This window comes from Mugil cephalus, chromosome 17 (genome assembly GCF_022458985.1).
Source record: "Mugil cephalus isolate CIBA_MC_2020 chromosome 17, CIBA_Mcephalus_1.1, whole genome shotgun sequence".
Classification (NCBI taxonomy): domain Eukaryota; kingdom Metazoa; phylum Chordata; class Actinopteri; order Mugiliformes; family Mugilidae; genus Mugil; species Mugil cephalus.
Genome location: NC_061786.1, coordinates 20,616,627 through 20,729,623, shown reverse-complemented (window position 1 = coordinate 20,729,623; position 112,997 = coordinate 20,616,627). Strand labels below are relative to the sequence as shown.

General features: G+C 40.0%; 4 protein-coding genes, 1 long non-coding RNA gene and 1 other non-coding gene across 15 annotated transcripts; 2 read left to right on the top strand and 4 right to left on the bottom strand.

Annotated features, from left to right (window-relative positions):
- Positions 1-20,285: 20,285 nt before the first annotated feature.
- On the bottom strand, positions 20,286-20,357 carry trnad-guc. Its single transcript has one exon. It is a non-coding gene; the product is annotated as a tRNA-Asp (tRNA).
- A 9,651-nt stretch (positions 20,358-30,008) lies between these two features.
- On the top strand, positions 30,009-46,324 carry exoc3l4 (exocyst complex component 3-like 4). Of its 2 annotated transcripts, none has more exons than XM_047611959.1 (14): positions 30,009-30,030; positions 31,299-31,572; positions 33,348-33,467; positions 34,012-34,257; positions 35,720-36,338; positions 38,869-38,986; positions 40,066-40,194; positions 40,683-40,783; positions 41,091-41,189; positions 42,171-42,294; positions 42,450-42,572; positions 42,939-43,091; positions 44,263-44,384; positions 45,518-46,324. In XM_047611959.1, the coding sequence occupies exons 2-14, from the start codon at positions 31,323-31,325 to the stop codon at positions 45,729-45,731; spliced, it is 2,418 nt and encodes an 805-aa protein (XP_047467915.1). In that variant the 5' UTR covers positions 30,009-30,030; positions 31,299-31,322; the 3' UTR covers positions 45,732-46,324. The 2 variants fall into 2 exon arrangements, with proteins under 2 accessions (XP_047467915.1, XP_047467914.1); XM_047611958.1 differs by lacking the exon at positions 30,009-30,030 and adding an exon at positions 30,054-30,425.
- A 1,455-nt stretch (positions 46,325-47,779) lies between these two features.
- LOC125023369 (tumor necrosis factor alpha-induced protein 2-like) lies at positions 47,780-80,365 on the bottom strand. 2 transcript variants are annotated; one of them, XM_047610576.1, is made up of 13 exons: positions 80,259-80,365; positions 79,401-79,614; positions 78,193-78,315; positions 77,345-78,020; positions 76,758-76,869; positions 76,428-76,550; positions 51,891-51,985; positions 51,715-51,807; positions 51,510-51,636; positions 51,137-51,256; positions 49,858-50,013; positions 49,083-49,204; positions 47,780-48,143 (listed from the first exon to the last, which is right to left on the bottom strand). In XM_047610576.1, exons 2-13 carry the CDS (start codon positions 79,597-79,599, stop codon positions 47,942-47,944), a joined length of 2,148 nt encoding a protein of 715 aa, XP_047466532.1. In that variant the 5' UTR covers positions 79,600-79,614; positions 80,259-80,365; the 3' UTR covers positions 47,780-47,941. The 2 variants fall into 2 exon arrangements, with proteins under 2 accessions (XP_047466532.1, XP_047466533.1); XM_047610577.1 differs by lacking the exons at positions 76,428-76,550; positions 76,758-76,869; positions 77,345-78,020; ... (1 more) ...; positions 79,401-79,614; positions 80,259-80,365 and adding exons at positions 52,193-52,315; positions 52,528-52,639; positions 53,166-53,841; positions 54,968-55,163; positions 58,634-58,761.
- Positions 59,190-91,175, top strand: LOC125023372. 8 transcript variants are annotated; one of them, XR_007114591.1, is made up of 9 exons: positions 59,256-59,405; positions 59,520-59,653; positions 68,633-68,706; positions 69,633-70,182; positions 70,297-70,475; positions 82,218-82,316; positions 82,440-82,487; positions 85,655-85,829; positions 85,983-86,235. It is a non-coding gene; the product is annotated as an uncharacterized LOC125023372 (long non-coding RNA). The 8 variants fall into 8 exon arrangements; XR_007114588.1 differs by having other exon boundaries at positions 59,191-59,405; positions 68,608-68,706; positions 85,655-86,235; XR_007114593.1 differs by lacking the exons at positions 85,655-85,829; positions 85,983-86,235 and adding an exon at positions 91,070-91,111 and having other exon boundaries at positions 59,193-59,405.
- LOC125023370 (tumor necrosis factor alpha-induced protein 2-like) lies at positions 82,583-91,225 on the bottom strand. Its single transcript, XM_047610578.1, has 12 exons — positions 91,024-91,225; positions 89,840-89,962; positions 88,992-89,667; positions 88,429-88,540; positions 88,099-88,221; positions 87,797-87,891; positions 87,626-87,718; positions 87,421-87,547; positions 87,048-87,167; positions 85,553-85,708; positions 84,782-84,903; positions 82,583-83,555 (listed from the first exon to the last, which is right to left on the bottom strand). Exons 1-12 carry the CDS (start codon positions 91,223-91,225, stop codon positions 83,369-83,371), a joined length of 2,136 nt encoding a protein of 711 aa, XP_047466534.1. The 3' UTR covers positions 82,583-83,368.
- Positions 91,226-96,495: 5,270 nt separating this feature from the next.
- On the bottom strand, positions 96,496-106,859 carry LOC125023371 (tumor necrosis factor alpha-induced protein 2-like). Its single transcript, XM_047610579.1, has 13 exons — positions 106,734-106,859; positions 105,508-105,723; positions 104,267-104,395; positions 103,394-104,063; positions 102,666-102,777; positions 102,374-102,496; positions 102,082-102,176; positions 101,909-102,001; positions 101,704-101,830; positions 100,600-100,719; positions 100,365-100,520; positions 99,491-99,612; positions 96,496-98,301 (listed from the first exon to the last, which is right to left on the bottom strand). Exons 2-13 carry the CDS (start codon positions 105,695-105,697, stop codon positions 98,151-98,153), a joined length of 2,088 nt encoding a protein of 695 aa, XP_047466535.1. The 5' UTR covers positions 105,698-105,723; positions 106,734-106,859; the 3' UTR covers positions 96,496-98,150.
- Between the last annotated feature and the right edge of the window lie 6,138 nt (positions 106,860-112,997).

Here is a 112,997-nt window from a genome sequence, read left to right as displayed (position 1 = left end):
GTCCCACCGAACCACCAACCAACCAGCTCCACAAAAGAAGAAATTGTGAAAAGAGGGAGACTGGACTTTATGGTTCGAATTAAGTTAATGTTAGTGATATAGGGGGTTTTATATTGTTGTAAAAAATGAATTAGTAAAATAACTGGGGACTCTTGATGTAATTTGAAAATTACCAAAAGCAAGTGGCTTCAAAACACTTAGTGTGTGAAATTCATGTCAGCAAGTTGTTTTAAAATACTTGATTCAAATTTAATTTCCAAGATAACGTTTGAAAATGACTCATTTAAAGTAAGCAATGATGTGTTTTTTTCCTCCACCTAACGTTAGCTTACGGAGCTAACATCTATTAGCCGTTAGCTAACACCGTTAGCCAGGGGGTTTAGCTGTAAGTCGACCATGCACTGATAAAAATACGGTGCTTCACCTGCTTAAAAGAAAAAAGTAAGGCAACTTTTCGCATAATTTTATCCCGTAGATCAAACGACAGTAGTCTTTGTTGGTGCAACATTAATTCTGTATGTTTAGTTTACATTTGCATGAGATCAGGGCTCTCAAGATTTAGCTTGAAGAGAGATTTTTTTTTACTGGGGGGGCAATATCTTGCAAAGACTATAATAAGCAACTATTGTAACATAATAATAGTAATAATAGTAAATTAAGTGATGAAGTGATTACCAGATCACGAACTTCCATTCTGATTCCCCTCGCGTATTTGTAGAAGGCGTGGTTAGGGCACTCCTATTTCACCTGGCAACGATAACTAGTGTTTTTTGATTGGCTGATTGGCCACAGATATTTTCTGATTGGTCGGTGATTGAAGCTGCCTTCGCCTCATCTATTCATAGATTATTAATCTCTTTTAAAGTCTATGTGCAGCGAGTTTTAGCATTTAGAAATGTCATGTGTGGCGTGTTATTGAAATACGTGAGACTTGAGAGCCTTGCAGATGGTGTCAACTTAGAAGTTGACTTTACTTACAGAATTAATGTACCAACAAAGATTATATACAGAATAACATTATGCAAAAAGTTGCCTTATTACCATATTTTTATCAGTATACAGATGAAATCCATTGTACTGTGACATGTCAGTCCTGAAATGCAACTAAAGTAGTCTGCTACTGCAACGGTGCACTACTGTTAAATGCTACTGATCTACTGTTTTTATACAGGCTATACATGTACCCGAACTCACACAGTATGTAGCGCATCGCATGAGTCACTCAGGATTTGTCTTTGGGGATCTGCTCTCCCTTTTTTTGAATTCCACCCTCTCTCCAGCTCTTACAAAGGTTTCCTTCTGTCACTTTGCTTTTTGAGGCATGAGAGCTAAAAGTCTCGGCCACGGCACAGTTCACTGAGCGAAAGTGAAAGAGCCAAATGTCAGGAGCCTCTCAAGAAATCCTCGTTTCAAACTCTGCGGACCTCTTCATCAAATGTCTGCAGGAACAACATGAGTGAGACGTTTACTTAATATAACTTTTCTGATTAAAATACGCAGGTGTGTTATATTTAGCCTACTCAGAAATCAATATATCTTCACAGGGAGGTTTACAATGAACATTTTTGCAGCTAATTAAATTATTCTGAGCTGGATCTAAAACCACATCCTAATGACTCATTTGATAAATAAATAAATTAACTGCACCATGTTTAATGATATATATTTTTATTTCCCTGTTAGAAGAAACACAGCAGCCCTGTAGCCGTGGTAGAAGCTCAGGTGTGTTTCTTCCTCGAGCTCGAGGCTGTGCCATGAATCCAAACTGTTCTTATTTTAGTCTCTGATTTATGTTTCATATCTCAAAGTTATCCAACAAACGCAAAAACTCAACATCTGCCGTATGCTGCAGCATTTTACGTCACAGACAAAGAAAAGTAGGATTTTTTTTTATTACGTTTAGACAGAAAGCTGCAGTTAAGGTAAAGGCAAAGGAGGAAGCACCAGAAAATGTGTGATTATTTTTATTTGTCTTCTCACTCTTTTGCGCAACAGTTGCACATCTTTCCTCCAAATTGCATGTGAATATTTTCAAATCTGAGCTACAGTCTGCATTTTAAATCATTACTACACAACGAAAGGAGATGAAGTTGCTGATGAATGCATTGCAGCTGAAAGGTTTTCTGTCTGTTTTCTCCGTCTCTTCCTTTCTGTCTGCACACACACTCTGATGAAGAGGCAACACAAGCGATGCTCCCACGTACACTCTGATGGCTTGTTGAAGCTGATATACTGTTAAAGGTCAGACCGGTGTCTTGATCCACACAGCGAGATGGATGCCGGGGATCTCCATCTTATTTTTTCCATGCTCCGTTCGCTCTCTGGCTCTGACCTTTCAGATGACAACCCTGTGAAGAGCACTTCATCGGAGCAAGCGGGGTCACTCCTGGGAAAATGAAGGGCTGCAGGGAGAGAGGCTAAGATGGGTTGGGTAAAAAAAAAAAATATATATATATATATATATATGCAGTGTCAATTATCTCTCAAATGTCACAAGCTGCTTTTCAGAAGGAGGGAAAACTTGCCTCTGAAGACACGGACAGATTGAGTCTCTCGCTTATTTTACATATAATTTGCTTTCAAGATGCTGCCATCAGGAAAAACGTTGCTTCAAATGAGCGCAAACAAGATTCATTGATGCAGCTGACCTTACGTAGCAGCTGAACACAAGGTTAATATATACTCACTAGGTGCTAGTGCTGCACTGAATCTGACTGGAATGATGTTCAGTTTACGCTAACAAACAGCACCAGAAAGGTAACAATTCAACTGGATCATCATTTAAGAGGATGTAGCTTGCGGCGCTGCTTGATGTTATTTAACCAAGCCCAGTAAATAAAATAGATAGATAGATAGATAGATAGATAGATAGATAGATAGATAGATAGATAGATAGATAGATAGATAGATAGATAGATAGATAGATAGATAGATAGACAGATTACTTTATTCATCCTCAAAGGGAAATTAGGTTGTCACAGCAGTCCGGTATTTGGGTACAATAAAATACAATAGAATAAAAATACTGAGGTAGAAAAACAAAGGCAAAGGTAAAAACACAGAATAGCACAAGGACACTTAAAAAACACAAGATACATAGGTGGATAAGCTGCAGTGGCAGGATGATGGCAGTAGTACTGATGATATGATGGTAGTGTATTGTAAATAAACAGTATATAGTAGTAGTATAGTATGTAATATAATAATATAATATATAATAGAGTATATGACGGCAATAAAAGTATGTACTAATAATGGCAGCAGCATCAGTATGTAATAATATTAGTAATAATAATAATAATAATAATAATATACACAAATGTATACAAATGTGTCAAGTGCAAGGTGAGCATACATAATTGCAATATATAATATGTAAACATGTATTAATGCATGTAAATATATATATATATACACACACACAAGAGGATATAATATATATCATATAGGTATAATATATGCATATAAGTACTTGATTATTGCAGACATACTTGAAGTGCACTAAATAAAATGTCACATAATAACAACATGTGCCTGTTCATCACAGTAGTGCAACAAACCACAGTCTCCAAAACTAAAACCCAGACTGTTTTACGTGTGAATGCTTTAGACCAGTCCCCGTTTTATTTTACTGCATCAACTCACCTCTGAAGCTGAAAAGACAAAAACTGCACTTCCTATATCAATTAAACAAACTCAGGACTTCAGTATGGCGCTTTATGAGAAGGTAACAGACCCCTTCTTGGCCCACGTCACTGTGACGTCACGGCTTTAGCTGGAGGCAAAACAGAGGGAAGCTTGAGGCAAACACTGTCACTGTCAACTGGGAAAATGTCATCTTTCTGTATTTTTCGGTACCAAAATTGAAAAATCTCTGACTGACTAAACACTTAAGTTGACGTTTTATCACATACCAGCCACTGCCAGTCGTCGACAACTTTGGTTGAACCCGATTAAAAGAAAAGATTCATCAACAACGCTGTTGACAGCTCACACTTGATTCTCGATACATGTTAATGCTAACTGCTAGCTAACGCAACATAAGGAATAGAAGAGTAATTAATTTATTGAAATGAAAACTTGCATCTTAATTGTGACACTGTGCTCTCCTCAATACACAACTCTACTCTACTTTCCACTCTGTTCCTACATTACCTTAAATGACTGAAGTATCGAAAGTATCGATTTTAGAGCATAAAGACCTGGTATTGGAAGTGTAAATATTTCAGTATCGGATGAACCATACATCTATGATGGTAAATAAATCTGGATAGAGGAGAATCTGAAAGTGTGAGGGGACTAAACTTTGCTAGACAGATCGGTCAAATGTTCTAGGGGTTTGGTTGCTTCTGAAATATCTTTTATAATTATTATTATGACTTTTCAAGTGAATAACAAACGTCTGCATTCATTTTGCAGTGGCCCCTAATGGATTTAATACCGATTTTTATTTTAAATAAACATGGATGGATGAGAATCTAAAAGTTTGAGGAGCCTAAACTTGATTTAACTTTAGCTCTGCAGCAGGGGTGCCAAACATACGACCCGTGGGCCTAAACTGGCCCGCCAGAGGTTTCCAATCAGGCCTGGGTGATGAATTTGCAAAGTGTGAAAACTATGCTAATTTATGCTACTGCAAAGTGTTGCAGTGCTCAGAGCTGGAGTGAGATATTAACACTTATGCACTCCTCAGTCTGGCTCTGTAACAACTTATACAAACTAAAACAAAAGGGAAAAATATGGCGTTATTTATAGGTTATTATGTTGTTATGTTACTGGTCCAGCCTGCTTGAGATATAATTGGGCTGTATGTGGCCCCTGAATGAGTTTGACACCCCTGCTCCACAGACAGCAGATTTTACTGACACTTAAACAAAATTAGTTTATTACTGTTCTTCTTCTAACCTTTCCATATTGCATTGTATTGTTTTCCATGAATCTAATATCCTCTTTAACATTTTTGTAAATGTAAAAACTGTCTGTGATTTCCTCGTTCCCTCCTCTTTTCATCCTCTTTAATTCCTGTATTCTCACTTTTCTGGTCTTATTCCATCCTCCATCTCCTTCGTCACTTTTCTTGTTTTTCATCTCATATTGTGCCGGTCCCTCTCTCTTCTCCAGATGACTCACTATATCTCACCGCTCGCTGAATATCTCTCCTGTGCATTAACCACCTCACTCGCAGCAAATAACTGCCGCTGTGCTCTGCCACATCTCCTCCCGGTTCATTATGTAGAATTCATTCATGCTCAGCTTTGGAACAAAGCGCTCGCGGACCCATGCTAGCGGCCACTTGTAAATCTGGGCATTTAAAAGTACCTTTTAACACAGCCATTAGAGCCGCCGAGTGTTGTGAGGGAGTCGTGTTGTGATGATGTCAAAGTGTGCAGCGCCAGGACTTTCATCTCCCACTCCTGCTGGCTTCAAACGGGTCTTTCAAATGTGTCCGTGATAGGCCGAGGTAGCGCACACCCGCCCTCCGCCCCTTCGGCCCGGGCGCTGTCCTCCCGAGGCTCATCACGACCGAAAAACAAGTATTTTTATTCATGTCAGACGTGAAAACATGTCTAGTCAAGTCAGTTTATCTGTAGAAAACATTTAGAAGGGTTATTTATTTATAGATTAGGAAAGATAAAAGATATAAGGTTCAGATTATGTTAAAACAGCATCAGAATTTAAATGGATCATCATTTGAACTGGTTTATTTAGCCTAGTCCAGTGACTAAAATATCAAAATAATAGGAACACGTGTCAGTACAATACAACAGTGCTACAAAATGAAAACACAGTTGAATCAACAGCTCAATTAATGGTTAGTTTATACCAAAAAACAGAAGATTTAGTGCGAAACCTGTTATATTAGAATGCACACACTGTACCTAATGAACTGGCAGGTGCTTGAATGCTCACCTGTGTGCACAAATGCCTGTTTTATGTGCACGGACTTCCTGGTTGAACTGGTTGTGCACAATTATCTAATCTGAAATTAGAAAAACTAGAGCAAATATTAATTCAAGGCTCAAACACTGGTTGAAGAGTTTAGAGCTGAGGATCAGCTTCCTGTCTCTGTGAAGCTGATTACATTTAATGTGTCTGCTGAGTTGTTTCATGGTGTCCCTCAGGGCTCTGTCCTTGGTCCCATCCTGTTCCTCCTTTATCTTCTTCCCCTCGGACAGATTATCAGAAAGTTTTAATAATATTCACATCATCTCTATGCCGATGATACACAGTTGTATTCCTCATGCAAGAACAATGAATTCCATGAATCGTCCTCCTTAATTAGCTGCCGCACTACTATCAATCAGTGGCTAAGCGACAATCATCTTAAATTAAATTCCAGTAAGACTGAAATGTTGATTATTCCTAAAATAAAGCAGCACATTGGTTCCATTGACCTTTTCTGTCTGGTTGACTATTCCCATCAACTTCACCAGCTCTGGAACATTTCAAAAATAAGAACATTTATGTCGAATGCTGATCTGGAAATGATTATCCATGCTTTTATCTCATCTTGTTTAAACTGTTTTAATTAAAAAAAGAGCTTGACCCAGAATGTTACTGCAAGGTCCCTTATCACCCTGGTTTCAGCAGCGCTCCCCAATCTAGAATTCATTTTAAACTTTTAATATTTAGATCTTTGCACAGACAAGCGCCCTCCTACCACTCCGATCACATACAGCCATACCTTCCCATCCGCAGTCTGATGTCACCTGATCAATAGCTACTTGTTGTTCCACCCACACATTTTAAGACCAGAGGTGATACAGCTTTGTATTCTGTAGCCCCCAGATTGTTGAATGCCTGCTGACATTTTTAAAAAGCACTTAAAGACTCTTTTATTTAATCAGTTGTAATTTTATTGCCGTTTAATTTTATTGTTTTGTGCAAGATCCTGTCTTTTTATTATTTTATTGTGAAGAACTTTGTGGTTTACTACCTGTAAAAGGTGCCATATAAATAAAGTTTACTTACTGTACTTACTTATTTAAGGATTCGATGTTCATTTGCACCGACGCCAGTGATTAGTCTGTGTACTTTAATTCAGCTCAGTGCAAGATGTTTCAAAACGAGCCAAAGGTTTTGCTCTCATTGCGTGGAATCGCTGTCAACAACACGGGTCGCGAGGAGGTTTTTCTTGAAAGGCCGAGCTGATGAAACCCGCCGTGAATTTGATGAAACGTTTGAACGTGCACCGGCTAAATTAAAGAGCAGCGAGATGCGATGTGTGTTTGATTGTGGGGTATGGACGGCAGCCAGCGTGGAGCTCCGTCTCCTGTGAGGCCTCTCGGGCTTCGAGTTGGACGCCCACGCAGTGCAAACACACCTCCGTGTTGGACCCACCGTGGCTGCCGAGCTCGGCACCGCGTCTGGAGACCATTCGCAGAAAACTGATGTAAACACACGTCTGCCAACTTGTAGCTGCTGCTGCTGCTGCTGCTGCCTGGGTTTTGGGAACACGTGTAGGCATTTTATGCTAAAAGAAAAGTACACAGTGGATATTTTGATGAAGGGTTTTTTGTTCCTTAAATGGCAAAACGATTAATTATAAGTAAACAATATGTCTCTTACATTTATGAGCTCATAAACATAAGTCAACATTCAATTTTTACCAGACTCATTTCTTATTAGAATACAGATTAGGTGGATCAGGTGAAGTCAACCAAGGTCATATCTTGCTCAAAAGGATGATCTTTTTGTGAGAGTTAAGAGAGCTGCTTTGCGGGCCCACCATCCACCCCGACCTCCTCCTGAAGATCTGATGCAGGTTCTAAATTATGGAAATGGGTTCACTAAATAATAAAAGCTACTCACGAATACTGCACCTAACTTCTAAAATACATGTCGTCAACAGGAAGTCCGTGACCCTTAGGGGGTCCGTGGAGGTACTGCAGGGGGAGGGCTGCAAAATCTTTGGTGAATTAGACATTTTGTTAATACAATTTTTTAATTTTCCCCCACAATTTTCAGGCACAGTCACTTTACTGTTGCACATGTTTGAAACAAAACTATGTGTGTTATTTGAATAGCTTAATACTGAATGCAAAATGATAATAATAATTTATATATTTATAAATGGCACTAGTAGGTCCCAATTTACTCTCTCCATTAGTGTCTAAAATATAAAACTACAGTCACTGATCTGTTTTTCGTATCCCTTTTGAACACTTTCACATTGTGTAGTGGTAGAGAAGGACATCATGGCACTTAGCTGGGTTGATTTTCTCCAGTGAATCCATTGTATTTTATACAGGGACACGTTAAAGTCCATTATTCTGACAGTTCTGACTTCAGTCCGGAAGGATTTCTTTAAAAAAAAAAGAAAAGTTAAACTTGTAAATACTGGATGTATGGTGGAAGGAAGAGCTCAGTCAAAATACTAGAATATTAATCTTACCCTAATAATTTAAGCACTCTGTGTCTGTGCAGCTTTCCTTTTCAAAATATAATCAGAGTAGGGGAGATAAAAAAAAAAAAAAAATCATGATCTCAGCCAAATACAGATCTGCATATTATTCATAATTACACAACCAGTTTGTCATTCAACTCCGGTTCAGCACGGTTGTTCAGCTGGAGAGCGTCTCTTCATTTGTTTGGGAATAATGTTCCACTCAAACATGCGGCACAGCGCAGGGTTACTCTAGTAACCTTTTCTATGAATAGTAAATGTCACTGTAATCAATTTTAGATGGGGCGGCTCTGCAGGTGGAGCCTGGAGCGGGCGGGGAGGAGGTGGAGGAGGAGGAGGAGGAGGAGGAGGAGGAAAGGAGTTTGGTGCGAGCTGCTGCAGGAGTGAGCGTTGCCTCCGCCCACCGTAGCAGATGGTTTTTTATAAATGCATCGTGAGGTAAACAGCCTCGTTGAGCTGTTGAGATTAAATGTGTGCCTGTGCGGAGCTGAGAGAGGGAAGGGGTCCACTTTGCATAAATGTCACGCCGCAAAAACTGAAGCCCAACTAAGATGAGATATCTTTGTTATTTCAAGCATTTTATCCATCGCTTAACGTGTTAGATACAGATAATGACTGAATTAAATTGATTTATTATCGTCAGTTCTACAACACAGCACAGCAATTAGATATGTCAGTATAAAGAAATGAACGCACGCTGATTTGCGTGAGAAAAGTCGTTGGGTTTCACTTCTGCAGCAACAGTCTCACGCAGCAATTTCACCTGAACAGCAAACACGTCAGAACGAGCACAATCAAGGAGCAGACTCTATTATTTTCTCTTTGGGGAGTCGCAGCAGCACGAAAACAAAAAAACGAACTCCCGCGGACGAAGTTTCTCCATCCAGATCTGAACGTGAGGACCTCTGTGTTCCTGTCTCCATCACGGCTGGATAACGTGTGAGAACATACGACGTCAACAAATATAAATGTAAAATCTGCTTTTGTGAGATTCTGTTAAGCAGAAAAACCTCCTCTTACCTTTTTGAATTTTACCTTCACACCGAGGAGGTGCAGGCGAAGGGAAAGAGGAGACATTTACAAAGTTAATCTCTAGTGTCGCTTCTTGCTGTAAAGTAAATGCCACCTTATTGAAGCTGAACACTTCCTCATTTGGCTCGTTGACCCGCCCACAAACCCTGGAGATCCGGGAGGTCACGGAGAGCCCCGGGACGCCTCAGGCTCAATAGTGTCTCTGAGTCTCTGGCACAACCACTCGACACAGAGCTGATGACACCGCATGCATTATTTAAAGTCTATGCAGCTCCCACTGTCGCAGCATTTTAATCTGCAACCTTTCATAACCTCTCTGCAGGGTTTACGTTACATTCCCCCCAGTGACACCGTCGGGCGGAGTCGAACAGAGGGGGCTGTGATATTTGTTTCACAGGAGAAGTGAAATAACTTTGTCGATCCCCTCAGGTTTTTGCACCATAATCAGGTCACGGTGATCAAAACTGTTCTCATCAGCCGCTGTTGTACTTTGTGTCAGCGCTAATGTAAGCATGCCAGCGTCGGTAAAGTGGTTAAACTGTTGAAAATGACCACTTGAGGCTGGCTCCAAAAGTGAAGCAGTCCTCATAGACCTTCATAGTAAAGCAGGAAAAAGCAGAAATAGTTGTGGCTTGTTTCCAGCACTTTCTTTTTTTAATCCTGGCTCAACAAATGAAGCCGTACACTGTAGTTCCTCTAATGCAATGGTTCCCAACCTGTTGCATATTTTTGATCTACCCTCAAGTGTTTTCCCAAAACACCTTCCTGTGGATGTGGCACAATAAGAGCATTATTAAGAAATCAATGGTGCATTCCCACTGAAACGAATGCAGATCGTGTTAAGTTTGTATTAACGGCGTCATGCAGAAACTTTGCACAATGCAGCCAGGAGCAAGATAACAGTAAATTAATCTTATCAAACAGATGTAAATAGAGTTGTTACCCTCTGTAGTTTAGATAGATGAAGGTCTCAGTCACACTTGAGCAAAAATAATCCTTTTTCTATAAATGTCATTTCAAAGGATACTTCACTTTCATGGACGCTTTGCAATTACACCGTGGACCACATCTACTAGAGGTGAGCTCCAAAAGCAACTTATAGGCGGTTTAGGCCTCTGCATCAATTTGACAATGTAGCTACGGCGATAATGTAAGAGCTGTGATTGGTCGGCTTGGTAGTAGCGTGTTTCAGCTTTAGTATTTCCGGCTGCTTCTCCGTCTCTGCTGGTAGATTCCAGCGCAAATCGTTTTTCATCTGGCTTCCAGGCTGTAAAAATGAAGCTGTACACTGCAGTTCCTCTAATGTCCACTAGAGTGACAGGTGGGTTTCCCCTCTGGTTGCTTGCTCCGCTCACGCTCCACTTCTTTGACCGTTTTTAAATTAACTAGGTGGAGTCAGGCAAGATGGCGGCAGCCGGAAGACACAGCACTGAGCTTCAAGACTTGCATATAAGTATTATATTGCAAACCTTTTGTTGAGTTTTCTTTGCATATTTACTGTTTTGGTCTCACCCGTTTAATCATGCATTTAAAAAATGTATATATGTTAACCTCCTAAGACTCAACTTTTTATTTGGTCTGCGTTTTTAATTTCTCCAAGGTATTTGAGATCAGTAGAACCTAAGATGTATAAAAACTAAACATCATCTTTCAACAGGAAATAGTAGTTTTAAAAAATAAATAAATAAACTGATGTCCTCATATGTGGACACTGGGATTATTTCATTATTTATATTATATTATAATTTTATTTGTTAAATTTGAGCAACGACAGACTAAAGCGTCCACTAATGAGGACAACGGGTTTAAATGAAGCACAATAATCTGCGATAAAACCTAAAACCTAATGTCCCCACATGAGGTCTCAGGACATTCAAATACATCTCGATCTTAAAAAGCCTAGAGGATTCAGACACGGCTACAACGTATCCTTCCCTAAGCAACATGGCAACGGGGATTTTTAGTGAGGATACTGGGTGAGATGGAGCAGTCCTGGGGGAGTTTGATGATAGAGAATGGAGCTATGTGACCTGCTGTTTCAGATGCTTCATGATTTATCTCCCGTGCTCCGCGAGGAGGCTTATTTCCTGCTCTGGGATTTCTCTCTTGTGTAGATCGCAGCCACCTGGAAAGAAGTCGTTTGTCTTCATTTCTGCAGAGAAATCTGACATTTAGTGCTGAGGCTGACATTAAACTGTCGAGATGTGATGCACGCTACTGGCTATGTTTAAACGTGCTGCTAATCATAATAATAATAATATAAATAATAAGGTTTCAACCAGATGGAGAGGGACAGTGTTACTCTTTTATTTATCCTTCTTACTCCTTCTTCTTCTTCTTCTGTTCTATTTCCAGCAGCATTCAATGTCTGAGATTGATGTTTTAATATAAACGCGCATATATCTGATCACATTTTATTTAGCGTCCATGGAAACAGTTCATTTCCATTACAGCCTCTTCTGTAATTAATCTGCTCCGCTTCGAGAACACAAAGAAAACTACTTAATCTCGCCGTAACCGTGTTATATTCAAATGAGCATCATTAGCTGGTGTGTGTGTAAACAAAGAGCAGGAGAGAAGCGATGGATGATGTGTAACCGGCAGTGAACCCCCCGCGGAGGCTTACATTTCCTCCCTCTGCGGCATCTTCCAGGTGAGTTATTGAGCTCGAAGCCTCACCTGAAGCGGCTCCCCCACCAGGCGGAGTGTGTCTTTTGCCCTGCAGCCATTCACAGGTTCCAGGTCATGAGGCACGACTGAGGTGCAAAAATAAAATCTCCACCTGGAAGTCGCCCAGTACGACCGTTTCAGCACTGAATCCCTCTGCTGGAGGCCATCTCGACCTCAGCTAGACGACAGGAAGGCACCATTATCTGCACTTTTACTACCCAGCCTCTCTTTCCTTTCAGCCACCAGACTTTTTCTTCATTTTGGCTTTCATTTAATATTTCAGATCTAGCTAATTCATCAAAATATCCGCGACGGGAGCTTCCCATCTCTCAGCAGCCCTCCTGTCCTCTAACACCATAGCCAGGTTTTAAAATATAAAGCACCAAGTGGTGTGCTTACTTCAGGTTCTGTACAGCAGCGTGTGTTTAATCTGTATTTGACATCAGCCAGTGTGTTTACATGCTCAGCTTAATGGAGCTGTGCTTCAAATTTGACTTTCTGAATGAGGTCCTTGTCTCAGTTTATATGCAACTGAGAAAATCGAATAACTGGCGGGAACATGTCCTCCTCCTCCACACTAGGTGGCGATATGTGTTGTTTCAGCAGGTTAATAAGGCCGCCTTTCTGGTTGACCTATTACTTTGTATAATTATCAAGAGCCCTACATGCAGCAGACCGGCATTTACAAGATGGATAATAGTTCAGCTTTTTTTAATCTCGTATATTACGTGTTCGCTACTTCTGGTGCAGATAAGATGGCGCTATCCCTCAGGTGGTTCTTCTACCGGCTCTGTTTACCTTCTTTCTTAGATGTTTTTGTTCCGGGGTCATATACCAGTGCAGTAGTTGTGGAGCATGCGCTCGAGTGTTGTCTAGTTAAAGTCCAATTAAGCGTAACCATGGCGGTGAAGGTATCAGATCTGTACAGGTGAGTATTTGGAGCTTCAAGATGTTACACAGTGTAGGGGATGTTGGCGTTGCATTAAAATTGGTTGGACAACAGAAAGAAGCGAAAGTGAAAGAGAGGTCGAAGCAGAACAACTTATTGTTTTTTTTTTTTGTCCTTTTATTTGGATAAATTGATAAAAGTTGCATTTTTATTTAATCTTTTTTCAGGATAAAACCTCTTAAATCCTTTTGCACCTACTACACAAATTAATGGATTGAACTCGAATTACTTTGTCATTTTACTCCTTTATTTTTTATAAATAATGCTCTGTCGTCATATTTCTTGTCTTTTGTGGAAAATTTTAAAAACTTTATGCATGTAAACGCACCGAGTGACATCAGTGTCTTGCTCAGACATAAAAATTAAGGTGATTTAAATCTTTCATTTTTCTGCCTTGTACCTCGTCTCTCTGTTGCAGAGAATGGGTGTTGTGCTGTGTTGTGTTGTGTTGTTTTGTGATCGAACAAAGAAGCTCTGATTCTCTTCCAGGCCCCTCAACTGCTCATTCTGCATGCTGCATGTAATCACATTGCCATTTTCATCCCAGAAACACACACAAAACAGAAACACGACGCTGGAACAATTCTGTGACGGAAACAAAGCCACGGCCGCTTCCGATTTGGTTATTAAAAACCAACAGTATCACACAAACCGCCGCCTGTAACCAGCCGCAGCTCTAGACTCAAATATTCAGAACCACCGCTTGTGATTTTATTAAAAGGAAATATTCCTGATTCCCGGGAGAAGAGGGAAGGCCACAAGGCTCGAAAGCAAACGTTGGTGGGTTTGCTGCATGTCATGAAATTAGGGGGTCGTCACTCATTATGATATTTTAGGCAAGTGCGCTCGAACATGTGACTTAGCGGAGGTATGTATTAGAGTTAAAGTGACACTGAATGCATGTTTGCAAAATGGATTAACATTTGCATTTGTCTCTTTTTATCAGATCTTCGTATAAATCTTGGTGTTGTGGCAGGCGGGGGACCCTTAGGGAGATCTCCAAATTGCCACTGGTGTACTTTGATAGCTGCTTGGTAGTAATGTGTCCCTGCTGCAGTATTTCCGACTGCTTCTCCATCTCTGCTTTTTTTGAATCAGTTGTTTTGGATCAATAAAGATGGAACACATGGAGGAAAGGTTAACGTCAGAGATATGAACATTTGTATGACTCGTCTTGGACAAAAGTTTCAGTCGCTATCGTTGAAAGTGAATAGCCACTCACCGTGTTCCCCAGAGTTTGATAAGAGACAAAAAGCGTTTTTAATCGGTCCAGGCAGCTGTTAGCTTTAGCTTAGCATAGTTGCTGTAATGTAATGTTGCCAATTAGCCAGTCGTTTGCAAAAGTGATAAATAAACTCAAGCATTTTCCTAATTACTTCTTGTAATTGCAAAAGAAGCACGCAGTACCTGAAACCCCCAACATCTGTCAACACACCTGTGTGACTGGTTTTCAGGTGCTGCGTGGTGCTTTGCCATAATATAGTCCCAATTCTACTGTAGTATATGGTCCTCTCCATTCGTTCTCAGTATTTGTTTCCTTTTTTGGGGATGTCTATATAAAGTTTAAAGGTTAAAAGGTGATGTACCAGTTGTCAGTCCATAAAACTGCTAGACCTTGTAAGGAGACAAGTTTTGTTTGTGAATGGGGGTTCTTGGGGATAAGAACCATATATAAGGGGTCTGTAGAAGCTGAATGGCAGAGAGGATTCAACGATTGGCCAGAAGCTCTCTCAGATTCGGCAAGAGTTTGACATTGTTCTTTCTTGTAAATAAACCTTTTTAAATGCAAGATAAGACTTGTCAGCGGTGATCACTTCTTTCTTCAGCACATCAATATACAACACTACATCTGCCATAGTTAATCCCTTCATGTTAATTACATTGACACTTGAACTTGATGCAAATAAACAGGTCACAAGAACTAATTAGGAAAATTCTTGAGTTTATTTATTACTTCTGCGAACGACTGGCTAATTGGCAACACAACATTACAGTACCTATGCTAAGCTAAAGCTAACAGCTGCAGGCATTGTCGGATTAGGACAATGCCTGGACCGATTAAAAAAACATTCTCACTTATCCAGCTCTGGGGAATACGGTGGCTGACTTATGTCCACATATGGGTGGCGTATCCCTTTAAAGAAATTCAGAGATAAAAGGAAACATCTTGGAGACGTGAAGTGGGAAACACAAAGGAAACACCATCCGCCACTTTGTGTGTAGCAAGGAGGTAGCTCCCAAATACATGACAACTAACCCGAACCCTGAGCAGGGACTGGATGACGTAACGTTTAAAGTTTAATGAGGAGCCCTCACTGACGCTCTTTGTGGATGAATGTGAGCAAATTCCTGCAGCCAAGCTAACATGTGGCTTTGGCGACGGATAATAAGACATCAAAGTTAAAAATGGACCCAATAAATAAGTCATAAGAAGCAGTGTGTGTATGTGTGTGTGTATGTGTGTGTCTGTGTTGATATTACTTTCTCTACATAACAAAGAAGTATTCATGTATGTGTCTTTTTCAGAGACAGCCCATCTCACAGCTGGGATACCCGGTCCTCAGGAGTGGGGGCGATCAAGCCACGGGGGCGAGGGTTATTTTGGGAACCACCGAAGAGGAAGTGCTTATTTTCACCGCCACAACCCCCCCATCCTCCCTCACATCTCCCCCCCCTCATCCCAGCCTCCCGTCGTCTGACAGCTCCCTCTGTTAATTTGCACAACCTCAATTAGCCTTCAGCGGCGGAGAATAAAGGAAGTGGTCAGACAAAATCCTTTGGAAGGGTCTATTCAGCTCAGACGGGGAGAGAGCGTGCGTGGGGTTGGGTGGAGGTGGGGGGGGGATTGGTGTCGATGGTGGTGGTGGTGGGCCGCCGAAGGGATAAAAATACATCTGAGACTGAACAGGCGTTTGATGTTTGGACCAAGCAGCAGCGAGGCGGTTCAACCTCTAAACAGGGAACAGGTCTTTGAAAGGAGACCTGTGATGTCAAACGCCACTTTCACTGAATAAAAGCAACACACACACACGTAATGTATACATTATTATATTTATACATGACACATACGCTTTCATGTACCTATCGCTGGCAGACAAGGGTTATATTCTGGTCCGGTGAATGAGCTTTAACAGGTGAGCGTAGGTGGGAGAAGTCCCCTGCTGGTTTCACCTATTAAGATGAGAGGGAAGTCGGGTTAAAGTTGGATTTTCATTATCGCAGCTGCAGACATATAGATCCTGCAAATTGGTGTGAGACTCGTCGTGCGTACCGTTTCGTTCGTTATCAGTAGTTATGTTCTGATAACTCGTGTGTAATTCTAAATGTTAAAGGGTGTTAAAGAAAATTGGGGCTGCCTCGCCCTTAAATGTAAAAAAGGTCCCCAAAGGATACGAGACACAACAAGTCAGTGGTTGTCTAATAAAGGCCGGCGTCTCTTGTCCTACTTTTGTCCTGCACCGTCGGGACTAGTCGGACCAGCGTGTTGGCAGCTGTTCAGCTGATCCAACGTGATGAATTGACTGGAGAGTGAGTTGGTGGAACAGATAGATCTGTCTCTCTCTCAGAGAGAAAGGAAACAGGAAGTAAAACAAAACAGGGCACACAGAGCATTCTTTTAGTTTTCTTATCTTCATCTCATCTCGACACTCAGCGACCGTTTTCCACAACAACGTGACCATATACAATAATAAATAAACTGATCGTCACGATTCAGTCCATCTCTGTATGCTATACGTTTAGTAGCGCTTCCTAGCCTTCCGGCTAATAGTAGCTCTTCTTGTTTATTTTGCCAAGACACAGGCAGAACTCGGAAAACTTTATTATATATAATAGTGACAATAAACAATAAAGACTATTTTAAAAAAGCATTTAAGACATTCTCAAGTGTTGAGCCCCCTAGTGGTCCGTGGTGTAATTGCAAGGCGTCCATGAAAATAAAATCCTTAAAAAAAAAAAAAAAAAGATCATGACTTATATAGAAATAGAATAATTTCACTCAAATGTGAGACTTTTATCTACCTAAACTTACATCTGTTTGTCCAATTTACTGTATTTTATTAAGAGATCTGGCTCCCATTGTTTAAAGTTTCTGCATGATGCTCTTATTGTGAAACATCTGCAGGAAGGAAACTCATTAACATGCGCGTTCAGGCTAGCACTTGAAATTAAGCTACAAACAAACAACGATAATAAGCACAGTTGCACAAAGAACCCCCACCCATCTCCAGGATGGATCGTGGGGGCTCCTCAGGGTAGAACAAAAATGTGCACCGGTTCGAGGACCCCCCCAAAAAAAGTTTGAGAACCACTGGGTTAGGTGTCAGTGTTCTGCTTGTGAGAGCTAAAATAGCTAAAAACATTCCTGTGTGAGATCGGAAATTTGCAAGTTAAAAATCATACAGTGTCTATAGATGTATTTAAACAGCTCCTTGTAGAGGAGGCCAACGGCAGATGGAATAAATGACTCTTTGTAGATATTCTTCTTGGCCATTGGTTCGACCAGTCTGCAGCCTGAGGGCAGAAGCTGCTGAGTGGAGGTTGACAAAGAGATCCTGATACATCTGGTTTGCCCTTTTTTTTTTATTGTGTTTATAGGAAGCTGGAAGCTGTTTTTGTCCAATAATCTTTTAGGCCTGATTGTCTTTTTTTAAAAAATAAAACAGGCACAAATTGTCAAAGTAATTTAACTAAAACAGCTTATGATCGTGTTTCTTTTTGCAAATAATAATAAAAAGGGACTATTTTTAGATTCTTAGTAATAGGTAAGTAGGAGAATATTTGATGTGAACAGCTCTGATGTGTCTCTGCAGGGTTTTCTGCTTGTGATTGGATAATTGCATGAATGGCCAAGTGAAGCGCACACATGAAACTCCACTTACATGCATGCATTTCTCATCGGTTACTCGTCACCCACAATCTTTTTGCCTCTCATTCAATAAACACACACAAACTAGACATTATTAGCCTCATGCTCCCATAAAATTCAGGTTTTTTACAGTTTAACGCTGCGTAACTGGCTCCTTTAAAAAGGCTGAGAGTGTGTGAGCGTCGGAGCACACGGTGACGGAGATGAAGATAGAGGCTGATGTTTGTTTGTGATCGGGGCATTAGTAGCCATCTGTGACCTTGCTATGTGAAGAAAGCCTCTGGATTATGTGTGTGTGTGTGTCTCTGGTGGGGTTTTGCCTTCAACACATTTGCAGGAAAGCTCTTCTGACAACACGGGAGCAGTGCAGGAAACCTCCTCTCCATTTCTGTCTGCTTTTGGAGGTTTAGTTTCCCCTTTAGATCCTCACTAGAGGTGAGAATATTCATTTCTACTCATTCTCAAAGTTTCCTTTTTGCTTTTTAACTCGATATTAGTTAGTTGTATTTACACAAAGTATCGGATTGGTATCGCCGATTCCAGTATCGTATCGGAAAGGAAATCGGTGGTATCGAGCATCATCTCATCTTCCATACTTCCTCACTAGGCTCGTGGGGATTACTGGAGCCTATTTCAGCTGGCATGCACACCTAGGGTCAATTTAGAGACACCAATTAGCCTAACGAGCATGTCTTCGGAGGTGGGAGGAAACCGGAGTACCCGGAGAAAAACTCCACCCCGAAAGGCCAGAGCTGCACTCAAATCCGTACCTTCTCGCTGGGAGGCACCAGCGCAAATGTGATGGAAAATTACACTTTCATTCTTACTGTCTGTCTGTATTTGCTCAGGTGACCTTTTAGCCTACATGAGCTCACAACAGGTTAAAATAAGTTCAGCAAAAGTTCATATTAAGTGTGATGTTACGTTACCATCTCCCATGTGCAGACTGAAGACCGTTACTTGTCTCGTTTGCACTTCGCTTGCACTTCCCCTTCGATCTTCTCACCTCCTGTCTAAAAAGAAAAAAAGACCCGAAAGGTGGAAAGTTCATGGAAAGGATGCGCCCACATGTTGTGTGTATAATTGTCATTTTAAGATGTTTGTGCACTGCTATAAAAAGAACGTGAATGTGGAGGAGAGACAGAGCTGTTTCCTGTCGTACACGGAGCCGCTCTTCCCCTAAACCTCGCTTCACATATAGAACAACTGACCGGAAAAACATTTTATTGAGGAAAACAAGAATTGCCATCACACTAACCACTATACCTATTTAAAAAGTGGACTAGAAAGGGCCACTACGCTGCAAGTATTTGATTCATACATCACCCAGGTCTTATGGATTAGCGGTAGAAAGCCAGACAAACCTCACCAACCCAAGCACACGCCGATCTTAACAGAAGACGAGTGCAAAAACAAGGTAAATCTAGGTTAAAGTAGAAAGTGCACGTTTTATACGCAGCCTGCAAAACCCAGCTCTCATTATTATTATTATTAGCTGGGTCTGTCGGAGCCAGAGGCAGCATTTAAATCAGGTTGTGCGTCTCTCACCAAATTTGCAACATGCAACTCGCGTGAGATTATTTCCCTTCCATTCATTTCACTATTCAAACACAAGTACCCACCCTCACGCCTGCATGTCAAGAGAGCTGTGGAACAAACACATTAATGTTCTTTCACATTAATTTGAAACAAGTCACCATGACCTGTCATTATCTGAATTTTCTGAAAACTTTTTTTTTTTTTAAATTTCCACTTTAAAAGAGGAACAACCTGCTCTACAGCTTTAAAGGCCTGTCCGCATATAACGTGATTCTCTCCCTGTTCATATCTTTGTAGTCAACAGTGGACGTTCCAGGCTCTGGTTGGATGTATCTGCTGTGACTCTTCTTCTAAATGAGAAGAAAACACTATCAAGGACGCTCTAAGCCTGGTGATCCATCACATAAACATTTGGGGAGCTCCTAGTTTGTGTGATTATATCAATCCACTGCATCGGACGCTCACCTTAAAGTTGAGATTAGCTCAACGTCGCTCAGGTCTGTAAATATTACAGTGGGTTCAAGAATAATTCTTCAATCAAACATGCAGGCAAAACAAGGACCAGAGGAGGAGATTCCACTGATGAAAAAGACAAGGAAAATATTATTTAAAGTCACAGAAATGAAACTTAGAGGCAGCTGAATGATAAACCACTTCCCACACCTGACTCCACTCCTGTAATTAGGAAAAAAGGAAACAGAAAGAAGAGGAGAGGTAATAGAAACACTGACATTTTCCTGAAACACGTTTACGTGGTAAAGGTACGTGATTTTTCATGTTGATATAAAAGTTTATCACAAAAGTTCAATAAAATGAGAAGTCTCCCCGTCGGGGAATCGAACCCCGGTCTTCCGCGTGACAGGCGGAGATACTGTCCACTATACTAACGAGGAAGTAACAGAGGGCGACACGTGTCTCAAAGTCTCAAAGACTCATGGGATATCGCGAGACGTGACTACGAGAGTTGCAGCCCATTCGCAAAACACCTTTCAATGGAAACGCTACACACTTAAGCAAAATTTCAGAAACATCGCTTATGTATTCCTCTTTATTGCCAAAATTATTAACAAGTAATTTTTACCTTTCATCCCTTATCCTCCTGAGACCTGAGCTTTTGTTTGCGATGCGTTTTTAATGTCTCCAAGCTATTTAGAATTAGTAGGACCTAAGATGTATAAAAACTAAGCATCATCTTTGAAAAATAAATAATATCCTCATATGTGGACACGGGGATTATTTCCCTGTATAATACAATAAAGATGCCAATGTGTAAAAAAAAAAAAAATGCACGAACATGACTGCGCAAAGACGGAACTGCAAACAATGAAATCCCAACGTCCTCAAATGAGTACCTGTTAATTAGTGACGTTGTAGTTCGTTACTACTCATAGTAATTTGATACATTTGTATTAAACTAGAAAAGTTAATAAGGATAAATCAACAAGTTTCAACCGGGTTTTGGTCTGAATGAATGAAAAACAATATTTAGATGTAATTTTAGACTGGATGAGACCAGTAACCAAGAGAAATTAAATAGGACAGAGACAGCAGATGACATTGGAGCTCATTGGATCAGAGACGCTTTGTAAGACTTTAGATATTATAATATATAAATCATAGATGTTTTCTGGACCAGACCAGTATTATTTCCCTGTTAATATCTTTGTGTCCCTTTCTCTTTTCTGAATAATTCTTTACATGCTCTGCTGATGACATAATATTCATGATTCCCAGAAGATGAGTCTTTCTCCTCTACTGCCACCATCAGGTCAAATCTGCACTTACATATGAGAGAAAACTATTTCAGACTTTAATGTGAATCTTTTTGTTTTCAGAGATCATAATGTCCTGTCTTATATATCTCAATCTTATCTTTAATCCAGTGCCTTTTCCTCTTTCTTCCCTCTGCTCTCTCTACAGCCACAATTATCCATTATGTGTTTTACCTACTGGCTTTACAAGGTTTCCCATCTGAAAACGGAGCTCTATTAAATCAAACAACCCGATTTAATAATTACAAAATGCCAACACCTTGGAGAGGGCCTTAATTAGCAATTAGCAAAGTACACCACTGAGGTGACTCATGATAAAAGGATTATAGAAGCTCAGCTCCATACGGAAGGGACCAAACAAATTTACCGGCTCATTTTATTAGTGTAATCTATTGTTTATCTATTTGTTTTTAAGTTCATTCATTAAGGTTCTCTTTCTGTATTTCTTTATGCGAGTGTGCTGCAGCGTTTATTATAAGAATTTAACAATTAAAGTCTAGTTTAGGGGGCAACAGGTGCAGAAATAATAATTTGGTGCAGCTGATTCTTCATTATTAAATTACTTTTTACTGTATTTATTTAGTAATTCAGTGTTTTTCCTGATCAAAGAGGACCTGTCCACTCTTACAACATCAGAAAACAAATGTTCCTTTCACCCTCTAATAACCCATTTTTTATATATCAAGTACTGTTCATGTTCCCTTTCCTCCCTCTTATTATTTCCAGTTCATTTTTATTCGTAATTTATCTTTGTTTTTATCCTGGAAATCATTTATTTTTCATTTTTCATGATTCATCCAAGTTTTATTTCTGGTTTTCTACATGTAAGTGTGGAGTGTAGTTTGTGAATTCAATGTGAATATGAGACCCAAGCATTTGTTTCAAATGCATCTTAATTTTTTTAAGATAAGATTAAGATCTTTAGGTATTTTAATGCAAAAGCAGAATTGGAAACAATGAAATCCCAAAGTCCTCAAATGAGTAGTTGTGAATTTGTTAAATTTTCATGTCATATCAAACTTGAAAAGTAAATAAGAATAAATAAACAAGTGTACTGACTGTACCAGTACATGGCAGACAAAAGTGTCTCGTTATAAGGGCGTCTGTAACGAGCTGCAACAAACCTAAAACATAATGTCCCCATATGAGGACACCGGGTCTCAAGAGGGCACAGGTGCAAAACTAAATAATAATTTCTTGCATCCACTCTTGACTTCAGTAAACAAGTCACAAAATGTTCCTTTCACCACCTTCTATAACCTATTTTCATCAGTCCAGTTCTGTTCACGTTGCCTCTCTGTACCTGTTTCCATTCATATGATTATTGTTTTTATAATTTTTACCAGAAATTATTATTATCATGTAAAATTAGGTGAAAATTAGATTTTACAGGTGCGGTTCTGTATTTCTACATGTAAGTGACGCCTCAAAACCATAACCAATTTAATATGGATTTAATATGAGTTACTGTCCAGTTTAGAGGGCACAGGTGCATTTTTGTTTCTTCTACTTCTGTGATGATCCTGTTTAAATAAATATGAAATAAAAGCAGACGTCTGGTTTCCCACATGTCTCTGGTTTCTAAGACTTTTTGGTCAAACAGGACCTGTCCACTCTTAACATCAGTAAACAAGCTACAAAATGTTCCTTTCACCACTTTCTATAACCTATTTTCATAAATCCAGTACGGTTCACGTTCCCTCTCCTCTCCTTTCCTATTTCCAACTCATTTATATGGTCATTTTTTTGTAATTTCCAGCAGAAATTACAGTGTGTAACTGTAAATATACAGTTACTGTAAATATACAGTTAAAGTGTCCAATGCAGTTTGATGCCTCAATACCATAACCAATTCCCGGTACAGTTACAGGACTAACTTACTAATTTCCCGCAGCTTTTACTGTTCTCTTTATATTCACTGGTCAAACAGGATGTGTCCAGTCTTCAGACGTCTAAAAATAGAATCACAAAATGTTCTTTCCCCCTCCAATAACCCCCTTTTTTTATATATATATATAAATCTGGTAGTGTTCATGTGGCCTGTCCTCTCCTTACCTTTCCTCTCTCCCTGCTCTGCTCTCTTTCTTCTTGTCAGCTTTCCTTCCTCTGAACCCCATCGTCTCTATCCGTCTTTATCTTTTTTTTGTGTGTCTCTTATTCCCCCCCTCCCCACAAAAAAAAAAATCCTATTCCCATAAAACCATCTCTGACAGCTCAAAGCACAAAAACTCACCTGTTTTATTTATTTATTTTAAACTCATTTTTCTCTGCTCTCCCCCGAGCTGCGAGAAGTGAAAACAGAATGAGTCACGGAGAAGAAATTCAAACCAGAAAAGATAAAGAAATCACTCTCCCGCCGTCATCTCCCCGTTGACATTTCCCTTTTTTTTTTTTTTTTTTTTAAGTCTTGAATATTTTACTAGTTTGACGCTTTGGTTCCCAAAGGCATTTTCAAAATCTTCACTTCAGCACTTAATCTCTGGTTCATCACATAAAAAAAAATATATATATATATATAAGCTTCCAGGTGACGCGACAAATTGACAGAATAGCGTGCAAGAACATGTGCAAGACACATAGTTAGGAAATGTTGCAGGAACAAATGAATAACTCATGGCGAAGAAAACGGAAGAACAAAAGACGGTGCAGAGGTGAGCAAAGACAAAAACTGAAACAAAACATGCAAACCAGAGAGGGAAGGGAAAACCAGGACACATGGAATCTGGGAATATAGACATGAACAACAACTCAACAGATGAGATGAGAGTAAAGACAGCTACACGAGCACTGATGAGATAACAAGAAACAGGTGAACCATCGGGGGAGGAAACAAACGAGGCAACTTGGGAGAAAGGACTTGACAGGTTTGGTTCTGGAGGACGGGAGGATGCAGCAGGTCAATCTGAAGCTGGAGCCGAAGCTCCCTACGCATGCAACTCCTTGTAGGCTGTCTCAGAATTGCCTGATATGATCATCTGACAGATTTGTTGCAATTCTCAAAGAGAAGGAACTTGAAAGCATTGTGGTTTGTTAGTACTTTTAAACCATTTTGATTTTACCTGTATATATGATGACGTATGAATGATTGTAATGTCGCCTCTGCAAAACAGATTCTCTAATTCAGTGAGCTCACCTGGTTAAATAAAGGTCTAATAAAATTTAAAAATCAGCTTCTCTATTCACACATATCTTTGGTTGGTTGGAGGAAGTTTTGTGCAACCGGTTCTGTTGACTGGTCCAGGGATTTTCAGGTCGCCTCAGCCGCACACAGGCCGCAGGCTTCAGATTTGTGTTGCATGATGTGCGGCCACGAGCTGAGATCATGTTGCAGGTTACAATGAACCGAGGAAATGTTTCCGAGATTGTCAGTTGGTGTTTGCTGTAATTTTATACTCACTCTGGAGTCGTTTCATTCAAATTAACTTGGCGTGTGTATTTTCACTTAATTTGCATTTTGTTACTAGAGAAACAGCTGGTAGTTGCAGCTCAGTATGAGGCAAGCGTTTCAACCAACCTCCAGGTCTGAGCGATGAAGTCCATATGGAAGTGAAAAAAAAAAACTGCAGTTCATCGATTGGCCACTAGAGGCTCCAGAAGGGAGCAAATCCCCATAGACCCCCATGTTAAAAAGACCAAATTTATATATTTATTATGTTTACAGACTGTTTTTTTTTCTAACAAATTTGTTTATTTTATTGAAGATTTAAAATTCTTCTAGCAGTCTCAACCAATGAATGTTGAAACAAGATATTTCCTAGTCTAAGTAGTGGATTCATATTTCGCACTTATTATTATATATTATAAAGTATTATTTATTATTAATTACATTTTAACTTAAGTTCCAGTTTGACTGTTGGCCTCCCGTTAGCCTGGCTAACACACCGGAGCCTCACTGGAAGGCTAGCCTCAGGCTAATTCATTAGCTGACTAAATAGAGCTACCAGACTAGCTATGTTGGTCACTGAAACCAACCATTAAAAGAATTCTTATTGGATGTTCTTGTATGAGATTTTTTTCTTTAAAATGATCCGAAATGGACCAAAATCTCGAAATCAACTGGAAGCTTGTCACTAGCTCAGGTGAGGACTAGCAGAGAGGCCGAGGCTAGCAGCTAGCGGCCTCTGGCAGCGCCCGAAGCGGGAATGCCCTTAAATATGCGGAATTTTAAACCTTAATAAAAAACTAAACAAATGAGTTAGAAAAAAATCATCCCCTGTGGTTGTCATGAATAGTGAAATAAACCATTGAGACCAAAATCGGTTTCTGAACCAGGCTGTAAACATGTTTAATAATGTAAAGTTGGACTTTTTAACATGGAGTCTGTGGGGATTTGCTCCCTTTTGCGCCTCTGGTGGCCACTTGATGAACTGCAGCTTTTTGCACTTCCGCATGGGGTTCACCGCTCAGCCCCGGAGGTTGCCATATTTGGAGTATGCCAGAGAAAAGCTTATTCAACATGGCGACTACAAGCTCCGCCCACTTCGGGCTTCATTTTTTGAGGTTCAGAATCTAATGGGTGACGTCACCACGGGTTTGTCCATAGTATAAAAAGTCAGTGATTTCAATGTCTCCAATTCAATCAACGCTTGTATACTATTCTATACCACCAACCATTACACAATGTTTTAAGTGAAAAACACACAAAAAAAAACATGCTAATTTAGATTTAAAAATGATCAATTCCTCTTGTCCTTATCCACTTTGGGAACCGTTTGGTTATATTCCTGTTAATAAAACTCTAATTTCCTCAGCTGAGAGATGCCTCTTTATTCCTGTAGCTGTCAGTGTCTTTCACGCCCACGCACCCACACAAACACCCGCCACCCACGCAAGCGTGGCATCACCTTACACCCACGGGCAGCCCTGAAGTGAAGAAGAATGTTCCTCGTTGAAATGCACCGACACTGACATATCACAGGGATATTTAGGCAAAATATTGCATTCAAAATTATGAAAATCACTTTTATGGAAATGAGATCCATCCACCGCTGTCAGTCAGCCTCTCTGGTTTACAGGTGACCCCGGACAGCTCGGTGCTTTCTCCTCCCGTCAATCACGGTTAAAGGCAGACGGGGATATCTCCTCGACTGAAGCCGCACATCTGTCGCCAGTCAGAGCGTTCGGGCCTCGTCACCGTCTGAACTCTGCTCCGTGGAGACAGCCGAACAGAGATAATCAACTCGAACAAAGCTGCCTCTGTCTCTGATGTGACCGGGCTTTAAAATGATCCACGGATGACTTTTAACTGTGTAATCATCTGGGCTCTTTCCTCCTTTATTTATCACGCCTTTCCTGCCTTTCAGATGTCTGCAAGAGTAAAAAAAACAAAACTGCATCTGCTCAAGTTTAAAAGGATATTTGGTAAAACAGTTCCAAATATGTCCATATCCGTAGCCTTGTTGCTGCCTATTAACCTAAAATCAAGTTTGAAAACCCTTGTTTTAATAATGTGGTTTGCACATATTTTGCGACTGCAGTGAATCCTGCAGGAAAAAAAACGCTTCAGCTTGTTGCCCCAGTTTTTATCATGTTTAAATTCAAAATACATCCTGTAGATGTCTACCGTCGCTGTTTGTTTTTCCCCAGGATGCTGTGACAAAAATAAATAAAAAAAAAAAACAAGCCCATCAGACTGTTTCTTTTAAATTGCCCCGAATGCATTTCAGTTCAGTTTGAGCTGCCTTTCAGTCTGTCTGTCAGCGCTTCTGCTGCAGAGCCTGTTCATCCTGTCATTAACCGACTGCATCTCAGACGTGACAGTCAGAGAGTTGTCAGAGGTTTGACGGGTCATCATTAGGGAGAATGAAAACTATTAAAATAACTCTTCTTTTTTTTCGTGATAACTTTCACATTCCCACTGATCACACAGGAACGCTGCAGCTATGTTATGGCATTGTTCTGTTGCAGGTGGATTGCAGTATTCTTTTAAAATAAAAACAGGGGGCTGTAAGACTTGATAATTTCTCATGGAACCGCCTCAGTCAGAAGAGAAGGACTTGATCAGAAGGAATCTTCAATCAGGTGGAGACGTGTGGCGTAAACCTTTTACCATCGGTTCAATAGTAAAATATTGGAGGAAATAAACCCATTCTTCCTTAACATGTTGGCTCCATGTGAGGTAATGACGTCTGTGAGGGTTATCAGTCTAGCATTCAGTGTATCTACAAACCAAGGTGAAACAAGGACAGCTGAAAGAAACGACCGTTGAGGGGTTTACATGTTTATTAAACTCACATGACGTCCTGTTAAAAACCTAAAACATCTTCAAAAGACAGATTATTAGAAGAATATTTTTGAAATTGTGCAAAGTAATTGTTTTTTTAGCCTCCTCTAAAGTGAAGTCAAAGCAAGTCCAGCTCCCCCTGGTGGCTGGCTACAGTATAAATAATAAGCTCCACCCCCTCCATTTTAGTGGATGGGACTGGGATGAGCCAGAGCTGTATATTAGAGAGAGTCTGGCCAATTAGAGAATGCTGATTGGTTCTGAGCTGGCCACGTGTTTCATGGGCGCCATGTTTGCTACATCTAACCAATATTCACCCATAGAGAAGTGACAATAACAGAATGAAGTTGGATTAAAAGTTAAGATAAGCCACAGTGCTCAGTCTACGGCTCCAGCACAGGATCAGGAAAACACGGTGAACAAAAGGAGAAAGTTATGAGAGCAGAAGATTAAAAGTCATACCATCATTAATGTGTATCTCAAAAACGCCCAACACCACTTTATAAATGAGTTTCAAATGCTTGAAGTTAGCCAAGACTTACAGTAGAGTAGTAGAGCTCCCCCTGGTGACTGGTTGCAGCATAGGTCATAAGCTCCACCCCCTCCATGTTAGTGGATGGAACTTGGACCAAATTAAAACACTAAAATATGCACTAAAACACTAAAAAGGATGCATGTTAATTAGTTGCCGTGTCAACCACTCCATAAAGCAGCCTCGTGGGACCATGAGAGTTACAATAAAAAAAAAATTAAATTAAAATAGGTACAGTGTATAATCCAACATTTCCTTGTAACTGGTGGAAGTAGAGCAGAGCGTGGTATTAATTAAACAAAAACAGTCACATTCTGGCTCCAAAGTCACAAGATGGTGCTTGTTTGGCCAATGCAAAGAAGTGGAGACGCATCATCCATATTTATATACAGCCTATAGCCGTAATGGCCATGTGGTATTCATCTAATGTCCACTATCTTATTCCAGAGCCAACGGAACGATCATCTGACCTCTTACTCCTACTTTGGTCGGCAGATTCCAAAGTGACTTGGCTGAGAACATCCCATTTCCAAAAGTGATTATCAACTAGTTGAAACATTTATCATGGCAATCCTGGACCGGCTGTTTGTACTCGGCTTAGTTCTATCAGGATGGATTTGTTCTTTCCTGTCATGCCACATGACAATGTCCAGCATTATTAGAGTTGTGGACAGGTTAAGGTCCACCTTCATTCCTCGACCTTGGATGAATGAAGGTTTTGTTCTGCCTCCACCACCAGCTCCTTGACGAAGGTGATCGTGCTCAGGTTTCATTTTGGCTGCTTGTTTCTTCTGTCTTTGTTGCTCCAAGATGTCTGCGAGAGTAGAAAAGTACTCTATTGTTAACAAAACTGCCCCTACTCAGGTTTTAAAGGATATTTGGTGAAACAAATTTATTAATAAACTGATGGATGCAACATGAAGATTAAAGGATTGTAGATAGCAACTCAGCGACTGTCATTTCTGTCGTCCTGCAGCTCAGTTTTAAAAAGGACTTTCCTCTGACATAAGCTTAACAACAGAGCTAAAAACAAAAGGGTAAATACACAGACAAACTGAAACAAACAAATAACACATTATTGGACATGAAAGACGTGACAGTCCCTGATATTATGCTGGATTTACTGTCTGTGCAACCTTGGTACTTTCCAAGTTCTGAGTAAGAAACTTCTGTGAAATATTTCCAAACCAATACGTCTACAATATGTACAATAAATAATTTAAACCGACTGATCAGCGTGATTTAGAGTGACCAGATTTGAGTTTGTGAAAAAGAGGACCCTTCAGTGGACACAGAGAGAGAGAGAAAGTTTTTTAAAATTGTTTCTAAGTTTGAGTTTGACACATTTGACACAGTTTTTAGCTCTTCCTATCTTCATAACGTTGTAGCCTCCCAGCTAACAGTAGTTCTTCATAGCTTCCTAGCCTCCGAGCTAAATGTAGCTATTCATAGCTTCATAGCCTCCCAGCAAATAGTAGCTCTCCATAGTTTTGTAGCCTCATAGCTAATAGCAGCTCTTTCCTTTTCCCCCTTTAAATGATGAGCACAGATTACTGTCACGTGTTGTTATGAGGAGTTATGTCATACCAGAAGTAATCTTAGTTTTTCTGTGAAGTGCTCAAGTGCATGTTTGGTTTGTTCATTCGTTTGTTTTGTGCAGACACAGAAGACAAGTTTTGAAGTCATAATCTGTCTTTGTTGACAGTATTTATTTTACTCCTTTAAGTGTATGGATTGTTATATGTTATGATCTACACATTCAAATATATATGAACACTTTCCTAAAACTAATCATAGCTCTGTCTGCATCACAGCTGAAGAATAGATTAACATAAAACTGGGTAAATGCACAATTTAATCAGACCTTCCACTTCTTTACTGTTTCTTCAGTCGTAGTTTACTGTCTGTGGTGTTGTAGTGGTACTTTGCCCTTTCAGTGCAGCTCTCAGGCTGCTTGTTTGCTCGTTAAACCTTCCCATTTATGACATTGAAACAAGAATTTCCGGTGACCCTCAAAGGCAGCAGAAACTACATTCCAGGTGAGAAAGAAAAAAAAGCGATCTACCTGTAAACAGATCAGCCGTGGCTGAAAAAGACCTGCCAGTGATTTACAAATTAATTAAAACAAAAGCATTTTTCAAACTGCATCGCGGACCCTCCGCCGTCAGTTTATAATCTATTCCTTTAATGATTAACTATTTTTTTCGCCTCACACTCATCGCGACTGTAGCAGGAAGGTGATCTCTGTGTCCTTGTCCGAAAAAATATTACGTTGCCTTGTCGTTCACATATTTTTTTAGATTTTTTTTTTTTACCTCTGGCTTTTCAAACCACATCCTCTCAGACAATACATTCCTCAGCTTGTTTTTTTAAAGCAAACCAGTTCTGCGACCAATAAGAAACTGAAAGCAGATTTTCACTCTTGCGTTCGCAGGTAAGTCGACACTTCCTTTATCAGTTTTTCCTTATTGTTTATTATTTGTCTTTGCACTTAGAAACTTTAGTTTACTTGATAAGTTCTGGTTATTCAGTGTCAGTCCGGTTAAACAAATGAGCTATTTAAAGTCGATTAAAGTCGATTTATTTGACGGCCAAACACTGTTATCACGGCTTCAAACAATATAATATAATATAATATAATATAATATAATATAATATAATATAATATAATATAATATAATATAACTCTTGCAGGTAGACTTTTTACAAATTCATTGTAAATGGCTAAGAATGAGAATAGTTCCATATTGATATATTAAACAAAATCTGATTGATTTAAGTCAATTTAATCATATTTTTATTAATATTTAAAATATATTCTCAGAAAATGACACAACTTACAAAATGCCGCTCACTCTAATGGTTACAACAAGAGTTGATATTACGTTAAAAAGTTCTTCATTTTCATTATAGCCGATTTTCAGGACTTCCTCTTTGCTTAAATCTGGAAAAGAGAAGCTGGACAACCAGAGAGCGCTGCGTGGACGGGTTTTTAGAGCAAACCGTCAACCAGAAACTTAAAAACTGATGATCAAAATGAATTGTGAGACGGGAGAAGGAAGTGTTCTTCGTGGAAACATTGTCTCTAGTCTATTATAGACAGGACCTGCAGCCAAGCCGGAATCATGAGTTTCATTTTTTGTCCTGCAGCTCCTCTTACCTGTTTGTCAGAAATGCTGGCTGCCTTGTTATATGTAAACAGAACGACTGTCTGAAAACACACCTCCCTGTTTCATTCCTCATCTGAGAGAGCAGCGAGCAGGCAGACGCTTCGTCCTCAGATTTAATTTGGGTTCCTTCCTCACAGTTTGGTCCTATTTAATGAGACCAGATGTCGGAGATGACGGGCAAGTCCACGGACGACACCAGCGAGGACAGGGTGTCCCTCAAGAGCAACGGGAAGACGCCGATCAACAGCCCCATCAAAGCATCGCTGGGAAGGCTGCAGTCGGTCACGAAAAGCTTCCGGAAAGCTGTGGAGAAGAGTCCTCGGTCACCTGGAGGGAAGGGGTCGAAGGTCGCGTCCAAAGCATCAAACGATGAGTCAGGAGCTCTGTCCTCACCTCCGCCTCCATCGCCCAGTGAGTACCTTCATGAAACCTGCTGTGAAATGGGATTTACATACAGGTACACAAACATGGCCTTTCAAGGTCAGAAGATGAGGAGGAGACACAAGGTGAGAGCTGAAAAGTCTCTCTTTTTTTTTTACAGCTGATTGCATCCTCAGCAAACAGTGCATGTCTCTGGTGGGAATTGAACTTTTAACCCACCCACGAGCGTAAGATAAGAAATCTCATCAAATGGAATTAGCTGCTTTGTTCGCTTCACCTTAAATCCCCTGCACTTGTGTGAGCTTGTTTAATACGTAGGTTTTATCGTGTGTGTTCAAATGCTTTCATCTGAGAAGGTCAAGCACCGCTACACCGTGTCTCCTCTACGTCCAGCACAAATAATAATTTAACTGTGTATCGGCAGGTGTGAATACAGTTTGGACAATTAAAATGATCTAAAAAGCGTCCACCAGATTCATCAGATTGCTGCATGAAATGGTATTAGATCCAGGAAAACGCATTCACCAGTCATACTCCTCCCCTCTAGAGGTCAAAGAAAGGGTCAGATATTGTTTGCTTGTACGAACCACAGTAGGTATGCTGTCGGAAAAAGATTGCACACGTTTGAAACAAAGGAGCACAGACAAGCAAAGATCAGAAAAATCAGGCCAGGATTGACACTGGATCCCATTCAGTTTACAGACCAGAGGGGGAGCAGTAAATCGTAGGATTACGTTATCGAAAAGGACAATCAACGAAAGAGCTTTTAGAGACTTGTCTTATCTTCAGATTAGTCCACAGAGGGTTTGTGGTAGATGGACTCCAACCAGACGACAGGCAGTAAAGCATGGAGGTGGAAGCATCAAGGTCGGCAGCTGTTGTCATCAAATTTACCAAGTCACTGTTAGATGCACGCCTGTATTTGTGGACGTTGAATCAGGGCAAAACACGTCATGCTCTGTCTTTGTAGCACAAGATCATTCCACATAATTTCAGAATAAAGCAAAGTAAAAATGATTTTAGAATAACTGAAGTTAAGACGCTGAATATTGGATGCATGAGATTAAAAAGTTTAAAACAACCAATACACGCGACGTGCACTGAGTGAGATCGCTGATAGAGGTAGAGTTTCTTTGTTTGTTTTTTTTTTTTTTTTATGCAGTTCGCCTGGGTTTTCCCCTGGGAAGAACAGATCGTGCCACTAAAAAAAAAAAAAATCGCCTCATTGATTAAACAGAAGGCTTTACTATGCGATAAGGCAACTTCTAACTTTCCCTGAAGCCTTCTGCAAACATGCCATTGACATTTTAACCATCTTTACAATTGTCTAAATGACTCTTTAGTTTGTCCAAAAAATCAACGATACATGTGAGAAATAATCAGGAGCAGCATGTAATCATTGAATTCAGTGTTTACATGTAAACACTGGGCATGTGTCTGCAGCAATTACGTTACATTACTTTAAGGTTTCAGTGGTAAATTTACTACAAGCGGTTTGGTTTCTTGTAAATCATTATCCAAATAACCAGGAGAAAATGAAGACACTCTAGACAACTTTCGGTTTTGTGGACGAGCCTGTTCTGTTATTATCTAGAGTCAATCTTTCCTCTGTTTGTTAAACACGTCACCATAAAGTCAAAGCGCTGCCAAGTCATGCGCTCTTGTAAAAGTCAAGAGTGATTTTTTTGTTCTTTTACCTCTGACTGGATAAAGACAGATACGATGGCGAAACTAGGGAATGTACGGGAAATTTTCTGGAAATGTTTTGCTGGTGTCAGACTCCCCTCTCTCTGCCTCTCCGTCAGGTCTGAGCGCTGCGAGCCCTTCTCCTCGGAAGAACTTAGGAGGCTTCTTCCAGAAAAAAGACGAGGACGAGGCCGGCGACGCTTCGCCCAGAGACAAAACCCTGCCACGTTCAAAGACAGGTGATTCTACGAACATTTTTTTTACAAATAAATCTTATTTAGAATCCCTTCAAATATGTAACCAGAAGATCTGACTTGTTTCAAGTTAGCTAGCATCCTAGCATCCTAGATAATTGTACCTCTTCCTGTTTCCCCCTTTGAATGATGAATAGAGAATACTGCCACCTGCTGGTACGGAGAGTTAAGATGTTAGCTCAGACTTGTATTAAGTTAGCTAGCATCTTAGCATCCTAGATAATTGTGGCTCTTTCTGTTTCCTATTTTGAATGATGAATACAGAATACTTTAACGTGCTAGGACAGAGATAAGATGCTAGCATGAACTTGTATTGAGTTAGCTAGCATCTTAGCATCCTAGATAATTATAGCTCTTCCTGTTTCTCCTTTTGAACGATGAATTCAGAATACTGCCACCTGCTGGTATGGCGAGTTATTTCTTCTTGGATGCAGTCCTTGTGTTGTGTTCAAGTGCAACCTTGTGGTCCAGACACAGGACAGGACAAACCCCAATAGATTTATTAACTCTTGTGGATGTTGTTTCTCAGATCCCAATATGTCCGGTTCCACAAACTCCCTTATGAAAAGAGCATCGACGCTGCGCCGAAGCCTGGGGTTAATTTCAAAGAAGGACAACAAGCAGGAGCCACTCAAAACTGTCTCTGAAGGAGCTGGGGCCGACAAGAAGGAGGAGGGGGAGGAGAAGGAGGAGGACGAGGAGAAGGAGGATGAGGAGAAGGAGGAAATGGAGGAGTCATACATGCTGCCAGATATACCCCACACACCACTGTCAGGTACAGGCTCTGATGCATGTTTTTATATTTTATTAATCTGTGAAAGAAAAGAGAAAACGTGAACCATGTTATGGGACATGCAGGAGAGACAGAGGATCATTATGCAATATACATCGTTAGCCTAATAGCATGTTTGAACCTTTTTGGAAAACCAGAAATAACACAATTTTTAGCAAGAACATTGGTATTTTTATTAATATTCAAGTAAAAAAAAAATTAAAAACGCAAAAAAAAAAAATCTTACTACAGCTTATACTGTTTAACAGATTTTAAGAAAGTCTACAAGGAGACATGATTGATTTATGGTTAGATGGATGTGGATTAGTAGTTTTTGCATTCCAGTTTCTATTTTGTTTGCGTCTTCCTCCTCCTCTTTCTGTTCTAGAGAGAAGAATATCTGGAAATTTTAATTTTACAAATGTGGACTAAAGCAAGTCAAGTATGAGCAAGATGATGAAAGTACTTAAGTTATGTGTCAAGACTTTCATCTGTCTAGAATTAGGTTTAATCGATGGGTACACTGCGGAAAAGGAACGTCAGGAAAGCAACAAATGCTTCAAAGAAAAATGTCTTATATTTTGTTCAGAGACTAGAGTTCTGTGCTTATTTTAAGAGCAAGCAAAAATAGCTTAGCCCATTGGCAGATTTTTTTTTTCTTAATACAAGATGATTTGATTGAATATAAGAATATTTTCTATTAATGCATTAGGGAAAATATACTTTCTATTAATTTAACCACAGGAAACAGAAAAAAATCTGCGCTTGTTCTCTTTTGTCCTTGACTTTTTTTTTTAGCTGAAAGACTCTTTTAGCTACGAGCAAGAATTCCAAACAGAACCTCGTCCCTCTGTCTGTACATTCAGCTCTGTTTGTGCAACAGAAGCAGCCAGAGACAAGGATCTGGTGTCTGCTGTAAATACGTTTGGTTCACTTGTAGACAAAAGCCTCCTCGCAGGATAGTTGCTGGTTTAACTATTAAAAGATCGATTAGACGTTACATTTAGAGGAATTAGGAGGGACTGTATGAATATCATTAAAGCGTTTTTTGAAGAAACCAGACTTGAAATATCAAAAAGTATCCAGACCCTAAAGCATAGGTCTTCAACAGAGGGTCCGTGACCCTTAGTGGGTCAGTTGGCCCCGCCCCTATCACTGCTGAGCCAATCACGAGTCTGCATATTACATGCTGACTCTGTCAGGTTCCCCGCAATTGGCCGAGAGCCTTAGGTGAAATCCCAGATGCATGCTGCAAGATGAGCAGAAGAGAAGCTAACAGTGCAGCTCGCGCTTTGTTTTATTTTCTTTGTGTGTCAATTACACACCAATTAGGTGCACATATAGTAGGTAGGGGGTCTCTGTTTAATCTCTGCACCAGTTCGGTGGTTCTTGGCCTGAAAAACGTTCTAAGGGATGTGTCGACTCCAAATCACCAAAAACTTTCAAATAAATATCTTTTCTCCAGTGATGCAGATCAATAAGCTGATAGACATGGAGGTGCTGGAGGAGGCCCACCTCAACCTGCTCTCCATGCGGCTGGAGTTCAAGCAGGAGCAGGAGCGTAGTGGCGAGGACTCGCCCATGGATCTGGCCAAGAAGGAGAAAGACCTCAGCCTCCTGTACGGAGAGCTGAGGACGAAGATCTGCATCATAGTGCGCGACTCCAACTCTCTTCCCGACAGAAACAAGGATCTGCTGGTCCCCGTGGCTCGCATCATCCAGGAGGAGGAGAAGAGGGCGGAGGAGCCGGGAGGGCTCCCAGAAAGCTGGATGGACACCTGGAGGGAGGCAGTTAGCGACGGCGTCAGGGTCAAGGTGGAGAAGGTTCACTTGGATAACAGGGAGCAGAACACCTCCTGGCTGGCCGTTCACCTGGGCCTGCTGGGCAAAGCCATCGTGGAGGACCTGGAGATCGTGAAAAAGAAGCTGCGGTGGTCCTACCCGCCCAGCTTTAAGGTCTTCAGCACCTACGTCCAGAGTTACCACAGAGTCGTCGGGGAGCACCTGAAGAAACTGGAGGGGAAGGTGACGGAGCTGAAGGACCTGTACGCCCTGTTGGACTGGATCCTCAACAAGTACAAGAGGTTAGTGGAGGCACCTAAATAAGCTCACCGTGACTCAAATGATGACACATTACTGCAGGTTGAGGGGGGATGATGCAAGACTGGGGAAACCCAGGAAGAGGGAGTTGGTAAAAATGAAGTTCGTAAAACCCTTGAGATGTCACAAAGGCTTTCCAGAGTTTGAGTTTCGAGTTTTGTCCATTGTGAGTTGTGGTGATTCAAAAACCACAAGCTTTAAATGGTTAACTCGAGGGCCAGGTCTGAAGCTGCTGGTTGGTGGTCTTTAGGACTTCTATGCCTGCTGGTGGGTGGTTAGGGACATAAAACCAATAAAAGTCGCTAACTCTCTCTTCTAAAGGCACATTTACTTATTAATGTATTTATTTTGACAAGAATCTTCTAAAAACCCCGGTCCAATGAGACCAAAACCAAACAAACAGCCTGATCTGAAGCTGCTGGTTTTGTGGCATTTAGGACATATTTTCTTTTCCTGCTGGAGGAGGAATCAAACCAATAAACTTCACCTATGCTCTCTTCTGAAGTCATATTTAAACTTTCTAGCTACAGCTGCTATAAAAAAAGTTCAAAGTACCCTCTTGGATGTTTGATTTTATTATTTATTGCTTTAATAAATGAGGCTCCAAAGGTTTACAAAGAGTCGTGGTCAATATAAGTTGGCGTATTTGACACTGACAGTATTTTTTAATTTTTTTTTATGAACCTTTGGCCACAATCACACCACAGAGTCTGTGTGGATAGGTCTCAATCAGCACGTCTTTAGTTATACTTACAAAATCTATCTGGCTGCTCTGTGATTGGACAAAAACAGCTATTTTCAAGTAAAAGCACAGATTCTGTTTTGTACTGAGGTCTCGGCCGCTCCAGAACATTTAAGTTTTCGTCTTAAAACCATTTCAGTGTAGATTCATTCATTCAATTTGTAGTTGTCTTGGACCCCCCTTACATGCATTGATTTTACCCTGTAAGTCTAGAAGCCACACGACATTATGCTGCCACCACCATGCTTCACAATGGGTGTGGTGTGTTTTAATTCTCCGTCCGTTAAACAGTCTGTCTCAGCTCGGGTTTCAGCACTTAGGGAATTGCAGTAGAGAGCTGGGGTGTTTACCAGATAGAGAAAATAAAAGTCAGCATATCCGCTGGTGATGAGGCACTGCTGATGTGTGTTTTTCCTTATTCAAGGGAGAACTAAAATAGAGGGCACGAACTGATGTCCGCGCCCAGTCCACGTGGCAAAAACATTGTGAAATGTAGCAGTAAATATAGCGAAACCATCCCTTGATCACCAGAGATCAAATTAAGGACAATTGGACTCAACAGTGAACTAGTATGGATTTGGAAAAGTGGATTAGCCTCAGTTTCAGTTGGTTTTAGGTAATTTCAATTATGATGAATGTAGCTAAATATTTAGAAATTCAGAACGTAACTTAAGAAGTAACTTAAGGATCAAAAAATACAGCATAAATTAATATCACCTGACACTAAATGTGAACCACAACACCAGGTTTCTGTGCCTGGATTCCAGTTGTTTCCTCTAATGCAACGATCCATTTACTTCTCTTTTCTTTGGCAGATATTAGTAAAAATATAAACTATATCTCTGACCGCTTTTCATATCTGTTGGTTCAGTCAGTAAGTGAGTGAGTTTACATTTCTACAACTTTTACAACCTTTAGACTTTTAGAACATAAACCTGCTGGAAAGGAGAGACGTGTGGATGTCATGCAGTTAAAGTCTTGAGACGGACTTGAATGCGAGACATTATGTATTTTGCAAACGTGACCCAGACTGGACGTCCTCCAGGAGGCACCGCACGGTTTCTTCTTACCGTCACATTGAGCCAGTGAGTTACGAAAGCCGTCCCGTGTCAATATTTACACTCTCAAACACGCAGATCTAAGCTCTCATTGGACTGCCCTCATCAAAACGGGTTCTCGGATGGAGCAGATGGGCATGTCTCAGCAGCGCCAGCACAGGACCACAGCGAGCCACACAGGGAGGAGGAGGGGGGGAAACCAGCTGATAAAAAAAAGATTAAAAAAAAAAAAACTCCGCTGACGTTATTTGGTTATTTGTTGAATCAGGCCAAAAAGTAAAAATAAAAAAGTGCTCTGAACAACATTTGGGAGCCCAAAAATAAACAGCTGATCTGATGAAAAGGAGCACCACGCTCTCCCGAGGCCCGAACGGAAACATTTAAAATCAGGTCATGTCCATATTTCTCACACATCATGCATTTTATAAACTGCACACTTTCCTTTGCACAAAGCGGTTTATTTATTAACTGCAGCGGAGATTACAGCTCCCTCCTGCGATTGCTTATTGTCGAAACAGCTGGAGTTGTTTTTGTGTCATTTCCAAGATCTTATTCCCAGATGTGTTCACATCACAGAGGTTAAAATCGGATCCGACTGATTTCATGTGAATTCTTCTTTCCTCCAACATGCGACACGTCCCCAGATTAGCACATTACCAGGTGGCTGCAGCAGCGTGACGTGTTATGAACTTCATCTGGTTTCATCTTTCACAGTGACAGGATCATGGGAAACGTCTCCCTGCAGCCGGACATGGAGGGAGAGAGGGTTGAGCTTCAGCTGGAGGAGGACTTCCTGAAGAAGCTGAAGGAGAAGTACTGCCAGACGATGAGGGTGAGGAGCTCTCTGCACCGGAGACGATTCAGTTCCTGCAACACTGATTGGAGTTATATTTGGCCTCAAGGTTTTGATTTGTCTTTAGTGACAAATTTAGATTTTCTGGAAACATGCAAATGATACAAGCAAATAAACAGAAATGATAATACAAAAAAACAGACAGTCGATACAATCTTTAAAAAAATAAGAATAAATTCTGCCCCTTCTCCATAAATAATTAATGATAGTTGTTTATCTCCCTCTTCTTTTTACATTATTCCTTATTATATGCAGTATATATGTATATATATAAACACACATACATGCATTCATTGAGTGTGCTTATCCAGGTTCTTGCGTACTTAACTTATTGAAATCTAATTTTATTGGATGTTTTGTTTACTAGTTGCAACATTTTCAAAAAAACACTTCACTGGAATTTATCTGGAAACATAAAACAACTGCTATTTTATTAAAAGCTCAATGCTAAACCCAGTGGTTCATCACATATGTCTCCATCATACATTGACCTACTTCTTTTTGTTAATAATCACATTTTAAGTAAAACATAAAACCACAACTTGGATTTTTGGATCTTATTGATCCCTGAAAATTAATCAAAATTATCAACGTGAGGTTCAATTTCAGAGTTGTAAATGTTTTTGAACTTGCTAGATTTTCTCAGAGAAACATTTTGCATTCAGAGTTTTACATGAGATTTGCATTTCTTTACATTTCTGGTCCAAATATTTTAATAATTCCTGTTGGGGAGCTTTAAGACGCTCACTGATGATGAGTTAAATTTGGCCTCAAAGAAAGAAAGGATGATGTGTGGAGACAAGACATGATTCATTTCAAAGAGCAGTCAGTAAATCAGTTGTGTTCGTTGTGTGTGTTGTCATGTGTGCGGGTAAAACACCGTCACTGTAAAGCCAGTGAATGCAGCTTTTCTAATGTCTCTCTCTTTTTTTATTCACATATTCACTGAGAGTCTGCACTCTGCAAATGTTGCAGCTGTAAATAGAACCGGTCGTCAGAAAAGACGTCTCTGCCTCTCGTTGCTGAATCTAAAGTCTTGACTTGCCGACTGTTTTCAGGTGGAGGACATGAGGCCTTCGCTTGACAGAGTCATTGATCTGGAAAACGAAGAGGTTTGGGAGAAGAGACACGCGCCAGAGAAAGAGGACGGCGTCCTCAGCTCTAAGTTTCCTATGGACATCTGGACGGTACGACGCCAGAGATTTATTCAGCTGAACATAGATTTATTAAAGACATGGTCTCACATTGTGCTGCTTCATTTGGCTCAAAATCTCAAAGAACGCAATTTGGATTTAGTTTAATTTATTTATTTCAAACATTGAAAAGAAAAGAAATGAATCAAATGCATAAACAATTGAAAAAGAAACAAATAAAATATACTTCCAGTAGGTAACTTAAATTCCTGTTAATGTTAAAAATCATTTTCTTCCTCCTCTGCTAAATAATAATAAGACCGGGGAGGCCCATAGTCACAGTAAATGATTATATGTTAGTAAATGTTATATTTTTTTAATTCATATTCTACTTTTATGGCCAGTAAATGTTATATAGTGTATATTATTTCTGTGTTTGTTACTATTCCTGTAGTCGTCTAAATAGCTGCTGCAGTGCATGAATTCGACCATGTGGTGGCAGCAGAGAGCTTCACCATCTCTGTCTCTTTCTTTCTTAACAGAGAATTAAAAGCAACGCTAATCATGCTGCAAGACTTGATGCACAGCTGGAACAGAAGGTTCTCTCTAACTGCCTCGAGGAACTCAAACAGTTCCCCAAGAGGTACGTTAACACAGGAACTCACTGAAAGCAAATGTTAAGAATGATTTTGCATTTGCCATTAAACCTTTGACAGCTGCGTTAAAACCCTGGTTTTTATTTGAAAGAAATCTTCAATTTTTTTTATTTTTTTTTTGCATATAAGCGTCACATTTCACTCCGTTTACATGGATGACTGATCATTTTATTTAACGTCCATGGAAACAATTACATTGTCTTCCTGTAGTTTTTTTTTAAGTGGAGCATCAGTACTCTTTTGTTTGTCTGGCAGGTTCAGTCCTGTCTGAGATCTCTCTTCTTTTGTCTGCAGATTTGAGTCAGAGTTCTCGCGTCACTGCGGTGCTCTCAAGCCACAGCCTCTATGGACGGAGTATCAAATAATGTACATCAACAGCTTCACCTCTTTACAGTAAGTCACGTGACCGTTCGGCCGTTTGTTCGGAAATGAAAACGTTTTCCCACTTTCGTTTTTCATTAAACGAAACGGACCAGTGTGTGAGATTTAGTGACATCATCAAGTGGTTCATCCTGCTCTTCTAAGCGTGTAGGAAAAGTTACGATGAAGGATTAAAACAAGTCAGTGTGTAGCATTGATGATCTGCAGAGAACTCAAACCGTGTTCTAGATAACTCAGTTCACATCGACACTAAACACAGGAAAACATGTGGGACAGCTATAAAGACCCGTGTCTTCATCCATTTATGCTCATATTTTTTGGATTGCTTTCTTATTATTATGCTACTTTTTAAATATTTGACAGGTTTGGGATTTTACTGCCCTCTGCAGGATAAAATGAGTTACTGCGACGTTCTGCAGCATTACAGCTGTTTGATCAGTCCCTGATTTCCCCACAGTCATGAAACTAATTTGTGTTGATGCACTTTTCTTAATGTTAATGTAATGACAGGCTCCCTCCGTCTTTAAAGAATGTGTCTGTTCATTGGCAGCTTTGAAGCGTCAATGCGTAAACACTTTCCTATTTCACCTGCTTGTGATCAGTGCCCACACACATGCACTGCAGAGATCTACCAAAAAAAAAGGAAAGAAAAACTAAAGGTCGGACTCGGTTAAATTATTAGTATGTACTTTCAGTTTCACCTTTTGACGTACTAAGATTGATACCCAGCAATTTTTTTTCCAAAGTTTTGGGTGGTGGTTGGTGGGATTGGTCGCACGGTGACTCAATTCTGTGGCTCAGGCTGGAACGCAAAGTTTCTTTTGTTTGTTTGTCCTCTAAAAAAAAATCTGCCCATGCCAAGAACTGCCTCTGGTTAGGAACCGGTTAGGACGGGTGGTGAGCCTCAAATTTTCCATGGTTGAAGAGTGGTTCATTGAAATGAAAACCTAACCTAACCCTGTTAGAAACTGACGGCTGTTTTTTCTCCTGCAGGCAGTACATGGACGGATACCAGGACAAATGTCCAGATGAAGTGGAAGGCTTCAGGAAAGAGGCGAAGTGGCTGATTGTCAGGCTTCTGGAGGGCCTCGAGGACCAGTTCAAAGAGGATGTCAAGGTATTATTACAATCCTCCAGATCAAACGCTTTTAAGTAATAAACTCACTTCTGCTGCTGCTGCTGCAAACCTCCCTCATATCTATACGGAGACTAAAACCAAACAAAACTGCACCGTGTTGTGACCTCGGATCTTCCCTGTGTGTTGTTTTCCAGCCGTACCTGAGGAGAATGATGACGAGGAAGTGGCTCACCAACGAAGAAGACTTCACTCAACTTTACAATCGCACGAAGAAGCTTTCAGAGCACTGTGAGGTCATGAAGCCTCCACATGTCCAGGTGAGGAGGACGAGGAGGACACTTGATTAAACCTCCTAATGTCAACAATGATCCATAAAGTTTCCAGCTGGAACCTTCTTGATTGGACAAATCCTGCAAACCCGGGAAATAAACTTTAACACGTTTATTAATAATGTTATCAGTTAATAAAACAATGGTGAGGATTTTATTAGAATAATTAATTCTACAACTTGTGAAGTGGCGTAAAAAGAGGGAAGTCAGATATCCTGAAGGCCGTTTCCTTCCTTTCGAAATTCTGGTACTCAGAGAAACCGGGGTTACTCAAGTGACCTAAATTTATTCATGTGTCACTTCCATATTTTAGCCTCTTATTCTGCCACGTGGCTTCCTTCGTGTTTCTGACAGGATTTTGCGAGTCGATTGCATCACCACGTGGTGAAGGAATACGTCGGCCAGCTGATGAAGAACAACTACTCATGCAAGAACCAGAAACACGACAAGGCATCGAGCAAGATCAGTCAGCAGTGGAACAAGCTCACAGACCTGTTTAAAGACATGGTAAGGTATCCACTCGACTTCACCTTTCCTCATCTATGCAGCCCCCACCTAAAACAAACTCAAATGCTGCACTGACAATGCCATAATATTTTACTTTAAAACATGTTTAGCTACATTTTTTTTTAACCCTCAAGTATCCTTTTAATTTACCAGCCTCTCGTAATGTTAGTGGACAAAAACATCCATGTCCAAAAACTGCTATAAAAGCTTAATGGATGAATATTTAATTCTGATTTTTTTCTGGATAAATCTCTTAAAGCACTTCAGTACTTTACAAAACTACCAAGAAATTTTAGGAATTTAAACCCTTTAAGTGCCAGTTTGATTACTTGAAGTCACTGTTGTTGTTTGTTTTTTTAAAAAAATAAATAAATAAATAAAAAACATGAAAAATTAGCTATTTTCCATAAAACTAATGTTGGGGGCCTGGGACATTTTTATATTTATTTATTTTATTTATTTATTTTTTTTTTTCAGATCAGTCTTGAGTATGACTAAGATTATCTAAAATATTGGCATGATTGCATTATTAGTTTTTGTGCAGCATCAGATTTAAAATGTACTAATTTACTTGTAATCTTCGCAAAAATGCCCCATTGACTCCCACTATAACTACACTTTTTGATCTCTCAGCCATGACACAATAAAGTCATTAATTCTGGAATATTAGGGTTTAATTTATGAGAAAATGGTTACATTTTTAGTGTTCAACACTAAAATCAGCCATTTCCCCTTCACGCATAAAATGATTGTTATTTCATTCGTTTTTTGTGCTTGTGTTATTGAGCTTAGCAGGTTATTATGAGGTGTGTGTGTGTGCATTGAAAACCATATATGTACTGTTTTTTTTAAGAACATAAAAACACGGCCCCCTTCTATTACTGCACTTCACTGTGAAGAAAACCCAGCACTTAGTGAGTTTAAGCACCTGGCTGGAGTCCTGTCACAAACTGTTTGGAGCTTGGTTGTCTGGTCATTTCATTCCTTTGACAACCAAGGAGCAAGATGAAGAAGTTCTGCTCTGTGGAAAATGATCAGAATGAAAACATGTGTCCTGTAACATGTGCCTAAATGGACAGAAATGTCCCTAACGTTTCCTGAGGGTTAATGAAAGCCTCAAATTCCTCCCCACATCAGTTTTTTAGTTCATCCTTTTGTTTTTCCTTTGCAGAACTCGACGCACGAGTGGCTGCACCATGTTGGAGACGATCTGAGCAACATTATCGGACAGAAAAACAAGACGGACATCAAGAATCAGCTGAAGCCTTTAGTAGAGCACTACCCAGACTTCAGGTACATGTTTAACTCAACACAAACACATAACTCTTATATCGTTGAGTAGAAGTCCTCAGCGTTGCTGTCCCATCACGTGCGAAGTGACAGGTAACTAGACATGTGTCTTTTCAGCTGATTCAGCCTGATGATTGAGGAAGTATAAAAAAGTCTCAGGACATCGATTAATTTCTCTCAGAGGATGAGGAAGTGATTACAAACAGACGAGGTCAGCCGCAACATTATGACCAGCTGACAGGAGAAGTAAATATTCATTGAAAGTCTGGTGACAGTTCATTGTTCCCTTACAAATCTAGACTTAAAAATGATGCAGAATTAAAGGCTGAGTAATCAAGTAGGATATAGACGAAGCCCGGCCAACACACTGTTCTTCAGAATATCTGCAGTATATACACCGATCAGCCACAACATTAAAACCACTGACAGGAGAAGTTAATATTTAAACCATGTGAACATTTAATGTTCTGCTGGGAAACTTTTAGGCCTGACATTCATTCATGTGGATGTTACTCAGACATGTACCACCCACCTAGACCAGAACCAGACCAGACCAGACCAGACCAGACACCCACAATTACTTGATGGCAGCAGAATGCACACACACAAAAACACTTTAGGAAAGAAAAAAAAACATGAAGAACAGCACAAGGTGTCAGCTTTTCTTTTTATTTGTTTTTTTTATCTGACACTTTTAGCTGGTCTGAAACATTCCTGACATGTTTTAATAGTAAGTTCTTCCGTCTTCTTCAGAGGAGTCACTCGCTGTTACGTGACGTATTTATCAGTTGATGAATCAGCTGATAAATCAGGTGTGTGAGGGCAAAAAAAGTCCCTTCGTGCCAGTTTCAGAGTTGTGTGGACTCGCTTCCTTATCTCAACCATGTCAGGTATGTTTCAATCAACCTAAAAGTGCCTGATTAAAAAAAAAAGAAAAGAAATTAAAGCACAAGGTGTTGACCTGGCCTCCAAATTCAGATCTGATGGACACCACAGGACCCCTCAGAACCTCCATCTCCATTCTCTGATGAGTCACAACTTGTTTTGGGGGCACAAGTGGAGACCTACACAATATTAGGAAGGTGGTCATAATGTTATGCCTGATGGGTGCGTCTCTCTGTGTTCTCTCCCTTCAGTCGGAAGCACCTGGTTGCCGTTCTGTACTTCAGGGGCCTGACGAGTGGCCGCGAGCACCGGCTCATACTCCAGCAACTCTCAGCGCTCAAGAAAGAGAAAGAGAGCGTCAGCGTTGACAGAGTTTTGTTCGGCGACATGCAAGTCAACGTCAACACAGACTGTCTGTCCAACCTGCCTTTCTCCTGCCTCGGCTTCCTGCAGTCACACAACTGAGGAGAGGCTGCAGGCGAAATGCAAGGAATGCACGGACGGGAAAAGCTGTCGGTGCAGATTTCCCCGGGGGGGATTTGATCAGAAACGTCATTTTTATTCCACAAATTTTCTCCTGCAAAAATTCTTGTCTTAAAACGTGAGCATCACGAAGATCCAATAAAGTTTAATAATAAAGGCGACTGCATCAGATCAGGAATGTGACATCAACTGTGCAGAAACAATAATATGACACATGGAGTGTGTTTGTGTTTCAGGTTTTTCTGAGCAAATAAGAGCTTGTGCAAAATGCTGCATGTGTAGCAGATTTAATAAATGAAAAACAGATTCTGTCAGAGTTTTAAGTTAAGGCGGCACATTAGCCCGGCTGAAGATAAATGTGTAAATATATGTGAAATGTAAATCTGTAAAATGTGAGCCCCTCTCATCTGCTTATTATAATTATTGCAGGAAACCCGCCATGAAATGTGACTTTCTTTTCAGGAAACCGTTCAGTTGTTTTGTGTGTGTGTGTGTGTGTGTGTGTGTGAGTGGAGTTCTGTAAAAAGAAATGTGTTTTGTTTTTAATAAAATATCAAACTACAGTCAAACTACAACCAAGGCTGCATCATTTACACAGACTCTGGTACATCACTAATAATCACAATAAAAAGCCTCAGCCTGTCTGTAGTCAAAAACAGCCTGCAAAATATCTCATCATCTCATCTTCTACTACCACTTATCCTCACTAGGATCTTCGGGGGTTGCTGGATCCTATCCCAGCTAAGGCGGGGCCAACACCAAGACAAACAGCCATCCACATTCACACCCACGGTTCATCTAGAGACATCAATCAACCTAACGAACATGTCTTTGCATGTGTGCTCCACCTAGAGAGGCCTGAAGCGGACTGGAACCCGGATCTTCTTGCAGGAAGGCTAACCACCATGCTAACCACAGAGCCACTCCCAGACACAACGTTTTTATGCTTCCATCACAACAAGACATGGTGACCAGATCAGGTTTTCAATGTGTCTGGTTGAAAAAAGATTTAATTCAGTTTGAAGAGTTGGTCGTTGCTTGTGTCTAAATTTAAGACGTCATTTGCTATTTGTTCAAGTCTTGCATGGTGAAATTTTCTAAATCGAGCACTATATGAAATTATTTGACCCCTAAGATTCACCCCTTCATCAATTCCCACACCATGGAGGGGGGACAGTCATGGAGTCGGGTTGTGATCGAGGAGGAAAGTTATCTCGTTAAAAATAAATTGAACAAAACGCCAAGGATGGTGATTAGTGTGAGTTACTGGAATGCCTAAAGTCATTGATCTGAAATAACTAGAAACTAATAACTATATAACTATCTATGATGTTGCGGAAGGAGGGATCACACAAAGCACAAGGTCAACAAAGTTGCGATTTTGTGTTATTCATTTTTTATTTGTGAGAAGGAGGGAGGAGACCACATCACTGGTGTTTCAAGCTCTTTATTATCTATCTGATAAAGATGAAACAAAAACAATAATGATCAGCTTTGACCTCCCACAAGCGAGGCCCTAAAATGTGGACACGGATACATATATGTAAATATATTATATATTATGATGAATAAAACACAAGAGAGACAGAGAGCACAAAAGCAATAAAGGGAGATTCATGGCAAGGATCAGGGTCTCCTTAGAAACAAGGTGTTCCCCGAAAAAGGAACGCAGGGAACACAGGCTAATTAAAGTTAATTAGGAGTAGCTTATACGGTCAGGTATACAAACAACAAAAAAACAAACAAACAAATACATTTTGTGTAATTATACAATTGGATCTCTCAGTAGTTTTGAGACTGGTGTTGGGTTGCTGGAGTCTGACGTCTCTGGAATATTCAGTATTCACATGTTTGAACGCCTCATCCTTCCCTCTATGTCCCAGGAATTTCTCCAATATTTCCACAATTGCCGTAGCGTTTTTTTTTTTTTAGCCACTTCACTTTTAAATGCACGTCATTCAGATTTTACTGGTTCAAATTCTGCAGCTATCACAGTTTTAAAAATTCCAACCTGAGTAATGTGGCGGATATTTTTCTTTAGCAATGCGAGGTCGAGGCCGGCCACCTGCCCCAAAGAGAGTCTTCACCACTCTTGGCAGGTGAAGTAGTTTTCAAAACCAAAGCGATGGAAAACAAAAAAGCAATCTTAGAGCAACATGTCTGTTGCCCTTTGTGGGTTCAAAGCACCAAAACTAAAATTTACAAAGAGATTTTATCTTGTAACAAAAACAGGTTGCTTGATCCTCTGATTTCAGAGGAACTCTGGAGAAAAAATTCCGGGCATCAGGTTTAACACCTATTTCTTTCATAGTCTCCAATCCAGTTTCTGTGATGTTCTCTCTGTCTTGGTTCTTGAGGTTCTTGAGTTTGAGCAAAGCTGCGATGTGTTCCTCACTGTGTGGGGTTGGGGGGAGAGGGAGATTGTCAAGTGAAGATTTACACATTTATATAAACAAATGAAAGTTTGTTGTGTATTGTTCTTCAGACCATTTAAAAGACAAAACTCTGAGATTTTCCCTCAAGAGAGAGGGACAAAAACCAACACTCACTATCCGAGGCCGTGAGTGTTATTTTTAAAAGCTGACTCTGACTGATGAGACTATATTCACTGACCCCTACACTCTTAATAACTGGATGGACAATTAGTCCAAAGGAGGACACAGAGGGGACAAAGTCTGGTCTGTCTTTATCAAGTGAAGCCTCTTCAACAAAGATATTACAAGAAGTAAGTGGAACCACTGTGGAGGGTAACGTAGTAAATGCAGCTTCTACGTGGACACCCCTGAAACATGCAACTTATGTTGAGTTAGCTAGCGGTTAGCATTAGCATTACCGTGTAACAAGAATCCTCCAAATAATGATGAACTTAACGTAATTTCAGTCACAATTTATTTATTTAGCTGGTGTCTGGCTGCAGTATAGGTCATTGATATAATGTTGACGCATGTTCAACTCCATATAGCTCCACTCTCGGACCATATTGATCAAACTCACATGATAGCGACCATATCACCAGAAAAAACTGTTTGGCCAATGCAAGGAAAGGGGGACACGGTGTCTAACCAAACAACATGAACCAGATACATCAGTGTCTTCTGTCCTCTCATATTATCTCCATAGTTTAGTTCATCCTGCTGCCAGGAAACATCTGAGCACATTTGATGCTTCAGTCAGTTCACTTCCTGTTAGCTCTCTGTAGATCTGTTTACTCTCATGTAAACAGATCTAAACACGAAGCTATTCTGTCCTATCTGGGTCAGCTACACTCGACACCATGCTACACATCTGTCTGTGTTAAAGTTAATCCTGAATGCAGAGGTGTTGGGGGGTCACCTGAGGTCAGGATGAGCAGTTCCCAGTGCAGCTATTTGCATCTGCATGGCGGGGATGTCCTGGAGTCGCAGCACTTCTGCAATCTTGGTCAGGATTTCCTTTAACCAGTCGTCCTGTGACCCCTGTGAAGACCGAGCAGTTACGTCCGACTGATTAAACACCTGTGTGCTGCCATGATTGATTAAAAAAAAAAAGTGTGCCATTGCACTGCACAGTTGCATATGCATTCCCCGATCAGTGCAATTTCCCGAACATGAGATAGGGCTAATTCACCATGTGCTTCTATTAATGATCCTGTAACAACACATTTAATTAGTTTGCTTGATTGAACAAAATCAGAAATTGGTCTCTTATGGTCCAAAACTTTGCTCTGTTTTTGAGCTGCTCACAGCCCTGGAGCTTCTACAATGACACAATCTTACAGGCCGTCCAGTGACAAAATCAGAATGTGACAGACCGGTAACATCAATGTCATATAAATTAGTGGCATTCCTGTTCACATCGCAGCCGAGATGAGCCAGGCCGATAAAATACCGGGTTGATTGCCAGGTTTTTTGTTCGATGTGAAAGGGGCTTCAGTAATAATGCAACTTCGGTTTGAATATTGCCAAGATCTCTTTAGAGTTAGAGTGGTTTTCTTTCTTTAGATGGTAAAACTAAAAACTCCTGCAGCCACATTAACATCAAAGTAAACATGCACATTAACCAGATTTCTGGCTGAATTTAGTCAGAATCTGATCAGTGTGTTGGAGTCAGTGTGTGGAGGCGCTCTCACCATGTCCTTAAACAGGTTGTGTAAACTCTCTGCATCGTCTATCACAGTCTCGTAGGCCTTCTGCTGCCGATCCTTGTCCTTTAGTTTGACGTTTCTTTTCAGCAGCCTCCTGACGTATTCCTCAGTCACTTCCTGGTGAAGCTGGCCGATCAGCTCCTGGAATAGATCCCAGCTTCCAATCAGCAATCAGAGCATACAGCGCCCTCCAAAAGTATTGAAACAGCAAGGCAAATTCCCTTGTTTTGTGTTAAACAACTCGGGACCTATGACCCTTTGTTTGAACCCGCCCATTTTTCAAGTGAGCAAAACTATTGGGACATGTGACTGACAGGTGTTTCTTTTTGACCAGGTGTTGCCTTTAAGGTTGATTGTTCAAACATTAAATAGCTCCGCATGACTAGTCTACTTGTTGGCCTGGGTTGAAACCTAAATTATGCATTTCTTTTTAAAGAGGATAAATCAACATGAAGACCAGACCAGAGAGCTGTCTATGGGAGGAAAGCAAGATATTTTCAAGCTAAGAAAAGAAGGAAAATCAATCAGAGCCATTGGACAAACATTGGGCATAGCAAGCCCAACAATTTGGTATGTCCCGAATAAGAAAGAAATTGCTCGTGTACTGAGCGACAGACGTCGAACAGGTCGGCCAAGGAAAACAACAGTAGTTGATGATAGAAATATTGCGAGAGCTGTGAAGAAAAACCCCAAAACATCAGTAAGTGACATCACTAATGACCTCCACAGTACAGGGGGGAAAGTATCACAATCCACTGAATAGATTCCGAAGTTTACAGAAACATTTTGTCTGCCAGTTTATGGAGAAATGCATCCGAACTAATTGGGAGGGATTTTATCATGCAGCAGGACAATGAGCCAAACCACACTGCCAACAAAACAAAGGACTTCATCAGGGGAAAATAGTGGAAGGTTTTAGACTGGCCATGTCAATCATCTGACCTTAACCAAATTTAGCATGCATTTCACCTCCTGAAGAGGAGACTGAAGCAAATGGGTTGCAGGCTTGAGGCAGTCATTGCAACCAAAGGTTATGCCACCAAATATAATATGCTGTGGTGTAATACAAACGATAATATATCCTAAGTTGTTTAACACATCTAGATGTAAATACCAGGCAATGAAAGCTGACATTCTAGACTCTTGACTCATACTCATCTTTTGATCTTAAACCCAAATGTCTTCAGTGAACAACCTCGCTGTTCCAATACTTTAGAAGACGACTGTATTTTAGTATATTCAGTTTTAACTGTTAAGACTTTACCTTGTAACAGGACTGATTGGGGCCCTGAAGCTCCTGAAGTTCCTTTTCGATGCTGAGCAGCAGCTTCTCAGACGAGTTCTTGTTCAGCCAGTCCTTCGTTCCCAGCTTCTGGTACTGTGTCTATGAGAGATCATCTAATCATCTCATGTTGTTTTGCAAACTGGAGGAAACTGTTCATCTGTTGAGGGCTATTTTCAGCTCGTGGTTGAGTGGTGAAACGTCCGTTTGTCTATGTTTTAGCTTTGTTTTTAGATGTACCATGACCTGGAGGACTGAGAATCTCCACAGACATGAGGCTCAGATGAATTCACATATATTGAGATGAGGTGACAACAAGAAAAACTGCCTTTAAATCTGCTGTAAATGAACTTACCTTGAGGTTTTTGTGCACAGGGCTCAGTAAATACGTGTGTGCAGATTGTTTCATGTCGGTCACCACATCCAAACAGCTCCTCTGTACTTCTTCTTGGAACAGATGACTCTTATTGACCAGGACGTCCCTACAGACAGAGCACACATGAGCTCACAGCCCTCTAACTGGTTTTATTCATCGTCTGATCATTGGGTCAGAATCGTACCTGAAGTCTTTAATGCAGCCGAGGTTTGCTTTAATGAACGCCGTGCTGTTGGGCTTGTTCTGCTTGATGATGTCTTCCTGAAAGTCTTTGTACCTGCACGAGTTGAATACCCGCTTCTGTTAGTTTAAAACAGTAAAAGGTGTCCCTCAAAATAAAATGAAGAAGATCACAGGTACCTCTGCATGGAGTCTGATATGGGACGTGTTATTTCCTGGGCCTTGTGCAGGTCTCCTACAATTACCTCTGCTGCTTTCACCATACCATTGATCAACTAAAGACAGATGGAAGACACAAGTCAGTGACAGTAATGACAAATTTATCTCCAATTTAGTTTCTCTTTATTTTTGTCTCCAATATTTCATAAAAATAACAAAATATTGAAGTGATTTCATGATTCCTGCATAATCCCGAGCCAATTAAAGCCCTTCTCACAGACGTTACCATGCTTTGATGTCATGTTGTCGTACTGATGCTCTACCTGGATGATGTCGTAGGCCACAGGACTGACGTAGCAGTCGTCTTCTTTTTCTGGCTCATCTCCTTTTTTCCACTTTTCCACTGCATCGTCCACAGTTTGGTCGATAAAAGTCTTCAGATCAGCCTAATCACACAACAACATGCCACGTTTATGTCTTATTATTCATTTATTTATTTTGTCTGCGTTTGTCGACATAGTTAAATTGATGCAGTTATATTCTTGCAGCTGAATATTTTATTACTTCAACCATGCAGCTGCTGTAAAACCACCAAAAACTAGATAATAAGAATAAACTAAAATGCAGCCCACATCTAATAAATCCTCTCTGGTTTTACCTCTTGATTGTCCAGATATTGTTTCTCCAGAGGTACCAGTAACTCTTGAGGCAGCAGCTTTCCCAGCAATTCCACATTGATCTCTGAGGCCAGCTCTGGTTTTTGAAAGATGCTGACACAGAGAAGAAAAGTCTTTCTTGAGCACAATGAGCATTTATTCTTAGTTAAACCATTCATTTTACAGATGGCATATAGTGAGATAAGAGACTGAAGGTCGGATGCATATTTGTTTGTTTTTGAAAACAAATGAAGTTTGTATGTTACTTTCATAGCTTCTTCCTTCAGGAGTAGTTTCCAAATCCCTTCAGACAAAGAAACACCTCAACCCTGCTCACATTCACCTTAAATATAAAGAGTCGATTCATTTTCTTTAACCAAAGTCAGTAAAATAAAGTATAAAGCTGCACTATCCACACTGGAAAATAAGCAATAAACTGTTGTAATTCCTACTTTGAACATGTGGAAGGTTTTGATTAAGTGAACACAAAAACTTTTGGAGAAGATTCATCATTTTTGACCAGATGGTGGAGCTGGTGAGAAGATGTCCCTGTTTAGGCTCTGATACTATACAAAAAAATATCCCAACAGAGGAGAGAAGGACCTAAATATATGAAACAGAGACTGAATTAATGACTTACCTTGGATAATATTCATTCACCCAGCGCAGGAGGAAGGCGCAGTCCTTGTCATCCAGTCCAAAGTCTGCAATCTTTTTGAGTCTGTTGCTGAAGACTTGGTGGTAAAGTTTAGCATAAAAATTACAGATGTCCATCTCAGGGGGGTAGTAGCTCTTCACCAGCTTCACCACCAGCAGCAGGTCGTCATTCAGCTGCCTGCCCATGTTCTGGACATCGGTCTGGAAGGACGACTGCTCCGCTTGGTTAGCAGTGGGTGTCTGGGGCCTATCCATACGCCCCCTGACCAAGACGTGAAGCGCTGTGTCGTGGGTCTTCCTCCAGTTGGATGGCCTCCATGAAGGCACCGTCGGATATCTGGCTTTCCACATCTGGTCCTGCTCCTCCTGCTGCATGATAGCCTTCACGGCGGACGTCAGAGCTGAGGCATGAGCAGACACCGACTCGTTGTTGTCGTCGACCTCCTGAAGACTGAGAGACAGAGTCTCCACCACGTTCTCCATTACGAGCTTTTCAAGAGCCTCGTGGTCTGCAGCGAGCTTTTGTTCTTCTTCTTTGTCGTAACTAAGATCCTCTTCCTCTGTTATATTCCCAAACAAATTTTTCTCCTTGTTTATTAACAGGTGGCTGGCCTCACACCACTGTTTTTTGTCAAGGTGCTGCTTAAATGTGGAGATCACTGAGGGAGATAAACAAAGAAACAGTTTATTATGAATAGCTGGACGTTGGAATAAAATGAGGCATTTAATCTTCATAGAAGAAATACTAATTATATTCATGGATGCAGATCACATCTATTTTAGAACATTTAACAACAATGTACCTAACAGTAAATCAAGCAACAGACAATATAAATAACTCAAAATCCATCGAGTCAAATGGAAACTTTAGAGCTTGTTGGAAGTTGCGTATGTACAAACTTACTAATGTAAGCGTTCCAGTTCAAAGTATACATCGGACCACGATCAGTCCAAATTTCCAGATGTCTTCTTTCCCTTCCTGCCCGTTTAAACCTGGATGCATCTGGAAGCAATTCTTTTGGACTAAACTACGCTGCAGTTCCAGTTATGTCCACTAGATGCTGTACTTCAGAGTCGAACTTGTCAAGCCCAAACAACCAACTACGCAAGTTTAAGGTCCTGCATAAATGCTCCTTGGTGCTCAGTTGATAACATTGGTCGTAATCGCACTATGTAATGGTTGTTGGTGTTTAGTCTTACAGTGAGTAACGATTTAGCTAGCTAACGACCAGGGACAATAACATAAAAATGGCTCCTAACGAAAGGTACGAAAGTTCCATTAAAATAAACATGAATTAAATCCAATGAATTAAAAAACCTTCTGCCTATTTTTAATCAACTATTTATTCAGTCAAGTTGACATTCATATGAACTTAAACCTAACTTACACCTAAACAAACAAAAGCACGTAGAAGCATATAAAAACACTTTGGCTCCCACAGCTCTTGAACGCAACCCCATTTAAAGTCAGTAATGTTTTAGTTCAGAATATCTGCTTTGAGGTTGAGTTCTGGATCTAATCTGATGTAATCTGATGGAGACTTTTAGATATTTTGACCGTCCAAATAGTTTTGGAGCTGCTTTTAAAGAGTTAAATCATGAGACACTGTTGTCGTTTCGCGCTGACAGTAGAGGAGACACAGTGTAACGACTTAAACAAGCTCCAACAGGTTCAGGATATTCCACTGGATAAGGATTCTGATCTGTTAGGACTTCTCTGCACCTCAGTGGGTTAAAAGTTTCCACTGGAGCCAAGTGCTGTTTTCCAGAAACACCAGCTCTCACCTGAGTCTGCTTTTCTTCCAGTCTGCTCTTCTCCTTCTTCTTCCAGCGGTGGATGTGAAGCCTCTAACTCATTGGGCTTCTGCTCTTTACCGCAGGCAGCCTTCTTTAACCCATTTCTGTTCTGGATGGACACTCTGTCCTTGCCAGTGTCGTCCTTGGACCTGCCCATCATTTCTGACATATCACTGAACAAACTCTGAGGAAAGAACAGAATTTAGATGAAATAGAAAATGTCTGTGTGCGCACTGCTTTAGAAGTAAGTGTTGCTTTACAAACAGCAAGACAGTCGGCATGTCTACAGAGAGCTCTTGAATCTGTCTTGGCTGCAGCTGCAGCGTGTAATGGATGAGAGACTATTTTTACCCTGAAAACACTCACTTCTCACCTTTCATAGTACATTTCGATCATCTGTTTTTAACTTCAATCCTGATCTTTTCTCTAAAACCTGTAGACACAGCGTTTACCGACTGTCCAGCTTACACTGTAAAAAAAAATGTAATATAACGGAATACTGTTTATTTTTACAGATTATTTTTGTATTTTAAAAATACAGAAACAATCTGGACAATCAACGAAAAAGGCTGCGATTTTACATGTCAAATATAAAATAACATGAAATCACTGTAACTGTGAAAATACATGTGGAAACCTGATATTTCTGTTCTTTTACAAAAAAAACCATCAGAAATACAGATATTTATTGTTAAAATATGTTCACAAATGTATCGTAATTTTACAGATATTTGTCAGTTATTTAATGGAATAAACTGTAAAATTCAACAAAACCTAAAACCTAAAAAAATCATTTAAAATTACTGAGAAATTAATAGTAAAATAACTATTTAACACTGTAGGCTATTGTGTGTATATATATACAATCCAATGTAAATCACAACATCTTGAATTATTTCACAGCATGTCTGAACAAAACACGTGTAATCAGGAGACATTTTACTGCTGCAACATCTCCCTGCACAAACACAAAAGACAAAAACGTGAACGCGACACGTCATTGGAGTGCGTGCTTTGAAACGCGTGGGTCCCGTTTGGATTGTTCGACAGAAATGGTTGGAGAAGAAGAAGAAGAAGAAGAAGAAGAAGAAGAAGAAGACATGCCATTGGCTGTTGGGACACTGAACATCCGTCTTTGACGTTACGCTTAACAAGGTCAACAACCGCCACGCGGCTGTTCCCGTTTGGTCACAGAAACTTGGAGCAAACAGTAGCTAATGTCGAGGCTGGAGGAAGGACGAAGGCAGAAGGCAAGTATCAAACTGAAGCTTAGTAGTATTAGCTTTGTTTACCACATGCCTCTGACTTTACTCAGTCGACAAAACCAATCCGCTAGCATGTCGTCAATTGAAATGTTAGCTAACTACGATGACAAAAGTATGCCCGGCGGCGGCGGCCGCAGCAGCGTCTTCACTTGGCGTCTGCCAGTGTTAGTCATAGATGTATATATATGTTGGAAAAGGCTGTATCTTCTTGCACCTTTATCCTGGTCCTGCCTCTTAAACTGGTATTAGCTGTTATTATTTAATAACCACTAATGTTTTCTGTCTTCTCTTCAGGTGGTTACAGCTCAGAAACTGCAGCTTCACTACGATCAACAAGTAGTCCAAGTATGGACACCACACCTCGTCTACTGTATAGAGCAGGGGTCGGCAAGCGGTGCGGAGCAAGGACGCTGATCAAAGCCGTTCACTTTTTCTAACTAACTGCCTCAGAATAGCGGCAACTAGTCACTCATCAGTGAACGAGCGAGAGTTACACAACAACTGAATGAAAGTGAGTGCCACACCACACTCATGGTTGTAACATCAACCAAAAAACACTGAGCTCCCACAGTGCATTGCAGCTCATTTACTAGTTGCTGTCGAGTATTTAATTCAAATGTATTTTTATTTTTTGTGCATTCGTTTTTTAAATATAATTCTAAATTTGAATTTATGGTGATCTTTTAACATTAAAATAAAATGTATTTAATTTTTTGTTGCACAAAATATACGCCACAACTGCTGACGTGTGACACTCGCCGGCAGGTCCAGCCCGCTATTTATTGAACTTTTCGACCACAGGTAAGCCAACCATGGATAAATCCTCGTTATGTATGTATAATGCAATTTCGTTTTCTCTGTAGCAGTTATTTCATTTCATAAATGCAACACACTATAGGCCTAGCATAGAGGGGAAAACGATATATGCAGTGTTATCTTCATTTTAGATGTCAAAGGGGTTTTGTGGCTCCCAGTGTTTTCTTTCCAAATGGCTCTTTGAGTGTTGAGGGTTGACCCCTGGTATAGAGTATGGATTCATTTCCAGTGACGTTTCACCAAGTTTCTAATCAGTGTTGTGGATGTATGGTGACTTGTATGTAAATTGGTAACTCAACTGTTTTTTTTCTTTTTTTTTTAAACTTTTTTCTTTCATTACCAGTTTAGTTGAATTTTGTTTTGGTCTTGTTTCAGAACCAGTCATTTTAATTGAATAGATTTTTGAATATTGCTGTAATAATGGCTGCCTGCTACAGTTGAATAAAAATATGGAGAATGGGAAATTGTAGCTGTTCTTGTTCAGATTGGTCTCATTTTTTCTCATGTTCTCATGTTTTGAAAAGATCAAATTATTGTTGTATACTGTTATATTACATCTAATCTAATATAGCCTACAGCCTTTTAAAAAAAATGCCATTAAAACAACTAATAAGAGCACATTTCTGTAACTTTAAGCATTATTATTCATATTACAATGTTAATTTGCCGTCTTTATGGGTAATTTCATTATTTTAAAATGTAAAATGTTTGTAATTAAACGTTAAAAACAACGTAAAACAATTAAATATCCATTTGATGTTTTCTAAAATTAACAGTAAATTCTTACAATCTAACCAAATATCTAGTTTTGAAGCATCTTATTAATCACATTATTTTGTGTCATATACTGTTGTATTACATCAAATATAAATTATTATACAATCTATTCCCATAAAATAATTTCATTAAACCGATTAACAACAGCATATTTGTGTAAATTTAAGCATTATTGTTCGTAATACAACATTTATTTACCATATTTCTAGGTGATTTAATTGTTTTAAAATGTGAAAATGTTTCTAATTAAACGTTAAAACAACATGAAATACGGTAAAATCTTGATAAAATTAAAATTACAAACTGTATTTTAATTGTGGTAACTGTATTTTTACGAGAAAGTATTTTCTCGTTATTTTACGGTATTTTTATGGCGCCCCTGCTGCCAGAAATTTACCGTTTTTTTTACGATTTTTTTTACAGTGTAGCTTTTCCAGATAAACGTAAAGACGCGGTCATGCAAATCAGCTACAAAGAAATTAAAGAACTATTAGAGTGAACAGTAACTTGTGACTCTCTTAGTTCTGTAATAATTTGATCAGTTACAGTATTTTGATCCATGCTTTGACATTTATTTTTAACCATAATATCACATAAGCCTTTTATATTTGGCTTCAAGATTTGAAGCTTTGTCATAAAACAAGATGCCTAAAGTTGTCATTTTTAATTATTTTTTTTTCTTTTATAGACAATATTGCTCATAATAACAATATCTGACAAAATACTAACATGCAGATATTATTTTCAGTTAGATTACATTGGTTTATAGTCCCTACTTCAGCACACTTACTCTTACCTTGAGTTAGAGGAAACGGGCTGTGTTTGATAAACAGGTGTTGAATAATCTGTTGTAACGTGCGCCTTCATTTAACCACAGTAGACACGAGCAACCGCAACTCATTGCCTAAAGTCTCCATCTGTCTCTTATCTGTTGCTGACTTACTTTCGCTTTCTTTTACGACTGAAAAACAAGAGGAGGAATCTGTTGGGTATCCAGTCAGTGTCAACGTGATAAAATGTTAAGTAAAGCAAAACTATCATACTCCCTCCAAATATTACATATCTGCGAGGTGCAAAAGTAAGTGCAATTTCTGCCCGTCTGCAGGTTGATCAATGTCCTGTGGACAAGCCTTTTGGGATCATGTTTAGTGGACAGATGAGACCAAAATAGAACACTCTGTTGCAAATATTGCACATAAGTTATCCCATATTTACTCTGAGTGTTTATGTATCTATTAACCTCCTTGTATGCCAATGTGCAACAGTATATGTCTGTAGAGTGGCTTTGCAGGAAGGAGAAGTAGGGGGACGCGATTTCTGCCGAGTCATCCCAGAGCCGCGATTTCTGCTGAGTCATCCCAGAGCCATCAGTGACATGCAGGAAGTGCGTCTTCGCCGCAGAAATACAGTTCTGAGGACATGGTCGAAGCGATTAAACATGTACCAAAAGGAAGATAGTGCTTGTATCGTTTGAGAAGTTGCAGCTATGTTCTCCCCTCCCCATTAGCGCTCCAACTTCTGTTGTAACCAGGGACCTCCCTAAGGAAATAAAGAGAGGGTATGGCGAGGTACGCTTCACAGCGGTAGGACATTGTAACTGAACGTATCTCTGCCGTTCTCCTCGCGAGTAAAAAGGAACTCTTGTTCTTTTCTTCTTTGTGCAATGTTTATGAATGTTTTAGGTTGTTGAACCTGACATTTACTTGGTCCTTCGAGCCGGATGCCAACACGCCTGAGGATTCCAGCAGGTGCGGTGAAATCCAGGAAAGACCATGGCCACGGCAGAACTCCGTTAGAGAGAGTTTCTCTCTGAGTGGTGAGTGGAATTTCACTTAAAAACTGGCGAATGACTGAGGGTCATTGCGCGTAGAAAAACCCTGGAAATCCTAGGCACTAGCAGGTACTGAAGGACGGCAGAGTCCGAGAAATTCCGTGAAAAAGTAAAGGGCGGCGGAGTCCTCTAACGCAGTTAAATGCCGTAGAATGAGTGATAGGATGACGGAGTCCTGCAGTACGTATGCTTAAATTCCATGTTAAAAAGGTGAGTGATTGTGTGTGCGATTGGAGATTAAAATACCACTAGGTATTTTATCTCACACCAAAACAGTAGGATTGTGAGTAGCGAGCCTCTTGTGGATGCAAAGGCAAGAACTCTCTACTCGAAAGAGTTGAAGCGAGGGTTACCACAAAAGGTAGTTTGATCGCTGACCTACTGGACATAACCCAGTTTTTAGAACACCCTAGGTGTTAATAAACTGGACCAAATTCTCAAAAATAGGAAAAAGGGGGAAGCAAAATCGATCCTAAAGAACAACTGCAGTCTAAAGATTGGAAGTTTATAGAAAACAGGGCACTGATAAAATAAAACATCTAGATAAGTGGATAAAAGTTTATGGATTCATTGGCCGACTAAATACTCAGAGAATAAGAATAAGAATTACACAATGCAATAAAAGAAAAAAAAATAAAATGAATCAACTGCTAAACATTTGAAGCCTGGTCTATGCACAGGTCTCAACATTAATATAAGATAATATAATGTGGTATGGTATAGTATAATATAATATGGTGTTGTAGTATGGTATATTATGATATATATATAGGTATATAAACAACAACACAAAAAAACAACAAATACATTTTGTGTAATTATACAAATGGATCTCTCAGTAGTTTTGAGACTAGTGGTGGGTTGCTGGAGTCCGACATCCCTGGAATATTCAGTATTCACATGTTTGAACGCCTCATCCTTCCCTCTATGTCTGAACATTTCTCCAATATTTATAATTACTATTGCGTTTTTAAATGCACGTAATTCAAATTTTACTGGTTCAAATTCTGCAGCTGTCACAGTTTTAATTTCCAACCTGAGTAATGTGGCGGATATTTTTCTTTAGCGATGCGAGGCCACCTGCCCCAAAGAGTCTTCACCAGTCTTGGCAGGTGAAGTAGTTTTCAAAACCAAAGCGATGGAAAACAAAAAAGCAATCTTAGAGCAACATGTCTGTTGCCCTTTGTGGGTTTAAAGCACCAAAACTAAAAATTTCAAACAGATTTTAGAAGATCTTGTAACAAAAACAGGTTGCTTGATCCTCTGATTTCAGAGGAACTCTGGAGAAAAATTTCCGGGCATCAGGGTTAACAGGTATTTCTTTCATAGTCTCCAATGCAGTTTCTGTGATGTTCTCTCTGTCTTGGTTCTTGAGGTTCTTGAGTTTGAGCAAAGCTGCGATGTGTTCCTCACTGTGTGGGGGTTGGGGGGAGAGGGAGATTGTTAAGTGAAGATTTACACATTTATATAAACAAATGAAAGCTGGTTGTGTATTACTCTTCAGACCATTTAAAAGACAAAACTCTGAGATTTTCCCTCAAGAGAGAGGGACAAAAACCAACACTCACTCTCCAAGACCGTGAGTGTTATTTTAAAAAGTTGACTCTGACTGATTGGACTGTATTAACTGACCCCTACACTCTCACTCACTGGATGGACGAATTGTCCAAAGGAGGACACAGAAGGGACAAAGTCTGGTCTGTCTTTATAAAGTGAAGCCTCTCGAACAAAGATATCACAAGAAGTAAGTGGAACCACTGTGGAGGGTAACATAGTAAATGCAACTTCTGTTTGGACACCCCTGAAACATGCAACTTATGTTGAGTTAGCTAGCGATTAGCATTAGCATTACCATTAGCATGTAACAAGAATCCTCCAAATAATCATTAACTCAATGGAATTTCAGTCACAATCTATTCTAACCCATAACGTTATTCAGGTTGAAACTGATGATGCATTACATATTAACCTTATCTGATATGAAGTGTGCGTGTTGTTGTTGATTGTCTCACTCCAATTCTTTCTTTTAATCGCCAAAACCAAACCAAAGTTGTCTACGACTGACAGTGGCTGGTATGTGATAAAACTTCAAGTTACTGTTTTTGATTTTTCGATTTTGGCACCAAAAAATACAACAAGACCACATATTCACAGCTGACAGTGACAGGGTTCCTCTCCAGCTTCCCCCTGTTTTGCCTCCAGCTAACGACATTACGTCACAAAGGGGTCTATACTGCCGTCAGTCACCAGGGGGAGCTCTACTGTGTTTGGATTTACTTTAGAGGCGCAGTTCTGGTGTCTATGGTTTCATGGCACACTTATTGACAGTAATAACCACAGACTGTGTAAATAAATTGTCTATAGTAAGAACGAATAGACAGTGTTTAGACGATGGAACTGCTCCTCAAAAGTGGAGCCAAAGTAGAGCTGGTGTCTGGCTGCAGTATAGTTAGGTAATATAACGCATGTTCAAGTGACTCTGAGCAGCTTCACTCTCGGACGATATTAATCAAACTCACAAGATGGCAAACAGCTCTTAATGCGAGCCTATTCTGTCCTATCCGGGTCAGCTGCACTCGACACCATGCTACACATCTGTCTGCGTTAAAGTTAATCCTGAATGCAGAGGTGTTGGGGGGTCACCTGAGGTCAGGATGAGCAGTTCCCAGTGCAGCTATTTGCATCTGCATGGCGTGGATGTCCTGGAGCTGCAGCACTTCTGCAATCTTGGTCAGGATTTCCTTTAACCAGTCGTCCTGTGACCCCTGTGAAGACCGAGCAGTTACGTCCGACTGATTAAACACCTGTTTGCTGCCATGATTGATAAAAAAAAAAAGTGTGCCATTGCACTGCACAGTTGCATATGCATTCCCCAATCGGTGCAATTTCCCAAACGTGAGATAGGGCTAATTCACCTATGCACTTCCATTAATGATCCTGTAACAACACATTTAATTAGTTTGCTTGATTGAAGAAAATCAGAAATTGGTCTCTTATGGTCCAAAACATTGCTCTGTTTTTGAGCTGCTCACAGCCCTGGAGCTTCTACAATGACACAATTTTACAGGCCGTCCAGTGACAAAATCAGAATGTGACAGACCGGTAACATCAGTGTCATATAAATTGGTGGCAATTCCTGTTCACATCGCAGCCGAGATGAGCCAGGCCGATAAAATACTGGGTTGATTGCCAGGTTTTTTGTTCGATGTGAAAGGGGCTTCAGTAATAATGCAACTTCGGTTTGAATATTGTCAAGATCTCTTTAGAGTTAGAGTGGTTTTCTTTCTTTAGATGGTAAAACCCAAACTCCTGCAGCCACATTGACATCAAAGTAAACATGCACATTAACCAGATTTCTGGCTCAATTTAGTCAGAATCTGATCAGTGTGTTGGAGTCAGTGTGTGGAGGCGCTCTCACCATGTCCTTAAACAGGTTGTGTAAACTCTCTGCATCGTCTATCACAGTCTCGTAGGCCTTCTGCTGCTGTTCCTTGTCCTTCAGTTTGACTTTTCCTTTCAGCAGCCTCCTGATGTATTCCTCCGTCACTTCCTGGTGAAGCTGGCCGATCAGCTCCTGGAATAGATCCCAGCTTCCAATCAGCAATCAGAGCATACAGCGCCCTCCAAAAGTATTGGAACAGCAAGGCAAATTCCCTTGTTTTGTGTTAAACAACTCGGCACCTATGACCCTTTGTTTGAACCCGCCCATTTTTCAAGTGAGCAAAACTATTGGAACATGTGACTGACAGGTGTTTCTTTTTGACCAGGAGTTGTCTTTAAGGTTGACTGTTCAAACATTAAATAGCTCTGCACTAGTCTACTTATTGGCCTAGGTTTAATCCCTAAATTATGCATATCTTGTTAAAGAGGATAAATCAACATGAAGACCAGACCAGAGGGCTGTCTATAGGAGGAAAGCAAGACATTTTCAAGCTACGAAAAGAAGGAAAATAAATCAGAGCCATTGGACAAACATTGGGCATAGCAAGCCCAACAATTTGGTATGTCCAGAATAAGAAAGAAACTGCTCGTGTACTGAGCGACAGACATCGAACAGGTCGGCCAAGGAAAACAACAGTAGTTGATAATAGAAATATTGCGAGAGCTGTGAAGAAAAACCCAGAAACATCAGTAAGTGACATCACCAACGACCTCCACAGTACAGGGGTGAAAGTATCACAATCCACTGCTGGAAGAAGAAGCAGAGAGCAGAAATATAGAGGCCACACTAATAGATGCAAACCACTCATCAGTAGTAAGAATCGAAAGGCCAGATTGAAATTTGCAAAGAAGTACAGAGATGAGCCACAAAAGTTCTGGAACACAATCTTATGGACCGATGAGACCGAGATTAATCTCTACCAAAGTGATGGAAAGGCCAAAGTGTCAAGAAAGAAAGGAACTGCTTATGATCCACAGCATACAAGCTCATCTGTGAAGCATGGTGGAGGTCATGTCATGGCTTGGGCGTACATGGCCGCTTCTGGAAAAGTCTCATTAATATTTACTGATGATGTAACTGATGATGGCAACAGCAGAATGAATTTTAAATTTTAATAAATTTTTAAGTTTACAGAAACATTTTGTCTGCCAGTTTACGGAGACATGCATCTGAACTAATTGGGAGGGATTTTATCATGCAGCAGGACAATGAGCCAAATCACACTGCCAACAAATCAAAGGACTTCATCAGGGGAAAATAGTGGAAGGTTTTAGACTGGCCATGTCAATCATCTGACCTTAACCCAATTTAACACGCATTTCACCTCCTCAAGAGAAGACTGAAGCAAACAAGAACTGAAAGAAACTGCGGTAAAAGCCTGTCACGAACGAAGAATGCAACAGTTTGGTGATGTCGATGGGTTGCAGGCTTGAGGCAGTCATTGCAAGCAAGGGTTATGCCACAACCTCGCTGTTCCAATACTTTTGGAGAGGACTGTATTTTAGTATATTCAGTTTTAACTGCTGAGTCTTTACCTGGTAACAGGACTGATTGGGGCCCTGAAGCTCCTTAAGTTCCTTTTCGATGCTGAGCAGCAGCTTATCAAACTCGTTGTTGTTCAGCCAGTCCTTCGTTCCCAACTTCTGGTACTGTGTCTATGAGAGATCATCTAATCATCTAATGTTGTTTTTCAAACATGAGGAAACTGTTCATCTGTTAAGGGGTTTTTTCAGCTCGTGGTTGAGTGGTGAAACGTCCGTTTGTCTATGTTTTAGCTTTGTTTTTAGATGTACCATGACCTGGAGGACTGAGAATCTCCACAGACATGTGGCTCAGATGAATTCAAATATATTGAGACGAGGTGACAACAAGAAAAACTGCCTTTAAATCTGCTGTAAATGAACTTACCTTGAGGTTCTTGTGCACAGGACTCAGTAAATACGTGTGTGCAGATTGTTTCATGTTGGTTATCACATCCAAACAGCTCCTCTGTACTTCTTCTTGGAACAGATCACTCTTATTGACCAGGACGTCCCTGCAGACAGAGCACACATGAGCTCACAACCCTCTGACTGGTTTCATTCATTGTCTGATCGTTGGGTCAGAATCGTACCTGAAGTCTTTAATGCAGCCGAGGTTTGCTTTAATGAACGCCGTGCTGTTGGGCTTGTTCTGCTTGATGATGTCTTCCTGAAAGTCTTTGTACCTGCACGAGTTGAATAACGGCTTCTGTTAGTTTAAAACAATAAAAGTTTAAAAACATCAAATGAAGAAGATCACAGGTACCTCTGCATGGAGTCTGATATGGGACGTGTTATTTCCTGGGCCTTGTGCAGGTCTCCTACAATTACCTCTGCTGCTTTCACCATACCATTAATGAACTAAAGACAGATGGAAGACACAAGTCAGTGACAGTAATGACAAATTTATCTCCCAAGTTAGTTTCTCTTTAATTTTGGCCCCAATATTTCATAAAAATAACAAAATATTGAAGTGATTTCATGATTCCTGCATAATCCCGAGCCAATTAAAGCCCTTCTCACAGACGTTACCATGCTTTGATGTCATGTTGTCGTACTCATGCTCTACCTGGATGATGTCGTAGGCCACAGGACTGACGTAGCAGCCATCTTCTTTTTCTGGCTCATCTCCTTTTTTCCACTTTTTCTTTGCGTCTTTCAGTATTCGTTTAATGTAAGTCTTCAGCTCAGCCTGAACACACAAAAACATGCCACGTTTATGTCTTATTATTCATTTATTTATTTTGTTTGCATTTGTCGACATAGTTAAATTGATGCAGTTATATTCTTGCAGCTGAATATTTTATTACTTCAACCATGCAGCTGCTGTAAAACCACCAAAAACTAGATAATGAGAATAAACTAAAATGCAGCCCACATCTAATAAATCCTCTCCGGTTTTACCTCTTGTTTGTCCAGATATTGTTTCTCCAGAGGTACCAGTAACTCTTGAGGCAGCAGCTTTCCCAGCGATTCCACATTGATCTCTGAGGCCAGCTCTGGTTTTTGAAAGATGCTGACACAGAGAAGAAAAGTCTTTCTTGAGCACCATGAGCATTTATTCTTAGTTAAACCATTCTTTTTTGCAGATGGCATATAGTGAGATAAGAGACTGAAGGTCGGATGCATATTTGTTTGTTTTTGAAAACAAATGAAGTTTGTATGTTACTTTCATAGCTTCTTCCTTCAGGAGTAGTTTCCAAATCCTTTCAGACAATGAAACACCTCAACCCTGCTCATATTCACCTCAAATATAAATATAATATTAAATATAAAGCTGCACTATCCACACTGGAAAATAGGCAATAAACAGTTGTAATTCCTACTTAGAACATGTGGAAGTTTTTGATTAAGTGAACACGAAAACTTTTGGAGAAGATTCATCATTTTGACCTGATGGTGGAGCTGATGAGCTGTTTAGGCTCTGATACTATACAAAAAAATACCCCTACAGAGGAGAGAAGGACCTAAATATATGAAACAGAGACCTTACCTTGGATAATATTCATTCACCCAGCGCAGGAGGAAAGTGCAGTCCTTGTCATCCAGTCTAGACTCTGCAATCTTTCTGAGTCTGGTGTTGAAGACTTGGTGGTAAAGTTTAGCATAAAAGTTACAGATGTCCATCTCAGGGGGGTAGCAGCTCTTCACCAGCTTCACCACCAGCAGCAGGTCCTCCTTCAGCTGCCTGCCCATGTTCTGGACGTCGTTCTGGAATGACGACTGCTCCGCTTGGTTAGCAGTGGGTGTCTGGGGGCTATTCATACGCTCCTCAACCAAGTCTTGAAGCTTTGAGTCGTGGGTCTTCCTCCAGTTGCAGGGCCTCCATGAAGGCACTGTCGGACAACTGGTTTTCCACATCTGGTCCTGCTCCTCCTCCTGGTTGATGGCCTTCACGGCGGACGTCAGAGCTGAGGCATGAGCAGACACCGACTCATTGTTGTCGTCGACCTCCTGAAGACTGATAGACAGAGTCTCCACCACGGTCTCCATTACGAGCTTTTTAAGGGCCTCGTGGTCTGCAGCAAGCTTTCGTTCTTCTTCTTTGTCGTAACTAAGATCCTCTTCCTCTGTTATATTCCCAAACAAATTTTTCTCCTTGTTTATTAACAGCTGGCTGGCCTCACACCACTGTTTTTTGTCAAGGTGATGCTTAAATGTGGAGATCACTGAGGGAGATAAACAAAGAAGGAGTTTCTCATTAATCGCTGGACATTGGAATAAAATGAGGCATTTAATCTTCATAGAAGAAACACTAATTATATTCATGGATGCAGATCACGTCTATTTTAGAACATTTAACAAAAATGTAGCTAACAGTAAACAGCAAAATGCCTCTCACCGACTGGAGGCTGCTTGCCATCTGCCAAAGAAGGTCGTTTTCCACCGAAAAAACTTGTGGGACTTCTCAAATTATTCTGGACCACACTCACTGATCTTTTTACCCTGGATGACAACGTCTCATCTGGGAAGAGAGAAACATGAGAATTAAAGCTTAATTTTTAACCAGTTTAAAATAAAGTTCACAAAGCAGACATTACTAAATCAAGCAACAGACAATATAAATAACTCCAAATCCATCAAGTCAAATGGAAACTTTAGAGCTTGTTGGAAGTTGCGTATGTGCAAACTTACTAATGTAAGCGTTTTGGAAGCAATTCTTTTGGACTAAACTACGCTGCAGTTCCAGTTATGTCCACTAGATGCTGTACTTCAGAGTCGAACTTGTCAAGCCTAAACGACCAACTACGCAAGTTTAAGGTCCTGCATAAATGCTTCTTGGTGCTCAGTTGGTAACATTGGTCGTAATCGCACTATATAATGGTTGTTGGTGTTTAGTCTTACAGTGAGTAACGATTTAGCTAGCTAACGACCAGGGACAATAACATAAAAATGGCTCCTAACGAAAGGTACGAAAGTTCCATTAAAATAAACACGAATTAAATCCAATGAATTAAAAAACCTTCTGCCTATTTTTAATCAACTATTTATTCAGTCAAGTTGACATTCATATGAATGTTGACACCTAAACAAACAAAAGCTTGTAGAAGCATATAAAAACACTTTGGCTCCCACAGCTCTTGAACGCAACCCCATTTAAAGTCAGTAATGTTTTAATTCAGAATATCCACTTTGAGGTTGAGTTCTGGATCTAATCTGATGTAATCTGATGGAGACTTTTAGATATTTTAACCGTCCAAATAGTTTTGGAGCTGCTTTTAACGAGTTACATCATGAGACACTGTTGTCGTTTCGCGCTGACATTTAACGATAGTAGAGGAGACACAGTGTAACGACTTAAACAAGCTCCAACAGGTTCACGATATTAAAGAAAGTGAACAAAGCAGGTAATTCCACTGGATAAGAATTCTGATCTGTTATGACTTCTCTGCACCTCAGTGGGTTAAAAGTTTCCACTGGAGCCAAGTGCTGTTTCCAGAAACACCAGCTCTCACCTGAGTCTGCTTTTCTTCCAGTCTGCTCTTCTTCTTCTTCTTCCAGCGATGGATGTGAAACCTCTAACTTATTGGGCTTCTGCGCTTTACCACGGACGGCCTTCTTCAACAATTTCCAAGGTTTTATTAACCCATTTCTGTTCTGGACGGACACTTTGTCCTTGCCAGTGTCATCCTTGGACCTGCCCATCATTTCTGAGATATCACTGAACAAACCCAAACTCTGAGAAAAGAACAGAAATTAAATTAAATAGAAAATGTATGTGTGCAAACTGCTTTAGAAGTTAGTGTTGCTTTACAAACAGCAGGACAGTCGCCATGTCTAATAACAACAGAGCTCTTGAATCTGTCTTGGCTGCAGCTGCTGCGTGTAATGGATGAGAGACTATTTTTACCCTGAGAACACTCACTTCTCACCTTTCATAGTACATTTTGATCATCTGTTTTTAACTTTAATCCTGAACTTTTCTATAAAACCTGTAGACACAGCATCTACTGACTGTCCAGCTTAGCTTTTCCAGATAAACGTAAAGACGCAGTCATGCAAATCAGCTACAAAGAAATTAAAGAACCATTAGAGTGAACAGTAACTTGTGACTCTTTCTTGGTTTTGTAATAATTTGATCAGTTACAGTATTTTGATCCATGTTTTAACATTTATTTTTAACCATAATATCACATAAGCCTTTTATATTAAGCTTCAAGATTTGAAGCTTTGTCATAAAACAAGATGCCTAAAGTTGTCATTTTTATTTTTTTTTCTTTTATAGGCAATACTGCTCATAATAAGAATATCTGACAAAATACTAACATGCAGATATTATTTTCAGTTAGATTAGATTCGTTTATAGTCCCTACTTCAGCACACTTACTCTTACCTTGAGTTAGAGGAAACGGGCTGTGTTTGATAAACAGATGTTGAATAATCCGTTTTAACGTGCCCCTTCGTTTAACCACACTAGACACGAGCAACTGCAACTCATCGCCTAAAGTCTCCAGATGCTCCTCTTTTGTTGCTGACTTACTTTCGCTTTCTTTTACGACAGAAAAACAGGAGGAGGAACCTGTTCTGTATCCAATCAGTGTCAACGTGATAAAATGATAAGTAAAGCAAAACTATCATACTCCTTCCAAATATTACGTATCTGCAAGGTACAAAAGTAAGTGCAATTTCTGCCCGTCTGCAGGTTGATCAATGTCCTGTGGACAAGCCTATTGGGATCATGTTTAGTGGACAGATGAGACCAAAATAGAACACTCTGTTGGTTCATCTCTGTTGGAATTATTGTACATAAGTTATCCCATATTTACTCTGAGTGTTTATGTATCTATTAACCTCCTAGTATGCCAATGTGCAACAGTATATGTCTGTAGAGTTGCTTTGCAGGAAGGAGAATAAGGGGGACGCGATATCTGCTGAGTCATCCCAGAGCCGCGTCTTCGCCGCAGAAATACAGTGATTAAACATGTACCAAAAAGAAGAAAGTGCATGTATCGTTTGAGAAGTTGCAGCTATGTGCTCCCCTCCCCATTAGTGCTGCAACTTCTGTTGTAACCAGGAACCACCCTAAGGAAATAAAGAGAGGGTACGGCGAGGTACGCTTCACAGCGGTAGGACATTGTAACTGAACGTATCTCTGCCGTTCTCCTCGCGAGTAAAAAGGAACTCTTGTCCTTCTCTTCTTTGTGCAATGTTTATGAATGTTTTAGGTTGTTGAACCTGACATTTACTTGGTCCTTCGAGCCGGATGCCAACGCGCCTGAGGATTCCAGCAGGTGCGGTGAAATCCAGGAAAGACCGTGGCCACAGCAGGACTCCGTTAGAGAGAGTTTCTCAGACCCTCTCCTGGACTGGAGATCAGCCTGCCAGCTGGGATTCGACAACAGTGGTGAGTGGAATTTCACTTAAAAAGTGGCGAATGACTGAGGGTCATTGCGCGTAGAAAAACCCTGGAAATCCTAGGCACTAGCAGGTACTGAAGTACGGCGGAGTCCTCTAGCACAGTTAAATTCCGTAGAATGAGTGATAGGATGACGGAGTCCTGCAGTACGTATGCTTAAATTCCGTGTTAAAAAGGTGAGTGATTGTGTGTGCGATTGGAGATTAAAATACCACAAGGTATTTTATCTCACACCAAAACAGTAGGACTGTGAGTAGCGAGCCTCTTGTGGATGCAAAGGCAAGAACTCTCCACTCGAAAGAGTTGAAGCGAGGGTTACCACAAAAGGTAGTTTGATCGCTGCCCTACTGGACACAACCCAGTTTTTAGAACACCCTAGGTGTTAATACACTGGACCAAATTCTCAAAAATAGGAAAAAGGGGGAAGCAAAATCGATCCTAAAGAACAACTGCAGTCTAAAGATTGGAAGTTTATAGAAAACAGGGCACTGATAAAATAAAACATCTAGATAAGTGGATAAAAGTTTATGGATTCGATGGTCGACTAAATACTCAGAGAATAAGAATAAGAATAAGAATTACAAGATGCAATAAAAGAAAAAAAAAAAATAAAATGAATCAGCTGCTAAACATTTGAAGCCTGGTCTATGCACAGGTCTCAACATTAATATAAGATAATATAATGTGGTATGGTATAGTATAATATAATATGATGTTGTAGTATGGTATATCATAATATATATATATATATAGGTATATAAACAACAACACAAAAAAACAACAAATACTTTTTGTGTAATTATACAAATGGATCTCTCAGTAGTTTTGAGACTGGTGTTGGGTTGCTGGAGTCCGACGTCTCTGGAATATTCAGTATTCACATGTTTGAACGCCTCATCCTTCCCTCTATGTCTGAGCATTTCTCCAATATTTCCACAATTGCCGTAGCGTTTTTTTTTTTAGCCACTTCACTTTTACATGCACGTAATTCAAATTTTACTGGTTCAAATTCTGCAGCTATCACAGTTTTAATTTCCAACCTGAGTAATGTGGCGGATATTTTTCTTTAGCGATACGAGGCCACCTGCCCCAAAGAGAGTCTTCACCACTCTTGGCAGGTGAAGTAGTTTTCAAAACCAAAGCGATGGAAAACAAAAAAGCAATCTTAGAGCAACATGTCTGTTGCCCTTTGTGGGTTCAAAGCACCAAAACTAAAAATTTCAAACAGATTTTAGAAGATCTTGTAACAAAAACAGGTTGCTTGATCCTCTGATTTCAGAAGAACTCTGGAGAAAAAATTCCGGGCATCAGGGTTAACAGGTATTTCTTTCATAGTCTTCAATACAGTTTCTGTGATGGTCTCTTTGTCTTGGTTGTTGAGGTTCTTGAGTTTGAGCAAAGCTGCCATGTGTTCCTCACTGTGTGGGGTTGGGGGGAGAGGGAGATTGTTAAGTGAAGATTTACACATTTATATAAACAAATGAAACTTTATTGTGTATTGTTCTTCAGACCATTTAAAAGACAAAACTCTGAGATTTTCCCTCAAGAGAGAGGGACAAAAACCAACACTCACTCTCCAAGACCGTGAGTGTTATTTTAAAAAGTTGACTCTGACTGATTGGACTGTATTAACTGACCCCTACACTCTCACTCACTGGATGGACGAATTGTCCAAAGGAGGACACAGAAGGGACAAAGTCTGGTCTGTCTTTATAAAGTGAAGCCTCTCGAACAAAGATATCACAAGAAGTAAGTGGAACCACTGTGGAGGGTAACATAGTAAATGCAACTTCTGTTTGGACACCCCTGAAACATGCAACTTATGTTGAGTTAGCAAGCGATTAGCATTAGCATTAACATGTAACAAGAATCCTCCAAATAATCATCAACTTAATGGAATTTCAGTCACAATTTATTCTAACCCATAACGTTATTCAGGTTGAAACTGATGATGCATTACATATTAACCTTATCTGATATGAAGTGTGCGTGTTGTTGTTGATTGTCTCACTCCAATTCTTTCTTTTAATCGCCAAAACCAAACCAAAGTTGTCTACGACTGACAGTGGCTGGTATGTGATAAAAGTTCAAGTTACTGTTTTTGATTTTTCGATTTTGGCACCAAAAAATACAACAAGACGACATATTCACGGCTGACAGTGACAGGGTTCCCCTCCAGCTTCCCTCTGTTTTGCCTCCAGCTAACGACATTACGTCACGAAGGGGTCTATACTGCCGTCAGTCACCAGGGGGAGCTCTACTGTGTTTGGATTTACTTTAGAGGAGCAGTTCTGGTGTCTATGGTTTCATAGCACACTAATTGACAGTAATAACCACAGACTGTGTAAATAAATCGTCTATGGTAAGAACGAATAGACAGTGTTTAGACGACGGAACTGCTCCTCAAAAGTGGAGCCAAAGTAGAGCTGGTGTCTGGCTGCAGTATAGTTAGGTAATATAATGTTGACGCATGTTCAAGTGACTCTGAGCAGCTTCACTCTCGGACCATATTAATCAAACTCACAAGATAGCAAATAGCTCTTAATGCGAACCTATTCTGTCCTATCCGGGTCAGATGCACTCGACACCATGCTACACATCTCTCCGTGTTAAAGTTAATCCTGAATGCAGAGGTGTTGGGGTGTTACCTGAGGTCAGGATGAGCAGCTCCCAGTGCAGCTATTTGCATCTGTATGGCGGGGATGTCCTGGAGCCGCAGCACTTCTGCAATCTTGGTCAGGATTTCCTTTAACCAGTCGTTCTGTGACCCCTGTGAAGACCGAGCAGTTACGTCCGACTGATTAAACACCTGTGTGCTGCCATGATTGATAAAAAAAAAAGTGTGCCATTGCACTGCACAGTTGCATATGCATTCCCCGATCGATGCAATTTCCCAAACGTGAGAGAGGGCTAATTCACCTATGCGCTTCCATTAATGATCCTGTAACAACACATTTAATTAGTTTGCTTGATTGAAGAAAATCAGAAATTGGTCTCTTATGGTCCAAAACATTGCTCTGTTTTTGAGCTGCTCACAGCCCTGGAGCTTCTACAATGACACAATCTTACAGGCCGTCCAGTGACAAAATCAGAATGTGACAGACCGGTAACATCGGCCGATAAAATACCGGGTTGATTGCCAGGTTTTTTGTTCGATGTGAAAGGGGCTTCAGTAATAATGCAACTTCGGTTTGAATATTGTCAAGATCTCTTTAGAGTTAGAGTGGTTTTCTTTCTTTAGATGGTAAAACCAAAACTCCTGCAGCCACATTAACATCAAAGTAAACATGCACATTAACCAGATTTCTGGCTGAATTTAGTCAGAATCTGATCAGTGTGTTGGAGTCAGTGTGTGGAGGCGCTCTCACCATGTCCTTAAACAGGTTGTGTAAACTCTCTGCATCGTCTACCACAGTCTCATAGGCCTTCTGCTGCTGTTCCTTGTCCTTCAGTTTGACTTTTCCTTTCAGCAGCCTCCTGACGTATTCTTCCGTCACTTCCTGGTGAAGCTGGCCGATCAGCTCCTGGAATAGATCCCAGCTTCCAATCAGCAATCAGAGCATACAGCGCCCTCCAAAAGTATTGGCAAATTCCCTTGTTTTGTGTTAAACAACTCGGGACCTATGACCCTTTGTTTGAACCCGCCCATTTTTCAAGTGAGCAAAACTATTGGAACATGTGACTGACAGGTGTTTCTTTTTGACCAGGAGTTGTCTTTAAGGTCGACTGTTCAAACATTAAATAGCTCTGCACTAGTCTACTTATTGGCCTAGGTTTAATCCCTAAATTATGCATTTCTTGTTAAAGAGGATAAATCAACATGAAGACCAGACCAGAGGGCTGTCTATGGGAGGAAAGCAAGACATTTTCAAGCTAAGAAAAGAAGGAATATCAATCAGAGCCATTGGACAAACATTGGGAGCCCAACAATTTGGTATGTCCCGAATAAGAAAGAAACTGCTCGTGTACTGAGCGACAGACGTTGAACAGGTCGGCCAAGGAAAACAACAGTAGTTGATGATAGAAATATTGCGAGAGCTGTGAAGAAAACTCCAGAAATATCAGTAAGTGACATCACCAACGACCTCCACAGTGCAGGAGGTGAAAGTATCACAATCCACTGTTGGAAGAAGACTCCGAGAGCAGAAATATAGAGGCCACACTAAAAGATGCAAACCACTCATCAGAGGTAAGAATCGAAAGGCCAGATTGAAATTTGCAAAGAAGTACAGAGATGAGCCACAAAAGTTCTGGAACACAATCTTATGGACCGATGAGACAGAGATTAATCTCTACCAAAGTGATGGAAAGGCCAAAGTGTGGAGAAAGAAAGGAACTGCTTATGATCCAAGCTCATCTGTGAAGCATGGTGGAGGTCATGTCATGGCTTGGGCGTGCATGGCTGCTTCTGGAAAAGTCCCATTAATATTTATTGATGATGTAACTGATGATGGCAACAGCAGAATGAATTTTACATGAAGTTTACAGAAAAATTTTGTCTGCCAGTTTACGGAGACATGCATATGAACTAATTGGGAGGGATTTTATCATGCAGCAGGACAATGAGCCAAAGCACACTGCCAACAAATCAAAGGACTTCATCAGGGGAAAATAGTGGAAGGTTTTAGACTGACCATGTCAATCATCTGACCTTAACCCAATTTAGCACGCATTTCACCTCCTCAAGAGAAGACTGAAGCAAAGAAGAACTGAAAGAAACTGCGGTAAAAGCCTGTCACAAACGAAGAATGCAACAGTTTGGTGATGTCGATGGGTTGCAGGCTTGAAGCAGTCATTGCAAGCAAGGGTTATGCCACAACCTCGCTGTTCCAATACTTCTGGAGAGGACTGTATTTTAGTATATTCAGTTTTAACTGTTGAGACTTTACCTGGTAACAGAACTGATTGGGGCCCTGAAGCTCCTTAAGTTCATTTTCGATGCTGAGCAGCAGCTTATCAAACTCGTTGTTGTACAGCCAGTCCTTCGTTCCCAGCTTCTGGTACTGTGTCTATGAGAGATCATCTAATCATCTAATGTTGTTTTTCAAACATGAGGAAACTGTTCATCTGTTGAGGGGTATTTTCAGCTCGTGGTTGAGTGGTGAAACGTCTGCTTGTCTTTGTTTTAGCTTTGTTTTTAGATGAACCTTGACCTGGAGGACTGAAAATCTCCACAGACATGTGGCTCAGAAGAATTCACATATATTGAGACGAGGTGACAACAAGAAAAACTGCCTTTAAATCTGCTGTAAATGAACTTACCCTGAGGTTCTTGTGCACAGGGCTCAGTAAATACATGTGTGCAGATTGTTTCATGTCGGTCACCACATCCAAACAGCTCCTCCGTACTTCTCCTTGGAACAGATGACTCTTATTGACCAGGACGTCCCTGCAGACAGAGCACACATGAGCTCACAGCCCTGTGACTGGTTAAATTCATTGTCTGATCGTTGGGTCAGAATCGTACCTGAAGTCTTTAATGCAGCCGAGGTTTGCTTTAATGAACGCCGTGCTGTTGGGCTTGTTCTGCTTGATGATGTCTTCCTGAAAGACTTTGTACCTGCACGAGTTGAATAACGGCTTCTGTTAGTTTAAAACATTAAAAGTTTAAAAACATAAAATGAAGAAGCTCAGTTACCTCTGCATGGAGTCTGATATGGGACGTGTTATTTCCTGGGCCTTGTGCAGGTCTCCTACAATTACCTCTGCTTCATTCACCATACTATTGATCAACTAAAGACAGATGGAAGACATAAGTCAGTGACAGTAATGACAAATTCATCTCCGAGTTAGTCTCTCTTTAATTTTGGCTTCAATATTTCATTAAAATTACAAAATATTGAAGTGATTTCATGATTCCTGCATAATGCCGAGCCAATTTAAACGCTTCTCACAGACGTTACCATGCTTTGATGTCATGTTGTCGTACTGATGCTCTACCTGGATGATGTCATAGGCCACAGGACTGACGTAGCAGTCGTCTTCTGTTTTTGGCTCCTCTCCTTTTTTCCACTTTTCCACTGCATCGTCCACAATTCGTTCCATAACAGTCTTCAGATGAGCCTGAACACACAACACCATGCCACGTTTATGTCTTTACATTTATTTATTTATTTCGTCTACATTTGTCTACATAGTTGAAGCAGTTATATTCTTGCAGCTGAATATTTTATTACTTCAACCATGCAGCTGCTGTAAAACCACCAAAAACTAGATAATGAGAATAAACTAAAATGGAGCCCACATCTAATAAATCCTCTCTGGTTTTACCTCTTGATTGTCCAGATATTGTTTCTCCAGAGGTACCAGTAACTCTTGAGGCAGCAGCTTTCCCAGCGATTCCACATTGATCTCTGAGGCCAGCTCTGGGTCTTGAAAGATGCTGACACAGAGAAGAAAAGTCTTTCTTGAGCACCATGAGCATTCATTCTTAGTTAAACCATTCATTTTACAGATGGCATATAGTGAGATAAGAGACTGAAACTTTCATAGCTTCTTCCTTCAGGAGTAGTTTCCAAATCCCTTCAGACAAAGAAACACCTCAACCCTGCTCACATTCACCTTAAATATAAAGAGTCGATTCATTTTCTTTAACTAAAGTCAGTACAATGAAGTAGAAAGCTGCACTATCCACACTAGAAAATAAGCAATAAACAGTTGTAATTCCTACTTAGAACATGTAGAAGTTTTTGATTAAGTGAACACATAAACTTCTGGAGAAGATTCATCATTTTGACCTGATGGTGGAGCTGGTGAGAAGATATCCCTGTTTAGGCTCTGATACTATACAAAAAAATACCCCAACAGAGGAGAGAAGGACCTAAATATATGAAACAGAGACTGAATTAATGACTTACCTTGGATAACATTCATTCACATAGCGCAGGAGGAAGGCGCAGTCCTTGTCATCCAGTTCAAGGTCTGCAATCTTTCTGAGTCTGGTGCTGAAGACTTGGTGGTAAAGTTTAGCATAAAAGTTACAGATGTCCATCTCAGGGGGGTAGCAGCTCTTCACCACCTTCACCACCAGCAGCAGGTCGTCATTCAGCTGCCTGCCCATGTTCTGGACGTCGGTCTGGATGGACGACTGCTCCGCTTGGTTATTAGTGGGTGTCTGGGGCCTATCCATACGCCCCCCGACCAGGACGTGAAGCGTCGTGTCGTGGATCTTCCTCCAGTTGCAGGGCCTCCACGAAGGCACCCTCGGACAACTGGTTTTCCACATCTGGTCCTGCTCCTCCTCCTGGTTGATGGCCTTCACGGCGGACGTCAGCGCTGAGGCATGAGCAGACACCGACTTGTTGTTGTCGTCGACCTCCTGAAGACTGAGAGACAGAGTCTCCACCACGGTCTCCATTACGAGCTTTTCAAGGGCCTCGTAGTCTGCAGCGAGCTTTCGTTCTTCTTCTTTGTCGTAACTAAGATCCTCTTCCTCTGTTATATTCCCAAACAGATTTTTCTCCTTGTTTATTAACAGCTGGCTGGCCTCACACCACTGATTTTTGTCAACGTGCTGTTTAAATGTGGAGATCACTGAGGGAGTAAACAAAGAAAGAGTTTATCATGAATCACTGGACATTGGAATAAAATGAGGCATTTAATCTTCATAGAAGAAATACTAATTATATTCATGGATGCAGATCACGTCTATTTTAGAACATTTAACAAAAATGTAGCTAACAGTAAACAGCAAAATGCCTCTCACCGACTGGAGGCTGCTTGCCATCTGCCAAAGAAGGTCGTTTTCCACTGAAAAAACTCGTGGGACTTCTCAAATTATTCTGGACCACACTCACTGATCTTTTTACCCTGGATGACAACGTCTCATCTGGGAAGAGAGAAACATGAGAATTAAAGCTTAATTTTTAACCAGTTTAAAATAAAGTTCACAAGGCAGACATTACTAAATCAAGCAACAGACAATATAAATAACTCCAAATCCATCAAGTCAAATGGAAACTTTAGAGCTTGTTGGAAGTTGCGTATGTACAAACTTACTAATGTAAGCGTTCCAGTTCAAAGTACGCATCGGACCACGATCAGTCCAAATTTCCAGATGTCTTCTTTCCCTTCCTGCCCGTTTCAACCTGGATGCATCTGGAAGCAATTCTTTCGGACTAAACTACGCTGCAGTTCCAGTTATGTCCACTAGATGCTGTACTTCAGAGTCGAACTTGTCAAGCCCAAATGACCAAGTACGCAAGTTTAAGGTCCTGCATAAATGCTCCTTGGTGCTCAGTTGATAACATTGGTCGTAATCGCACTATGTAATGGTTGTTGGTGTTTAGTCTTACAGTGAGTAACGATTTAGCTAGCTAACGACCAGGGACAATAACATAAAAATGGCTCCTAACGAAAGGTTACGAAAGTTCCATTAAAATAAACATGAATTAAATCCAATGAATTAAAAAACATTCTGCCTATTTTTAATCAAATATTTATTCAGTCAAGTTGCCATTCATATGAATGTTGACACCTAAACAAACAAAAGCTTGTAGAAGCATATAAAAACACTTTGGCTCCCACAGCTCTTGAACGCAACCCCATTTAAAGACGGTAATGTTTTAATTCAGAATATCCACTTTGAGGTTGAGTTCTGGATCTAATCTGATGTAATCTGATGGAGACTTTTAGATATTTTGACCGTCCAAATAGTTTTGGAGCTGCTTTTAAAGAGTTACATCATGAGACATTGTTGTCATTTCGTGCTGACATTTAACGACAGTAGAGGAGACACAGTGGGACGCCTTAAACAAGCTCCAACAGGTTCAGGATATTAAAGAAAGTGAACGAAGCAGGTAATAGGAGGATAGCAGGATAAGGATTCTGATCTGTTAGGGCTTCTCTGCACCTCAGTGGGTTAAAAGTTTCCACCGGAGCCATGCGCTGTTTTCCAGAAACACCAGCTCTCACCTGAGTCTGCTTTTCTTCCAGTCTGCTCTTCTTCTTCTTCCAGCGATGGATGTGAAGCCTCTAAATTATTGGGCTTCAACCCTTTACCGTGGGGGGCCTTCTTCCAAAATTTCCAAGGTTTTTTTAACCCATTTCTGTTCTGGACGGACACTTTGTCCTTGCCAGTGTCGTCCTTGGACCTGCCCATCATTTCTGACATATCACTGAACAAACTCTGAGGAAAGAACAGAATTTAGATTAAATAGAAAATGTCTGTGTGCACACTGCTTTAGAAGTTAGTGTTGCTTTACAAACCGCAGGAAAGTCGGCATGTCTAATAACAACAAAGCTCTTGAATCTGTCTTGGCTGCAGCTGCTGCGTGTAATGGATGAGAACACTCACTTCTCACCTTTCATAGTATATTTTGATCATCTGTTTTTAACTTCAATCCTCAACTTTTCTCTAAAACCTGTAGACACAGCGTTTACCGACTGTCCAGCTTAGCTTTTCCAGATAAACGTAAAGACGCGGTCATGCAAATCAGCTACAAAGAAATTAAAGAACCATTAGAGTGAACAGTAATTTGTGACTCTTTCTTAGTTCTGTAATAATTTGATCAGTTACAGTATATTGATCCATGCTTTGACATTTATTTTTAACCATAATATCACATAAGCCTTTTATACTTAGCTTCAAAATTTGAAGCTTCGTCATAAAACAAGATGCCTAAAGTTGTCATTTTTAATAATTTATTTTTTTTTCTTTTATAGGCAATACTGCTCATAATAAGAATATCTGACAAAATACTAACATGCAGATATTATTTTCAGTTAGATTAGATTGGTTTATAGTCCCTACTTCAGCACACTTACTCTTACCTTGAGTTAGAGGAAACAGGCTGTGTTTGATAAACAGATGTTGAATAATCCGTTGTAACGTTCGCTTTGTTTAATCACACTGGACACGAGCAATTGCAACTCATCGCCTAAAGTCTCCAGATGCTCCTCTTTTGTTGCTGACCTGACTTATTTTCGCTTTCTTTTACGACAGAAAAACAGGAGAAGGAATCTGTTCTGTATCCAATCAGTGTCTACGAGATAAAATGATAAGTAAAGCAAAACTATCATACTCCTTCCAAATATTACGTATCTGCGAGGTGCAAAAGTAAGTACAATTTCTGCCCGTCTGCAGGTTGATCAACGTCCTGTGGACAAGCCTTTTGGGATCATGTTTAGTGGACAGATGAGACCAAAATAGAACACTCTGTTGGTTCGTCTCCAAACATGACGTCTCTCATTTAAACCATCGAACTCCATCATCAGGACATTATCCCGTCCATGAAACACATGGCTGCTAATGTCCTGGTTCCGGACCAGTGAATTCTGACTTCTACCAGTGAATCCTAAAAGAAAATGTCAGGACATGTGTCCCATAAGCTGAACCTGAAGAGAAACTGAGTCACGCAGCGAGACAAGAACACAAGTTCTGACCTTAATCCAATAGAAATGTTGTGGAAGGACCTGAAACTGTTCAGGTTCATAGTTATATGAACATGAAGTGTGTGTGAGCCTTAAATAGAGAACAGTAAAATCTACTGCATCAACTTCCAACCTGTGTCAGGCTGCATCCTGCTGACATCAACGAGTGAAGGGGGATTCTGGTCTGGTCTGGTCTAGGTGGGGGCTACATGTCTAAGTAACATGCACATGAATGAATGCCAGGTCCAAAAGTTTCCCTGCAGACACTGAACTACCAGGCATTATAATAATGCATTGGTTTTAAATTGCACTTCTCCATTTTGGGAGCACTTAGTTTTTTGCATTGTTCATTCGCTCACACAGTCACACTCTGGTAGTGGAAAACTGACTGCCATTACACTGACGCTTGTATCAATATTTACAATCTCAAATATGCGGATCTAAGCTCTCATTGGACAGCCCTCGTCAAAACCTGTTTCAGCAGCTCAGGGCCACACACAGGGAGGGGGGGTGCACTTTTTAAAGGCACTTTTTTTAGCTCAACAAGTTTGACCAGTGATGTTGAGTTTGATTATGCAGGTTCTTGCAAACTAATTTTGTATTTACTGGTTGCAGCATTTCAACAAACACTTTACTGGAATTTATCTGGATATTAGCATTTAAAATGACTGATACTTTATCATAAGCATAATCCTAAACCCATCGGTTCATCACATTTATCTTCAACATACATTAACCTACTTCTCTCTTCTTTTATTATTTGAAGGATTTTTGGAATTGATCTCGTTGTTTTAATCAAGATTTTCTCAGAGAAATGTTTTGCACACACGTTTTTACATGATATTTGTAAAAACGTGTGTGTCGTCGTGTGTGTCATAGTCTTAGTAAATGATTATATCTTATTAAATGTTAGTTATAATCATATATGTCTATTTTTATGCCTGGTAAATGTTATATTGTGTATATTATTTCTGTGCTTGTGCATGGATTCACCCAAAATGTTTGTAAGCAAACGTTAATAATGATTTTTTACCTTTTACATTTACAAACCTTTGACAGTTTTTATTTGATAGAAATCTTCTAATATTTTCAGCATATCAGCGTCATATTTCACTACATTTACGTGCATGACTGATGCTTTGATGTAAACATATACCTGCGTAGGCATATACCTAAATCTACCTGCGTTAAGTGCAGTGGAGCATCAGTACTCTTTTGTTTGTCTGGCAGGTTCAGTCCTGTCTGAGATCTCTCTTCTCTTCTCTTCTCTTCTCTTCTCTTCTCTTCTCTTCTCTTCTCTTCTCTTCTCTTCTCTTCTCTTCTCTTCTCTTCTCTTCTCTTCTCTTCTCTTCTCTGCAGCTTCAAGTCAGAGTTCTTACGTCACTGTGGTGCTGTCAAGCCTCAGCCTCTAAGAACGGAGGATCAAATGACCTACATCTACAGCTTCACCTCTTTACAGTAAGTCACGTGACTGTTTAGCAGCTTGTTTGAGCCCCAGTGTGTAAGGTTTAGTGATATCAAGTGGTAAGATTAGAGACTGTGACAAACTGAATAACGCTCTGCTTCATCCTTCTCTTCTAGGCGTGTATTTCCCACACAGCCCGTGATATGACATAGACCAGGCTCCAGGTACACAATTTACAGACGGGCATACTATTTTTGCCGGCATACAGACCGGCAAAAATAGGAAAAAGGGGGAAGCAAAATCGATACTAAAGAAAAACTGCAGTCTAAAGATTGGAAGTTTATAGAAGACAGGGCACTGATAAAATAAAACATCTAGATAAGTGGATAAAAGTTTATGGATTCGATGGTCGACTAAATACTCAGAGAATAACCGCATTACAAGATGCAATAAAAGAAAAAAAAACTAAAATGAATCAGCTGCTAAACATTTGAGGCCTTGTCTATGCACAGGTCTCAACATTAATATAAGAGAATATAATGTGGTAAAATATAATATAATATAATATAATATAATATAATATAATATAATATAATATAATATAGGTATATAAACAACAACAATAACAAAAAAACAAAAAAACAAATACATTTTGTGTAATTATACGATTGGATCTCTCAGTAGTTTTGAGACTGGTGTTGGGTTGCTGGAGCCCGACGTCTCTGGAATATTCAGTATTCACATGTTTGAACGCCTCATCCTTCCCTCTATGTCCGAGCATTTCTCCAATATTTATAATTGCCGTAGCATTTTTTTTTTTTTTTTAGCCACTTCACTTTTAAATGCAGTTAATTCAAATTTTACTGGTTCAAATTCTGCAGCTATCACAGTTTTAATTTCCAACCTGAGTAATGTGGCAGATATTTTTCTTTAGTGATGCGAGGTCGAGGCCGGCCAGTTGCCCCAAAGAGAGTCTTCACCACTCTTGGCAGGTGAAGTAGTTTTCAAAACCAAAGCGATGGAAAACAAAAAAGCAATCTTAGAGCAACATGTCTGTTGCCCTTTGTGGGTTCAAAGCACCAAAACTAAAAATTTCAAACAGATTTTAGAAGATCTTGTAACAAAAACAGGTTGCTTGATCCTCTGATTTCAGAGGCACTCTGGAGAAAAAATTCCGGGCATCAGGGTTAACAGGTATTTCTTCCATAGTCTCCAATGCAGTTTCTGTGATGTTCTCTCTGTCTTGGTTCTTGAGGTTCTTGAGTTTGAGCAAAGCTGCGATGTGTTCCTCACTGTGTGGGGGTTGGGGGGGAGAGGGAGATTGTTAAGTGAAGATTTACACATTTATATAAACAAATGAAAGTTTGTTGTGTATTACTCTTCAGACCATTTAAAAGACAAAACTCTGAGATTTTCCCTCAAGAGAGAGGGACAAAAACCAACACTCACTCTCCAAGACCGTGAGTGTTATTTTATAAAGCTGACTCTGACTGATTGGACTGTATTCACTGACCCCTACACTCTCACTCACTGGATGGACGAATTGTCCAAAGGAGGACACATAGGGGACAAAGTCTGGTCTGTCTTTATCAAGTGAAGCCTCTTCAACAAAGATATTACAAGAAATAAGTGGAATCACTGTGGAGGGTAACGTAGTAAATGCAGCTTCTACTTGGACACCCCTGAAACATGCAACTTATGTTGAGTTAGCTAGCGATTAGCATTAGCATTAACATGTAACAAGAATCCTCCAAATAATCATTAACTTAATGGAATTTCAGTCACAATTTATTCTAACCCATAACGTTATTCAGGTTGAAACTGATGATGCATTACATATTAACCTTATCTGATATGAAGTGTGCATGTTGTTGTTGATTGTCTCACTCCAATTCTTTCTTTTAATCGCCAAAACCAAACCAAAGTTGTCTAAGACTGACAGTGGCTGGTATGTGATAAAAGTTCAAGTTACTGTTTTTGATTTTTCGATTTTGGCACCAAAAAATACAACAAGACGACATATTCACGGCTGACAGTGACAGTGTTCCCCTCCAGCTTCCCTCTGTTTTGCCTCCAGCTAACGACATTATGTCACAAAGGGGTCTATACTGCCGTCAGTCACCAAGGGGAGCTCTACTGTGTTTGGATTTACTTTAGAGGAGCAGTTCTGCTGTCCGTGGTTTCATGGCACACTAATTGAAAGTAATAACCACAGACTGTGTAAATAAATCGTCTATGGTAAGAACGAATAGACAGTATTTAGACGACGGAACTGCTCCTCAAAAGTGGAGCCAAAGTAGAGCTGGTGTCTGGCTGCAGTATAGTTAGGTAATATAATGTTGACGCATGTTCAAGTGACTCTGAGCAGCTTCACTCTCGGACCATATTAATCAAACTCACAAGATAGCAAATAGCTCTTAATGCGAACCTATTCTGTCCTATCCGGGTCAGCTGCACACCATGCTACACATCTGTCTGCGTTAAAGTTAATCCTGAATGCAGAGGTGTTGGGGGTCACCTGTGGTCAGGATGAGCAGTTCTCAGTTCAGCTATTTCCATCTGTATGGCGGGGATGTCCTGGAGCCGCAGCACTTCTGCAATCTTGGTCAGGATTTCCTTTAACCAGTCGTTCTGTGACCCCTGTGAAGACCGAGCAGTTACATCTGACTGATTAAACACCTGTGTGCTGCCATGATTGATAAAAAAAAAAGTGTGCCATTGCACTGCACAGTTGCATATGCATTCCACGATCGGTGCAATTTCCCGAACATGAGATAGGGCCAATTCACCTATGCCCTTCCATTAATGATCCTGTAACAACACATTTAATTTGTTTGCTTGATTGAACAAAATCAGAAATCGGTCTCTTACGGTCCAAAACTTTGCTCTGTTTTTGAGCTGCTCACAGCCCTGGAGCTTCTACAATGACACAATCTTACAGGCCGTCCGGTAACAAAATCAGAATGTGACAGACCTGTAACATCAATGTCATAAATTAGTGGCATTCCTGTTCACATCGCAGCCGAGATGAGCCAGGCCGATAAAATACCGGGTTGATTGCCAGGTTTTTTGTTCGATGTGAAAGGGGCTTCAGTAATCATGCAACTTCGGTTTGAATATTGTCAAGATCTCTTTAGAGTTAGAGTGGTTTTCTTTCTTTAGATGGTAAAACCCAAACTCCTGCAGCCACATTAACATCAAAGTAAACATGCACATTAACCAGATTTCTGGCTGAATTTAGTCAGAATCTGATCAGTGTGTTGGAATCAGTGTGTGGAGGAGCTCTCACCATTTTCTTGAACAGGTTGTGTAAACTCTCTGCATCGTCTATCAAAGTGTCGTAGGCATCCTGCTGCTGTTCCTTGTCCTTCAGTTTGACTTTTCCTTTCAGCAGCCTCCTGACGTATTCCTCCGTCACTTCCTGGTGAAGCTGGCCGATCAGCTCCTGGAATAGATCCCAGCTTCCAATCAGCAATCAGAGCATAGAGTGCCCTCCAAAAGTATTGGAACAGCAAGGCAAATTCCCTTGGACCTACAACCCTTTGTTTGAACCGCCCATTTTTCAAGTGAGCAAAACTATCGGAACATGTGACTGACTGGTGTTTCTTGTTGACCAGGAGTTGCCTTCAAGGTTTATTGCTCAAACATTAAATAGCTCTGCATGACTAGTCTACTTGTTGACCTGGGTTGAAACCTAAATTATGCATTTCTTATTAAAGAGCATAAAGCAACATGAAGACCAGACCAGAGGGCTGTCTATGGGAGAAAAGCAAGACATTTTCATGCTGAGAAAAGAAGGAAAATCAATCAGAGCCATTGCACAAATATTGGGCATAGCAAGCACAACAATTTGGTATGTCCTGAATAAGAAAGAAATTGCTTGTGTACTGAGCAACAGACGTCGAACAGGTCGGCCAAGGAAAACAACAGTAGCTGTGAAGAAAAACTCCAAAACATCAGTAAGTGACATCACCAACGACCTCCACAGTGCAGGGGTGAAAGTATCACAATCCACTGCTGGAAGAAGAAGCAGAGAGCAGAAATATAGAGGCCACACCAATAGATGCAAACCACTCATCAGTAGTAAGAATCAAAAGGCCAGATTGAAATTTGCAAAGAAGTACAGAGATGAGCCACAAAAGTTCTGGAACACAATCTTATGGACCGATGAGACCGAGATTAATCTCTACCAAAGTGATGGAAAGGCCAAAGTGTGGAGAAAGAAAGGAACTGCTTATGATCCACAACATACAAGCTCATCTGTGAAGCATGGTGGAGGTCATGTCATGGCTTGGGCGTGCATGGCCGCTTCTGGAACAGGCTCATTAATATTTATTGATGATGTAACTGATGATGGCAACAGAAGAATAGATTCCGAAGTTTACAGAAACATTTTGTCTGCCAGTTTATGGAGACATGCATCTGAACTAATTGAGAGGGATTTTATCATGCAGCAGGACAATGAGCCAAAGCACATGGCCAACAAATCAAAGGACTTCATCAGGGGAAAATAGTGGAAGGTTTTAGACTGGCCATGTCAATCATCTGACCTTAACCCAATTTAGCATGCATTTCACCTCCTCAAGAGAAGACTGAAGCAAACAAGAACTGAAAGAAACTGCGGTAAAAGCCTGTCACAAACGAAGAATGCAACAGTTTGGTGATGTCGATGGGTTGCAGGCTTGAGGCAGTCATTGCAAGCAAGGGTTATGCCACAACCTCACTGTTCCAATACTTTTGGAGAGAACTGTATTTTAGTATATTGAGTTATGCTGAGTCTTTACCTGGTAACAGGACTGATTGGGGCCCTGAAGCTCCTGAAGTTCCTTTTCGATGCTGAGCAGCAGCTTATCAAACTCGTTGTTGTTCAGCCAGTCCTTCGTTCCCAGCTTCTGGTACTGTGTCTATGAGAGATCATCTAATCATCTAATGTTGTTTTTCAAACATGAGGAAACTGTTCATCTGTTAAGGGTTTTTTTCAGCTCGTGGTTGAGTGGTGAAACGTCCGTTTGTCTATGTTTTAGCTTTGTTTTTAGATGTACCATGACCTGGAGGACTGAAAATCTCCACAGACATGTGGCTCAGATGAATTCAAATATATTGAGACGAGGTGACAACAAGAAAAACTGCCTTTAAATCTGTTGTAAATGAACTTACCTTGAGGTTCTTGTGCACAGGGCTCAGTAAATACATGTGTGCAGATTGTTTCATGTTGGTTATCACATCCAAACAGCTCCTCTGTACTTCTTCTTGGAACAGATGACTCTTTTTGTCCAGGACGTACCTGCAGACAGAGCACACATGAGCTCATAGCCCTCTGACTGGTTTCATTCATTGTCTGATCGTTGGGTCAGAATCGTACCTGAAGTCTTTAATCCAGCTGAGGTTTGCTTTAATGAACACCGTGCTGTTGGGCTTGTTCTGCTTGATGATGTCTTCCTGAAAGACTTTGTACCTGCACGAGTTGAATAACGGCTTCTGTTAGTTTAAAACAATAAAAGTTTAAAAACATAAAATGAAGAAGATCAGGTACCTCTGCATGGAGTCTGATACGGGACGTGTTATTTCCTGGGCCTTGTGCAGGTCTCCTACAATTACCTTTGCTGCTTTCACCATATCATTAATGAACTAAAGACAGATGGAAGACACAAGTCAGTGACAGTAATGACAAATTCATCTCCAAGTTTGTTTCTCTTTAATTTTGGCTCCAATATTTCATAAAAATAACTAAATATTGAAGTGATTTCATGATTCCTGCATTATCCCGAGCCAATTAAAGCCCTTCTCACAGACGTTACCATGCTTTGATGTCATGTTGTCGTACTGATGCTCTACCTGGATGATGTCATAGGCCACATGACTGACGTAGCAGCCATCTTCTCTTTTTGGCTCCTCTCCTTTTTTCCACTCTTCCACTGCGTTGTCCACGATTCGTTCCATCAAAGTCTTCAGCTCAGCCTGAACACACAACAACATGCCACGTTTATGTCTTTACATTTTTTTATTTATTTCGTCTTCATTTGTCTACATAGTTGATGCAGTTATATTCTTGCAGCTGAATATTTTATTACTTCAACCATGCAGCTGCTGTAAAACCACCAAAAACTAGATAATGAGAATAAACTAAAATGGAGCCCACATCTAATAAATCCTCTCTGGTTTTACCTCTTGATTGTCCAGATATTGTTTCTCCAGAGGTACCAGTAACTCTTGAGGCAGCAGCTTTCCCAGCGATTCCACATTGATCTCTGAGGCCAGCTCTGGGTCTTGAAAGATGCTGACACAGAGAAGAAAAGTCTTTCTTGAGCACCATGAGCATTTATTCTTAGTTAAACCATTCATTTTGCAGATGGCATACAGTGAGATAAGAGACTGAAGGTCGGATGCATATTTGTTTGTTTTTGAAAAAAAAAATGAAGTTTGTATGTTACTTTCATAGCTTCTTCCCTTTTTCTTTTTCTTTAACCAAAGTCAGTAAAATAAAGTATAAAGCTGCACTATCCACACTGGAAAATAAGCAATAAACAGTTGTAATTCCTACTTAGAACATGTAGAAGTTTTTGATTAAGTGAACACATAAACTTCTGGAGAAGATTCATCATTTTGACCTGATGGTGGAGCTGGTGAGAAGATATCCCTGTTTAGGCTCTGATACTATACAAAAAAATTCCCCAACAGAGGAGAGAAGGACCTAAATATATGAAACAGAGACTGAATTAATGACTTACCTTGGATAACATTCATTCACATAGCGCAGGAGGAAAGTGCAGTCCTTGTCATCCAGTCTAGACTCTGCAATCGTTCTGAGTCTGGTGCTGAAGACTTGGTGGTAAAGTTTAGCATAAAAGTTACAGATGTCCATCTCAGGGGGGTAGCAGCTCTTCACCAGCTTCACCACCAGCAGCAGGTCCTCCTTCAGCTGCCTGCCCATGTTCTGGACGTCGGTCTGGATGGACGACTGCTCCGCTTGGTTAGCAGTGGGTGTCTGGGAGCTATTCATACGCTCCTCAACCAAGTCCTGAAGCTTTGAGTCGTGGGTCTTCCTCCAGTTGCAGGGCCTCCATGAAGGCACTGTCTGACAACTGGTTTTCCACATCTGGTCCTGCTCCTCCTCCTGCATGATGACCTTCACGGCGGACGTCAGAGCTGAGGCATGAGCAGACACCGACTCGTTGATGTCGTCGACCTCCTGAAGACTGATAGACAGAGTCTCCACCACGGTCTCCATTACGAGCTTTTCAAGGGCCTCGTAGTCTGCAGCGAGCTTTTGTTCTTCTTCTTTGTCGTAACTAAGATCCTCTTCCTCTGTTATATTCCCAAACAAATTTTTCTCCTTGTTTATTAACAGCTGGCTGGCCTCACACCACTGCTTTTTGTCAAGGTGATGCTTAAATGTGGAGATCACTGAGGGAGATAAACAAAGAAGGAGTTTCTCATTAATCGCTGGACATTGGAATAAAATGAGGCATTTATCTTCATAGAAGAAACACTAATTATATTCATGGATGCAGATCACGTCTATTTTAGAACATTTAACAAAAATGTAGCTAACAGTAAACAGCAAAATGCCTCTCACCGACTGGAGGCTGCTTGCCATCTGCCAAAGAAGGTCGTTTTCCACTGAAAAAACTCGTGGGACTTCTCAAATTATTCTGGACCACACTCACTGATCTTTTTACCCTGGATGACAACGTCTCATCTGGGAAGAGAGAAACATGAGAATTAAAGCTTAATTTTTAACCAGTTTAAAATAAAGTTCACAAAGCAGACATTACTAAATCAAGCAACGGACAATATAAATAACTCCAAATCCATCAAGTCAAATGGAAACTTTAGAGCTTGTTGGAAGTTGTGTATGTACAAACTTACTAATGTAAGTGTTCCAGTTCAAAGTACGCATCGGACCACGATCAGTCCAAATTTCCAGATGTCTTCTTTCCCTTCCTGCCCGTTTTATCCTGGATGCATTTGGAAGCAATTCTTTTGGACTAAACTACGCTGCAGTTCCAGTTATGTCCACTAAATGCTGTACTTCAGAGTCGGACTTGTCAAGCCTAAACGACCAAGTACGCAAGTTTAAGGTCCTGCATAAATGCTTCTTGGTGCTCAGTTGGTAACATTGGTCGTAATCGCACTATATAATGGTTGTTGGTGTTTAGTCTTACAGTGAGTAACGATTTAGCTAGCTAACAACCAGGGACAATAACATAAAAATGGCTCCTAACGAAAGGTAACGAAAGTTCCATTAAAATAAACATGAATTAAATCCAATGAATTAAAAAACATTCTGCCTATTTTTAATCAAATATTTATTCAGTCAAGTTGACATTCATATGAATGTTGACACCTAAACAAACAAAAGCTTGTAGAAGCATATAAAAACACTTTGGCTCCCACAGCTCTTGAACGCAACTCCATTTAAAGTCAGTAATGTTTTAATTCAGAATATCCACTTTGAGGTTGAGTTCTGGATCTAATCTGATGTAATCTGATGGAGACTTAGATATTTTAACCGTCCAAATAGTTTTGGAGCTGCTTTTAAAGAGTTACATCATGAGACATTGTTGTCATTTCAAGCTGACATTTAACGAGCTTGTTTAACTTAAACAAGCTCCAACAGGTTCAGGATATTAAAGAAAGTGAACAAAGCAGGTAATTCCACTGGATAAGAATTCTGATCTGTTATGACTTCTCTGCACCTCAGTGGGTTAAAAGTTTCCACTGGAGCCAAGTGCTGTTTCCAGAAACACCAGCTCTCACCTGAGTCTGCTTTTCTTCCAGTCTGCTCTTCTTCTTCTTCTTCCAGCGGTGGATGTGAAACCTCTAACTTATTGGGCTTCTGCGCTTTACCACGGACGGCCTTCTTCAACAATTTCCAAGGTTTTATTAACCCATTTGTGTTCTGGACGGACACTTTGTCCTTGCCAGTGTCGTCCTTGGACCTGCCCATCATTTCTGACATATCACTGAACAAACTCTGAGGAAAGAACAGAATTTAGATTAAATAGAAAATGTCTGTGTGCAAACTGCTTTAGAAGTTAGTGTTGCTTTACAAACAGCAGGACAGTCGGCATGTCTAATAACAACAGAGCTCTTGAATCTGTCTTGGCTGCAGCTGCTGCATGTAATGGATGAGAGACTATTTTTACCCTGAAAACACGCACTTCTCACCTTTCATAGTACATTTTGATCATCTGTTTTTAACTTCAATCCTCAACTTTTCTCTAAAACCTGTAGACACAGCGTTTACCGACTGTCCAGTTTAGCTTTTCCAGATAAACGTAAAGACGCGGTCATGCAAATCAGCTACAAAGAAATTAAGAAACCATTAGAGTGAACAGTATCTTGTGACTCTTTCTTGGTTTTGTAATAATTTGATCAGTTACAGTATTTTGATTCATGTTTTGACATTTATTTTTAACCATAATATCACATAAGCCTTTTATATTAAGCTTCAAGATTTGAAGCTTTGTCATAAAACAAGATGCCTAAAGTTGTCATTTTTAATTATTTATGTCTTAAAATAACAAGACACACACGCGAACTTAAATCATGGGAATAGTTGAGTCAGTGGAACCAGTTTGACCAGGTAGTACAGATGGAAAACCACCTACGATGCAAATGACATGAATTTTAGACCCTTCATAGTGCTTTTTAATAACTCAAAGGCAATCTTCAATTGCCTGTGCTGCAGAGGGAGCAGATGTATAAACGACTGCATCGTCTGCATACAAGTGCAAATTAGCTTGAATGTCTTCAGATAGGATCCAAAATTGAAGTGTCTCCACCTTTATATGAGGGAAGAACATTTGCAGCTTTCCAAATAGTAGGTATTGTGTTTGTTTATTTGTTTATTGTGTTCGCCTTCTGTCGACTTCGGGGTAGACTTCTCCTTCTCCTGATATTTATGTAATATGTTATATATTAATATGGATGTTATTGCACACTTCGTATCAGATAAGATTAACATGTAATGCATCATCAGTTTCAGTCTGGATAAAGTTATGGGTTAGAATAAATATTGACTGAAATTACGATTCTTGTTACATTAATGCTAATGCTAACATAACGTTAGCTGCGTGTTTCAGGAGTGTCCAAGCAGAAGTTGCATAACTACATTACCCTATTTTAACTTTAAAAAGTTAAAACTAGTTATGTTTACTCCTTTTTCAAACATATGGGCTGCATTTCTGTTATGTGTTTTGTTTTATAATCATTTCGTTTTTTTGAATGTACAAATGGTTACGTACATTTATACGTGTTCAAAATGTTTGACAATAAAATAAAATAGTTTTGTAACATTGCTGCTTGTAGTATAATCCTAAATAAAGTTTAAAGAGTCTCTTCCTGAACATGTTCCTGAGTGAAATGTGCAGCAGATGAATGGTAAATGCTCTCCTCTAAATTTACCTTCCACACTTAGCATCATGTACAACACAAGACGAGGGACAAATCACATATGTTTACTTGTATGACACGTGTATGGCCAGTGATACATCACATTAGGTTCTCTACACAAACTCATTTGAGAGCAACTTTGGAGAAAAATTTCCGAGCATCAGTGTCAACTTTGACTTCCTTCAAAGTGTCCGATAGAGTTTCTATGATGGTGTTCTTGTCTTGTTTGGAGAGGTCCGTCCTCAGTCTGAGCAAAGCTGAGAGGTGTCCCTCACTTAATTATTTATTTTTTTTCTTTTATAGGCAATACTGCTCATAATAAGAATATCTGACAAAATACTAACATGCAGATATTATTTTCAGTTAGATTAGATTGGTTTACAGTCCCTACTTCAGCACACTTACTCTTACCTTGAGTTAGAGGAAACAGGCTGTGTTTGATAAACAGGTGTTGAATAATCCGTTGTAACGTGCGCCTTCGTTTAATCACACTAGACACGAGCAACTGCAACTCATCGCCTAAAGTCTCCAGATCCTCTTTTGTTGCTGACTTATTTTCGCTTTCTTTTACGACGGAAAAACAGGAGGAGGAACCTGTTCTGTATCCAATCAGTGTCAACAAGATAAAGTGATAAGTAAAGCAAAACTATCATACTCCTTCCAAATATTACGTATCTGCAAGGTGCAAAAGTAAGTGCAATTTCTGCCCGTCTGCAGGTTGATCAATGTCCTGTGGACAAGCCTTTTGGGATCATGTTTAGTGGACAGATGAGACCAAAATAGAACACTCTGTTGGTTCGTCTTCAAACATGACGTCTCTCACTTAAACCATCGAAATGCAGCATCAGGACATTATCCCGTCCATGAAACACATGGCTGCTAATTTCCTGGTTTGGGACCAGTGAATTCTGACTTCTACCAGTGAATCCTAAAAGAAATTTTTTTTAAAGGCACTTTTTTAGCTCAACAAGTTTGACCAGTGATGTTGAGTTTGATTATGCAGGTTCTTGCAAACTAATTTTGTATTTACTCTACTGGAATTTATCTGGATATTAGCATTTAAAATAACTGATACTTTATCATAAGCATAATCCTAAACCCATCGGTTCATCACATTTATCTTCAACATACATTAACCTACTTCTTCTTTTATTATTTGAAGGATTTTTGGAATTGATCTCGTTGTTTCCAGGAAATTAATCAAAATCATCAATGTGAGGTTAAATTACATTATCATCTTTGTAAATGTTTTGAACTTGCTAGATTTTCTCAGAGAAATGTTTTGCACACACATTTTTACATGAAATTTGCATTTCTTTGAATTTCAGGCCGGCCAAAGTTCAAATATTTTAATAAATCCTGTTTGGGATCATTTACACGCAATTTGAATTTGATCTTGCACAGTTTAGTCTAGTTTACTTTTATTTATTTTAAACAGTCAAAAGAAAAGAAATGCGTCAAATGTATATGCAATTGAAAAAGAAACAAAAGACAGAAAAATAAAAATACTTCCGGTAAGTAACATAAATTACTGTTAATGTCTAAAAAAGAGGGAAGCAACACTGTATTATTATTAATGTCATTATTCAGTGTTTTCTTCCTCCTCTGCTAAATAATAAGACCCATAGTCATAGTGAATGATTATATCTTATTGAGTGTTAGTTATAATCATATATGTTTTATGCCTGTTAAATGTTATATTGTGTATATTATTTCTGTGTTTGTGCATGGATTGACCCAAAATGTTCGAAAGCAAACGTTAACAGTGATTTTTTACCATTAAACCTTTGACAGTTTTTATTTGATAGAAATCTTCTAATATTTTCAGCATATCAGCGTCATATATTTCACTACATTTACGTGCATGACTGATGCTTTGATGTAAACATATACCTGCGTAGGCATAAACCTAAATCTACCTGCGTTAAGTGCAGTGGAGCATCAGTACTCTTTTGTTTGTCTGGCAGGTTCAGTCCTGTCTGAGATCTCTCTGCTCCTCTCTTCTTTTCTTTTCTCTGCAGCTTCAAGTCAGAGTTTGTACGTCACTGTGGTGCTGTCAAGCCTCAGCCTCTAAGAACGGAGGATCAAATGACCTACATCTACAGCTTCACCTCTTTACAGTAAGTCACGTGACTGTTTAGCAGCTTGTTTGGAAAAAGCCCCAGTGTGTAAGGTTTAGTGACATCAAGTGGTAAGATTAGAGACTGTGACAAACTGAATAACGCTCTGCTTCATCCTTCTCTTCTAGGCGTGTATTTCCCACACAGCCCGTGATATGACATAGACCAGGCTCCAGGTACACAATTTACAGACGGGCATTGCAGAAATCTACTGTGAAGTGTTGGGAAAAATAAGGTCAGACTCAGACACATTATTAATATGTTAATTCAGTTTCACCTTTCACGCACTGATTTTCATTAAAACAACAATGGAAAAAAGCCCTTGACTAGGGCGCAGGGTTTGTTTGTTTGTTTGTAGTTTTTTCCTTGTGTCAACCACTAAAAATTTCTGCCCACACCAAGACCTGCCTCTGATTAGGAACCAAAGAAGTGTGGTGAGCCTCAAAATAGGACATGTGTATGAATGGACATATGCAAGACTAACACAGAGGGACGTTTCCAAGGAAGTAACAAGTGGAACCACTGCGGACGGTAAAGTAGCAAATGCAACTTCTGCTTGGACATCCGTTAGCTAGCGGTTAGCATTAACATGTGATAAGAATCCGCTATGTAAAGATTAACTTAACATTATTTCAGTCACGATTTATTCTAACCCATGACGTCATCCAGGCTGAAACTCATGGTGCATTACATATCAATTTGACCTCAGGAAGTAAAAGCCGGAAAGAATCACCAGGGAAGGAGATTACAAAATACGAAACAGGAAAGAAACAAAACATGGGTGTAAGGTTGAAACTCAGTTCCTGGAAACCTGTCGTAGGTATGACAGGATGAAATAACAAAGTTTAGCTTAATAAGTCTCACTGTGAAGGAAAAAAAAAGCAGCAGAGAGAGGTACAATTATAAAAATACCATAACGATGACGATGAGAAGACAGGTACATCAGGCCAGAACAAGTACATCCAGCTTATGTTAAAGCACAACCTGATCTTAAGACAAAGGGAGAGGATTATTATTCACACTGAGAACAAATGAGGGAACAAGACACAGGTGAAATGATAAAAACCTGACAAAAATAAAAGAGAGGTCAACCCAAGCAGACCAAGTATAGCCTACTACACTAACGCAACCCTGCACACAAACACATTAGACGTTAGCTAAACCTCCAACACTAGAGGGAGACAGAGGGCGGCCTGCACAACATGAACCTGTTAAAATAACCACATATATTCAAATATTTTTTAAAATAACAAGACACAAACGCGAACTTAAATCATGGGAATAGTTGAGTCAGTGGAACCAGTTTGACCAGGTAGTACAGATGGAAAACCACCTACGATGCAAATGACATGAATGAAAACTGTGAAGACAAATACTGTAAAAAGGAGCGTATGATTTACAGTAAATGAAATGATCAGATGTTTGTAGAATAAAAACATATTTATTGATATGAACAGAACAGTTTACTCATTAGCTGTGTAGTTGCGACTTTACACTGAGTCCTGAAGTTGCTCTGTACTGTGTTTCATCTTTGGGAATATGTAATAGCTGCACTGTGTTGTAAAAGTGACAATAAACGAGATCAAAGAGTAAGAGAGTAAAGAGATAAGATGCTTGAAATAAGAAAATTGAACTTTGACAAAGTAGTGTTTTACACTATACAGAGTTGTGGTAGTTCTAATTTAAGAAGAACCAATAATAAAAAAATTCAATAACAAGTTATAATATTTTATTAATATATTTATTAGAACAAACTCTGACAGTAAGAACAATTACCATGGAGGACAGACAAAAACAAGCACATTGTACCTCGATTTAATATATTTTAATTAGATTTAAGTTTCCACACGGTACCATTTGTGTGTTCACCAAAGACACTAAATAACCCAAAGACAAAAACTTCATTCTGCTCCCCTCTCCCAGCTCTAAAATCTCTCAGGTCAGAGGTAGACATAGATGAGATAAATCATTTGTGACATTCAGGCTCTAATATATGCCGCCAGTTTCAGACCTTGCAGCACGTCTCTGGCCTGCAGGACCAATTTAATATTCCACAGGGCCTTTTTACTTATCTAACCTTTATGTAACCAGAAAGCCCCATTGAGATTAGAAATCTCTTTCACAAGAGAGACCTGGCCATATAAATAGTCATATAAAGTCAAAAGCCATAAAAAAAACTGGTGCATGATACACAAATGAGCAGTAAAACAGCGGCGTTCACCCTTCGCTGCATTCTTTATGATACTCTAAAACTCATTAAAGGAGTGTTTTTAACCTGGGAGTTTTTTAAAGGTTGTTCCATGAACATAAACGCCCAGCTCTGTCAAATTGAGCAGATTAGAAATATGTGCATTAAATGAAAGTTTTTCATCAATCCATGTTCTCAAATACTTGCAGGAGGACACTCTTTAAACCAATGTGCCATCAGGCATAGAAATTCTTAGATAAACCGTGTTTTATGGACATTTAAAATCAATTTTAGACCCTTCATAGTGCTTTGTAATAACTCAAAAGCAGTCTTCAATTGCCTGTGCTGCAGAGGGAGCAGATATGTAAACGACTGCATCATCTGCATACAAGTGCAAATTAGCTAGAATGTCTTCAGATAGGATCCAGAATTGAAGTGTCTCCACCTTTATATAAGGGAAGAACATTTGCAGCTTTCCAAATAGTAGGTATTGTGTTTGTTTATTTGTTTATTGTGTTCGCCTTCTGTCGACTTCGGGGTAGACTTCTCCTTCTCCTGATATTTATGTAATATGTTATATATTAATATGGATGTTATTGCACACTTCGTATCGGATAAGATTAACATGTAATGCATCATCAGTTTCAGTCTGGATAAAGTTATGGGTTAGAATAAATATTGACTGAAATTACAATTCTTGTTACATTAATGCTAATGCTAACATAACGTTAGCTGCGTGTTTCAGGGGTGTTCAAGCAGAAGTTGCATTTACAATATTACTATATTACCCTATAAAAAGTTAAAATAGAATAGTTATGTTTACTCCTTTTTCAAACATATGGGCTGCATTTCTGTTATGTGTTTTGTTTTATAATCATTTCTTTTTTTTTGAATGTACAAATGGTTACGTACATTTATACATGTTCAAAATGTTTGACAACAAAATAAAATAGTTTTGTAACATTGCTGCTTGTTGTATAATCCTAAATAAAGTTTAAAGAGTCTCTTCCTGAACGTGTTCCTGAGTGAAATGTGCAGCAGATGAATGGTAAATGCTCTCCTCTAAATTTACCTTCCACACTTAGCATCATGTACAACACAAGACAAGGGACAAATCACATTTCTACTTGAATGACACGTGTATGGCCAGCGATACATCACATTAAGTTCTCTACACAAACTCATTTGAGAGCAACTTTGGAGAAAAATTTCCGAGCATCAGTGTCAACTTTGACTTCCTTCAAAGTGTCCGATAGAGTTTCTATGATGGTGTTCTTGTCTTCTTTGGAGAGGTTCGTCCTCAGTCTGAGCAAAGCTGAGAGGTGTCCCTCACTGTGGGAGGCAGGAAAAGATTGTTAAGTGAAAGTTTACACATTTAAAGAAATGCTGTAAACACAATGGTGCAGATCTATAAAGAAAAGTACAAATTCAGTCAGATATTCGCAAATAAACAATGTTTTTTTTTTTGTTTACAACAACTCTCATGCTTTACAGAGCAGTTGGCATGGCAACTAGTGGTCGCCATTATGTCACACTCTGTTTCTATAGCATTAAATAACTAAAATGAAACACTTGAACGTGCGTCAACGTTATATTAACTATCTAAAATGACAGCATGGAGGCGGTGGAGACCTATACTGCAGCGAGTCACCAGGGGGAGCTCTACTTTGTTTGGCTTCATTTTTGGAGGAGCACTTCCGCCCAGCTGGTGGTTCAGTCAACAAAAACAGAGGCAAACACATTTCACGGTAAAGAACTTGAAATTCCTACAGTAGAAAGCGAATGCAACACTTCGTAGCTTAGCGACCAACCCGCAATGCAGTGCGTTAAACTACATACACGAACTATTTTATAAACTCAAGAAGCACGTCTTTGTCAACCCTTAAGCGGAAAATTGAAGATGAAAACTATCAGTTTAACCCTGATTTGACATAAAGATACTGTTTTATTTTGGATGACTTCTCCCCGGCTAAAGCTGTCTCCGAAAATGTTCCTGATTTTAAGAAAGAGGAAAAAAAACGCTGCGTGCTGCAGCGATACAACATGAGATGAAGAACTGGACAATGAGGACTTCTCATCTGGAGAAGACCAGAGAACAAGGTAATCACTTAATTACTCAATTATATATATTTTAGGTGGGACAAGTAGCATGAAACCGGGAGCAAGGCGTCGCGTTAGCAGGCTGCTAGCACAAGTGATTAGCCTAGCTCGGTAGCCGGAGCTAACACGGAAGTAGCATCTGGCCCAACTGAATTTGTAGTTGAATAGCCCTGGTCTGTGGTAACAACATGATTTCCTCTCATATTATCTCCATGACCTAGCCAGATCGGCAGAATGAACTGGTTAATATTTACACCTGAGCACATTTGATTTGACTCAGTTCACTTCCTGTCAGCTCTCTGTAGATCTGTTTACTCTCATGTACACAGCTCTTAAGTCCTATCTGGGTCAGCTACACTCATGCTACACATCTGTGTGTGTTTAAGTAAATCCTGAATGAAGAAGTGTTGGGGGGGGTCACCTGATGTCAGGATGAGCAGATCCCAGTGCAACTATTTCCATCTGCATGGCGGGGATGTCCTGGAGCTGCAGCAGTTCTGCAATGTGGGTAAAGATTTCCTTTAACCAGTCGTCCTGTGACCCCTGTAAAGACCGAGCAGTTGTGTCAGTTCAGTCTGAAGGTTTACTAGAACTGGAGGTTCTGCTTTGACATCAAGTCTTTTGCATGTGACATACTGCAAAGCACTACCACCAAGCATTGTAATATAAATCAGTCCTGCATAAATTCTTCATGAAGGTTCTGAAATGACTGAAAGAGCTGTAATTCAACAATGTCTTTGTTTTTAGAGGCTGCAGTTCGTACCGACACGTGTTCCTAATATTTTGACAACCTGATATTAGGCTAAATTCAATCCAGTTCACCTGCACCACAAACTACATCCTCCACAGTGATCATTCAGTTGAATCACCATGTTTCAGATGCTGTTTCAACATCAACTTAACATTATAAGAGTCATGAAGACAAGATTTAGTGCAGGACTGTTTATATGAGGATGCATTTGTTTTCACTAGTGTACCTAATGAACTGGCAAGTGACAAGGGAATAATGTAACTTCTCTTTAGCAAAAGATAAGACAACTTCAAAAGATAAGACACAAATGTTCATCTATTTTTCTACCACACTGGCTAAAATATTGATTTTTCATTTTTCCACTAAACTCTGGTGAATACTCTGAGCTGGTGGCGCCGTCTGGTTTTCTTTCTTTAGATGGTAAAACCGAAACTCCTGCAGTCACATTAATATCAAAGTAAACGTGCACATTAACCAGATTTCTGCCTGAATTTAGTCAGAATCTGATCAGTGTGTTGGAGTCAGTGTGTGGAGGCGCTCTCACCATTTTCTTGAACAGGTTGTGTAAACTCTCTGCGTTGTCTATCACAGTCTCATAGGCCTTCTGCTGCCGATCCTTGTCCTTCAGTTTGACGTCTCCTTTCATCAGCCTCCTGACGTATTCCTCCGTTACTTCCTGGTGAAACTGGCCAATCAGCTCCTGGAATAGATCCCAGCTTCCAATCAGCATTCAGTATATTAGCAATTAGTATATTTAGTTTTAACTGTTGAGACTTTACCTGGTAACCGGACTGATTGGGGCCCCGAAGCTCCTGAAGTTCCTTTTCGATGCTGAGCAGCAGCTTATCAAACGCGTTCTTGTTCAGCCAGTCCTTCGTTCCCAGCTTCTGGTACTGTGTCTATAAAAAAAAGATACAAACACAAGATTTTTTATCTTTCACGTTTACCACAAACACATCATCTATTGTTATTTTTTCAAACAGGAGGAAACTGTTCATCTGTTCTGGACTATTTTCAGCAGCGTAGTAATCCACATTTGGTTCTCTGGACAAATCATAGATAATAGATATTATTTAACCTCCTGAGACCCTGTGTCCTCATATGGGGACATTAAGTTTTATGTTTTAGGTTTTGTTGCAGCTTATTCTGCTTCATTTAAACCCGCTGTCCTCCTTAGCAGACACTTTAGTCTGCCATCTAGTCGTAGCGAAGTGTCAATGCACCACCATAAAAAACATGATAATTGACATTTCATTGAATTCATTCTACAGACGATCACAGGACAAGAGTGGACGAGGAACAAACACCAATCAAATTCTAGGGTTAAAACTTATATATCTAAGCTTATTAATGTTTCTAGTTTGATATGACCCACAGATTTAACAAAGTTTACCAACAGCAATGACCTACAACCTCGCTAATTAGCAAGTACTCGTTTGAGGACATTGGGACTTCAGTGTTTGCAATTCTGTCTTTGCTCAGCCATGTTCAGGTATCAATATAAACAGGTTTATATTTTGTCACACATTGGTGACTTTATAATAATATAAATAATGAAACAATCCCAGTGTCCACATATGAGGACGTTGATTTTTTTCAAAAACTGCTACTTCCTGTTGAAAGATGATACTTGAAATTAAAATGCATAGCAAATAAAAGCTCAGCTCTCAGGAGGTATAGATAGACATTGGAGAAAAGATAAGGAAGGCACATGGTTGAATGGTGAAACATCCTCTTGTCTTTGTTTTAGCTTTGTTTTTAGATGAACCTTGACCTGGAGGACTGAGAATCTTCACAGACATGTGGCTCAGATGAATTCAAATATACTGAGACCAGGTGACAACAAGAAAAACTGCCTTTAAATCTGCTGTAAATGAACTCACCTTGAGGTTCTTGTGCACAGGACTCAGTAAATACATGTGTGCAGATTGTTTCATGTTGGTTATCACATCCAAACAGCTCCTCCGTACTTCTTCTTGGAACAGATCACTCTTATTGACCAGGATGTCCCTGCAGACAGAGCACACATGAGCTCACAGCCCTCTGACTGGTTTCATTCATTGTCTGATCGTTGGGTCAGAATCGTACCTGAAGTCTTCAATGCAGCCGAGGTTTGCTTTAATGAACGCCGTGCTGTTGGGCTTGTTCTGCTTGATGATGTCTTCCTGAAAGACTTTGTACCTGCACGAGTTGAATAACGGCTTCTGTTAGTTTAAAACAATAAAAGTTTAAAAACATAAAATGAAGAAGATCACAGGTACCTCTGCATGGAGTCTGATACGGGACGTGTTATTTCCCGGGCCTTGTGCAGGTCTCCTACAATTACCTCTGCTTCTTTCACCATACCATTAATGCACTAAAGACAGATGGAAGACACAAGTCAGTGACAGTAATGACAAATTTATCTCCAAGTTTGTTTCTCTTTAATTTTGGCTCCAATATTTCATAAAAATAACAACATATTGAAGTGATTTCATGATTCCTGCATTATCCCGAGCCAATTAAAACCCTTCTCACAGACGTTGACGTCATGTTGTCGTACTGATGCTCTACCTGGATGATGTCATAGGCCACATGACTGACGTAGCAGCCATCTTCTTTTTTTGGCTCGTCTCCTTTTTTCCACTTTTCCGCTGCGTTGTCCACAATTTGGTCGATAAAAGTCTTCAGATCAGCCTGAACACACAACAACATGCGGTTGCAGACCAGAATGTCACAAACCCTTCCAGTTTTTCATGTTGCTAGTTGAGTTGTTGAAATACAGTATACCACTCTAGACTCACTAATTGGCTGGAATAATAAACTAAAATGCAGCTAATATCAAATAAAACCCTCTGCATTTTACCTTTTTTTTTCCCAGATACCGTTTCTCCAGAGTTGCCAGTAGCTCTTGAGGCAGCAGCTTTCCCAGCGCTTTCACATCGATCTCCTGGGCCAGTTCTGCACTTTGTAGGATGCTGACACACAGAGGAAATATTTTTCATAAGACATATTCAGATGCCTGAATGTTTTATTACATCAGATAGAGATTTATTCTCAGGTTAACCTTTACCCTGTTCTACCAGCATGGCACGTATTCTACTACTGGAGTTTCAAAACAAGGGCAGGATGCAGCTTGTTGAACACCAGGGTGTGGCCATGTCACAATAACTCAAAGCTCAGTGTCAAACCCTAATGTTGTGCTATAAATACTTCCACTTGCCCGTCCTGTATGGATAGGTTCTATGACCTAAATCTGCCTTAACAATTAAGTGCATACTTTCTCATTCATTTTATAGAGGTCACATGGATAATAGAGGCTTCAGTTGTCCAACGTTTTTATCAAGATGATCTTTGACCCATGATTGGAGCTACAGGGAAGACAACATGGCCGCCAGAATGATTTCCATGTAAGCAAAAGTATCGGAAATACTGTCCCTGAAATCAACATGTTACTTGATTGGATAAATTTGGCAAATATGAACAGTAATAACTGATTGATTAATGAACTTACTGACAGACAAACATCGCCATGTTTAGGCTGCATCCAGCACAAATATAAAATAATTGTCATTAACTGGATTAATGACTTACCTTGGATAATATTCATTCACCCAGCGCAGGATTACGATGCAGTTCTTGTCATCCAGACTTCTAGACTCTGCAATCTTTCTGAGTCTGGTGCTGAAGTGTTGGTGGTAAAGTTTAGCATAAAAGTTACAGATGTCCATCTCAGGGGGGTAGCAGCTCTTCACCAGCTTCACCACCAGCAGCAGGTCGTCATTCAGCCGCCTGCCCATGTTCTGGACGTCTGTCTGGATGGACGACTGCAGCGCTGGGATAGCAGTGGGTGTCTGGGGCCTATCCATACGCCCCCCAACCAAGACGTGAAGTGCCGAGTCGTGGTTCTTCCTCCAGTTGCATGGCCTCCACGACGGCACCGTCCGACACTGTCTGGCTTTCCACATCTGGTCCTGCTCCTCCTCCTGCATGATGGCCTTCACGGCGGACGTCAGAGCAGACACCGACTCGTTGTTGTCGTCGACCTCCTTAAGTTTTAGAGACAGAGTCTCCACCACGGTCTCCATTACGAGCTTTTCAAGGGCCTCGTGGTCTGCAGCGAGCTTTCGTTCTTCTTCTTTGTCGTAACTAAGATCCTCTTCCTCTGTTATATTCCCGAACAGATTTTTCTCCTTGTCTATTAACAGCTGGCTGGCCTCACACCACTGCTTTTTGTCAAGGTGATGCTTAAATGTGGAGATCACTGAGGGAGATAAACAAAGAAGGAGTTTCTCATTAATCGCTGGACGTTGGAATAAAATAAGGCATTTAATCTTCATAGAAGCAATACATAAATAAATAAATAATTACATAATTCATGAAGATTTTTGTTAATTCAATGAGAAAATCCATCAAATTTTCTAAAATGGACGTGATCTGTGGCCATGAATATAGTTAGTCTCTCACCGACTGGAGGCTGCTTCTTTTCTGGCAAAGGAGATGGAGGTCGTTTTCCAGCGAACAAACTTGTGGGACTTTTCAAATGATCCTGGACTGCACTCACTGATCGTTTTAACATGGATGTTTTCTTCTGATCTGGGAGGGGAGAAACATGAAAATTAAAGCTTCATTTTTTTATATCAGTTCTCAAATCAGACATTTATTACTAAATCAAGCAACAGACAATATAAATAACTCCAAATCAGTCGAGTCAAAAGGAAACTTGAGAGCTTGTTGGAAGTTGTGTGTGCAAACTTACTTACTTATATATATATATATATATATATATATAAAATTGACAGATAAAAAAAATATATAATGAACCTCTGTATAGAGGGTATGCACTGACGTCACTGTCGCCCGAGCCGTGACGTGTTTACAGCGAGACTGGGAAAAATGTGGGTCATCAAATCAAATTAAGGAAAATTGGCCAATGATCCATACAAACTAGTACGGATTTGGAAAAGTGGATTAGCCTCAGTTTCAGTTAGTTTGAGTTAGTTCTAGGTCGTTTCAGTTGTTTTTAAATGTAGTTAAATAAAATATGCTAACGCTAAGAGCTTTAGCCACACAATACTATAGCTCCGACCAGATGTTAAAGGACGACGAGCACATATATATATATATATATACATAGATAGATAGATAGATAGATATACTATACAGTCAATGATGACGAGGAGTGATCGCAAATATTCCTTGTTTTATTGTTATTTATTGTTGTAATTGAAATAGTTACTGTTGGCCCGTAGATATAAATCATGTCTATGCTGTCGGCCGTAACTACGTCAAAACAACATCCACAAACTTATCTTATCTGCTTTTCAGATCAGTTGTGATTCAGTCAATCGGAAAAAACAGCTCTTCTAATCTTACAATTTAGACGCTGATAAAACCTGTGATTCAAGCTGATGCTGTTAATCTCCATGATCAACTCTCACTTTTGTTTCCACTCAGCGACCGTAACCATGGAGACGTCCGCTCGCATGCCCTCTATTATTTTAATAGCTTACTGTTGAATGCAAAATGATAATAATGCATATTTATAAATAGTTTGGGCATCCTTGGCCTGAAAAACGTCTTTTTATGGGGTTGATCTGATGAATCTCATGGAGACTTTCAGGTATTTTGACCGTCCAGCTGTTTTGTTTGTTTGTTTGTTTTTGTTTTTTGAACACACAACTCTGTAGAGAAACACCAACTCTCACCTGGGGTGTCCTTTCCTTCCTTTGGTGGGGTCTCCTTTCCTTCCTTCGGTTGGGTCTCAACCCTCCTTCCCACTTTACCACGGAAGCTCTTCCTCACTGAATTCCACTTTCTCATAAGCCCATTCCTTCTCTCCGGGGACACATTGTCCTCGCTGGTGTCGTCCTTGGCCCTGCTCGCCATTTCTGACATCTCATCTCACTGAACAAACCAAAACTCTGAGGAAAGAACAGAAATTTAGTTAAAATTAAAAAAAAAATGTATGTGTGGACGTCTTGAACCTGTCTTGCTTCCTCTGTGTACACTATAGTAGATTTTAATCATCTGTTTTTAACTTCAGTCCTGATCTGTTTTCTAAAACCTGCCGACACAGCGTCTACCGACTGTCCAGCTTCCCCTTTACATATAAGAGTAAAGACGCAGTCATGGAAATCAGCTGCAATGAAATTAAAGAACCATTAGAGTGAACAGTATCTCGTGACTCTTTCTTAGTTCTGTAATAAGTCAGCTGATCAGTTACTGTACTTTTGATCCACACTTTAACATTTATTTTTAACCATAATATCACATAGGCTTTTTTTATATTTAGACTTTAGACGCTTTGTTATAATCAAACAATAAACTGAATATATTTGAGTTTTACACTATTGATCAGACAAAAAAAAGCCTAAAGTTTTTATTTTTAATTGTTCATGATTTGTTTTAAATCGGCAATATGGCTCATAATAAGTAAAAATAATCCAAATTTAATGAATTTGCAGATGTAGCCATATAATTAACTATTTGTAGGAAATTGAATATGACTTGGATGCCTAAAAAATTCTCCCAGATGCCTAAAGTTGTCATATTTAATTGTTTATGATTTTATTTTATAGGTGATACGTCTCATAATAATAAGAAAAAATATTTAATGAATTTGCAAATGTAGCCGTATAATTAATATGACTTGGGTGAAACTTCCCCATAATATCTGAGAAAATATTAACATGCATATAATATTAGATTAGATTCAGTTAGATTAGACTGTTTTAAGTTCCTACTTCCTCTCACCTTGAATGAAAGACATTGTCTGTGTTTGACAATTAAACGCTGAATAATCCTTTTTAACGAGCGCCTTTATTTAACCAGACTAGACACAACGACAACTCATCGCCTAAAGTAAAATTTGCACATGTAAAGACACGTATTTATCAGAAAAAGAGAAGAAGAAGAAGAAGTGTCGTCTTACCTGCGAATAAAAGCCCAGGTGAGGGTAATTTCCGCGGCCGCTCCTCTTTTGTTCCCGATCTACTTTCACTTTCTTCTGTTGGAAAAATAGGAGGAGGAATTTGTTCTGTACCCAATCAGTGTCCACATGACGAAATCACGACCGGTTTTACTACACAAAGAAAACATCAATCGAAGTTAATCATTAAACATTAAACTGAGGCTGGAGACGGAAGTGTCGAAACAAACAAACTCTCTGATAGTGAACTGTGAGTGTAAAATACGTCTTAAGAAAAAGGGGAAGAAGAACTTTAAAGTATCGAAAACACTTTCAAGGGCAAATTAGGCGTTAGTGTTTCCACTGGTGTGACTGGACAAATCACAGCGTATGTTTGTGGAAGTTTATGATGGCGACGGACAAAGGAGATAAGTTCAGGCTGTAAAAGCCTCTCTAAATGATTTGGAATCCACAATCGACGGACTGAGAAGAAATGGTTTATGAATCCACCTGTAGGAGAACAATGACCAGCTATGGTGTGATGGACAAAGACACAATTTGAACAACAACATCCTATAATATTTAGTGGACAGATGAGACCAAAGTAGAATAGTTTAGTTTAAATCAGAGGCGTCATGTTTGGAGATGAACCAACAAGGTGAAAGAGGAGAGAAACCCAATGGAAAGCTATATGAACTATATGAACATGTATGAACACGAACTATGTATGAGTCTTAAATATAGAATACCACCGATTTCCAATCCAAAAAAAAAGGTCAGGTTGAATAAGGTCAGCTGGACTTGTAGAATTTCTTGAAGACGTTTCGCCACTCATCCGAGTAGCTTCTTCAGTTCTGATGAACTAGTGGGAAATGGAGGTTTAAATAGGAAAAACTCTGTGGGTAGCACCCACCAGAAACTTGCTTGACCAGAAACTGGGGTCACTAATTACCATAATGGCTGATACTTACCTGTCCTTGAATGGGGGGAACTGTGTGCCTAGGCTAACTTACCCTATGAATAGAGCTCTAACGAGGCTATTGTCCATGGGAGCCTGGAGGCTCAATGTGTGAATGTTGTTGAAACTTCTTGGGGACAGAAGTCAAAACTGAATTATAAATAGTTGGTAAATTAAATCTCAGTCCACCTCCTCTGTTTAGAGAAGGTTTCTCCATTTTGACATAGATGGCTTCCTTAACTCCTCTCTCAAACCATCTGTCCTCTCTGGCCAGGACTTTGACGTTGTTATCCTCAAAGGAGTGTCCTTTGTCCTTCTGAAGAACAAAGGACACTCCTTCTGAAGGACAAAGGACACATTGAGCCTCCAGGTTCCCATGGACAATAGCCTCGTTAGAGCTCTATTCATAGGGTAAGTTAGCCTAGGCACACAGTTCCCCCCATTCAAGGACAGGTAAGTATCAGCCATTATAGTAATTAGTGACCCGAGTTTCTGGTCAAGCAAGTTTCTGGTGGGTGTTACCCACAGAGTTTTTCCTATTTAAACCTCCATTTCCCACTAGTTCATCAGAACTGAAGAAGCTACTCGGATGAGTGGCGAAACGTCTTCAAGAAATTCTACAAGTCCAGCTGACCTTATTCAATGCTTTTTTTTTGGATTACCATGACCTGGATGACTGAGAACCTTCACAGACATACCGATTTCCAACCTGCTACAGAAATAAAACTTGATCAGTTTGGGATCTAGTGAATTTGGAGGCCAGATCAACACCTTGTGCTGCCACCATCCAGAGAGTGTCATTGCTATGAGGTTTGGTTGGTGTCTGGTCTGGTCTAGCTGGGTGCTACATGTCTAAAGTAACAACCACACAAATGAAGGGGTCCTGAAGTTTCCCAGCCCCACAAGACGGTCATAATGTTGTGGATGATGCAGTACATAACTTTACCACGCGGGGGCAGCAGAGAGCTTCACCTCCCATTTTTTTTCTCAGCACAAGGTTAAGGTTAATAGTAATACTCAGCAGTGGGTTATAAAAACAACACGGAGGATCATCCACTGCCCTCTGCCATCACTCCCCACTCCTCCCACTCCTCCCACTCCACCTTCTTTCAGATGGTTTGACCTCCTGCCCTCAGGGAGACTTTCCCCGCCAGATTATTGTTGAACAGTATCTTCCTTAAAGCCATCCTGTCCCTTGATAAGCTCACTCAGTGTCTATAAAACCCGACCTTGTATTGTGTGTTTGTCATCATCTCACCGTATACTGTTATATAAAGACAAAAAAAAAGCCTTTTCATTTTACATCAGTGCGTTGATGTGCAGCAGAGCAATGGATGGAAAAACTGAAACAGAAAGTCTGGAGGGATATATATAAAAAAAAAAGCTGCCAGACATGTGTTTCACATCATTTATCTTCAGGTTGAAGAGTCGTTGATCACGTGGATGTAGTCGTTCTAAAAACCTTAAAAGAGCTGCATCTGAAAACCCTCATGTGAAGTTTGTATACTTCTGACCACACACAGTGTATTTCTGATCAGTCGGATATATTTTTTGAAATGTTATTTCTTTGTCTTCTTCTAGGTTTCCTCATGTTGAAGGTTTTCTGAATGGCTTTTTAATCTTCACGGGCTCTGAGCATAAATGCAGCTGTATTAAGACGGAGGATTTAAAACCCCTTTTCTTCGTCTGGCAGGTTCGGTCATGTCTGCGAGCTGCCGTCTCTTTCTCCTCTGCAACTTGGACGGAGAGTAATTGCATCACTCCCGGCGCAGAGAGGGTCAGATAACCAGAACATATGCACGGCTTTATAATAAGTCACGTGACTTCCTGAAAATACCCATGATGCACTGTCGTCCTTTATAAAACCAGACAGGGCCGGGGAGGGTGCAGCCTGGCTCCAGAGGAAAAAAGAAAAAAGGGGCATGTGTGGGTTGAGCTGGCAACTTCCTGTTTTAGGAAAGAACTAGAATTCCTAGTTGTTTATGTTATATATATAATTAGAAAGAAAAAAAAAAGTGCACTGCTTAAAAAATGGCTCGGTGTAAATAAAGTTATATAAATTCATGATATGTTTTCATTTTTAGACATACATCTAAAATGTTAATTTCTGCAGAATTGCATTTGGTAGATTTTTAGGCATTTTGAAAATGAAATATTATTATTATTACATAATTTTTTAAATGGTTTGTTTGTCAGATCCCTGGTCAGAGGTTAAAATGCATCCTGTTCCCTGTTTTCTGACCTCTTCTTTGCACTCATTAAGCATTTCTGCATTTACAAAGTGTTTAAAGTCAAAGGTTATTTATGAAATGTAAAAAAATAAAAAAAAGTATTTAAAAGAATAAACAAAAAGCACTTTCTATCTCATTAAAAGACCAGAAAAAAATACAATTTATTGACATACTTTATTGTCTTTGTAATTAAGAGCAGTCATTGTAGATATTATAGCGATATTATAAAAGGTAATACGATGCATGCATGAAAGAGAAGAGAAATATGGCTTGGTCATAAAAAAAGCGTATGTTCATTTTGGTTAAAATGGGTGTAGCTTTGGTTTGTGTTTGGTTATGGGAGACTTTTTCAGTCTCTAAAATGATAGTTATTCTAAGCCGTGTTGTTGTCCCTGTGTGTTCCTGTGTTCCTGTGGGCCGTCTGTAAGAGCTTATATAAAACTTTTGTTTGGATGAGTCATGTCTAAAATACCTCAGACTCCGTTTCTGTCAACAACAAACGTCCTCTCACACATCAGCAGCTATTAAGAAGATGCTTTCTTGACATAAATAAACAGTCGTGGCTGTTAAAGAGAGAGAGATGAACGGATAATGCACAGTTTGGAGAGTCTTCCAAGCGGCGTCCCATGTGATTGCTAGGAATCGGAGCATCAAGGGAGGAACAGAGCTGGCCTTTGAGAGGGAGAAAGCGAAAGCACTCAGACCAACTGGTGGACCTCTACCCAGCTGCTTCTGTCATTTAACTAAAACAGATGTCGATGGAGGCGGTTCATTGAAGGGCATTCGGCACAAGTCACTGGCAGAAGAAGATTTTACCCCGCTGAAGAAATGTGCTCTGCAGTATTAAACCACTTGAGTCGGAATCTAGACAATGAAGTTTTTCAAACAAAATCTGCAAGTGTGTGAAATTCTGTACAGTAGTAGTCTGCAGATTAAAAACACTGAAGGAAAACACTGACATGCTTAAATCCTAATAAAAAGACAAAAAAAACAAACAACCCGATGTGGACTGATTGTTAGAGGGTGAGTGTTTTTGCAGCGCTGCTGGGTTTGACATTTTAAATAGTAGACGTTGGCAACCGGTGAGGGAGCATTGAGATCTCATCAGGCCCCTTTAACGTCTCCCTGGAAACCCCCATTCAGCGTTGTTGCTTCAAGGCTCGGAGTCGACCATTTTAAACAGTCTTCCATTATTTTTCTCTTTCAGTGCAAGGGTTCTTGGATCGTTCAAAGAATTTTGCAAAGAATCTGATGCATTATGTGGATAAATGAATTCCTGCATTCATCCAGTAAGACAAAGAACTCACAGTTTTGGAGTATTTTTACTTCTTGCATCTTCATTTAAACCTGTTTTTCTCGTTAGTGGACGCTTTAGTTTGTGTAGCAAAGGGTCAACACACTAGTCGGTAAAAAGATGATAGTGGATTCATTCTGCAGACAATCACAGGACAAAACCCCATCAAATTCTATGGTTAAAACCTGTTTATTTATGCTTATTGATGTTTCCAGTTTGATATGCAAATTTAACAAAATGTATCAATAGCAACAAGCTACAATCTCGCTAATTAGCAAGTACTCGTTTGAGGACGTTGGGACCATGTTCACATATTAAAATAAAAACTTTTATATTTTGTCATATATTGGGTGAACTATAAATAATGAAATAATCCCAGTGTCCACATATGAGGACAAAGACTACTACCTCCTGTTGAAAGACAATGCTTAGTTTTTATAGAATTCTTAGGTCCTTCTGATCCCAAATACCTTGGAGAAATTAAAAATGCATAGCAAACCAAGTTTGGGTCTTTTCAGGTTATAACTTATGCAGAACATCATGGCTTAACTCCACTAATAGAAGAGAACATGCAAATGTTTGGCCAATTAACTCAAATTCACCTTCTTGCTGTGTGTGCTAGCCACCACATCACTGTGCCGCATCATATAAAGGGCCAGTGTGTAAGAATTTAGTGGCATCTAGTGGTGGGATTGCAGATTGCACCATCACAGCTGGCAATGGAAGCAATTGTTTTGGTGGGTAAAAAAAAACAAGTTAAAGGCAAAAATTAGAAAGAAAAATGTGAAGCTTCCACAGTGCATCAACAATAGTCTACCTACTCGCTGGAAGCCCATTTTTATTTCAATTTATTCGTTGCTGTTGAAGTTTCTATTCTCTTGGGTAAGAACCTGAGGACGTGTGGTGAACCACAAAGTCTACATAGGTAAAAGAATGGCTGACCCTCACAAAATTTATATTCATCATAACCATAAAAAAAGAAATCAAACCTTTCCCAAAACCTAACCCAATTTATTTGTGCCGATACCAAGATGAAAACTATTCCATAAAATTGTGGCAATAATAGGTCAGAAATTACTTTCTCAGATACTGTCGGCTGTTTTTACTTCTGCGGGCAGCAGAGGGACATGTGTCCAGGTGAAGAGAAAGAAATCAGAAAAGAGGTAAAATGACTGAAGGAAAAGCTGGACCCATTGATGTCAAGGTACTATAATCCACAGGATCAAGTAGTAACAGCGAAAACCCTGTTCCGTTTTTTTATTGATTCGTTTCCTCACGCAGAACAGCTGTTTTCTGTTGTGATTTGTAAAAGGAGAATTGAAAAGAGGATGCTAGCTCCCCTAAACTCCCATTGAGATGCTTTGAGGCAAGGCACTTAGCGCGGGGATGCAATGGCGGATGTGTGAAACAGGAAGTGAGGCGCTGAGGCAAGATGGACAATTTCCAGACCTGCCAACCACTGTGGTTAATGTTTGGTTACACGTTTTGGAACAAAACCTGCTCAGTCACCATCTGTTAACTCTTTGTGCTTCTCAATGTGTCTAAATAAAGGTTACCTGACCTTTACAATTCATCAGAATGAGCCAAACATAAAAACACTGCTTGCGTGTGGACGGCGCTAGCGGCTAATGGTCGCTATAATCTCATCATGTTCACCCTTGTACATTACAAGGGACATCGCAGACCAACACAGGCCAACCAGACGTTCCAGTCTGGCCCGTGGGATGAATTTGTAGAGTGTGAAATTTACATAGAAGACATTAACTACAATTTTTCCTCATTTGTTGCGCAGTTTTAGTCAGAGA

Bases quoted from the DNA above. Each gene is read 5' to 3' on its own strand.
- exoc3l4 (XM_047611959.1), top strand. From the start codon at position 31,323: ATGTCGGAGATGACGGGCAAGTCCACGGACGACACCAGCGAGGACAGG. The intron at 33,468-34,011 runs GTGATTCTACGA...GTTGTTTCTCAG, and splicing joins CCTGCCACGTTCAAAGACAG to ATCCCAATATGTCCGGTTCC. The intron at 36,339-38,868 runs GTTAGTGGAGGC...CATCTTTCACAG, and splicing joins ATCCTCAACAAGTACAAGAG to TGACAGGATCATGGGAAACG.
- LOC125023369 (XM_047610576.1), bottom strand. From the start codon at position 79,599: ATGTCAGAAATGATGGGCAGGTCCAAGGACGACACTGGCAAGGACAAA. The intron at 51,808-51,890 runs GTACCTGTGATC...CAACTCGTGCAG, and splicing joins ATATCAGACTCCATGCAGAG to GTACAAAGACTTTCAGGAAG. The intron at 48,144-49,082 runs GTGACCCCCCAA...AACCCCACACAG, and splicing joins ACTGCTCATCCTGACCTCAG to TGAGGAACACATCGCAGCTT.
- LOC125023370 (XM_047610578.1), bottom strand. From the start codon at position 91,225: ATGTCAGAAATGATGGGCAGGTCCAAGGACGACACTGGCAAGGACAAA. The intron at 89,963-91,023 runs GTGAGAGCTGGT...CTCTCTTCCCAG, and splicing joins TGGAAGAAAAGCAGACTCAG to ATGAGACGTTGTCATCCAGG. The intron at 87,548-87,625 runs GTACGATTCTGA...CTCTGTCTGCAG, and splicing joins AGCTGGATTAAAGACTTCAG to GTACGTCCTGGACAAAAAGA.
- LOC125023371 (XM_047610579.1), bottom strand. From the start codon at position 105,697: ATGTCAGAAATGGCGAGCAGGGCCAAGGACGACACCAGCGAGGACAAT. The intron at 102,002-102,081 runs GTACCTGTGATC...CAACTCGTGCAG, and splicing joins GTATCAGACTCCATGCAGAG to GTACAAAGTCTTTCAGGAAG. The intron at 99,613-100,364 runs GTGAGAGCGCCT...CGGTCTTTACAG, and splicing joins ACAACCTGTTCAAGAAAATG to GGGTCACAGGACGACTGGTT.